Source organism: Bufo bufo, chromosome 1 (genome assembly GCF_905171765.1).
Source record: "Bufo bufo chromosome 1, aBufBuf1.1, whole genome shotgun sequence".
In the NCBI taxonomy this organism is placed as follows: Eukaryota; Metazoa; Chordata; class Amphibia; order Anura; family Bufonidae; genus Bufo; species Bufo bufo.
In genome coordinates, this window is record NC_053389.1 from 757,547,513 (window position 1) to 757,691,691 (window position 144,179).

General features: G+C 44.1%; 1 protein-coding gene across 2 annotated transcripts; it reads left to right on the top strand.

The window, feature by feature from the left end:
* The first annotated feature begins 52,854 nt into the window (after positions 1–52,854).
* TCF7L1 (transcription factor 7 like 1) lies at positions 52,855–94,267 on the top strand. 2 transcript variants are annotated; one of them, XM_040414557.1, is made up of 12 exons: positions 52,855–53,254; positions 53,816–53,876; positions 54,899–55,029; positions 84,721–84,804; positions 88,373–88,505; positions 88,607–88,709; positions 89,060–89,143; positions 89,238–89,381; positions 90,523–90,682; positions 90,763–90,870; positions 91,019–91,082; positions 92,952–94,267. In XM_040414557.1, the coding sequence occupies exons 1-12, from the start codon at positions 53,069–53,071 to the stop codon at positions 93,356–93,358; spliced, it is 1,665 nt and encodes a 554-aa protein (XP_040270491.1). In that variant the 5' UTR covers positions 52,855–53,068; the 3' UTR covers positions 93,359–94,267. The 2 variants fall into 2 exon arrangements, with proteins under 2 accessions (XP_040270491.1, XP_040270492.1); XM_040414558.1 differs by having other exon boundaries at positions 91,034–91,082.
* Positions 94,268–144,179: the final 49,912 nt, after the last annotated feature.

The window sequence follows — 144,179 nt, forward strand, 5'->3', positions numbered from 1 at the left end:
ACGCTTCGTTTGGTGGTAAAAGCAGAATTGCGTTATGGATTCTGTTACCACGGACCATGACGCAATTCTATGACGGAATGCATAACGGAACGCCTTTAGAGGCATTCCGTTATTTATTCCGTCATAATAGAAGTCTATGGGCTGCAAAACGGATCTGTCCTGCTTCTGTGAGTCCTCCCCTGCATAAGGGAAACAGGACGGATCCGTTATGCAGCCCATAGACTTCTATTATGACGGAATGACTAACGGAATGCCTCTAAAGGCGTTCCGTTATGCATTCCGTCATAGAATTGCGTCATGGTCCGTGGTAACAGAATCCATAACGCAATTCTGCTTTTACCACCAAACGAAGCGTAAACGAATTTCAAAATATGGAATTCGCTAATCTCTAGTGTCTTGTCCTAGGGCTGGAAGTGTACTGTGTCCTCAGCATCACGGAAGACTGCTCTGTTTACAGGCACGCTGTTTTTTACAAGGAGAAGGTTGGCACAGAGGCAGGTATTTAGCAGACAGCTGGCAGGATGTGTGATGACATGAGGGCACCATCCCTGTAATACGCCGGAGGACTTGGCACCCTGGACGGGCAGCTTTTCACACTCCTTACAAAAAGAGCAACAGGAAGAAAAGGAGACAACTATACATAAAGCTTCCCATACTCAGACATCTCCAACTTATCTTACCAGACGTGCAACAGTCCTGTGGGCAACCGGTCAGCCATTACGGAGGGCCCCTATCCCCACCAAATACACAGAAAAGCCATCACTAGGGGGTATAAAGATCCTACTTATATGTAGACAGCTATTCCTCATGACTCTTGCCTAAACACGCACATCGGCTTGGCCCGTATACACCGCACACCATTCATTGCTCTTCCAGGCACAGCGAATGGGGCTGAGCAGTAATATCAGGCTCAGCCGCACATACGGATGAGCTGCTGTGTCTGAATAAAGTGCCCTGTGGTGCTCCCTGAAAGGATCGGCCTTAGGCTGGCCCCACGCATTCGATTCTTCATTACACATGCACGCTCAGCTTGGCAACAAGACTGGGAAGGGAGTAGGGCAGAGTGTTGGCGGTAATTGTACCCACAGTGGCAGTCTTTACTCTGGCGCTCCCTGGGGTCATGCAGTGAAGGCAGGGCACGTCCTTTCTTTCCTGGGGGCACACCCTGAACTTTTGGGGGGCTCCTGCCTGGTGGTGGCTGGGGTGCCCTTGATGTTAGATAGATGGGTGCAAGGCAGGAGGGCAGGTGTATAGGAGCCAGTAGATGGGTGGTGGAGTCAAAGACCAGGCCCGTTTAATTAAAATAAATAAAGTTTTTCTTTACTGAGTAGATGATGGAGGTTGTAGTACAGATGCAAACACAGTTTAAGCACGGCCTTTAATCTGCAAATGTCTGTTCTCTCTCAGTTCAGTTGCCTTCAGTTTCAGGGATGAAGGCTCCATGGACTAGGCCTAGTTATGAGCAGCTCACCTATGCACGTACATCCTCATGGCCTGCTCAGAAAACCAGGGGGTGGGCCCAGCCCATCTCCTGGCAACCTAACCAAAACATCCAGTACTAACTATCTCCTTCCTATGTATCCCTTTTTGGGATTCACAACTAGTGCACAACTATCATCTCAGTGAACATTTTAAAGTGGTGAACCCATAGACGTAACTATAGGGGTTGTAGCGGTCGCAATTGCGATCCGGCCCCCTGCCAGTGGTGCACGCCAATTATGCTTCGCCGTCCTCAGGAACAGGCCGGAAGATGCCTGCACCACATCGCATTTTTTGTTCTGGCACACAGAAAGGGGTATTTTTTGTACTGGCACACAGAAGGGGGCATTTTTTGTACTGGCACACAGGAGGAGGAATTATTTTGTACTGGCACACAGAAAGGGGTATTTTTTGTACTGGCACACAGGAGGGGGCATTTTTTAGTACTGGCACACAGGAGGGGGCATTTTTTGTACTGGCACACAGGAGGGGGCATTTTTTGTACTGGCACACAGAAGGGGGGCATTTTTTACACTGGCACACAGGAGGGGGCATTTTTTGGTACTGGCACACAGGAGGGGGCATTTTTTGTTCTGGCACACAGAAAGGGGTATTTTTTGTACTGGCACACAGAAAGGGGTACTTTTTGTACTGGCACACAGAAAGGGGTACTTTTTGTACTGGCACACAGAAAGGGGTATTTTTTGTACTGGCACACAGAAGGGGGCATTTTTTGGTTCTGGCACACAGGAGGGGGCATTTTTTGTACTGGCACACAGGAGGGGGCATTTTTTTGTACTGGCACACAGAAAGGGGTATTTTTTGTACTGGCACACAGAAAGGGGTATTTTTTTTGTACTGGCACACAGAAAGGGGTATTTTTTTGTACTGGCACACAGAAGGGGGCATTTTTTTTGTACTGGCATACACATAAAACACGCTATCACACCTGATCCCCTAATACACATGCCCGCTTGGTTCGTCTGAGCAGGTATGTGTTCTCAGTAGGAAGCACTGCCAGACTTCTCTGGGATATGCCTTTAATGTCAGGTGCAGGTCCCACATCTGGGACTCGCTCTTCGCAGCACATGCGCAGTGTGCTCCCTTTTACTTCAGGGGCCTCATTCTGGAGATAGGAGTGAGTCCCAGAGGTGGGACCTGCACCTATCTGACATTGATGGCATATCCTAGCGATCTGCCATCAATGTGTGAGTCGGCGTCCAACCCCTTTAAGGGAAGGCAGCTGCATACCTTTACAGCAGTCTGCATCCTAAGTGGGACTCTCTTTTTCACAATTGATCATCCCCCCTGCAACGACCATTGACTGATGAAAGGTAACCGGACTGAGCGATCATTTTTGAAAATTGTATTCTTCAAACTGATGATACATGAGGAGCGTACAAAATATACACAATACAGTATAAAGCTAGCCACTCACTTAGGGAAAGTAACCTGCAGTCTCAAGGAAACAGAGACTGACAAACATTGGCAGCCAGTCAGAGCAGTCTTACAGATTGTGACAAATACACGTCTGGATCGAGAGGAGGAGTAGTAGTTGTATAATGCACAGACGGCGGAGGGCAGTGGTAGATCTAGGTACACCCTCTGCCTGGCTGGAGAGGAGCTGAAGTCACAGGATAGTAACTTGCACCGTCTGATTCACTGTTTACACACCCGGCAGTGCCAGCGCATACTGAAGCTGAGAGCATTGTCCTCTCGTCATAGGGTCACACAGGTGGCATTTAACTCTTCAGCACCCGCTGGGATTCGACAACGGTGATTGACTAACTTTTATCAAGGTGGTAGCCATCCTGATACAATGCTAAGGCCTATTGCACACGACCGTATGGCTTTTTCAGTGTTTTGCGGTCCGTTTTTCACGGATCCGTTGTTCCGTTTTTTGTTTCCGTTGTGTTTCCGTTTCTGTTCCATTTTTCCGTTCTGTTTTTCCGTATGGCATATACAGTATACAGTAATTACATAGATAAAATTGGGCTGGGCATAACATTTTCAATAGATGGTTCAGCAAAAAACGGAACGGAAACGGAAGACATACGGATGCATTTCCGTATGTGTTCCGTTTTTTTTGCGGACCCATTGACTTGAATGGAGCCACTGAACGTGATTTGCGGGCAATAATAGGACATGTTCTATGTTAAAACGGAACGGAAAAACGGAAATACGGAAACCGAATGCATACGGAGTACATTCCGTTTTTTTGGGGAACCATTGAAATGAATGGTTCCGTATACGGACCTTAAAAGGAACGCAAAAAACGGCCAGTAAACGGGAAAAAAAAACGGCCGTGTGCAGGAGGCCTAATACTGTGGATGTGAGCAGGGGCATAGAGAGCAATCGCAGCTAGGCCCTGCTGACCCTGTGGGCTTACGCCGATTCTGCAAGACCTTCAAAGAGGAGCTGTCACCTCTCCTGAATAATGGCATTCCCCATGCAATAACCGTTCTGAAGCATGTTTTCATATAACACTATGTTGTGCTGTCCCTCTGTTATTACTACTAGACGATTATAAATGAATTGGCAACTGGGTGTTACCAGTTAGGGATGTGTCCCTGCACAGTCTAAGGGCTCATGCACACGACCATTAGTGTTTTGTGGTCCACAAAACACGGATATCGGCTGCGTTCATTCAACATTTTGCGGAACGGAACAGCCGGCCCCTAATAGAACAGTCCTATCCTTGTCTGTAATGTAGCCAATAATAGGACATGTTCTATAATAGGACGGCCATGTGGACATACGGACACGGAATGCACACATAGTCATTTCCGTTTTTTTGCGGAAGTGAATGGTTTCGCATACGTGAGCCCTAACACTGGCAGGATTGATTGGACAGTATCAGGCTGCCCAGGAAAACACTCCCAACGTATAACACCCAGTTGGCAATTCATTCATAAACTTCTAGTCGGATTACTAGAAGTACGGCACAACACAGAGTCATAAGAATGGATGTTCCAGAGTTGTGGATGGTCATTTAATAGGCAATACGATTATTTGCCATAATAGACATGACAGAAATGGTGGCTGGCCCTCTTTAAAGGGGTTGGCGCATCTCATACATTGGTGGCATATAGCTAGGATATGCCACCACTGTCAGATAGGTGCAGGTCCTAGAGAACAGGGCCCCCAAAGTGAACGCGGGTACACAGCGCAAGCGCAGCCACCCTCTATTCATTTCTTTTTTTATCAATTGTCTTTTTATTGACGATTTTTCCAAGAATAAACATGTACATACATAAAAGAAAACATGACTTTGGTGTACATTATTTCTCATATAAAGATACAATTGAAGTCATTTGAACAGTAGAGAGAAAATTAGCATACATCTTATTTTCGTGTATGCATATCTCCACATTAAGTAGTTTTAAAGAAGTACATACATGGTGTTTGATCATGTAAAGCTATATAAAGTTTATTATATGAAGGATTCAGACACACATAGGGGAATGACAAGACTCGACACACTAGGGTTAGGATGGGTAAGGTAAGGTATGGAGTAGATCAACATGAGACGTCAAACACCAAGTCCCACTGTTTCCAAATCCGGTCAAATTTGTCAACCGAAGCAAGCATTGTAGCCGACATATGTTCGAGACGTCTCACTTCCAGTATACTATTTATGAGTTCAACCCGTGACGGACAATCTACTCTTTTCCAGAATCTTGCCAACAGACGTCTAGCCGCAGTCAGGACATATAACATTAGCTTTAATAAATGCTTCTTCAAAGGTATGTGTGGAACATTTAATAAGTATATGTAAGGGTCTAATGGAAATCTTATTTCAAACAAACTGTGTAGAATTTCTTGTACCATACTCCAGAATGGATTTAAAATCTGGCATTCCCAAAAAATATGGATATGTGAACCCACCTCCGCGTTACATCTCCAGCAGCGGTCCGAAATATCAGGGTTAAACTTATGCAATAACTGGGGGGTGTGGTACCAAAACATCATTATTTTGTAAGTATTTTCTCTATGTATAGCACACGTTGATGTCATCGCAGCTCTTTGCCAAATTATCCTCCATTCCTCTATTGAAATAGAACGGTGCAAGAGCAATTCCCACTTAGACATATATAGATGACGCACCGACGTTGTAGGGGCCGGGGAGGAGAGGAGCACATATATTTCAGATATAAGACCTCCAGTAGACTCCGAAAGTTTACATGTCTTCTCAAAAGACGTGGGGATAGATACCTGTTTTGAATGAAACAGTGTAGTGAACAAATGTTGTATCTGCATGTATTGATATTCAGTGACTTCCGTAAGTGACCTAGAACTTCTAAGCTCATCTAGTGAAAGTAATTGTAACGTTCTATAGTCGATCATATCCGCAAACCTAAATATCTTCTTTGAAAACCAAGGTTTAAAAAAAGAGATTTGAGATCCCGCATCAAAAAGCGGTGTAAACAGAAAAGATGTCATGGAGGACTTCCCAGAGACCAAGGAGAAGCGGTGTTTACAATGCTGCCATATTTTATATGTATGCAGCATTGGTCCTAATAGCTCTGGTAATTGAGTGTGTGATATTGGGGACCATAACAAAGAGTTAGGATGTATCGGGGCAATCCATAATTTTTCAATTTCCATCCACCTGGAATAGGCATAAAGTTTAGACCATGCTGGTATCCGTCTAAGATGTGTGGCCCAGTAGTATTTGGTAATGTCTGGAACTGCTAACCCCCCTTGAGATTTCAGGGTTACAAGGGTACTACTTGCTATCCTATGTCTCTTCCCATTCCATATGAATTTAAATATACCAGCCTGTAATGCTCGTAATTCCGTCCTCGGTACATGTACCGGGAGGGTCTCAAATAAATAGAGTAATTTTGGCAAAATGGACATTTTAACTGCCGCTATGCGGCCAAACATGGATATGGGGAGAGACATCCATTTAGCCATCAAACGTTTAAGCTCTCGAAAAAGGGCAGGGAAATTATGGGAATATGTGGAAGAATATGTTGCTGCTAGATTCACTCCTAGATAACGTAGGGTAGCATCTTGCCAATGAAAGCGGTAGTTAGATCTTAACGGAGCTAATACATCTACTGGTAAGTTTAGGGGAAGGGCTTCTGTTTTCGAGGAATTGATCTTATATCCGGAGAGTCGACTATACAGTGTCAACATGTTAAATAAGTTGGGCAAAGTAATATGTGGGTCTGATAAGGTAAGCAAAACATCGTCCGCAAATAATGATATCTTATATTCTACTTGGTTAACCATGATTCCATGAATATCTGGGTGGGACCTAATTGCTGCGGCTAAGGGTTCAATGCAAAGCACAAACAGGAGAGGAGAGAGCGGGCATCCCTGTCTGGTGCCGTTTTTTATCGGGAAAGGAGCTGAATTTGCATATGGTAATTTAATTGTCGCTGTAGGATGACTATATAACGAGTTGAGGGCTGAGATAAAGGGACCAGAGAATCCAAAGGCCCGCAGGGTGGAAAACATAAACGGCCAGCTTAAGCGATCAAACGCTTTTTCAGCGTCTAAACTCAATAATAGAGCCTGTTGATGTTTCCTATTGACAATATCTATCAGATTAATAAGTCTTCTCGTGTTATCCCCACCCTGTCGGCCCCTCACAAAGCCAACTTGATCCGCGTGTATCAGTCGCGGGAGCCAATATGCCAACCTATCTGCCAATATCTTGGTGAATATTTTTAAATCCGAGTTTAGAAGAGCAATAGGGCGGTAATTTGCGCAATCTAGAGGGTCTCTTCCCGGTTTTGGAATGAGCGTTATATGGGAATGCAGCATGGTCTCTGGTATAGCTGAGCCTTGTAGAAATGAGTTAAAAAGTGTATATAGATGGGGTGTAAGGAGAGATGAGAAAGTCTTATAATAAGAATAGGGCAACCCATCTGGTCCAGGTGACTTGCCATTAGGTAATTTGGAAATCACACCCTGAATCTCCTCAGCTGTGATCTGAGCATTAAGTGCAGACCCTGCCTCTGGTGATAGTTTGGGTATATTACTTTGAGCCAAAAAAGAGTCAAATAGTGCTTGGCGGTCGACTGGGTCAGAGGGTGCCTGTGGTGTAAGAGAATATAAGGAAGCATAGTATTGCTGAAATTGATCAAGTATCGCTTTGGGGTCATATATCATGTCTCCACTGTTCATTCTCAGAGACATTGGAGCACTAGTCGTGGTTGACTCTCGCAGCTGGCGAGCTAAAATAGTATGTGATTTATTCCCCCACATATAAAACCGTTGGCGTGAATATAATAAGAGTTTGCCAGTTTTTTCAAAGGCCATTTCCCGCAGACGAGCACGGAGAAGTACTATACGCCGTAATAAGTGACAAGAGCGATGAGTCCCCAAACGGGTTTCTAACTGTTTTAATTGGGCAAGGGTGTTATTATATCGGAGATTATAGTCTCTTTTCAATCTAGTGCTTACACTAATACATTTGCCTCTGAAAACGGCTTTATGCGCCTCCCACAATATAGCTACAGACGGGGCCGTGGGTTGATTAAAAGCAAAATATTCCTCCAAGGAACTTCCCAGTTCCTGTCTAGTCGGTAATTTAGTTAATAAAGATTCATTAAGTCGCCAGTGGCATATCCTAGTACGAGCATTCTTTGGGTTAAACGTGACCGAGATTGGCGCGTGGTCTGACCACGTGATATTTCCCAATTCCGCATCTGTTAGCATCCTAAGGGCAGGTGCATTCCCAAAGAAATAATCTATGCGAGTATGAGTTCTGTGAGGGTGAGAATAAAACGAATACGTCCTAGCCGATGGATTATTGACCCTCCACAAATCATATAGGGCATATTGTCTAATGAGTTTTCTAAAAAAACGAGATAATTTTCGCTGGGCTCTAGATGGTGTCGCCTCTCCGAGTGTCAGTCTATCCCAATGCTCTGAAAAAGCGACATTAAAATCTCCGCCTATAACAAGCGCTGCCGGTAGATATTTTTCCAATTCTCGGAAGACCTTTTTCAGGAATGGAATCTGGTTTGAATTTGGGGCATAAATATTGCATAAAATAAATGGAGCACCATGGAGAGAGGCCTGGAGTATTACATATCTACCATGATCATCAATCTGCGCAGATTCCACTTGTACAGGACATGTAGTAGATAAAAGGATAGCAACTCCAGCAGTTTTTGTATCAGCACTAGCTGAATATATTCGTGGGTAGGATCTAGCCGCAAACTTAAAGGAGCCCTCTCTATCAAAATGTGTCTCCTGCAGGAAAACAACGTCTGCTCTGTGAGATTTACACTCAGTGAGAGCTAGGCGTCGTTTTGCATTAGAGTTGAGTCCCTTAACGTTCAAGGAAATGCATTTAATCATGAGTGTATGTGGTGTAACAGTACTTGCCAATGACCAGAGTGGCGTCCCCTAACGAACATCCATCTCCATATACTGAAATCTGTCTCAATATACCAGCAATAAGGAACCTGAAAGGAAGAAACATTGGGGAAAAGGGGGAGACAAAAGACAACATATATAACAAAGAACATGGTATACAATTCCGAACAATGGGTGTAATCACCCAGTCAAGACTCAATATAATGTGAGCAAAAACAAACAGTAAAGCCCACGTCTGTCCCACCTCAAAATCTAGAGTGAGGGATAGAGAGAGGGCAACAAATAGAGTCCTGTTGGTAGGGACCTGACTGAACACCATAGCAGGCAAGGCCAGAATGGTAACTCAGAGAATATCTGAGATAAGAAAGATCAAATAAAAGAGAAAAACAATGCAATGAAAACAATTGTACCAATTGTAAGAGCTGCTGCTCAAAAAATTAGTTAACTGAAGGCCTCAGAGGGATTCAATCCCTTAAATATAAGCTTTCAAGGAGGCGCGTCACGTAGGGGAGATCCATATGCTCCCGGTTGAGATGGAGGTCGGTTTCTTTTTCGCTGGACTGTGTGCCATAGTGGAGCTGGAGCTGAAGGAGGGTCTGGAATCTCCCAATTATCAAGGGCCGGAGTGCTAAGACCCAAAGAGGAACAAAAACGGGACAAGTCCGCATGTGTGCGTAATATAGAGGTCTTGCCATTTTTCGTAGCAATCAAAGCGAAGGGGAAGCCCCAACGATATGGGATTTTGAGATCTTTCAAACATGCTAATAGAGGTTGAAGGCTTCTCCTTTTCTGTAGGGTCATCCAAGATAAGTCCTGGTACAGGTGAACGCTTGAGCCTTTAAAAGAAATCGTACGTAAGGTACGCGCCTTGGCCATGATGGATTCTTTCAGGCGGAAGTCATGCAAACAACAAATCACGTCTCGTGGCTGTGACGCAGTATTTTTCGGCCTAAGCGCTCTGTGGGCTCTATCCAGTTTGATGGTTAGTGGTGTTTGAGGCGCTAAAATCAAATTAAACAGTTCGTTCAATATAATGTCCAAATCTTCATCAGACTCCGATTCTAGCAGACCCCTAACCCGTATATTATTACGGCGTCCTCTGTTGTCTAAATCTTCTAGATGATTAGTATTTTCTTTAATAGCTTGGGATTGAGTGGCTATGATAGACTGTAATTTAGACACGTATCTTCTGGTGTCATCATGCTCCGTTTCAATCTGATCCACTCGGGCAGACATTTGTTGAAAGTCCACTCTCAAACAGGAAATTTCAGCTTTAAAGGCATCATGTACCCCGGCTACCATTACTTTAAAGTCTTCTTTTGTGGGCATCTGCTGTATTGCTTGCTGTAAAGACTTCATATCTTGGGAGGCACAAGGGGGCTCATCCCCATTCTCATCCCCAGACACTGAACGTTGGCTCCACACATTTATTTCATCAGGGGGGTGTAAAGTGGTAGAAGCTGTGTCTGCTTCAACTTCAGAGCTGTCTCCCCACTCACGACGGCGTGCCGGTGTAGCCGCAGGCTGTTTAGCTTGTTTAGGCGCCATTTTAGGCGGCATGTTAGCGTATATGCCCTGGGAGCCCTGTAGCCAGCTAGGGGGCCCCAGGCCTAGGTCAGGGGTGTCTGTGGGCCGCTCCGGTATAAATTTCACAGCCAGGGGGCAAAGGGAAAGTTCCCTGCTGTTGCGCTCACCTGTTGTGGCCGAAGATTCAGGGGCCGTCTGGACTGTAATGGCGCCTGCTGCTGACCGCTGGAGAAGGCCGCCCTGGGAGGACTGAAGCTGGGAGCCGCGAGTAAGGTACTTGTCCAGTGTTCCTTCCCCTCGGGAGGACGGATGGGTAGTGGGCTTCTTTAGGGGTAACTTTTTCCCCATGTGACGCGTCTCTGCTAGCTGAATCGGCCTGCTTTAGCGGCAAGAGCAGCGGAGCTCAGGGATCACGCTGCCATCTCTGCAGACGTCCAGGCCACGCCCCCCTCTATTCATTTCTAATGGAAGAGCTATTTCCAGCAGTCCTATAGAGGCGAGTACCAACATGCATGCTGAGCCCACTATATACTTCTCCTGGAGCCAAATGGCCACTGGTAGGTGCTATATAAGCAGACTCAGTTTTATACTGACTTTAAAACCAGCCTCCAGGACAGATTGACTGGTCAGGTGTGCATGACTGAATGGAGATCGCTACGCCTCCAATATATACTACAAAGAAAAAATGTGGGGGATTCAATCAGCACAACCCTATATGTAGGTGCACATTGCTATGGCGAAATACATATACAAAGAAAAATACACAAATGCAATGGCACTCTGCAACCAGCATTCTGCCCTGCCTCTATGCTGGATGAGGCATTGGTGTACATTTTGGCCAAAGTGTAATAAGCCACTCACCACGTCAAGGTCGCCTCTATGGAGTGGTCCCTAACACTAGTTCCTACCTGTTTGTGGTCCATGACAGCCACACAAAGTCCAGGGAGCGCAGGTACAGCATGCACGCCAAGCACACTCTGCTTCTAACCCCGTCCGGTGCCATCACAGCTCTCATCGGATCCAGGGATGCAAGTACCAACATGCATGCTGAGCCCACTATATACTTCTCCTGGAGCCAAAGTCCGTGATCCGTGTCCGTTTTTTCTTCCGTGGGTCTTCCTTGATTTTTGGAGGATCCACGGACATGAAGGAAAAAGTCGTGGAAAAAGGATCCGTCCTGATTTACAATGCAAGTCAATGGGGACGGATCCGTTTGACGTTGACACAATATGGTTCAATTGCAAAAGGATCCGTCCCCCATTGACTTTCAATGTAAAGTCAGGAGTCCCTATTATACCATTGGATCGGAGTTTTCTCCAATCCGATGGTATATTTAACTTGAAGCGTCCCCATCACCATGGGAACGCCTCTATGTTAGAATATACCATCGGATTTGAGTTAGATCGTGAAAACTCCTATCCGACAGTATATTCTAACACAGAGGCGTTCCCATAGTGATGGGGACGCTTCGAGTTAGAATATACTACGAACTGTGTACATGACTGCCCCCTGCTGCATGGCAGCACCCGATCTCTTACAGGGGGCTGTGATCCGCACAATTAACCCCTCAGGTGCCGCACCTGAGGGGTTAATTGTGCGTATCATAGCCCCCTGTAAGAGATCAGGTGCTGCCAGGCAGGAGGGGGCACAGCCCCTCCCTCCCCAGTTTTAAATTCATTGGTGGCCAGTGTGCCCCGCCTCCCTCCCCTGTATTACATTCATTGGTGGCCAGTGCGGCCCCCCCTCCCTCCCCTGTATTACTGTACATTCATTGGTGGCCAGTGCGGCCCCCCTCCCTCCCCTGTATTACTGTACATTCATTGGTGGCCAGTGCGGCCCCCCTCCCTCCCCTGTATTACTGTGCATTCATTGGTGGCCAGTGGGCCCCCTCTCCCTCCCCCTCCTAATTAAAATTCCCCCCCCCCCATCATTGGTGGCAGCGGAGAGTTCCGATCCAATCGCTGGGACTCCCATGGCAACCAGGACGCTACTGCAGTCCTGGTTGCCATGGTTACTTAGCAATTTTAGAAGCATTATACTTACCTTTGCTGTCTGTGACCGGCCGGGCGCTCCTCCTACTGGTAAGTGAAAGGTCTGTGCAGCGCATTGCTTATAGCACAGACCTGTCACTTACCAGTAGGAGGAGCGCCTGGCCGGTCACAGACATCGCAGGTAAGTATAATGCTTCTAAGAATTGCTAAGTAACCATGGCAACCAACGATCCGTCTGTGTGAAAGTAGCCTACGGCCAAGGATCACGGACGCGGATGCTAATCTTGTGTGCATCCGTGTTTTTTCACGGACCCATTGACTTGAATGGGTCCGTGAACCGTTGTCCGTCAAAAAAATAGGACAGGTCATATTTTTTGGACGGACAGGAAACACGGATCACGGCCGTGGATGAACAACGGTGCATTTTCTGAGTTTTCAACGGACCCATTGAAAGTCAATAGGTCCGCAGAAAATCACGGAAAACGGAACAACGGCCACGGATGCACACAACGGTCGTGTGCATGAGGCCTTACATTGTTTACAGCGCTGAATCCGTGGTTTTTTTCAGTTTTTATGAGCGGACACAAAACTGCAGCTTGCAGTGGTTTTGTGTCCAGTCAGAAAACGGAATACTGACGGAAAGGAAGACATCTTGATGCATCCTGAACGGATCTCTTTCCATTCAGAATGCATGAGGACTAAATAGAAACGTTTTTCTTCCCGGTATTGAGATCCTCTGCCGGATCTCAATACCGGAAAACAACAACGCAAGTGTGAAAGTAGCCTTAGTGTATTTACGACATTATGTGAATACAGTAGTGCACGTTCGGGCAGGAACTCACAGCATCATAAGTAATCATCAAGCTGTGAGTTCAGGGCAAAGGAACAACGTAAGGTCCACAAAATGCGGCCATCACTTGGAGTGTGTTTCCTGGGCCGAACACATTCATGCGGAACTGGCCTACAGAAGACATTCCAGATATTGTCTGTTGGAATCCAGTGCCCACTGCAAAGTACACAGCCCTGGTATGTAATGTATTCATGTTTACTGCTGAAAAAGAATAAACTTCTCTTTTTTTTAAAAGTCTGTCTGGCCATAAACCGCAGATTTTGAATTCCCTGTAGTTTTGTGCATTTACAACTGGGCCCCCCAACTGTTTGTAAGGGTACGGCCACATTTTTTTATGCAGTTTTTGAAGCCAAAACCAGGAGTGGATTAAAAAAAGAGAAGACATTGTATCCATCCTTAATACTTGCTCTGTTTTTTATGATCCACTTCGGATTTTGGCTTAAAAAAATTCATTAAAATAAACTGAACGTGTGGCCCTACCCTAAGGGTTAGATTCTGAGAGTGAATATACAAGACTCTGTTCACACTAGCATCCCGGCCTCTGTTCATAATGAAGCATGACAGACAGCCTGACAGAAACTTTCAAATGGATTCCAATATTTTTTAGGTGGTACTTCACAAGAGAGATTTATCATGTTAGTCATCTCCAGACAACGTTCATTAACCACTTCAGCCCCCCTAGCTTAAACACCCTTAATGACCAGGCCACTTTTTACACTTCTGACCTACCCTACTTTCACCGTTTATTACTCGGTCATGCAACTTACCACCCAAATGAATTTTACCTCCTTTTCTTCTCACTAATAGAGCTTTCATTTGGTGGTATTTCATTGCTGCTGACATTTTTACTTTTTTTGTTATTAATCCAAATTTAACGATTTTTTTGCAAAAAAATGACATTTTTCACTTTCAGTTGTAAAATTTTGCAAGAAAAACGACATCCATATATAAATTTTTCTCTAAATTTATTGTTCTACATGTCTTTGATAAAAAAAAAAATGTTTGGGTAAAAAAAAAAATGGTTTGGGTAAAAGTTATAGCGTTTACAAACTAGGGTACAAAAATGTGAATTTCCGCTTTTTGAAGCAACTCTGACTTTCTGAGCACCTGTCATGTTTCCTGAGGTTCTACAATGGCCAGACAGTACAAACACCCCACAAATGACCCCATTTCGGAAAGTAGACACCCTAAGGTATTCGCTGATGGGCATAGTGAGTTCATAGAAATTTTTATTTTTTATCACAAGTTAGCGGAAAATGATGATTTTATTTTATTTTTTTCTTACAAAGTCTCATATTCCACTAACTTGTGACAAAAAATAAAAACTTCTATGAACTCACTATGCCCATCAGCGAATACCTTGGGGTGTCTGCTTTCCAAAATGGGGTCACTTGTGGGGCCCTAATGTGTGGTAAGTAGTTTGAAATCAAAATCTGTAAAAAATGGCCGGTGAAATCCGAAAGGTGCTCTTTGGAATGTGGGCCCCTTTGCCCACCTAGGCTGCAAAAAAGTGTCACACATGTGGTATCTCCGTACTCAGGAGAAGTAGGGCAATGTGTTTTGGGGTGTCATTTTACATATACCCATGCTGGGTGAGATAAATATCTCGGTCAAATGCCAACATTGTATAAAAAAATGGGAAAAGTTGTCTTTTGCCAAGATATTTCTCTCACCCAGCATGGGTATATGTAAAAAGACACCCCAAAACACATTGCCCAACTTCTCCTGAATACGGGGATACCAGATGTGTGACACTTTTTTGCAGCCTAGGTGGGCAAAGGGGCCCACATTCCAAAGAGCACCTTTCGGATTTCACCGGCCATTTTTTACAGATTTTGATTTCAAACCACTTCTCACACATTCGGCCCCTAAAATGCCAGGGCAGTATAACTACCCCACAAGTGACCCCATTTTGGAAAGAAGACACCCCAAGGTATTTCGTGATGGGCATAGTGAGTTCATGGAAGTTTTTATTTTTTGTCACAAGTTAGTGGAATATGAGACTTTGTAAGGAAAAAAAATAAAATAAAAAATCATCATTTTCCGCTAACTTGTGACAAAAAATATAAAATTCTATGAACTCGCCATGCCCCTCACGGAATACCTTGGGGTGTCTTCTTTCCAAAATGGGGTCACTTGTGGGGTAGTTATACTGCCCTGGAATTCTAGGGGCCCTAATGTGTGGTAAGTAGTTTGAAATCAAAATCTGTAAAAAATGGCCGGTGAAATCCGAAAGGTGCTCTTTGGAATGTGGGCCCCTTTGCCCACCTAGGCTGCAAAAAAGTGTCACACATCTGGTATCCACGTACTCAGGAGAAGTTGGGCAATGTGTTTTGGGGTGTCATTTTACATATACCCATGCTGGGTGAGATAAATATCTCGTTCAAATGCCAACTTTGTATAAAAAAATGGGAAAAGTTGTCTTTTGCCAAGATATTTCTCTCACCCAGCATGGGTATATGTAAAAAGACACCCCAAAACACATTGCCCAACTTCTCCTGAATACGGGGATACCAGATGTGTGACACTTTTTTGCAGCCTAGGTGGGCAAAGGGGCCCACATTCCAAAGAGCACCTTTCGGATTTCACCGGCCATTTTTTACAGATTTTGATTTCAAACCACTTCTCACGCATTCGGCCCCTAAAATGCCAGGGCAGTATAACTACCCCACAAGTGACCCCATTTTGGAAAGAAGACACCCCAAGGTATTTCGTGATGGGCATAGTGAGTTCATGGAAGTTTTTATTTTTTGTCACAAGTTAGTGGAATATGAGACTATGTAAGGAAAAAAAATAAAATAAAAAATCATCATTTTCTGCTAACTTGTGACAAAAAATATAAAATTCTAGGAACTCGCCATGCCCCTCACGGAATACCTTGGGGTGTCTTCTTTGCAAAATGGGGTCACTTGTGGGGTAGTTATACTGCCCTGGCATTCTAGGGGCCCTAATGTGTGGTAAGTAGGTAAATGACCTGTGAAATCCGAAAGGTGCTCTTTGGAATGTGGGCCCCTTTGCCCACCTAGGCTGCAAAAAAGTGTCACACATGTGGTATCGCCGTATTCAGCAGAAGTTGGGCAATGTGTTTTGGGGTGTCTTTTTACATATACTCATGCTGGGTGAGAGAAATATCTCGGCAAAAGACAACTTTTCCCATTTTTTATACAAAGTTGGCATTTGACCAAGATATTTATCTCACCCAGCATGGGTATATGTAAAATGACACCCCAAAACACATTGCCCAACTTCTCCTGAGTACGGCGATACCAGATGTGTGACACTTTTTTGCAGCCTATATGCGCAAAGGGGCCCACATTCCTTTTATGAGGGCATTTTTAGACATTTGGATCCCAGACTTCTTCTCACGCTTTAGGGCCCCTAGAATGCCAGGGCAGTATAAATACCCCACATGTGACCCCATTTTGGAAAGAAGACACCCCAAGGTATTCAATGAGGGGCATGGCGAGTTCATAGAATTTTTTTTTTTTTGGCACAAATTAGCGGAAATTGATATTTTTTTTTTTCTCACAAAGTCTCCCTTTCCGCTAACTTGGGACAAAAATTTCAATCTTTCATGGACTCAATATGCCCCTCACGGAATACCTTGGGGTGTCTTCTTTCCGAAATGGGGTCACATGTGGGGTGTTTATACTGCCCTGGCATTCTAGGGGCCCTAAAGCGTGAGAAGAAGTCTGGAATATAAATGTCTAAAAATTTTTACGCATTTGGATTCCGTGAGGGGTATGGTGACTTCATGTGAGATTTAATTTTTTGACACAAGTTAGTGGAATATGAGACTTTGTAAGAAAAAAAAAAATAATTTCCGCTAACTTGGGCCAAAAAAATGTCTGAATGGATGTATCAGTGGATCCGTAAAAATCATACGGACATCTGAATGCAGCCTTACAGGGGGGGGATCAATGACAGGGGGGTGATCAGGGAGTCTATATGGGGTGATCACCCCCCTGTAAGGCTCCATTCAGATGTCCGTATGTGTTTTGCGGATCCGATCCATGTATCAGTGGATCCGTAAAAATCATACGGACATCTGAATGGAGCCTTACAAGGGGGTGATCAATGACAGGGGGGTGATCAGGGAGTCTATATGGGGTGATCACCCCCCTGTAAGGCTCCATTCAGACGCCTGTATGTGTTTTGCTGATCCGATCCATGTATCCGTGGATCCATAAAAAACATACGGACATCTGAATGCAGCCTTACAGAGGGGTGATCAATGACAGGGGGGTGATCAATGACAGGGGGGTGATCAGGGAGTCTATATGGGGTGATCACCCCCGTCATTGATCACCCCCCTGTAAGGCTCCATTCAGACGTCCGTATGCGTTTTGCGGATCCGATCCATGTATCAGTGGATCCGTAAAAATCATACGGACATCTGAATGGACCCTTACAGGGGGGTGATCAATGACAGGGGGGTGATCAATGACAGGGGGGTGATCAGGGAGTCTATATGGGGTGATCAGGGGTGATCAGGGGTTCATAAGGGGTTAAATAAGTGACGGGGGGGGGTGTAGTGTAGTGGTGTTTGGTGCTACTTTACTGAGCTACCTGTGTTCTCTGGTGGTCGATCCAAACAAAAGGGACCACCAGAGGACCAGGTAGCAGGTATATTAGACGCTGTTATCAAAACAGCGTCTAATATACCTGTTAGGGGTTAAAAAAATCCCATCTCCAGCCTGCCAGCGAACGATTGCCGCTGGCAGGCTGGAGATCTACTCGCTTACCTTCCGATCCTGTGAACGCGCACGCCTGTGTGCGCGCGTTCACAGGAAATCTCGCGTCTCGCGAGATGACGCGTATATGCGTGACTCTGCGCAGCGCTGCCACCTCCGGAACGCGATCCTGCATTAGGCGGTCCGGAGGTGGTTAAAGGGGTTCTCCGGGAATTAAGAAAATGAAAATACTTAAATATTACTTCATTATAAATATATTCCCAAATACCTTACATTAGTTATAATGGCTCGTTTTGTCTGGGGAGCAATCATTAGGAAAAACAAAATGGCCGCTGTCCCATTAGTAGACACAAAACCTGTCCTAATCACACAGGAGGACAAGATACTTCACAACACTGAGGTAAAGAGCTGCCTCATCCTCTTCTCCTACTTGTCAGGGATTATGATCCTGAATACAGCTGAATCTCTGTAGGAATGGAGTTCACGAGGAGACATGAGGTACAGTCTCTATTACAGTCTCTGTCCTGTCCGTCCTCTCTGTACTTCATGTCTCCTCTTTACCTTATGTCTCCCCGATTCCTACCAGAGATTCAATTAAAGTTCTTATAATCTGTATTCAGGATCATAACCCCTGACAAGTAGGAGAGGAAGATGAGGCAGCTCATTACCTCGGTGCTCGGAAGTAACTTGTGATGCTGTGTGATAGGACAGGTTTTGTGTGTACTAATAGGACGGTGGCCATTTTGTTTTTCCTAATGATTGCTCCCTAGACAAAACGAGCCATTATAACTAATGAAAGGTATTTGGGAATATATTTATAATAAAGTAATATTGATGTATTTTCAGTTTCTGAATTCTCGGAGAACCCCTTTAAGGGGGTTGTCAGGGGTGGGATTCAAATTTTTAACAACAGGTTCCCTACTCAACAGCGGACACGCGGTGTCTCGACACACGTTTACATATACATACACCATATATATGCAACACACATAAATACACCATATATACACTACACACACATACCACCTAACTAAGGAGCTAAACTATCAGCGGTGCGCGAAGCAATGTAAGCGAAAATATCCAGCTGCCCTTCCCCCACCATATATGTTTGTGAAACCTGATGAAGGGGAGTCTTTGATCCCAAAAACGCGTTGTTTCTGATTAAAAGAAGATTACATCTATAAGACCGCTTCCACTAGTGATTTCGCGCCGACGCAGAACCTCTTTTCTTCCCCCACCAGAGCACTAGATCGGGACTCAGCCAGTAACACGGTTCTCCGATACAGTTGTAATTAATAATTTAGGACTCTGATCTTTTACCCAGAGTAGAGCAGCTAGGCAGATTGTCTACTGCTCTAGAAGCACATCCATGCATTGATTTAAATGGCAGCTATGTAATACTACATTTAACCTGCAGTGGCACTGTAGCGATATCAGCCAGTTCACCCACAGATCGCCTGATCGCTGGGTGTTTCAGCTTTGGGAAACCCTGTAATCAGCTTATCCTTGTGGATCAAAGTGAACAACCCCTTTAAATGGGTATACTGGTTGTAACTTTTAGATCAGTCCAAGGGTGCCACCGCTCGTACCCCCAACAGTTACAAAAATGGGGACCCCGTACCCCTCGGTATGGTGGCAGGTCGAGCGTGCGCCCTGCCACTCCATTTCTCTCCATAGGGCTTTCAAAGATAGCCGAAGACCTATAGAGATGAAGGGTACGGCAGTGCACATGCTCGACCTGCGACCTGTGAAGGACAGAGATAGTGTAGCACATTTTTTTTAATCACGGATCCATCCTATATATCATTCTATTTTTCTACATTTTGAAACTTTCCAAGAAAAACTTGTTTTATACCTGAAAGTATTAAGCTTACGAGAAAAGTTTTGGGGGTGTGGCGGTAACAAACTCTAGGCTATAGTAGCATATATTGCAGATTTTCTACAAGGAGTATCAATATTCATGAGTTCACCGTCCTCGCAGGAGACCCCGGAGCTGACATCAGCAGCGCAGACAGAGGAGCACGCCCCCCATTTCTGCACCCTTTATACTATACTGCAAATCTCATTGACAGTTGTTACCGTGATGTAGGCCTAAAACAAATTAGTGTATGCTTGTGACAATGGTAATCCACAGGGTAATCCTTGCTGTAGCCCTATTCAATGGTAAGAGCCCCGGGGGTTCCCTTCCTGCTGCATACCATGTACTAATGAGTATGGGCGAATAAATAAAAAGAAATGATTTTAGAATTTCTCGTATGTAATGTCATATGGATGACGGTATCTGGTAGCAGTAGATCATATTTTAACCTGTTAACCCTTTTACTCCTATAAAGTCAATTACAACCCCCTGTGGCAAGCTCCTTTCTAATGCGTTTTTGCTCTTTCCATGCCTAATTCACATTCTAAACATCCCCTCCCCAGCAATTACCACATCACCCTCCTGTTGGGGCAAACAGAAAATTATTAACCTGAAAGGCCCGTTCATTAAGGTGATTCTGTTTGGAGAGAATTCATTAACTTTGCCTCATCCAGCTATTCCCCCCCGCCTTCTCTTATACGTTTTTCATAGGAGGGAATAGAAAACATGGCGTACATTCACAATCTACATAGTATTTTAAAATAAAATAAAAATTCAAACTCGAGATATAAAAAAAATAAAATTCTTTGTACTTTTATTTCTGAGAAAGCTGGGTTGTATCTAACATGGCGGATACCACAATTAGACTCCTGAATAAAGTCTCTGACAAAGACAGAGGTGGACTTTCCAGTCTAGCGGTGCGACGCTACGTTTTTATCATGTCACAGTGTATGTACCTTTTGGATAGATTCTTGGTCCTGAGTTTTTTTCTTTATTATATTTGGGGATATTGCTAAGGGTACTTTCACACTAGCGTTTTTCATTTCCAGCACTGAGTTCCGTCCTAGAGGCTCTATACTAGAAAAGAACTGATCAGTTTTATCCCCATGCATTCTGACTGGAGAGTAATCCGTTCAGGATGCATCAGGATGTCTTCAGTTCAGTCTTTTTGACTGTTCAGGATGGAGATAATACTGCAGCATGCTACGGTTTTATCTCCGGCCAAAAAAACTGAACACTTGCCTGAATTGCCGCATTGACGGATTCGGTATTCCGGTCTGCTCATGCTCAGACCATTAAAAATTAAAAAATAAATAAATGCCAGATCCGTTTTGCCGGATTAAACCGGAAAATCGGATCCGGTATTGCAATTCATTTTTCTGACTGATCAGGCATTTTTCAGACTGATCAGGATCTTGATAAGGCTACTTTCACACTGGCGGCACGGACCTCCGGCAGGCTATTCCGTCGGGTGAACAGCCTGTCGAATCCGTCCTGCCGCTAGTGAACGTGTGCCCCCGGACTGCAGCTCTCTCCCTATTGACTATAATGGGGCAGGGGCGGAGTTCCGACGGAGGCACGGCGAGAGGCTGCCGGAATAAAACTACATGTCCAACATTTATTCCAGCAGCCTCTTGCTGTGTGCGCCGTGCCTCCGCCGGAACTCCGCCCCTGCCCCATTATAGTCAATGGGGAGAGATTGGCAGTCCGGGGGCACACGTTCACTAGCGGCAGGACGGATCCGACAGGCTGTTCACCCGACGGAACAGCCTGCCGGAGGTCCGTGCCGCCAGTGTGAAAGTAGACTAAGGCCTCTTTCACACTTGCGTTGTCCGGATCCGTCGTGTACTCCATTTGCCGGAGGTGCCCGCCGGATCCGTAACACCGCAAGTGAACTGAAAGCATTTGAAGACGGATCCGTCTTCAAAATGCGTTCAGTGTTACTATGGCAGCCAGGACGCTATTAAAGTCCTGGCTGCCATAGTAGTAGTGGGGAGCGGGGGAGCAGTATACTTACAGTCCGTGCGGCTCCCGGGGCGCTCCAGAATGACGTCAGAGCGCCCCATGCGCATGGATGACGCGATCCATGCGACACGTCATCCATGCACGTGGGGCGCACTGACGTCACTCTGAAGAGCCCCAGGAGCCGCACGGACGGTAAGTATACTGCTCCCCCGCTCCCCACTACACTTTACCATGGCTGCCAGGACTTTAGCATCCCGGCAGCCATGGTAACCATTCAGAAAAAGCTAAACGTCGGATCCGGTAATGCGCCGAAACGACGTTTAGCTTAAGGCCGGATCCGGATTAATGCCTTTCAATGGGCATTAATTCCGGATCCGGCATTGCGGCAAGTGTTCAGGATTTTTGACCGGAGCAAAAAGCGCAGCATGCTGCGGTATTTTCTCCGGCCAAAAAACGTTCCGTTCCGGAACTGAAGACATCCTGATGCATCCTGAACGGATTTCTCTCCATTCAGAATGCATTAGGATAATCCTGATCAGGATTCTTCCGGCATAGAGCCCCGACGACGGAACTCTATGCCGGAACAGAACAACGCAAGTGTGAAAGAGCCCTAAGGCTACTTTCACACTAGCGCTTTTCTTTTCCGGCACTGAGTTCCGTCCTAGGGGCTCTATACCGGAAAAAAACTGATCAGTTTTATCCCTATGCATTCTGAATGGAGAGAAATCCGTTCAGGATGCATCAGGATGTCTTCAGTTCAGTCATTTTGACTGATCAGGCAAAAGAGAAAACAACAGCATGCTACGGTTTTATCTGCGGCCAAAAAAACTGAAGACTTGCCTGAATGCCGGGTCTGGCATTTTTTCCCATAGGAATGTATTAGTGTATTCAAAATACCGGAATGCCGGATCCGTCCTTACGGTCTGCGCATGCGCAGACCGAAAAAAAGGTGAAAGAAAAAAAATGCCGGATCCATTTTGCCGGATGACACCGGAGAGACGGATCCGGCATTTCTGACTGATCAGGCATTTTTAAGGGTCCATTCACACGTCGGCAATTTTGTTTCGCATTTCGCGGAACGGAATTGCGGACCCATTCATTTCTATGGGGCAGCACGATGTGATGGCCGGATCCTGTATTGCGGACCCGCACTTCCGGGTCCGCAATTCCGTTCCCGAAAAAAAATAGAACATGTCCTATTCTTGTCCGCAATTGCAGACAAGATTAGGCATTTTCTATTAAGTGTCGGCGATGTCCGGTCCGCAAAATGCGGAACGCACATCGCCGATGTCTGTGTTTTGCGGATCCACGGATCCGTGGATCCACAAAACACACACGGACGTGTGAATGGACCCTAAGACTGATCAGGATCCTGATCAGTCTTACAAATGCCATCAGTTGGCATACGTTTTGCCGGATCACTCTGCCACAAGTGTGAAAGTAAAAATGCCTGATCAGTCAGAAAAAATGGCATGCGTTTGCATACAGTTTGCCTGATCAGGCAGTTCAGGCGACGGAAGTACCCTTATTTTTAAATTTCCGAAAATAATCTGTCAATTTTTGTGCATTTTTTGTATTGGGAGATGTGATATACTATTTATCTGCTATTACCATACATCAGGTTTTGGCAATATTGTCTCCCAGTTACCACCTATTTCCGGTATATTTTTGCAAATTTTTTGACACATTATTATTATTATTGTTTCATTATTTTTCCTTTATTTATACACATGTCCGTTGTGACATGATTTGTAGATCGCGCCACTGTGTGCACTGCATTATTGGGGTTGTCTTCGATAATATACAGCAACATCAGATATTTTTTATATATTTCAGATTTTGTACTAATAAAACATGTGATACTTTTATTTTTTGGGGCTCGCTCTTTTTTCCTTTGTTGTGGTTTATAATAATTTGTAGAGCAAGGGTCTTTGTTAGATCGGTGTGGGCATATGTAGGTATTATTATTATCCTGAATGAAGTCTACCTAGTTTATGCAGAGTTGTATCCTACGGTACCATATCATTGCTTAACTAGGCATTAGAAGGGTTCTCCAGGATTTGTCAATTCATAACCTTTCTCTAGGATATGAAATTGGCGGGGTCCAACACACCTCACCCCCACCGAACAGCACTTGGGAAGTATCTCCCATGTGAGAACTACACACCTTCGTCTTTTGTGTAGTGGATGGAGCTGGTTACTGCAGTATTCACTTCAACCAGTTCCATTCCACTACACAATGGGCAGAACCGTGAAGTTTTGGTGCCTATTTTGGGCACTAAAGGTACTACTCGTGAACAGCTGATCAGCACGGTGCAGGGTTGTCGGACCCCCACAGATCTGATATTCATGATATTGTTAAATCCTAGAGAACCCCTTTAAGAATACTACAGGAAGCACCTGTAATGATCTTATGGTGGGCAGCCATATTGGTTTTCACTCAGGTTTCTTCAAAACGGAAAAACATAAATAGTTAGTTTACTGTTTAATGCTTTTATACTCTATTTGAGTGAATCTGTCAGAAAATCTCAAAAATTATTTAACAGCAGATCTAACGTCCGTCATAGTTACCCATCAAGAATGCAGCAGTCCGTCCCGCCAGTGGATCCACATTCAAACATCACTAGATGTCAGCATCTCCCTCAATGGTTCCTTTTATGTAATTGATCCAAAAATGACGTTTTGGTTACATCATATCTTGAAAAAGGCTAGGATGTAGCCAAAACGTTGCGTTTTTTTGTACATTTTTGTATCAATTAAATAATTGGAACCATTGAGGAAGATGCTGATGTCCAAATTTTTTTCTGTCGGAAAAGCTGATAAAATAAAAATGTGATATACTGCATCATATGCCATATAAAATGTGATATACTGCATCATATGCCATATAACAGAGCTATGGAAAGACTGCTTTTAGGGGAGAGTATCTCCGTAACATGGACTGTAAGGCCTGTTTCACATTTGCAGTAAACAGATTCGACAGGCTGGAAGCAGGCAGACGAAAACTGCAACGTGCAGAGGTATTTGTCTGGCCGGTCCTCAGCATATTTGCTGGGTTGCAGCCAAATCTCCACCAGGCCCCATTATAGTGAATAGGGCGGGATGGTATCTCGGCAGCGCGCGGTAGCGCACGGTATTCACAGATCCGGCAGGCTTTGCAGCATGCAAGAGGCCTAAAGGTCCATGTACTCTGTAGTAATACAGATCTATGTAGTACTTATCTATAATATGAAGCTCATACAGTTCTATGGGACCATGAAGTAGCTCCATAGTACAGAACTGTAGGGACTCTGCTTAACATTGTACTAGGTCTGTGCATGTGGATTTCCTCTTTACAGGATTCCTAAAAAATGCTGATTTGAATAACTTTATAATTTCAAAATATATATTTTTTAGGGATCTTAGGAAAAATGTTCCTTAAAGGGGCTCTTGTTTGTTAGAAGAGACTTATCCGTAATATCCTCTAGCAATCAGTTGCGAACCCAGGCAGTGAGTGTTCACCTTTCCTGCAGCGCCACCACAGGGGAAATTAAGGACAGGACAGGTCCTCCAGAGCGAGAGATGCTTTTTATGACCTCTCTCCACTCTGCCCATGAAGTGAAGATAGTGAACAGAAGACCCCCTTATTAAGGGGGTTATCCCATAGGTGCCTCCAACCACTAGGACTCCCACCAATCAAAAGAACCGGGGTCCGGTATTGCCAGTTTGAATTGAGCAGTGGTTGCGCATGTGCACTGTCCATTGAGCACACCCGTGGATAGGTGAGAAGCATTGATTATGGAACAAACCCTTTAACTTAGAGTCCCCTAATAGAGTTTATGAAAACTGGACAACCTCTAAAGATCTAAAGATCAAAATATCTAAAATGTATACGTCAGTGAAGACAGTTTTTTCAAGGTTCTTTAAAAAATCCTCTCCAATCTTTTCTTATAAGCTGGTTTATCCCTCAAAATAAAATTTTGGGGAAGTGAAATAAGTTGTTTAACAAACTGATCTGAAGTAGAAAATTTGTTAAAAGGTTGGCCCCATGTTCTGGATTCAGGCCACCGATTATCAATGACTGCAGAAGTATTCAACTTTGGGCCTAAATGTATTTTGAAGAATTTGGAGGCTATTATCATATTACTTAAGTTGCTAATTAGAACATAGAACAAGTAAGTCATGTTTTCTCTTCAGTCTATGTGACTGCAGTGTGGGAAGGGTTAAAAGAAAAGGCTCTTTATCACTGGTAGCTTCATAACTGCCGCACACAATGAGAACAATTAGCTGTCCTTGCACCTCGTTAAACAACGCATTAGCCAGAGAATAGTTAATTATACACTAAACAAAACACGTTTTTTTCCCAGCAGAAGCTCAAGACTATGAATGCAGGGAGGTAGAGCTGGAAAGGTGGATTAAAACCATGGGTGGGGGTTGGACAAGAAGCCCACCAGGGACGACGGCGAAAGCATATACATATCCATTGCCTGCATTGTACTTCCAGACAGTGGTAACGATAAGTAAAGTTTATACAGCGGGACATAGCTCAAGATAAGATGCATTACACATATCCTCCACCAATTTTAATCAATGTTAGCTAGACTAATAAAATAATTAAAATCTAAAATTACAGTCCAGCAAATTTTTGTCAATTTCCACCCATAGACATTAGATGGTGGCTGGAAATTGTAAGGAAAGTCTGATTTTGTTTGAAAATTCTAGAAGTTATATTTAGATTGTCTAAGAGAAGATCGGTTGACCAAAAATGTCTGATGGTGCCCACTGGGCTCCTGGAAGAGTTTTTCCAGATTTCAGTATCTAGAATGTTATTGGGGAATGTTAATAGGTTACATTGGCCCAGTGCCTTCATAGGTTCCAGTAACTTACGTGTCCAGAAATAAGAGATGAGGTCAATGGTGGCTGTTCCCAAAGCCCATCAATATGACCTTCTAAAATTCTAAGATCGGAAAAAAAACAACGTATGACCACACTTATACCGTGCAATTCAGTCACAAAATCTGAAAAGCCATACACATCACATAAATGATTTTGACAGGATCTCTTGACAATTTAAGGGGTCTCGTGAATGTCTTCCAATGGCAGATGTTCCGGGTAAGAAGGATCTGGCATGCTGAGTTTCTATTTACCCTTTATTCTACTGGAAGTAAGCGGCTGCTTATTATTCTCTTCCCATTGAGCCAGGCATACATGTTTATGGCTGATGACGTAGCTGATGGCTGACAGCTATAGCATGTCTATGGCCAAATGGAAGACCATCAACCAGTTGACCTCATACACGCGGACTATCTGTGGCTTCATACGTCATAGCTGTAAACACTCTACAAGTCACAGTATGCTGCACCTGCACAGCACTGATTTACCAAATAATTGTGCATAATATGGCATCTGATGGAGCATACCACAATTTCTTGCTCTTGGATTCTCCATGAATGTGCAAGAAGAAAGAACTTTGCACATCCCTAAAATCAGAGGTGGCCCAACAGACTTTTTCGGAGTTGTATTATTGCTTCATACAACTCTGACCCTAAAGGCCCCATTAGAGTATTGTAAGCTGAACCCACCATTTTTTCAGGACCAGACAACAATCTAATGTGCAAAGGGAGCTCCTGACTCTCCCCTGACATGGTCTGTTGAATTTCAACACCTGATCCTTTTGTTCTGCTGGGGGGACTGTTCTGGCCAATGCATTCTCCTTTTTAGACATTAGAAAACACATATGAGGCCTGCCCAAACCAAGCTTGTGTGTATATATGGTGGAGTTGGAAGAGATAGTTATTAGATGAAAACTATTGTCGGTGTATGAGCTGTGATATGGCCATGTATATGAGACATTATGTTGTCCAGACCATTTGATTCTCCAGGACAATATAAATAATGTTTATTCAACTCAATCATTCTAATGATCTTGAGGATTATCTACTAACTTACAAAGTTTAGGCTGGGTTCACATCACCTTTTTCCCATCCATTTAACGTATTACAAAAAAACGTACATGTTAAACAGATGCCTCTGATGGATGCCATATAGTAGCATCTGTCACCATACAGTTCCATTGTGAAAAAAAAAAGTATACGTTAACATATACATTTTTTTACTAGACTCTGCAGGATGGAAAAGTGTGGTGTGCTACGCTTTTTTCTCCCTTTTTCTCCCAACATGTACAGTATGTTAAATGGTTGACATATATGCCTTAAAGGAGTTTTCCGGGACTCAGCAGGCCTTCAAGCCAAACTTAATTAGAAATAACTTGCCTGTAGAAAAAAGTTTGTAATACACTAATTGACCAAAATAAAATAAGGCACCCAGTTCAAAATGTCTAAATCTAATTCTGGAGAACTTGGCATGCAGTTATGTCTTAAGCCTATGTTACACCTGACGATTTTTTGACAGATCACCAACAAGCGTTTGCATGAATGCGATCATCTGGCAGTGTAATACTGCCGCCAATTGCCCGATGAACAAGCTCAATCATCAGGCAATCCCAATCTTTTGACATGTAAAAAAATAATTGTTTGCAGGCGGCAGATCGTGGTGTCTAATAACGATCTTCTGCCGGCAAACCACTATACTTTAGGCAGATATGTAAGAGATTACAGGTGTGATCTGATTAGACACTGGATCTTGACACAAAACAGCATATACGTGGTGCCTCATTGCCCTGTAAATAGACTCTCAGAGGCTACTTTTGGGTAGTGTACCTCTTGGTAAGACATCATTGACTGCTAGACATGCCTCTATGGCGCACTCGGAGACATTTTGCCGAGTTAACAGACTTACAGAAGGAGAGCATCATAGGACTGAGAGAAGCAGAATGGTTGTTTTGCCAAACTGCCTGCCATTTATGCCATTCTGACCTAGCTGTAAGGAGTTGTTGGGAGCAGTGGTTAAGTGAGGGCATGCACACACATCGAACAGGCACTGGGCAGTCATTTAATCCACCAACAAGCATGAGCAGCTTGCACAGTTATGTTGTTCATCATTCAGACTCATTTCCCAGAACTTAGCAGAAGGAAATTTGGTGTCACTGTGCCCATTACGTGTCGTACCATTGACAGACAGCCACCGCTGTCTTCGTTTGCACTGATGTTGAGAAAAACAAGAAACCTTGACTGCTATGGACTGTAACTGTATCAACTGTAGTGATGAATCCGAGTTCTGTTTGGGATATGACGATGGTCATTTTCGAGTTTGGAGGCCTTGTGGTGAGTACTTCAGTCCTGTCATTGCTGTGGAGCAACACACTGTCCCAAATGCTGGTGTGATGATCTGGAGAGCCACCGCATACGACAGTCGGACACCCCTATTAGTGATATGAGGGACACTAACAGCTCAGTGATATGTGCAGGACATCCTGCGGCCTCATGTGTTCCTCTCATGGCAGGGCTTCCGACTGGCATATTTCAGCAGGATAAATCACACCCCCACACGGCACAATGGTTTCCAAGGAATGTCTCCACCAGATTACCACACTTGGCCTACCCGGTCACCAGATTTATTGCCAATTGTCCATTTATGGTACCAGCTTGGATGCCAGCTTCAGCAACCTAGGAGTGTGCAGGACTTACAGACCCAACTGCAACATCTGAGGAACCTGTATGGCTCCATGTGCAACCGTATCTCATCTTGTATCCAGGCTAGAGGGGGCCCAACAGGGAACTAGAGCCTCCTTTCCATTGTACGGTATTCCGTAATCAACTTCTCCTTTCTCTCTAATATTGTAATTACTTACATATATCATCATTACATTCACACATAGAAAACTTCATCCCATTCCAACATTACTTTTTTATCAATGAATGTATATTTTATTGTCAAAGTTGTGTGGATTGGCAACTCGGGAACCCAGTCAGATGATTTTCCTCTACTGAAAATCCTGCTTCCGCGGATGCCACGTCCTTTAGCAGGTTTCTGGCCCGGTCTATGGACAGGACATCACTTCGGCTGTGGTCAGGGCCAGAACTTTTTTGTTCCTTGGTGCATGTGTAGTAGAGATGGATTTAGGAGTTTGCACATGTGCCATAGAATGGAGCAGTTCTGATCCCGTCTACAGCAGAATCGACATCCCACCTGGTAAAAGATGTGACATTGACAGAAGCAGGATTTTCAGAGAAGGAGTGTTCTGGGGAGGCCGATCCACGCAACTTCATGATGGTAAGTATATTACTAACTTTCTTCTAAAGGTGTGCTCTGCTTCATTGAGGGTACTTTCACACTAGCGTTGTTCGGATCCGGCAGGCAGTTCCGGCAACAGAACTGCCTGCCGGATCCGAGCAAACTGTATGCAAACAGAAATATTTTTTGCAGATCCGTTAGGTGGATCTGGTGACTTACTGGATCCATCTCATCCAGTATCATCTGGAATAACGGATCCGGTATTGCAATTTTTTCAAAGATCAAAAGCAAAAATAGCTCCTGTTATGTCCTGGCGCATACGCAGACCGGAAAAACGGATCTGGCAATTTCCGGAACACTTGGTACCGGATCCGGCATTAATACATCTCTATGGAAATGAATGCCGGATCCGGCAAGTGCGGTAGTGTTCGGGGATTTTGGCCGGAAAAAATACAGCAGCAAGCTGCGGTATTTTGTCCAGTCAAATACCGTAAAAGGGACGGAACGGAAGACATCCTGATGCATACTGAATGCATTAGTACAAAACTGATGCCTTTTTTTTTTCGGTATTGAGACCCTTTACCGGATTTCAATACCGGAAAAGAATAAAGCTAGTGTGAAAGTAGCCTAAGGTAAGTTTGCGGGACCCTTTATGCTTGTCCTGTGGGTTGTTAAATAAACTTTACTTATATAATTCCATAGAACAAACTACATTCATGGGTGAAGGAAGCCAATCCCTGGACTGAACCAACGCGGAAGATGCAGCCACCAGTTCATAAGGAACTAATCACTGGTAACATGATAGGCAATAAAATGTCACAAAAGCGTCTGTTTCCACTGTGTGCAGCCATTGTCTCAGCAAACAGGAATGCGTCAGGCATTAATTAGAAACGTGTTAATTCATTTAAGGAGTTGATTAAACTTGGGCTAATACTGTGCTAAGACTTTATGCATTGGTGATGGAAGAGTATGGGGGACAGCCTTTGTCTTTTATAGCGTATACTATACATATGCAAATCTTTATAGCCATTTGTGGCCTGGATGATGACGTGGAATATCCATGATTTTAGTGGATACACATCATAGGACGGTATCAGTTAACACGTAAAGGAAATAATAAGCGCAACGGAAAGGAAAAAAATAAGACCATGAGATGACACATCACATTCATTTCTCTATACAAAACAGTACTCCTCAATAATACTTGTTATATAGCCCCATGTGTATGGGGGTCATGAGGAGCAGCTGTCTAAGGTGTACGGCCACCTTTAGGCTCTGCTCACATCTCGTCCATCAAATACCTTTGGCACATGCAGAGGAAGAGCTCCCAGAACATAAACAGATCCATAGGGCCCATCCTTGTAGATTGTAAGCCCACGCGGGCAGGGCCCTCTCTCCTTCTGTACCAGTCTGTAACTCGTCTTGTTCATGCTTAGTGCAATTGTCTGCATTATGTATGTGCACCCCTTATCATATGTACAGCGCCATAGAATGAATGGCGCTTTAATAATAAATAATAATAATAATGCACAACGTGGTCAATCAATAATACATCCCCTTTGTCATAAAAATTCTGGAGCATCTATTCTTATGACTCTATGATGTGACATTCCTATATTATTCCTTCTATAAGTTCTGAATGAGTTACTAGTAGTTTGCAGTGAAGATCCAGATGAGTGTTACCAGTTGGGGGTGCCCCTTGACAGTCTGACATTATGTAATCAGTGGCAGACTGTGCAGGGACAATTTCAAACCCCCAACTGGTAACACCCAGCTGGACCTTCATTGCAAACAGCTAGTAATTCAATCATAACTTGCAGGAATAATATAGGAATAGATGCTCTAGAATTATTATTTCATTGGCAATACAAGTAGTTATCAGAACAGACATGTCAGGAAAGGTAACAGGCACTCTTTATCCATTAACATGATCAGGGAGAAAGTGGTCACCGTGTAGGGGAGTGCCAGTACCTGCTTTACAAAAAAAATAATGTTGCTGCCCATATTATGTTCTCTGTGTTGAAAATGTTATACATCTGTTGTATGTTTAGGATGGACTCTTTTGGGTGGAAATGTTTGCTCCTTTTTTGCGTTAATACATGATGCCCACTAAGATGGCGGTGTGCTGTCTGCATCTGTATGTCCGTTCCGTGGCCCCACAAAAAAAAGATTAAGCATGTCCTATTCTTGCCTGTGTTTGCGGAGAAGAATAGGCATTTCTATCATGCAGGAGGATGTTCTGTTCTGCAAAATGCAGAAGGCACACGGCCGGTATCTTGCAGCCCGCAAAAACGGATACTGTCATGTGAATGAGCCATTCCTCCTGACTCCCCACACACGTACAAGCTTGATTTGTGTTTGTGTCCTCATTGGGGAGAAGGAGCAAGCTTGTTGAAATTCACCCTGATCATCTTTCCCTGACAGCTGCAGTCGAGGGAGTGACGGGACACTCTCATGACCATTAGATGCTTGGACGGTCTTGCCAAAATTGCCTGGTTTGGTTGACAATCATCTGACATGTATGGCCTACCATCTCGATGGTAGAAGTGTTCATGCACAACAACCTAAGCCCTGCTGCTACTGACACTAACCCTCAGCTAGGGAGCAGGCGAAAAGACAACCGGTTCCTTGCACAAGATGAAGGAACCAGCGTCTACCTAAGGCCTAGCCAAAACAAACAACAGAAGGGAAGGAAAGAGAACTTAACTGAAGACGAACTGGGAGCAGGAGATCCACCAAACACCAGCAGAGATCTCCAGGAGAAACTATAAACCGCAAGGGCTATAGTGAGAGGCAGGAATAAATAGCACCACTAAAAAACTAATGGGCAGAACCTGTGAGGAGGTGGGATCCTGCCCAAAGCCACAACAAGGCAATCTGTCAGATAGATTCACGTGCAGCAAGTCTGACAGATCTTCTCAGATCACTCACAGGGCTTGACACAAAAAGGCAGGAGACAATACTGGTACAGGCAGTGGTATTTGAAATGGTAATGGAGATCCAATGTACGTTGGGTGCTGTTGGTGTCTACCATATACTGGTTTCTTTTTTTTTCTGTTTCTAGCCTTACTTTGGGATCTCTCTACTTCTGCTGCTTTAAGCACACCCACTGGAGATGAGGAATGCAGGGAGTGACCCAAACACCAACAGAAATGTCCAGATGATCAATGACACAGAAATCCCTAAAAGCCTTAAATATTTGTCACACCGTACGGCGTACACAGAAGCATGAGTTTGGTTTAGGGAAACTAGTGAGCTCTGCCTACAAATAAAATTGGTTACACATTAGATAAATGTTAGGCGAGCCTGACAGTGTCTATTATGGTGTCCCGATGATCCCCCAATGGCAGATTGATTTCAACATGCCCAATCCTTTGTTCTCAAAGGAGATAATCTACCGCCAGAGGCAGTTGAATTCCTACTCCCTGTATTGTGAATACATGCACAGCTAAGCTGAACGTGCATGTCAGTGGTAGGAATACCCATTGGCCAAAAGCGCAATCTAAAATGTATGACATATGGAAGCCACATCAGTGAGAAGGATCTGTTGTATGACGGTGCCCAATGGACCCCATAGAGCAGTGATGGCTAACCTCCATTCATTTCTATGGAGTTCTGAGAACAGCCAAGCAAGTGTACAGTCATGTGAAAAAATTAGGACACCCTTTGAAAGCATGTGGTTTTTTGTAACATTTTTAATAAATGGTTATTTCATCTCCGTTTCAACAATACAGAGAGATTAAAGTAATCCAACTAAACAAAGAAAACTGAAGAAAAGTCTTTTCAAGATCTTCTGTAAATGTCATTCTACAAAAATGCCTATTCTAACTGAGGAAAAAGATAGGACACCCTCACATGTATTCCCTCTTAAATTGGCTCAGATCTCACACAGGTATATCACACCAGGTGCACATAATTAGTAGATCGTTACTCTGCATGTTGAATGAGGCTTGCCCTATTTAAACCTCAGACATTTAGTTTGGTGTGCTCCTGACTGTTGAAGTGAGAGTGAGCACCATGGTGAGAGCAAAAGAGCTGTCAGAGGACTTCAGAAAAAAGATTGTAGCAGCCTATGAGTCTGGGAAGGGATTTAAAAAGATCTCAAAAGATTTTGAAATCAGCCATTCCACTGTCCGGAAGATAGTCTACAAGTGGAGGGCTTTCAAAACAACTGCCAACATGCCCAGGACTGGTCGCCCCAGCAAGTTCACCCCAAGAGCAGACCGCAAGATGCTAAAAGAGGTCTCCAAAAACCCTAAAGTGTCATCTCGAGAACTACAGCAGGCTCTGGCTACTGTTGATGTAGAAGTACATGCCTCTACAATCAGAAAGAGACTGTACAAGTTTAACTTGCATGGGAGGTGTGCAAGGAGGAAACCTTTGCTTTCCAAGAGAAACATCGAGGCCAGACTGACATTTGCCAGAGATAAAGTTGACAAAGACCAGGACTTCTGGAATAATGTTCTTTGGACAGATGAGTCCAAAATTGAATTATTTGGACACAACAGCAGAGGACATGTTTGGCGTAAACCAAACACAGCATTCCAAGAAAAGAACCTCATACCAACTGTGAAGCATGGAGGTGGAAGTGTCATGGTTTGGGGCTGCTTTGCTGCAGCAGGACCTGGTCAGCTCACCATCATAGAATCCACGATGAATTCTACTGTGTATCAGAAGGTGCTTGAAGAACATGTGAGACCATCAGTTAGAAAATTAAAGCTGAAGCGGAACTGGACCATGCAACATGACAATGACCCAAAACATACTAGTAAATCAACCAAAGATTGGCTGAAAAAGAAGAAATGGAGAGTCCTGGAATGGCCAAGTCAAAGTCCTGATTTGAATCCCATTGAGATGCTGTGGGGTGACTTGAAAAGGGCTGTACGTGCAAGAAACCCCTCAAACATCTCACAGCTGAAAAAGTTCTGCATTGAGGAGTGGGGTAAAATTTCCTCAGACCGATGTCGAAGACTGGTAGATGGCTACAAGAACCGTCTCACTGCAGTTATTTCAGCCAAAGGAGGTAACACTCGCTATTAGGGGCAAGGGTGTCCTATCTTTTTCCTCAGTTAGAATAGGCATTTTTGTAGAATGACATTTACAGAAGATCTTGAAAAGACTTTTCTTCAGTTTTCTTTGTTTAGTCGGATTACTTTAATCTCTCTGTATTGTTGAAACGGAGATGAAATAACCATTTATTAAAAATGTTACAAAAAACCACATGCTTTCAAAGGGTGTCCTAATTTTTTCACATGACTGTACATCTTGGGAGTTTTTATCACAGCTGGAGGTTAGCCATCGCAGCCATAGAGTTATAATGGGATCCATCACGGTTCCATCCAGGTTTTCTAGTAAGTAAGAAAACTACAGTGCCGCACACTGACATATCCTTGGGGGAAATGCCAACCATTGTATGATGGTGCTCAATAGAGTCCATTGAGTTATTATGGCATCTGTTGAGGTTCCATTCACGTTCCATCCGGGTTCTCTCGTACGTAAGCAAGTAATAGTGCCGCACGCTAAGATATTCGTGTGCGGGAAATGCTGACTAGGTCTCCAAAGGGAACCCCGAAAGACAATGTGAACATGGCCTGATACTTATGGTCACCAGTAAACCCTACCAGTCTATCAAGAATAGAGAATTGACCATGTTGGAATTTTTCAGCTGGCAGAAAATGCAATGGGTGATGACTTTTGCCCCACAGTTTTCTAATGCAATAGGCGGCCTGGTTTCCTTTTTACAGAAAAAAAAAGTGTCCTCTCTTTGTGTATAAACTTTTGGTGAGCGGTGTTGTAACCGTGAATAACTTACCCAGGGGTTCTACTCACTCTCCCAATTATTTTAACCCATAAAGGACTGCACAGATGTGTGGACACATCACAATGAACAGAGAAAGGACTGGGGGGGGGGGGGGGGGGGGGGGCTGGTAAACCAATGATTAATTGTCTGCACTCAGAGCGCTCTTGTGTTTTTTTTTTTTTTTCTCCTTTCCAGGGATTTCCAAGAAAGAAACATTGTTTTCTGTCACTTTCCTTCCAGCTTTGGCTGAGACGCTGACAGATCTGGGAGGCCCCTCCCATAGAGATCGGCTTTAGGGAGGTAGAATAATGGGTGAAAATGGGAGGAGGAGATAGAAAATAAAGTAGAGCAGGGAGAGGAAAGGCGAGAGTGAGTTAAGAAGAGTTACATCAGGGGTTTATGACCCTCTTTTATACCATATCGCAAATCTCATAGACCCCTATTTTATTCACAATAGATCATAGAACACATCAGATGTTGAAAGTGAGACATTTTACCATTTCATGAAACAAATTAACTAATGTGTCGGCAGCAACACATCTCAAAAAGTTGGGACGGGCAACGAAAAGTAAGTGGTACTAATAAAAAACAGCTGGAGGAGCAATTTGCAACTAAGGCCTCATACACATGACCGTATCTGTTTTATGTTCCACAAAACACATAGCCCGGCCGGGTGCATGCTGCAAAACGGACAAGAATAGGACATGTTCTATATGTTCTACCTTATTTGCGAGGCCACAGAACAGACTCATGGATGTGGAAAGCACGCTGTGTGCTGTCTGCATCTTTTGCCACCCCACTGAAATGAATGGGTCCACATCCGATCATACAGCTGTGTGCATGAGGCCATGACTGGATATAAAAAGAGCATGTGAGAGTGCAGAGTCTCTCGGAAGCAAAGATGGGCGGAGGTTCACCAATCTTTGAAAAACTGCATCTAAAAATTGTGAAGACGTTGAATATCCAAGCATCTACAGTACATAACATCATCAAAATATTCAGAGAATTTAGAAAAATCCATGTGTCCTCAGGGACACTGCATTAAAACAGGCATGATTCTTTACTGCATGGGTTTAGGAACACTTCCAGAAATCCTTGTCTGTGAGCACAATTCCTTGTCCAATCCTTAAATGCAAGTTAAAACTGTATCATGCAAAGAAGAAGCCAAATATAAACACAAGCCAGGAACAATGACATCTTCTCTAGGTCAAAGCTCATTTAAAATGAACTGATGTGAAATGGAAACTGTTCTGTGGTCAGATAAATCAAAATCTGAAATTCTTTTTGCAAACCACAGACGCCATGTTCTGCGGACTGAAGAGGAGAGGGACCATCCAGCTTGTTATCAGCTCACAGTTCAAAACCCTGCATCTCTGATGGTGTGGGGTTGCATTAATGCCTATGGCATGGGCAGCTTATACATCTGGAAAGGCATCATCAATACAGGCCTTGCACATTTCAGGAAGACAATGCTAAACTACATAATACTAGTCTGGGTTCTGAACTGGCCGCCTGCATCAAGACCTTTCACCAACAGAAAACATTTAGCGCACCATGAAACAAAAAGTCAGGACTGTTGAGCAGCTAGAATCCTACATTAGACAAACATTAGAGGACATTCCTCTCTCAAAAACTCCAGCAATTGGTTTCCTCACTTCCCACGTTCTTGTTAAAAGAAGAGGAGATCCTACACAATGGTAGACATGGCCCTCACTCAACTTTTTTTTAGATTCATCACTGCCATCAAGCTCTAAATTAGTTTTTTTTTTTTTTATGAAATGGTAAGATGTGTTCTATGATCTTCTGTGAATAATATATGGGTCTATGAGATTTGCAGATCATAGCATTTTTTATTTACTTTTATTTACAGTTTACACAGCCCACAACTTTTTTGGAATTGGGGTTGTATTTGTATGGAAGACCCGTGGTGATCTCACCATAGCAGTAAAAACAGACTGCTGCGGTGAAGCCTGACCATCCTGCAATGATTTTGTCAAATAGATATATAGACACCAAAAATCAGTAAAAACAAAATGTCATAGAGATTTAAAAAACACTTACTGTAAATGGGTTTTCTGGGGCCCAGCAGGTCCTGCAAACCCACCTTAATTACACATAATCACCTGTAGAAGAAAGTGTGTAATATACTTACCACCCTGAAGTTGCGTGGATCGGCCTCTCCAGAATGTGACATTCTTCTTCTGAAAATCCAGCCTAATTTGATGCCATGTCCTTTACCAGGTTTCTATCCTGGGCTATGGACGGGATGTCACTTCCATTGTGGTTTGTTGGCCCTGGAGTATGTGCAAACATCTGAGTCCACCTCATCTGCCCATGCTCCAGCAAGAAGAATATTTTTTGGCAGGGTACACAGCGCCTCCCCCATTCTAGGCTGCAGAGATGACATTCTTGTCAGTACCCAAGGCCAGAAACCAGGTAAAGAATGTGATGTTGGCAAAAACAGGATTTTTAGAAGAAGAATGTCATATGACCAGGTTCCTGAGTGGCCGGTTGGTTTGTGGGACTCACTGGGTCACAGAAAACTCCTAGCGATATGCCATCAATGTCTGACATGGGAATAGCCCTTTAAACATGATCAACACCAAAACCTTACCCACTGTTGTACTCCAAAACGTTGCGTCCAATGTCACTTCCGATATTTTAATGCCGAAATACTGGCACACCAGGTTTCATAAATGTCTTACTTGGTTATTATATACAGTATTAAATAAAAGTCATAGAAAAATAAACTGCAAAAGGGGTTGTCCTGTGAAAAATATTCCTCATTTTTAAAACCTTGATCTGAAAAATTTTAAGTAATTAAGAATTTTGTATAGTCACTGAGTTAGGGCTCATGCCCACGACCGTGTGCTGGCCGGGCCCGTGCTGGGGTCCACGATCCGTATCCGACGGTCCACACGGTGCATGCACTACTTTTTGCGAAGCGGAAGCATGGCCAGAAACACCACGGAAGCACTACGCATCTCCGGGTTTGCGGACCCATTCGAGTGAATGGGTCTGCATCCGTGATGCGGAGTGTACACGACTGGTGCCCCGTGTATTGTGGACCCGCCGTATGCAACGGCCTTTGTGCATGAGCCCTTATTCAATAAAAGGTATCTGTATAGCGTCACTTGCCGTTTGTTCTTTTCTATACACGGGCACTGGCCGTGTGCACTCTGTGCTGCAGATGCAGAGACATTGACTTGACTGGGTCCACCATCTGCAAGATACGTCAAAAGATAGGACATGTCCTATCTTTTGCGGAGCGGAGGTATGGATCAGAAGCCCACGGAAACACTCGGAAGCGCTTCTGTGGGCTTTCGGGTCTGTGCTTCGCACCGCAAAATATAGGGCATGTCCGATTTTTTGCCGTATTTTGCGGGATCGCGGACTCATTCAAGTCAAAGGGTCCGCACCACAATACGGGATTCACATATCCAGTGCCATTTATTGCGGACCGCTGTTTGCGATCTGCAACACAGGCCGGGAGCCCTTACATTCGTGTGAATGAGCCCTATCTCTTATACTTGTCATTATTCCCAATGCATACAGTATTTGCCACAGTCTGGTAATCTCTCCGTTGTCTCTGCTCTTTGACATCTCTCAGTTGTGATGAAGAGTCAGCAGTCATTACAGCAGATGTTACCATGTTACCACTTCGCCATTATCCATTGCTTGGTCTCAGCCACCGTCTTATCTATAAATATGCACCGCAAACCCTTCTGGGGGTATGAGTAACGCAGGGTCCGGTGGTGTCACCTAGTAGACACTTTCTCGGCAACATATGTACAGTAGACATTTTCTGGCTGTTAATTGGAGCATATATTAAAGTCTCCCTTTAAAGGGGTATTCCCATCTCAGACAATGGGGGCATATCGCTAGGATATGCCCCCATTGTCTGATAGGTGCCGGTCCCACCGCTGGGACCCGCACCTACAACGAGAACTGAGCGGGGAGAGCTGTGTATGGAAGACCCCAGATTTCCCGGGGTCTGTCCACCACCAAGCCCTGCTCCCATAGACGTGAATGGGAGCACACTGCGCACGCGCGGCCCATACTCCCATTCATTTGTATGGGGCAGACGGAAATAGCTGAGCCAACGCTCAGCAATTTTCGGCAGCCCCAATAAAAATTAATGGAGGGCGGCTGCGCCTGCGCCTGCGCAGTGCGCCCTCCGTTCATTTCCCCGCACCGATCAGAAGATGGGGGCATATCCTAGCGATGAGGGCTATGTTTTTGCAAGACGAGTTTGCTTTCCAACGCCACCATTTTTATATTGCATAGAATGTAATGGGAAGTGGGAAAAAAAATTCCAAAAAGGGTGAAATTGGGGGAAAAAAAGCTATTCCGCCACATGAAACAGCAGGCACCCCATGGCTATGGTACCCGATCTGCTCAGGAGCGGGCGCCATCTTTAAAGACCCGGCCAGCGCCGTACTAGTACAGTGCTGGTCGGGAAGTGGTTAATGGGTTTATCATCTAATTGAAGGGATTTGTTTCCTTTTACAGAATCAGCGCCACACTTGTCCATGTCATGGCTGTGTCTGGTATTGCAGCTCACCAATAACTTCTTTAACATATGCCGTGTGCAGGCTCACAGGGGGTTGGGTGTGCGGGGCTGGAGAGGATTATAGGAGTGGGGGCGATGACAATGAGGGTGGTCGTAGTCCTCACAGTGGGTAATCCCTGCTTCAGTGCTCCCCAAGTCCGCATGTGCTGTGATGGGAGGAGCGCAACCCTTCTCCTCGGGGCACAGGACCCCACCCTGGACTTTGGGGTCTCCTGCCTGGTGGTGGCTAGGATGCCCTTGATGTTGGGGGGTGAATAGCAGTGTACAAGGCAGGAGGGCAGGAGAAAGGAACCAGTTTGGGTATGGAGACCAACAGGGCCGGCTCCAGGTTCAAGTGGGCCCTTGGGCGATAAAGTCTTAATGGGCCCCCTTATGGCATTTTGCACGGCACTTACAGCAATGAAACTGCATGTATTATAGATTAAATACCTTACACAGAGCATGCTACAGAGCGGATTTATATGAATCAGTCCTTATGTGCCTACTTTTCTTTTCTACCCAGTGTTTCAGTCTCTCATGTCTACTCACAGTCTCTCAGGTATACTCACTCATATGTGCCACCTCACAGTAGATATCCCAAAATATGTGCCCCCTCACAGTAGATATCCCAAAATATGTGCCCCTCACAGTAGATATCCCAAGATATGTGCCCCCTCACAGTAGATATCCCAAAATACAGTCAGGTCCATAAATATTGGGACATCGACACAATTCTAACATTTTTGGCTCTATACACCACCACAATGGATTTGAAAAGAAACGAACAGGATAAGCTTTAACTGCAGTCTGTCGGCTTTAATTTGAGGGTATTTACATCCAAATCAGGTGAACGGTGTAGGAATTACAACAGTTTGCATATGTGCCTCCCACTTGTTAAGGGACCAAAAGTAATGGGACAGAATAATAATCATAAATCAAACTTTCACTTTTTAATACTTGGTTGCAAATCCTTTGCAGTCAATTACAGCCTGAAGTCTGGAACGCATAGACATCACCAGACGCTGGGTTTCATCCCTGGTGATGCTCTGCCAGGCCTCTACTGCAACTGTCTTCAGTTCCTGCTTGTTCTTGGGGCATTTTCCCTTCAGTTTTGTCTTCAGCAAGTGAAATGCATGCTCAATCGGATTCAGGTCAGATGATTGACTTGGCCATTGCATAACATTCCACTTCTTTCCCTTAAAAAACTCTTTGGTTTCTTTTGCAGTATGCTTTGGGTCATTGTCCATCTGCAGTGTGAAGCGCCGTCCAATGAGTTCTGAAGCATTTGGCTGAATATGAGCATTATAATATTGCCCGAAACACTTCAGAATTCCTCCTGCTGCTTTTGTCAGCAGTCACATCATCAATAAATACAAGAGAACCAGTTCCATTGGCAGCCATACATGCCCACGCCATGACACTATCACCACCATGCTTCACTGATGAGGTGGTATGCTTAGGATCATGAGCAGTTCCTTTCCTTCTCCATACTCTTCTCTTCCCATCACTCTGGTACAAGTTGATCTTGGTCTCATCTGTCCATAGGATGTTGTTCCAGAACTGTGAAGGCTTTTTTAGATGTCGTTTGGCAAACTCTAATCTGGCATTCCTGTTTTTGAGGCTCACCAATGGTTTACATCTTGTGGTGAACCCTCTGTATTCACTCTGGTGAAGTCTTCTCTTGATTGTTGACTTTGACACATATACACCTACCTCCTGGAGAGTGTTTTTGATCTGGTCAACTGTTGTGAAGGGTGTTTTCTTCACCAGGGAAAGAATTCTTCGGTCATCCACCACAGTGGTTTTCCATGGTCTTTCGGGTCTTTTGGTGTTGCTGAGCTCACCGGTGCGTTCCTTCTTTTTAAGAATGTTCCAAACAGTTGTTTTGGCCACGTCTAATGTTTTTGCTATCTCTCTGATGGGTTTGTTTTGTTTTTTCAGCCTAATGATGGCTTCCTTCACTGATAGTGACAGCTCTTTGGATCTCATCTTGAGAGTTCAGTGCAACAGATTCCAAATGCAAATAGCACACTTGAAATGACCTCTGGACCTTTTATCTGCTCATTGTAATTGGGATAATGAGGGAATAACACACACCTGGCCATGGAACAGCTGAGAAGCCAATTGTCCCATTACTTTCGGTCCCTTAACAAGTGGGAGGCACATATGCAAACTGTTGTAATTCCTACACCGTTCACCTTATTTGGATGTAAATACTCTCAAATTAAAGCTGACAGTCTGCAGTAAAAGCTCATCTTGTTTGTTTCTTTTCAAATCCATTGTGGAGGTGTATAGAGCCTAAAATGTTAGAACTGTGTCGATGTTTCAATATTTATGGACCTGACTGTATGTGCCCCCTCACAGTTGATATGCTAAGATGTGTTCCCCCTTCACAGTAGATTCCCAGCCTGCCCCGCTCCTCCTCCTACACAGATCAGCAGGACGATGTGTGAGGACATCGTGCTGCTGCTGTGGAGCGCTGGCGGCTCAATGGTGGAGCTGGGAGCATTTTCATTTCCCTGCTTCAGTGGCGTGCCTACGGTGTTTGGCACCCGGGGCGGGTCCTTTCTCCACCCCCCCCCCCCCCCCAATACTTAAAAAAAAATTGTACCCCCTCACAGTAATATTGCCCTCATTGTACAACCTTTACAGTAGTTTTGTACAGATGTGTGCCCCCTTACAGTAGTTATGCCCACATTGTGCCCTCTCACAGTAGTTATGCCCTCTCTGTGCCCCTTTCCCAGTTGTAATGCCCTATCTGTGCCCCTTCGCAGTAATAATCCCCATTGTGCCCCCTTCATAGTAGAAATCACCATTGTGCCCCCTTCATAGTAGAAATCCACATTGTGCCCCCTTCACAGTAATAATGCCCACTGTGCCCCCTTTATTGTAGTAATGCCCTCTGGCTCTGTGGCCACTCCATAGTAGAAATGCCCATTGTGCCCCCTTCACATTAGTAATGCCCTCTGTGCCCCTCCAGGGTAGTAATGCCCTCTGTGCCCCCTCCATAGTAGAAATGCCCTCTGTGCCCCCTCCATAGTAGAAATGCCCCTCCATAGTAATGAAGTTCTCTGTGCCCTCTCCATAGTAATAAAGCCCTCTGTGCCCCCTCCATAGTAAAGTTCTCGGTGACCCTTCTGTATTAAAAACAAAAAAACATGTACAGTAAAGACCAAAGCCTTAAAGGGGTTGTCCCACGAAAAATATTCTACAGTTTTCAAACCAGCACCTGGATCTGAATACTTTTGTAATTGCATGTAATTAAAAATTTTGTATAGCTACTGAGTTATTCAATAGTGCCACTAATTTTCCTATTTCTTTGACCGGCTCATTAAGAAGGTCGCACATGCTCAGTTTTATCTTTCAACTGCCTCCTGAGTTGTGATAGGGAGAGGATGGACACGCCTCCTGAGCTGCAGCAAACAAGACACTCCCCCTTGAGCTGCCAGCTTGATATAAATCTAGCAGAGCAATGAATGAGGAGATCTCTGGATCCATGTGAGGTACAGGGCTGGTTCTAGCTGTGTTAGAAAGAGGTTGTCATGTACTATATGATATCTGATTTTCATGTTTTACATTAATCATGGGATAACCCCTTTAAGTATGTGTTACCTTTAGGCCCCTTTCACACGGGCGAGTTTTCCGCGCTGGTGCAATGCATGAGGTGAACACATTGCACCCGCACTGAATCCGGACCTATTTACTTCAATGGGGCTGTGCAGATGAGCGGTAATTTTCACGCATCACTTGTGCGTTGCGTGAAAATCGCAGCATGTTCTATATTCTGCATTTTCACGCAACGCAGTCCCCATAGAAATGAATGGGGCTGCGTGAAATTCGCAAGCATCCGCAAGCAAGTGCGGATGTGGTGCGATTTTCACACATAGTTACTAGGAGATGATAGGGATGAGCAACCCCGGACCCCATTAAAGAAAATTCACTGTATTATTTTCCCTTATAACATGGTTATAAGGGAAAATAATAGCATTCTGAATACAGAATGCTTAGTAAAATGTCGATTAACTCACCTTATCCACTTGATCGCGCAGTCGGCATCGTCTTCTTTCAGGACCTGCAAAAGGACCTTTGATGGCGTAATGATGACGTGGTGAGCGCGGTGACGTCAGTGCAGGTCCTGCTGAATGAAGCTAGAAATTGCGTGTGCACTTGCGCGGGTTTCCCGCAATGCACACGCGATGCATCCGGAGCAAATCTGGGACTCCTGTGTGAAAGAAGCCTTAGGGTCCATTCACACATCCGCAAAATGGGTCCGCATCCGTTCCGCAATTTTGCGGAACAGGTGCTTACCCATTCATTTTCAATGGGGCTGGAATGTGCTGTCCGCATCCGCACTTCCGGATCCGCACTTCCGTTCCGCAAAAAAATAGAACATGTCCTATTCTTGTCCGCAATTGCGGACATGAAAAGGCATTTTCTATGAGAGTGCCGGCGATGTGCGGTCCGTAAAACACATACGGACGTGTATGGAATGGACCCTTAAGTCTACTGCAATAATTTATTGCTCTTTTCCCGCAGAGATAGGTCCATAGGAAAGTTGCTTTTCTGGCAACTTTAACCCACACAGAGATGGTGTCTTCCCTGGATAAGGGTTCGTTCTTGGCCTGCTTGGCAGCAGCACACACTAGACATAACCTCTCTCTTGCATGTTCACCAGGAGACTCTCTAACTAGTGGAAATGGGACCAGACCACCAGGCAACAATTATTAAGCACTGCCAATTAACTGTTTCCTCGCCCATACATAGCAGCCTTTTTAGATTACATAGTGCGTAGATCATCATTACAGTAAACATTTTTACAGCTTTAGTAGTGAAGCATAACATTAACCCTTGAGCAGTTAACCAGTGGGTCACTGCACTTACTCAGAATTTCTTTCCCATTTCTCATGCAAAAGAGCATGACCCTTAAAATTCCGGTGGAATGTGTATATCTTCCAACAGGCCTGCTGCAATATACAGGGGTACAGTTTTTGGGCCATTCCCAGGTGAGACCGGGGCAGAACTTAACACGTCCTGCAGGTTGGGATCGCAGCGTAGGTTGGTAAGATTGTATAACAACCATGTAGTTTACAGTCCTGGATGATATAAAGCGGTCATACGACCTTGTGGATTTATGACTCTATCACTCTTTTATATGGTGAATAGAACTTTGCACGGTGTTGTAAAAGTGATGATTCGCATGGAGCTTAATACTGACCTATCAGACTCTATAATTCTGGTACCTGGGAAATCACAACCCAGTGGGTAAAGCTGCCATTCATGGTTCAATAAGTTTCCATTTTGGCAGCAATCAACACAAGCAGCATCAGGGGCAGACTGGGAACTTAAAGTGGCCGTGGAAATAAAAAATCTAAAAGTGGCCCAATGATGTAGGAGGGTCTAAATAGACAGAAGGTGGGGCAACACAAGTAGGAGGAGCCAGTAATACTGTAGTGCAGCCCAAAATACTGCCCCAGCAGAACCAGATACCCCTGTGCAGCACAAAATACTGCCACCCCCCGCCCCAACATTCAACTCTATCACCATCCTGAGGACGGCAGTACGTTTGAATGCAGGAGGGCACTTTCTTCTGCCAGCCAGGTGCAAAAGAACAGATGCTCCTAGCATTAAAGGGGTTCTCCGGGCTTTTAATATTGATGATCTATCCTCAGCACCCGCCCCGATCAGCTGTATGAAGAGACGCGCGCGTGCGCAATGGTAAAGCAGCAGCAGAGCAGGAAGAGAGAATGGAGACGGAACTCGCACACTGCGCATGCCATCTCCTCATACAGCTGATCAGCAGGGGTGCCGGGTGTCGGACTCCCGACGATCTGATATTGATGGCCTATACTGAGGTTAAGTCATCAATATTAAAAGCCCGGAGAACCCCTTTAATAAATGCTGAGAGCATCAGATCGCTATGTATGCAACCGGCGGCTATAAGGAGAGCTTGGGCAGCCCCCTAGGCATGGACCCATCTGGAAATTTCCCTGTAGGGCCTTTGAGCAGCCCGACCCTGAACAGCATGTACGATATCACTAATACAATTGTCTATTAGAAGAATCACCCCAGGAGTCTCATGAGATGGGCAAGTTTGTAGTTCTGAACCAAGTATAAAATGAAACTAGAGCACGCCACGGAGGAAAGAGATGCCACAAACCCAAAAATCGGAAGGCCATCTGTAGATAAAACTGGTCAAAATATTTCATCCTTCCTGATCAATTATCTACGAACTACAGATATTGATGACCTATCCTTAATATGAGATCTGTGGGGGACCTACGCAGTGTACGGCGCTGTCTGCTTCCAGCTCTATACACTGTACAGTCTCCAGCACCGTGGCAGCACCGTGGCAGCCTGAAACGGGTAATGGTTGTCGGACCCCAACTGTTTTTATATTAATTACCTATCCAGAGGAAAAATTGACATGATAATCTCTATGTCGAATAGGCCCTTAATGCAGCCATACACAAAAGATAAGTATTGGCCAGAACGATCCGACCAGCAACATACCTAACTAAATTGGGGGAGGTGCTTAAAAGCCCAAAGCTGGCGTAAAGTGGCGATTTATCCTCTGCCAACAACGGGTGAAAAAAAAAATCCAATTTGTCAGGTCAGATTTTGGTAGTCTGCTGTTGGCCACATTAATTTCTAAACTTTGGTTGTCCAAAATGGTCAAAATAGGCCATTTTCTTTATGCGCATGCACAGCTTTACCAGTTCTTAAAGGGGTTGTACGACTTATAAAAAAAAGAAAAAGAAAGCTTAATATGTGATTGAATATAAAAAAAATTGTATTTGCAACTCTATAATCCCCGGCCGCTTCCAGTGCTGCCACTCCGATCCTCTGCGCCAGGGTTTCTTTGTTTGGACGCAGCGATGATGTGTCTGTATAGTCCATGCGCCCGCTGCAGCCAATCACTGACCTCAGTGGTCCTCTGGACAGTAATTGGCTGCAGCACTGTATGGGAATTTGGGCCATGGTTGCAGTGATGGTGCTGCAGTGGGGGGGGGGGGCTTTGGGGTGAAGTAAGTGAGTATACATTCTTTTATTATTTTATGCCTTGGGGTATACTTGTGGTCGAGCATAACCACTGCTTCTCCATTCTAAGGCCTCATGCACACGACCGTATGTATTTTGCGGTCCGCAAAAAACGGATCCGCGAAAAATACGGATCACGTCCGTGTGCATTCTGTTTTTGCGGAACGGAACAGCTGGCCCCTAATAGAACAGTCCTATCCTTGTCCGTAATGCGGACAATAATAGGACATGTTCTATTTTTTTGCGGAACGGAAATACGGACATACGGAAACGGAATGCACATGGAGTAACTTCAGGTTTTTTTTGCGGACCTATTTAAATGAATGGTTCCGTATACGGTCCGCAAAAAAACAAACGTAACGGACGCGGAAAGAAAATACGTTCGTGTGCATGAGGCCTAAGTCTATAGGGCTGATGGAAACAGCTTGACTGCCACCCCAATCAACCTCTTCCTCCCTGCAGTCATGTAGTAAGTAGTAACCGGGGACTCTGGACCCCCGTACTAGCTACTGGTGGGGTTCCAGGTGTGGGGCGCCAGGGATCATACATTTATCACCTACCTTGTCCCATTACATGCTTAGGTGTGAAAGGCCTTTCAAACCCTGGCCACAGTCCATAGAGGTTAGTCAGCTGCATCACGGACAATAGTGCAGGCGATTTATTATTAAAATTACTACAGATTTACAATGCATTGTTAACAGAACATGACATTGATGAAAATCCCATCAATTTTACTGACCAGAAAACAGTCGACATTTGGGTGGGTATGGTTTTGCACTATTTTTCTGCATGCAAACCAGCATGATTCAGTCACCCTCCCATAGTCTCTAACAGGCAGATGCATCCTTAGGGTTCATTATCACTTGCATATTATGGATCCGTATATATACAGTTTTTGGCAATACAGTTAAATGATTTTATACACATATGTTTTATGCGCACCGTGTTTTACGTGCTTGGCATTCATTCAATACTCAGCATGTTACAACAGATCCGTATGGGTACTGTTTTTAGCCCATAGACGTCAATGGGTTGAATCAAATGCATGTTTGCCCAGTTCACTTGCTTTTTTTTTTTTATCATCTGTCTTTTAGGCCTCATGCACACGGCCGTTGTTTGGGTCCGCATCCGAGCCGCCGTTTTTGCCGCTCGGATGCGGACCCATTGACTTCAATGGGGCCGCAAAAGATGCGGACAGCACTCCGTGTGCTGTCCGCATCCGTTGCTCCGTTCCGTGGCCCCGCAAAAAAAAAAATAGAACAAAAATAGCATTTTTTCTACAATGGGCCGCCCGCTCCGTTCCGCAAATTGCGGAAGACACACGGGTGGCTTCCGTTTTTTTGCGGATCCACGGTTTGCGGACCTGCAAAAAAACGGAACGGTCGTGTGCATGAGGCCTTAGGAATATTTTGGCATTAGATCTGCCCCAAAATCTGCCTGCCAAAGACTTTGTGTGAACGGGGCCTAAAGACGTTCTCAGATTTTTTTTTCAAAAGGAAGGAAAGATATCAGAATAGCAAAAAAAAATTCTGTTCCAGCGCTGGTGCTCCAGTCTCCCTGACGGCCTTTATTTTCCTGGCTGCAGCAGCGAAATGCAAGTAAACTGAATGTGACTGCTGCAGCCAGTCAATGAGCTCAGCTGTCTCCTGCTGTATACTGCTGGGACCTGTGATTGGCTGCAGCGTTCATGTGCGATATACGGGCACAACACGCTACCGCCAAAAGATCACATCACTGGTACAGCTGCAGGAAGGAGAGGAGCTGTGGTGCAGGACTGAAGGGGGATCCGGCGGGAAGTAACATTTTTTGTTATTCTGATAGTTTCCCTTTCTTTAGAAATAAATCAAGCAACCCCTTTAATCCTTAAAAAGAAAACGGAACAAATATAGATGGAAAACGGACAAAAAAAAACACAATGCGGTATAAAAAATGCAACAAATTGAGAGAAAAAAAGATCAGTATTGCACATCTGATAGTTGAATGAACTCTTAGGAAAAAAACACATGGTCGATGGCCTCAGTTGTTCTCATTCTAAGGCCTCATGCACACGACCGTTGTGTGCATCCGCGTCCGTTCCGTCATTTTTCACAGTTTCGCGGATGTCCCATTCATTTCTATGGAGCTGTGAAAAAAAACTGATAGTCCTCCCTTTTTTCTCCGCGTCCGTGATCCGTGATTCCAGTCTGTCAAAAAAATATAACCTGTCCTATTCTTGTCAGTGGAAAACGGAGGACGGATCCATTCAAGTCAATGGGTTCGTCAAAAAAAACGGATGCATCCGTGTCCGTGTCCGTTTTTTTCTACAAGACCTTGGTGCAATAAAATTGCACTTTTCATTAACCTTCCTTTTTTTTCCCCTGTCAGACCAAAAAAATCCGAAGATGCGGAACGGAATCCTACGGGAGCACTACGGAGTGCTTCTGTGGTGTTCCGTTCCGCAAAAAGATAGAAATTGTCCTATCTTTTCGCGGGACGGATGGATCGTGGACCCAATTCAAGTGAAAGGGGACGCGATCCGCATGTGGCATCCCTACGGTCGGTGCCCGTGCATTGCGGACCGCAATTTGCAGTCCGCAGAACAGGCATGGCCAGCACACGTTCGTGTGCAAGAGGCCTAACCGCGCACCCTGCAGCACTGTCAGGCGCAGCCGCACAGGACCATGATGGCAATGTGAACACAGTCCTAAGCTACATGTGTCAGGTTGGATTTTTTTGGCTGTTGTCAGCTGAAAATCAAATGTACAGCAAAAGTGGCCGACTGTTTGCCCAAGCCCACTTTGTGTTTTAAGTACCTCTTCTACCTGCCAGATCAGGCTACTTTCACACTAGCGTTCGGGTGTCCGCTCGTGCGCACCGTTTGAAGGGGCTCACGAGCGGCCCCGAACGCATCCGTCTGGCCCCAATGCATTCTCAGTGGAGGCGGATCCACTGAGAATGCATCCGCCTGCCAGCGTTCAGCCTCCGCTCCGCTCAGTGAGCGGACACCTGAACGCTGCTTGCAGCGTTTGGGTGTCCGCCTGGCCGTGCGGAGGCGAGCGGATCCGTCCAGACTTATAATGGAAGTCAATGGGGACGGATCCGCTTGAAGATGACACAATATGGCTCAATCTTTAAGCGGATCCGTTCCCCATTGACTTTCAATGTAAAGTCTGAACGGATCCGCTCAGACAACTTTCATACTTAGAAAATTTTCTAAGTTTTAATGCAGACGCATCCGTTCTGAACGGATGCGAACGTCTGCATTATCGGAGCGGATCCGTCTGATGAAACATCAGACGGATCCGCTCCGAACGCTAGTGTGAAAGTAGCCTCAGTCTGCCATATTTGAGGCTACATGCACACAGTGTGTAATACGCGTGTACTTTCCGTATGGATTTTCGTGTGGAAAATCCACAGTCACACGACCGCAGTGTTTTGTGGATCCGCAAAACACGGATACCGGCGCGTGTGCGTTCTGCAATTTGCGGACCGCACACGGCCGCTGCTACCATAGAAAATGCCTATTCTTGTCCGCGGACAAGAATAGGACATGCTCTATCTTTTTTGCTGGGCCGCGGAACGGAACTACGGATGCTGTCTGCATCTTTTGCAGCCTCACAGCTCATTCACACGACCATATGTGTGCACTTCGTTTGCATTCCGTATTTTGCGGAACGGAACAGCTGGCCCCTAACAGTCCTATCCTTGTCCGTTATGCGGACAATAATAGGATATGTTCAGATTTTTTGTGGAATGGACATACGGAAACGGAACGGACACCGAGTAACTTCCGTTTTATTTGCGGACCGATTCAAATGAACGGTTCCACATACGGTCCACAAAAAAAACGGAACGGACACGGAAAGAAAATACGGTAGTGTGCGTGAGCCCTAATTGAAATGAATAGGCCTGCAAAATTGCGGAATGGATGCGGACTCATTCATACCATCGTGTGAATGTAGCCTAATATGGTACCAGCTAGTAGATATTTTCAACGTCTCATGTACACGGTGCAGAAATTTTGGTGCGGAATTTGAAATCCGTAGCATGTCAATTGTTTGTGCGGTGCAGATTTTGCAGGATGAGATGCGGGGCCAATTTGCAAGACAACACATGCAGCGAAATGCGCATGAAAATCTGCATAAGGACTCATGCACACGACCGTTGTGTGTTTTGCGGTCCGCAAATCGCGGATCCGCAAAGCACGGATGGCGTCCGTGTGCGTTATGCAATTTGCGGAACTGCACGGACAGCCATTAATATAACTGCCTGATCTTGTCCGCAAAACGCGGGCAAGAACAGGACAGGTTATATTTTTTTTTTGTGGACCACGAAACCGCGCAACGGATGCGGCCAGCACGCGGAGTGCTTTCCGCATCTTTTGTGGCCCCATTGAAGTGAATGGGTCCGCATCCAAAAACTGTGGCTCGGACCAAAACAACAGCTGAGCATGAGGCCTAAACGACACTTTTGCGTGTGTATTCTAAGGACGACTGGCTGTGTTATGGCTGAAAAAATTACAATCCTTTTTGCGTCAAATTTGGGAGGGGAGGGGGGTGACACTGTGCTAATTTGCATAACATTTTTAGCAAATGATTTATTCCTGACGGCTGGTATTTGAACACGTTCAATATTCGCAACTATCGGCGAAGCATCACCAAACAAAAATGTAAAAAAATGTAAAATGATTGCTATATCTGACAGTTTCGAGGAATACAAAAGAACAGGGACGTATGAAATTCCTTTAAGGGCCATATAAACATTTGTCATAGAATGCAGATCAGTCCTGGACTCTGCTCTGCGCTCTATTGCTGGGAACTTTGCACATACCAACCAGGCTGGTGCTGGAGAATTTCAATTGGCAGCAACAGAGTTAAACTCTGCAACCCCCCCCCCCCCCCCCCCCTTTTGCCCTCCCACTCAAGAGGCAGAAGGGTTAATCTTGGCCCCATTCCCTCAATTGTCCATTGAGCAGTTCTTTTTAAATAAGTGTCAGTTTGCATGTGCAGACTCCTCCCCTGTGTTCTGGCTGGGGTTCCTGCTCTTGCAGGTCCTCATTATAGTTTACCCAGGGAAAGAAGCAGGATCTCCACTAGATCCTACAAGCCTAAGGTGGGGGGTTAAGAAGTCCCCCTCCCTCCTGTCTACTAAAAGCCAAAGTCGACACAGAAGACCCTGAGAAGAAGACTGGCGCTGGCCAGGAGGAAGCTGGAAATCTCTGCACTTCTTCTCCTGGAGCTGTGATTTGATTTTTTTTGTATATTTTTTTTTTTTTGCTTATGCAACTTTCAAGAAACTTCAGTCCCTGTGGATTGTAGAGGGAGGTGGCAGAGCACAGAGTTGGGGGTCTTAGCTTTTTCACTTTTTTTTTAGGGGCACAGCTTGTTGCTAGTTTTGGGGTTGGGGGGGTCTGGATTGCTGACTTTTTATTTTATTTTTTTTATTCCTTTTTTTTTTTTTTTTGAGGAGTGAGCCTTTTGTTTGCCATGCTGAGCAGTTCCTAACATACAAAGACATTCTGTTAGGGAAAGAAAACATCTCATTCCTTAGGAGGCTGCAGGAAGTTTGCTCTGAGGAGGAGGGGGGAGGCTGGCTGTGCATTGTAGTGGGGGGGAGGGAGGCTGTCTAATGGGGGAAGAGGCTGCTTGTGCACTGGGGTGGGGGGGCTGAGACCCTGCAGTACGCTTTTTAGAGGGGGGGCTGGTGTGATTGTACACCGGCCTAGTTACTAATATCTAGAAAGTTTCTCTGCACCCCCTCCCCCCCATTATGTTTTTTAGGAGGCTCATGCATTAGGGGAAAAGTTAGCTGGTTCTCTAGCGGGCTTGGTGTTCTTCAGCTTTTGCGGGTCTCCTGTGCCACTCGGAGGGGGTAGAACAGCCATGCCTCAATTAAACAGCGGTGGGGGGGATGAGTTAGGGGCGAACGATGAGCTGATCCGGTTTAAGGATGAGGGCGAGCAAGAGGAGAAAAGTCCCGGGGAGGGATCGGCCGAGGGGGACCTGGCCGACGTCAAGTCTTCACTGGTTAACGAATCGGAGAATCACAGCAGCGACTCAGACTCCGAGGTAAGAATCACACTTTCGCATGCGCCTCGTCGATCAGACATGATATTTCTGTACGACTTTAGTATCATGGTAGCCTTAACCCGCGCCCGACATGCTGCAGACGGAACCAGAGTGTACCCATGGGCTTAGTGATTATTGGCATGTCCTCTTGCGGTAGGTCATATCGGCTGGAGGTATGGCATCTTGTAGACATACAGTCACGTAGTTTGGATTTGAGTATTTTTGTTACGTTGCTTCCCTCTGTACCTGACGGAAAATGCCCGCCAATGTCGCCATAGACGTGTAGATTGTTGTACGAGCGATTCCCAATAAGTCGCATTTTCCAAATAATCTGATAGACTTCTGCTAATCAACTCTCTGTTGTGACATGTTCCCAGTACACAACGGGGCCCTAACAGTACTAGGAGCCCCTGCCCTGGTGACCTCTGTTATCTCATCAGAACAAATGTCTCCCTCCCATTACACTAAACTCCGCTTTATCTTCCTCCCCGAAACAAACATGGGGCAGGATGTCCATCTATTCCTGGCGAAAAACTAAACTATCCCTTCATCCGTTTCCAGGTCGAGAGACGCCCCCCTCCACGAGAGAGTTTTGAGAAACCTCGGGATTACCTGTCGGAAGGTGAGTCGCCTCATGTTTTGTATTGGGGAAGGGGGGGCTATTGCACGTGTGATTCCATATTATTATTATTATTTTTTTTTTTTTTAGGCCATGAGGTAATATTTGTTAATTATTGAACTTGTGTCAGTTTTTTAGTTCTTAATAACTTGAAAACATATTATAATGGATGCCAGTAAAGTCATTCCAAGCTTCTGGGACAACCACTGAACTGTCATGTCTATGAAATATCACTTTAGTAGAATGTGTGTATTGTAGTAGTTATTTTTTCATTTAGTTCATTGTAGACTAGTCTTCATCGATTATAGATTTATTGAACTTTCAATAAAAAATTTTATATATTTTTTTAAAAAAATATTTTAAACACATTAAATGACCTAATGTTTTAAGTAATAGGCCAATGATGTCACCTATACAACAGTTGTACTGCTTGGACAGTTGTGGTACTACAATTTTAAGAAAATGTTGACCACAAGCGTCTTTATCCCTTATAGTCCTGATTTCTTTGGTTATAAAGGCATGTGGTATATTATATAATTATTTCTATGTACAGTGTCCTTACAGTACACTATATACCTTCTGATATTGCCTCATATCTTCGTTGGCTTCTCCACTGTGGGGTTCAGATGGCTTAATTTCATAGTTGATATCTCAAATGTTATCATCTATTGCAATAACTCCATTACCTTGGGAAGGCCCATTATAGATTTAAATAATAGTTGTTATAGGAAATTCCAAAAATGTATTTGTGACATAAGAGCATGCGCTCTCCATTAAGAAATCAAGCTCTGGAGATATATATTATACTTTATAAGAAGATCAATTTTAATATTTAGGATGGATGTGTACACTGGTGTTCAAAATTGTAGTTTTTGTGACCCAAGTCTTGATTTATTGTCCAGTTTTACTGTAAAACAGGACTAACAACATTGTAGGCCAGGCGTACATCCAGTCATGACTGTATGTAATTTTTTGTATTTTGCTCACATATCATCTTTTACCCCCCCCCCCCCCCCCCCCCCCAGCATTCAGGAGGCAGCACCAAGATGCAGCTTTCTTTAAAAGCTCACCCTATGCAGGCTACCCGTTCCTGATGATCCCTGATCTTGGAGGCCATTACTTGCCCAATGGTGCCCTATCACCCAGTGCCCGCACGGTAAGGACTCATCCCAATATTTTATGTGTCTTTATTCCAATAAATATAATTGACATGGTATTATGGAGGGTTTGTTGTAAGAACCACTTTTAGGAACAAGGACTGAATTGTTGTGCCTGGAGAAACCTCCGTTCTCAGATTTGCTGTACCCTTGGGTTGACCCGGTTTGTCATGGTGGTACACAGATGACTCCAATGTTGTGTTCTTCACTGCCCTGTGGTGCAAGGTTACTATTAGTACTATGGGACAGATGGGGGGCGCTCTTTAAATAGTGCAGTCACCTGTCACAATCTGTATTCCACCAGTGTCCATGTTCTCTTAGATACACTAATCCATTTATGGTTCTATTCTACATGGGTGTATAGCCGTGTCTCGTTGTTGGTCACTCCATCTTTTGTTGGCCATTTTTGTCTTTATATATAATTTTATTTATTTCTTTGCTACCCTACCACCTTAGAGGAATCTAAACTTGGAGCATTGGTGGGCTTGATGATCAAGGTGGAGTAACTGGTACCAAATGAGTAGAAGCAGTTGACAGCCTCCATGTTTATAATAGTGCACACAACACCTCCAAGGCTGGTTGGCTTCTTCCAGGTGTCAATGGTGTCTACACCCTATAGTGACCATAATATTATCTGTTATCTACACTTTTCTTAATTGATGGGTATTTAGGTTTTATTTGCCTGCTATAGTGGACTGTTTACTGTATAGTAGCCTGCAATCTTGTGTTACAAATCCAGCTGTAAGTGTATCCTAGTGTGCATATTTGTTCTCTCATGTCTATTGTGTGGACTGTTTGCAGACAAGGTACAGAATGTTGTGCGATTCTATAGAATTAACATGGCACATATCAAACGTGTAATCTGATTGTGAAACCACTATTAGACTTGTGTGCAGGCAGCGTGCAATTATTTGTTTTAATTCAGGAGTACTTTATGGTTTGTGAATGTTCTAGGGAGGGACTCTGTCTATACCATGTGAAGTGTGCCCACTCTTTACCAAATGTAACCATCCCTCTAATGGGGGGGATAAAAAAAAAAAAATATATATATATATATATATATATTTATATATTATATTATTTTTTATTTTTGGGGCTATAGGATGACGTTCTCCGATCGTAAAAGTTGATAACTTTGTCCATAATAGAAGAACAGATTAATCCGTTCCAAACAAAATGCACGATGATCCTTAACATCCATTTTATGATCAAGTGATTCCAACCAATTACAACTAATTGAATCATCCCTATACTTTTTAGATTGTGTAAGGATGATTTAGTAATTCTGCTACGGTTATGGTGTATAGCCATTATCTGTACAGATTTTTTTTCCATTCAGGGCAGTTTTCTTTTGGTTGGATTAACATGTCCGACGTCATTCTGACCATAGCAAAATACCAGCGCCTGTGCTTTTTAAAAATTTTAGCTTAAAATAATGTCTGGGTATGTGTATGCATTTTTTTTTTTTTTTTTTTTTTCCATCAGTTATCTCTATTATTAGGACAGATGCCTATAAATATCCAGCTGCCAACCAATGTGCTTGGCGCTAGTGATGCCGCCATGATGCCAAATACTCTTATGGGATTAATCGGCTGAATGTCTTCCGCTCACGCTAGCACTGTCTTTACTGTACGCGGACAATAGGACCACTTAAATGTTCCAAAATTTGAAGTCTCTTTAAAATCCAGACGGGGGCCTGAATAAGGCTGTTTTACTTGGAGTTTGACTGGGGGCTGTGTGCCCACTTTAAGCCCAGCAGCAAAGGACAAGGTGTTCCTCTCCCTGCACAGACCAGGCTTTGTTACTCTACTTTTGGGCCTGTGTTTGTTTTGTGACTAAATAGTGAATTATCTTGGTGCAAAGGATCTGGTACCCCAACATGGCGAGGGGGGGGGGCACAAATGAGGGCTTGTCTTGTGGTTGAAGCACTTTAAATTGATGTGGTGAGTAAAAATGGTTGCCTTTATTATGAAACGTGTGGATGAGCACGCGGCTTGATATGAGAATTAGTAGTTGTACAAAATATTTGGACAAAACATTTCAAAGTAAAAATTTGGTGGGATTTTGAATCATTATTGTGCAGTTTGTTTTTACCTTACAATTTTTAGATTTAATTTTTTTGGGGGTATTTTACAAATATCTACTGTATTCTAGACATGACTAAATGATATCGAGATAATGATTTGAGGGCGATCTGATCAGTCGACAAACGAGCATTTGCTTGTTTGGCTGATTGATTGAGGTGTCCTTGATTATTTAGGACTGAAGGCTTCTTGGGCCTTGTATAAAAATTACAGTAGTTTAAGAACTGGCCCGTTTGGCCATATCAACCAATCAGATCCCATCTTTATTGGAAGCAAAAATCTTGTTATGAAGGGAAGCTGATCCTTTGAGGTTCTCATGTGTTTTTTTTTTTTTTTTGTCACTGACGAAGTTGGTGGTAGTTTATTTGACATGGGTAATGGGTTGTTGTTACATGGTGTGATCGTGTTATTTATGTTATTGCCATGACTTTTGGTCACGACCAGTATCAGAGGCCCAGAGAAGTTTGTTCTTCAGACTCTACAGAAATTTTCTGCATGTTCGTCCATTTAGGATTTCAATGATCTACAGTGGTTAGGAGACAATAGAGCTGTTGGTGGGATTATTGGACCCCTCTGCTTTTGTCTGTCTCTTTCTTTATTATTCAGAATGCCCCTCAGCTACCCCTGAGTGCTGTTAATGAGCTGGCATTGTGTGCTCTGTTTTGGGAGGTGATCAGGGTGAATTGTCTGGTTGCAAATTAAATTCCTCTACAGACAGAAATGATGCATTCCTCTCCCTGCCTGCATTGCAAATTACCTTGCCCCGAGGGACAGGAGGAGGGCCTACAAGTCATCTCAAATCTACCCCAAACAAGACTCCATTACAACACATGTCTGGGAGCTAATTAAAACCCCATACCTGTCTCAATTAACTGAAATGTGTCCCACATCAGCAGGGGAGGTCAAGTAACTTATGTCACGGTGATGAGGAACTTGACAATGTGACAACGTTCCAGCCCATACGCGGATATGTTGCATGCTTTATTATAGATGTGCAGGGGTTGGCTGGGGGGTGCACAACAACTTTCGGACTGGGGTTCCTGGGGTCAACCAGAAGAAATTTATTCTTGAGGTCCAGTTCCTATATTATCAATAAAGTTTAATAGTCTTTGAATCAAAGCAATATACCCTAGTGGCAAATTATTGGCTCTAAAGGCACCCAAATGTTTTTGTTTTCCTCCTGGATCTCTAGGGCCCATTGTAACATCAGAGCCTGTGCCCACCGGAGGATCCTCTGGTACTATGGTGGGCCAGCCCAACCATGCCTGTGATGTGCGGCAACCACTAGATCTCAAAAACCATTTTGAGACCTATTTAGGTTTGCACCACGTTTGGTCATGGATTTCATGGTATATGAAACTTTTGCAACTGGGTAAACAGTGATGGATCTACTTGTTCTCAGATGAGTATTACCTTATCTAGTGTATGTATAGAAGTCACTGCATAGTCCCAGCCCGAACCTTGTAGGCTTACACCAAAAGACATGTATATCTATTGCATATTAAACTTAAAGGGGAAGTCCAGGATTACAAAAATGTCTGCTTTCTTCCACAAACAGCGCCACACCTGTCCACAGGTTGCATGTGGTATTGCATCTTAGCCCCATTATTTTCCGTAACACTCAACTGCAAAACCCAACATAACCCATGGACCGGTGTGGTGCTTTCTGGAAGAATGCAGCCATGTTTTTCTAATCCTAGACAGCCCCCTTTAAAATTTAGAACTGAAGGCAAACATGAGGGTGCAGAGATGGCAGTCACACCTGGTCACGATGGGGCCAGAAGCCACCTAAGACTGCACTAGTTTTCAGGCACATAGTGGATGGGGCCCTATTACAGATTTTTGCATTGGGCCCAGGGGGTTTTATAAGAGCAGATAGTTGTGCGAGAGGTCCACTCCCAAGTTTTAGTGGAGATATAGTGAAAAAGGGTATTGTTTTGTCCATCAGCTGCCATGTGAAGGCCCCGTATGTCTAGTAAAGGACATAACATGAGAAAATAATCCAAAATGTGGAGAAACCAGAACATTGTCACATTGAGAAACTGTTTTATCAACTGGTGCATGGGTTACTGGAACTAAAGAGGAGTGTGTTTTCCTTCTGTATCCCACTCCGTCGGTATAGCGCACTGGTCTGGATGCTTTGGGCCCATGAGACTGACTGGGTAATGTGCCAGCTCACATGGTGGATGGGTGGAGCGCCCTGTTTTTTTTTTTTAAGGTCTTTGTGATTGTAAATAACTGACCTAATGTTCTTTAGACATAGGACGTGTTTTTGGAGTGGGCCAAGCTTCTTAGAAGTGCCTGGCAGACTTATCACAGATTTGAGAGAAGGGGGGGGGGGGGGGGGGCGATGCAGCAGATGTAGGTAGGGGCTCTGGTGTGGCAAGGGTTAATACGTCTGCTATAGCTTTTCCTAGTTTGCTCGCAAGCAGATATCACAATTCCTCTGTGCGTGAACTTTGTTGAAGGCCCAAAGTGCAGCTGTATTCACTCCCCTGCTACACCGTGCCAAGCCAAACCCCAACCCTCACTCTGGTTTCATTCTCGCCCCTTACAATTATAAAAGCACTGCCATTTTCCTCACCCCCTGCTCTGGTAGCAGCTGTCCTCTGTCTCTCACCATGTGTTCTGCTTCTTCTTTTCACAAGTCGTGAGCTCTAACAAGCCATCCTGGGGTATGTATACCACGGCTGAATACATTGTTGTCATATAAATGGTCTTCGCGGAAGACTCAACTGCTGTGCTCTTTTAACATGGAGGGGGACATTGCCAAAATGTGAAGATTTTATTTATTTATATTTTTCTTACAAGTAATCACCCATGGAATGGTTTCCATATCTGAAGATCACGAACTCTGTAGGTCCGACTTAAAATTGCAAAATGGAGCTCCTAAAAGGGAGCCGCACATTCTAGCAGCAGGCCATCAATGTCCAGTGTGACCGAAGTGGCCTCTGCCAATCCAACATTGGTGGCATTATCCCAGCAAAATGCTGCCAATGCCTATACTGAGACAACCCCCTTAAGTTGTCCTCTCAAGTGCATGACTACAAATATGGTCTCCATAGTACATCTACTACCGTTGGCTAATATGGAAGCCATATTTGTTGTCAACCGCCTTCCCTGGGTATGATATTGGAAATATATTGACTGTAGAGGACAACTCTAGGGCTTTCTATGATTTTAGGGGCAAATGCTCCTTAGTGATATTATGATGGATTATGACTTGTTTTTGGATCTGCGTTGTGTTCCTCAGTACTGTCCTGTTTTCCGCAGAGAGCAGCATGTATGTTGCGGGTCACCCTGCATATTTTTTTTTTTTTTATCTGGCTCTTCCTTCCCAGAGCCCAGTTTCCTTCCTACAAGTCATTTTTCTCCGCGTGTGGGCCCATTTGACACTCTATGTATAAACAAAAAAAGTAAACTCTATGCGACATTGTATTATGGTGTGTCCTTTTTGTCTAGGTATCTTCTCCTTTCAGCTCTGGTTGGGCTGGGTAGTATGAGACCGGTCTCCAGAAATAGTGTTTATTTTATTCTAAGCTGTTAGCTCTTGGGCCCACCCCTTCCATAAAGTCTGGATGTGGCGTCTCTTATCTGCGTTCATTTCCTGCGTGCGTGTCCTGGGCACAGGTCTCCTTGTTGCTACAGAAATAACATCTCTACTAATTGGGAGATGGAAAGGGGGGGGGGGGGGTAAACGCAGACCTCCTGTTCTAAGATTAACAATAGGTGTTAAGTGAATGAGAGCAGGGGGTGGCTGAGTATACAGGGGCTAAATTTACGCAAACTGCACCTTTTGTTACCTACAACTTACAAATCTGAGCAGAGATTTAGAGAGGTTGCACCTGTTTTTCCACTCATGATGACTACAATTTGTGTGTAAATTTTTCATTTTAGGTTCAGAATTGAGAACATTTTTCTTTAAATTGTTGGATTATTGTAGTTTGGGAAAACTAGGTGACTACTTCTGTGGGAGATGCGATGGCTACTATATTGGTGGTGGCCTAGCTTTTCCACAAATGGATATACTGAAGAGGCAGAAAACATGAACAGAATTATATTTACTAGTGGCCTTTTATAATAAAATAAATATTATTTTAGCTCCTTTAAATTGTGTATAGCGGACAGATGTAACTTATTATCCTCTGTTTTCTTGTACTATACAAAGAACGTATTGTGGTTCTTTCAGCCGTGGAGTTGTGCTTTACCTTTAAAGGAATGAATGACTAACGATATTTGGCATCTTACGGTGGTGCCAACATTTGGTGCGTTTTGTGGTTTCCCTCAACTAGAGGGGATTCTACAAGTCTGTCGCTGAAGTTTGGTTGTTTTTTTCTTGTAAATTTGCAGTGCTTTTCACGTCTGCATTAGGGAATGGTTGGTCTATATGGTCGTGTTCACGCGGCCTCCTTGGGAGCTCCAGGAGAACCTTTGGGCATTACTGATGGCTGAGATAAACTATTAAGTACATTTGTTGTATACTCCTTATCCATGGTTCATATCGTGCATTCCAGTCATGTTGGACTGAATTGAATGGACATATTAGTTGGTCTTTGGATCTGGACTTGTATCATCATTGGGTATCTTGTCTAGAAACCATAGGTTCAGGACTATAGTTCATGAACTCTAATTTGTCCCGCCAGCTTTTTAATGTGTTTCTAAGCATATGTATGTAGGCAATTTGTCTTCCTTTTTATCTTGTGATTACAAGAAATATTGGTATGGTGAGTTCCAAAATTGTCAGTGCCCAGGGTGGTACCACACAATTTCAACAAGTGGGGACAATATAAATTGGTTCATTGATACTATCAAAACGAGAATTGGTATAATTAGTGGCTCCCAAAGATCCGTTGGTCCTAAACCACTTTTTGCATTAGTCTTTATGGTAGGCCAGTAGTAGTATAACTTGTGGCCAAAATCAAGTGTTAACTGAACCCCTTCGACCCAACATGAATGAAAGGAACAAACCTTGTTGTGTTGAACTATATGGTCGATATAAATCTTCTAATGAACTGTATGGGAATGTTGATTTTTAATATGGTAACTCAAAAATGTATATCCCTTCTTGTAAGTTATTTCCCCTATGTGCAGGATGTCCTATTGTAATCGGGGATGACAGTTTATTAGAGTAAATTCCTTTGGGGCTTTTCATTCAGTGCACACCTGTTTGGAGATCATTTTACTTTAACTGTTGAATTTTTTATTTTATTTTTTGTCCTTCACTTTCCAATAGTACGCTCAAATATCTTATACTTCTACTACACCTCTGTTCCACTTTTCTGTACTTACACCCAGTGATTGGCTCCTGTCAGGCTGCTGCTGTTGAAAACAGGAAAGTTAACCCTGAGGCATGCTGGAACTTCTAGTTGATGGCCACCCCTCCACACAATGAGCTGACCTAGCATTGTCCAGAAAGACTTGCCAGATATCTGATCATTGATTGCATCCTAAATGACACTTAATTCCACCCTTGAGACCTGCTGTAATTTGGACGGTTGTCAAAAAACTTGCCTTGTGCAAACATTTCAGAACAAATAGATCTTAGCAAGTATGTGTGTTTTGCACATCGGTAAATGAGGTCTTTGTGTAATAGTCAATTAACACATCACTAATAATCGGATTCCTTGTTTAAAAAAAGTGTGTGTGTGTGTGTGTGTGTGTGTATGTATGTATGTATGTATATATATATATATATATATATATATATATATATATATATATAATGCTCCTGGGCCCCAATACAAAATCTGTAACAGGACCTCCGAGTAGCATTTAAAAGGTAGTATCAAATATGTTGGTTTTCTCCCCCCCAAAAATTAGTGGATCAAACAGGATCTTCCTTTTTATATTTCCACTATGTATTGAATCCATTCTTGATTTTTGACTTCGACGTGCAAGTTCTACCTCTGCACCACCTATGGCCGAGTAAAACATTAGTCCTCACACTCTCCAGTATATGGTGTATTAATATGTCTGTGTTAAAAATCATCTGTGTTGCTGCTGCAGTATGAACGACTTTTTAATGTGGCGGAGTGAGATCCATATGTCTATGTAGGACATGGATTTGGCAACTGCTGGAGACAATTGCCTTGAGGTCAATGTTTCTTAAGACTCGCCCCCAGATAGGACATGCTCTGTGTTTCTTGCCACAGATCAGTGGTCCTTGCCGAAAAATGGTATGACCAACACCAATTACTTCTATGGGTGCGTATGTAGTCCATTGTGCACACAGACAAAAAATATGCTTGTGTTAATTGTCCCTATCGGTCACTGACTTTTTTTTTTTTTTTGTTTTTGTTTCCCCCCCCCCTCTTTTTTTCCATTCCTTGGGTGCATGTAACTATACAGTGGTATGGCTTTGCCTATAGTATCGCTACTTGGTAGGGTGCCAGGTTGCAAAGGACGGTACGTTGGGCTACTAGCCTGGGCTTATAGAATATGAGGCCATTCTCATTGTATATTGGAATGGGACATCAGGAGAATGCTTAGCCAGAAAACTCCAGATTTTGTGTTGTATGTAGATGTAGTGCAGTGTAACACCCTTCTACTACGGTTGGAACTGTCTTCCAGGGTGAGAGGTGGGAACAAGTCTTTACAGGATTTAGGGCCCTGAGGCAGAAAGCGGAGAAACCCATCCTAATCCTTTACCAGAAGTACCTAGCATTACCTCTCCAGACAGGCCTAGACTACATATAGGACAACATAATGCATTTTAATTAATTTCTCCTCTTAAAACCTTCTCTGCCACCACCTGTGCGCCAGTTTAGGAAAGTGCAGTGCTTTATCACTAACCTACCTATTGATTTGATATCTCTAAAGTGCTTGTCAGTTTAGATAATGGGACTTTGTAAGAGGGTTTTACACCAGAGTGACATTCTATGATAAGCGGATTGACTTTCCGCCATTGAATATGAGCTGTTAGACTGTAAGCTCGCATGGCCAACAAAAGTGTGAACAGACTTTTACTCTCTTTTGTCTAGTTGTTTTACTATGTGCAGTAAATGGCCTCCGTGCAACGTGTGTGGATATGGGAATTTTGTGCGATTGCGATTAGGGTCCTAAAAAATGCGATGCGATATTTTAAGGGAATTGTGCTAGAGGTCTATTTGCTTGGATTTTCCCATATGAGCCGCTGATGCGGCTGGGTATGACATAGTTATGGGGGATCTGTGCAGGACGCTGTTATGGGGTGGATCTGTGGAGGACGCTGTTATGGGGTGGATCTGTGGAGGACGCTGTTATGGGGGGGATCTGTGGAGGACGCTGTTATGGGGGGGATCTGTGGAGGACGCTGTTATGGGGGGGATCTGTGGAGGACGCTGTTATGGGGGGGATCTGTGGAGGACGCTGTTATGGGGGGGATCTGTGGAGGACACATGGGGCCAGCATAAGACACACATATAGCATCTTATGCTGGTCCCCCTCATGTGTCCTAAACTGCGCACATAACTGGCTTTGTGTGTAAAGTATTTTACTACTGTCTGAAACAATCTCTCTCCTATTGATAAAATGGCCAGCCTCGCTGCCTCTGTACTCGCTTTCACTATGAATGCACTGCAGCGAGCTGGCGGGCCGGCACGTGACTGACGTCACTGTCACGCTCCTCCCACTTAATTCAGGAAGCAGGAGCGTTACTAAGTGACGTCAATCACGCGCCGGCCAGCTCGCTCGCTGCAGTGCATTCATAGTGACAGTGAGTACAGAGGCTGCCATTTTATCAATAGGAGAGAGCTGGTTTCAGACAGTAGTAAAATACTTAACACAAAAACAGTTATGTGCGTGGGGCCCCTTCATATATAATCGCAGCATTTTCGGGTCGGCCATATCGCATTTGGCGATTATCGCCCAAATATATATTTTTGGTAGGTCTACACTTTTCGGCATATGTACAACAGACTAGACTCCTTAGAGCCTTAGCTGCTTCAGGTCTGAAAATCTTTGTGTATTTCACCCATTCATTTAAATGGGTCATTTCTGAGACCAGCCTGAAGAAAATCAATATGGCTGCCGATCTAACTCCTCCAGTGGTTGTCACCGAGTTTTTCGGACTTCTGAATCGCAATGTTGCTTAGAGAAGTGGCCTAGTTGAGTAACTTGACAACCTATGAGAAAGTTGTCAGCAGTTGCCTCTGAGTTTTCACAAGTTTTCCTCATTTTAGAGTTGTATAGGCCTCCAACTTGACAGAAGTGGAACTTATGATTTTAGGATTTATTGCATTGCACTACTGCTGGACTAAAAATAAAAAAATAAAATAATTGTGTTGCCCATAGTGACCAATCTGATTTTCATATTTCTGGGTACATTCTAAAGAATTCTGTGCCATGGCAACCAGTGTCCACCTGACATGGGGTCAATTTATTTTTCCTTGTGATTCAAGGTGGCCATTTTGTGTCTAATAACCCCAATGGATTATTATTTCACAGGGCGCTACTTCTTTGTATTTGGTTCCTTTCTCTGACTTTACGTTTGGTATATAAAATGTATTTTGTATTTTTATTTTTATTTTTCCATCAAAAATTCAGTTGAGTGAAGGCAAGACAATGCTGTCCGTGCCTGAATGGCCTTCCCCCTCCTAAAAAATTAATAGGTTAACTGGGGCGAATGCTTGCCATACTGGGCAATGCCACCTTTTGTACACCGTAAAAGATGGCAGCCTGAGGTGCCATATTTGAAGCTGAACTGAAGGAATGATGGAATTTGGTTCTAATAAATGCTTTATTCACTCACTATTTGGGCCTGGCAGCCATCTTCTAAGATAATCCTAGAGCAGATGTGTTTCTGGCATACAGTCTCACTAGCACATCTTCACACTGGTGGATGACTACATTGGTCCCCCTTAGAATCTTGGGATTCACCTTGGTCACCTGCTGGACGCAGCTAGGCCACAAAGTAAATCTTCTGACTCTGCACAGTGAGCTAAAAAGTCTCTAAGAGACTTCATAAGGAATTACCAAAAATTATTTTTTTTTAAAATGTAATCACTGCCTTTTATAAACTTTTTACTTTGGCATTTTTCTAGAACCGTGGTCTCTCTCTTCAGGCCTTGTAGCCACAAAGCCTAAATTATTTACTAAGATTTTCCACCGCAGCAGGAACCATGTTAAAGGAAAGGGCTCAAAACCTATGAACATTGGAGTTGGCTTTAGTTTTTAACCACTTATATTAACTCATAAGCTTGTATTATAATAGCCAGGTGTTTATTGTGCATTGAAACCAGATGTCTAATGCCTGGTTGCCACACAAGTGTCTACAAGCCCTTAGGATATATCCAAGCTTAATGGCTCATATTAATTGCGCGCCTAAAATCTACAACATTAGCGAATTCTATTATATGAATGACCTACCAACTTTTTTTTTTTTAAATATGCCCCAACCTGCCCCCCCCCCCTTTTCTATCTGATTATTACCGTAGCCATAGGAGCTTGCAATCAGAGTGGAGTGGGACGTATCTGACGTGGCTGGTTATTGAGTGCAGATGGAGAGTGTGTATGTTTTGTCCTTGCCATCCCCCCACACACACTGTTCCTCCCCTTCTTTGCTCCATCTAGGCCGTGCTCCTGGTTTGTGTTTTTTACAAACTGAAAGGGGTCTGTGTTCTTGCACCCTCCACCCTCTCCCTCCCTGACATGTGGAATTTCACAGCACTGCACAGCCTAAAATGAGCGTGTCACTTCTGCATCCTGTGCATGGCCGTCCAAAGTTATGTATGTGCGAGCAATTAAAATGGCCGCCGGGCAGGAGGCAACAGACTACTTATTTATTTGCGGCTCTTCTTTCCACCATCACATGTAATCCGGTTCTGACATTGGTAAGACCCGGCTTATCTGAACGTGGGACGTTTAGTTTTTTTCCATGTTCTCACCTATCCTCTCTTCTAATTTAACTTTTTATAGAGTGTTTATTATGGAGGGGGCCATGTCGTGCCCCCGATACCTGCACTACAGGAGTTCAGCCAACGAAAGGTTAATGGGGCAATGCTCTGCAGTGTACCCCCCTCTCTCCCTCCCCAGGCTATGCACACAGCTTCTTGTCTCACAGGCTGAAAGGACCTATTCATTCTCACAATACACAGCGTAGACCATGAAACCAGCTGAGCAGGATTTGGAGCCTGCGGGATGACTCCCCCCTTCTAACCTGACCCCTCCCTGACAGCCCCTCAAAACCCCCAGCATTCACCACGCTCACAATGACTATTCCCCCGACTATGTGCCTTATCGCCCAGGTACAGTCTGGCGGATAAGCAAAGATTTATTTTTATTTATTTTTTTGCAATCTTCCATGAAACCTACTTTCATGACAGCTGGCTGCAAATTTGCGTAGTGACCCTTTAAGGATCACTTACTGTACGCAACGTCTACTGCTTATAAGTTACAGAATGTAGAGGTAGATATCAATCATTCACTCCAACGTATGTTAATACTTAGGGTCTCGTAAATGGACGGACCATGGCGGCAGACATTTTGTAAATCCTATCCAGTCTACCATCCTTCATTATCTCCGGGGCAAAAACGTTAAAATCCCCCCGGCAGAGAAAGCATAGTCCGTGCCGGTTCTGTCACTAGATTAATGCTGTGTATCGACATGTGTTTTGGAGGAGACAAACAGTTTATTATACTACCAGTTTGGAAATGCAGATGGCTGAATTATTTTTATTTTTTTATTACTATTGTGTCTAAATGTGAACATAGGTCTGGTAAATGAGGGGTTAATTCCCCCCCCCCCCTTCATATTGGTCACCGCTACACGCTCACAGACAGCTGCAAGGGCACATCTGGCTCGTATTATTTTGGGGAATGAGCAGTCTTGGAGGGGGGCTGTGAGCGTATGCATGAGGTGGGGGCTGAAAGGAGGGGGGGTCCTTAATTATGATTCCCATGCAGTAAAATCCAGCTGCGCTCATAACTTTCTCTGTTTTGTTTAACCCGTTCTGAGTGCTACCTTTTTTATCGACTAGTGTTGTCAGGACTATATGAAGGAGAACCGATCCGTAGAGCGAGGGGCCGCTTCATATTTGTCTACCGGATGCCGTATTGTTGTGGGAATGGATGGTTGGCTTGGTGAACAATATGGCTTACACAAGTCTTCATTAAGAAGAAATTAGGGGGCTTTTAAAAGGAAGATTTCCGAAGTTAGGACATGGTTTTATGGTATGGACAGATTTAAGGGGATTGGAGATACATGGGGTTTGGGTAGAACGTCAGCTCTGTAGTTCAGCACAGCTGTACAATTCACAGGCGGCATGGGTACAGGTCTCCATATGGCATCCAGTTGGCCCAGGAAGTTATGCCTATGAGCCCTGTGTAATTTCACACCAGTCAGTGATGGGGGTGGGGTGCAAGGCTTTGGGATAATTGACACCTCAAGAGCAGCTGTTAAACTGCTCTCCCTTTACACTCCTCGTTCTTGTGCCCCACTCTGAACCCCATCAGCTCATAGTTTTAATTGTAGAACAGAAGCATTCGGGCCCCAGAATTCCCCCCCACCCCTTTCTACGTGCCCTTCCACCAGCTGTGTCTGTTGTAGGGGTGAGAAGGACAGGGATCTTGTTCCTGAGCGGTGGACATATAAACTGATTTATGGAGTGACAAGAGGAAGTGGTGAACATTTCTTACTATAGATCCAGGTGACCATAAATAGTCCAAGGGCTAGGGGCAAATGCAAGTTGCAGAAATGTTTCACCTCTGGTAACTCAGATTGTGGTTCTGTTGCTCCATCTTGATCAGATTGGACAAATTATTTCCATCCCAGTTCTTGGATGGTGAGGGTTGTGGCTGCTTTGAGATGTTCCTTCAGGGCTTATTCAGGTCTGTGTAGAACAGACAGCACCCCCGACTTAACGCTGACCCCTTAAATCCAATGGGCCAGTTCACGTGCAATTTTTCTACATGAACCATTGATCAATGCAGAGAAAATCAGAGCTTGCACCATCCAGGCCCGTTCTTCTCAAGACTCTCCCATTCAGGTGAACGGATGCACAATAAAAACAGACGGCACCAGATGCCATCCATGTGCGGTTTGTTGAAAAACTCATCAGTGTTTACCAACTGGAGCATGGAAGAGTTTAACATGGTTTGTCTGAATGAGCCCCCTACGGTACGCCCACATGTAGCTGGTCCGGGTTTTGCACAGTGTATCCGGCCAAAAGCCATGGCTACCGAATTGTCACCAAATGCTGCCGATTTTACCCTCCCACGTCCATGAAATTCACGGTAGAAAATGGCAACCTATCCTCGAGCCAGGTTTCATCTGCACAACATGTAGAAGAAATTAATTAAAATCTCGCCCACGTTAAACGTTGCAAATTTCTTCCTACAATTTTGCTGTGTAAAATTTGCAACGTTTGTCACGCGTGGCCGTACCCGTAGGATATCTTTTTATGGAGGGCAATATAGTATAACGAAGGGAGCCTTGGTTAATTTTTTTGGACGATCAGATGGGACTATTGTCAGGAGAGAGGATCAGAAATATCCATGGTAAATAGGTTAGAGGGTAAATTAGATTTTGCTATTTCATTGGGGGGGGGCAGCAAGCACAACATTGGGGCAATGGGTTGGCTATGGGAAGGGGGTGGGTGATTTGATGTGACACAATTGCCTCAGTGTTAAAAGGCAGAGGGGTGGTGGAGTATGTTGAGGAGATGCAGATGGAGATGGTGGTGGAGAACAGGAAGCAGGGATATTGGAGGGAAGCATTAAATAGCGTGAACAGCTACGGGGCATTTCTGAATGATGGGGTTCAGATTTCAGCATTGGGAGAACACCAGAGCGGAAGTGGCCCCCACCTCTCCTCCTCAATAGACCCTACTAATAACTTCTAGGAAGTCTAAGTGGTCTGCATTATATTGTGAAGGCCATTAACCCCTGCCGAGCTGGGGTTAAAGAGTTAATATTCCCTTGAGGAGATGTTGAACATAAGGAAGATAGTTGCACAGTTTTAAAAAAAAAAAATCGCTCCATTTATTCTGCGCACATGTTTATTCATATTTCACCTTCGGTGAAAGACGAGTGTCGATGGTCGCTTATCAAGGGAAAAAAAATTATTTACTTATGTATATATCTTGCGCTGTCGTCACCCAGTGTGCCCAGTACAGGCTGAAAGCATTACTGGTAACATTTGTCTTTCCTCACTTGTGCAGTTAACCTCAGTTTATATTTATTTTTTATGGTTTTACTATGTGTATATATATATATATGTGTGTATGTTTTTAGGGGGCAGTTTTTTTTTGTTTTTTTTAAATCCCCTATTAGTCTATATACTCACACTGGTAGTCACCACTAGGCCACCAATGCATAATGCATACCTGTTGTATGTATTAAAGAGCAGTGGATTAGATTTATTAAAACTGGTGCAAAGGCAAACTGGACTAGTTGCCTATAGCAACCAAGTTTTTTTTTTTTTTTTTTTTTAAACCAATGTGTGTTCACTTTAGTACAAAGCTACATTTTTAGCTCAAGGTTTTTGGCACGGATCTGCACCAAGAAAGACGCATGGAAAAATCACCAAAAAAACATATGGACTTACATGGAGCTGTTTTTTAATGCTTCCCATTCGGGGGGAATGCTTTTCTTGTCTGTAAAACAGACAGGAATAGGTTTTATAATTTGCGGATGCGGACAACACAGAGTTGACATCTGTGCACTGTCTGCATTGTTTACGGACCTGTAGAAATGAGCGGGTCAGTGTGTGATTGGACACTGACCCAAACTGCGGTCGTGTGTGTGAGGCCTAACTTTCACAGCTTCTAACAATTAGATATGGCTGGTGGCAGTTAATGGATGGAACTGAGCGTAGGTGGACATGCACATTACTATACAGAACAAACACCAAGAGCGCCATTATAATGAAGTAAAGAGAATATCTCACAACTGGAGCATTTTTGCAAAAGTAATGCGTTATTCATGCTAAGTTCTAGTAAAATAACGTTTTGTGGTTGCACAACCATTTTAAGGGGGGTGGTCTTCTCAAAGATGGCCAGTATGCAGACTATACTATGGATAGAATATGTATTCTGACAATATCTGTGGGGTGCATATTTTGGATATGGTTAGAGTGACCAACCTGACAATAGGGACTACCTTTGACCTCCATAGAAAACGACCCCAAAAAACTATACCTGTAGCACATTTCAAGGTGCGTTGACTACTGCTGGGCCACTTTTTATACCGGGCGTATCTTCACATTAAGAGGAAACCACTGGCCTTGTTTGCATTCTCCTGAACTTCGGTAACTATCTAAAATGAACACCTCTTCAGGCCAAGTATTCCTCGCCCTCCCTTGCATGAACTCTTTTTCTTCCTTTTACTAATGGTTCCTATTGTGTCTCCACTAAGACGTGTCTGCTTCTCTTGTGAATGGGCCTCGTTTCCATGGGAACTCAAGCCAAAGGCCTGGGTGACCTATAACCCTTTGATTGCAATAACTTCCCCCCCCCCCCCCCCCCCCCCCGGATTTAATTGTGCAGAGAATCTTGTATATCATTTAACGCTCTGTGCGCCTTACATTTATAGGCCACCTACATATGCAAGGCCTATTCAACATGGCTTCTGTGGTGTGAGGGATTCATAAACTCTATGCCTTCAAAGTTTCCATATCTTTTAAAATGAGACTTCTCCTAAACATTTCAATCTTCAATACCGAATGGGTTAAATTCTAATTTTATTTTTTTTCTTTACCTACTTCTGTGATTTTTCTTGCTCCTAAGGCATGTTGCCCTGGTGCCCCCTCCCCATGCGAGGGCCCCCATGAGCTCAGCCTGTACATTCCTCCCTATAACTGGATTTGCAGCTGTTTTAAGAAGGAAGAAAAAGGAAAAAAAAAAAACTTCCATGAGAAATCCTAAACAGCTTGTCCTGCTGTCAAGAAAGGAGAAGGGGGGCAATATGGAGAAAAAGGGATGAAGTGACCCAGGACTAGGATAGAAGATGACTAGTATAGGGCCTGTCCATAAAGTGGACCACGCTGAAGCTCAGACTGTAAGCTCTGCTGCAGCCAGGCCATAATTTTTTTACTTTATCAAACTTTTTTTTTTTCTGGTTTTATTTCCTTCATTTCTGTCTCCTTGTGCCATTTCCCTCTCCCTCCTCTTCTCTGCAGCTGCGTTCTGTCCTCTTCCAGCTCTAGGAATGCTGCAGATATTTTATCTCCCAGACATGTTTTATTTCCAGAGGAGAAACTTCACAGAGCACAAAAAGGAGGATTCCAATGAAACATGAATTGGACCAAGATAGTATCTTTGTATATGCCTATAAATTTTGTCTTAAGACGTGTTGCAGGCAGGTCGGTGGAAGGATGATTTCATGGTGTAGTAAGGTTCTACTGCGGTTGTATCCGCGGAAGGAAGGCTTAATGCTAAAATTATGGAACTGTTCACAATTCTTTACTTATTCCATGTATGTAATACATCGGGGAGCTCTTTCTGATTCCATCTTGAGAATGCTTTTGTAGGCATGGCTTGTTGCCCATATGTGTGGCTTTCTATGGACTCCATCCATGAAAGGGAAATGGAGAGAACCCATAAATATAGAGCAAGGCTGCCCTCAAGGATCTGTGGAGTTTCACTAGTCAGAAGGCCACACTGGTGGTGGTCTGGTAGCTGGAACCTCTTCTGAATGCCCACATCCCAGTAGAGAGATGACTTCTCAGGAAGAAAACTGCAGGTAAGAACAATCACTGGACCTACATGTTCAAGAAAATCTCCCATGTGAACCTCAGAACATATACAACTGTAGGTCACTGGTTTCTTGTTCGTCATCACTGCATGAACTAGATGTCTGATTGTGTGCTTTGAAGAGAATGTGTCGGTGAAGATCATTCTGTGAAGGAATGAATAATAGGATACTAGTAATACAATAAAATTTAGCTAATTTGTACTCGCACTCTGCCGAGCCAACTATGAGTTATTGCAGCCCTCCATGTTACAGCCTATTGCATGACCTCACATGCCCACTTAAGTTTGGGAGGACTGAAATACTATAAACTACATCAATGGGTCAATTAAAAAGAAAAAAAAAGGGCTAGGAAGCCTCATGCGTATAGCAGATTCATATGGACCATATGTTGGGGTACAGAATGGTCCCATAGACTAGAGTCCTATATTAGAATTTTGCCTATGGCTGTATACATAAAGCTCTAGACTTCGGTCTTATCATAGGAAAATCTTTGTTGCCATTCTATCAATATTGTCAGTCAATCTAGACCTGCCTTCTTCATTACATTGAGCAGATTACCGACACATGTCTTGAGTTGAGTAATTATGGCTGAACCAGGTTTCCAGTGAACATGTTGAGTGTTCTTTGTAGCCTGCATTATGTTTGAGTGAATTGCTGAGATCTGGACACTCATTCTGACTTCTGGATTATCCTGTGAATCTGGGAAAGCAGTGTGACCTGTGTGTTTACCTGAATGGGGGAAGGCTAATTTCCCTCAGGTCACTTCTGTTGAATGTGGGTCGACTGGTTACATGAGACGAAGGGAAGGTATCACTTTGTGCATGTAGCTCTCATGCACCCAGGTCTTGGGAACATCAGGACCTACCAGTAGTCTTTAAAATATTCAAGACTAGCTCCAGAGTTTTTGTGACTGTGATCTGTTCTAGAAATGGGGTTAGAAAAATTGTCCTCTTAGTTTCCCTAAAGCATCCTTTCCCACACAGGGGAAAATTTATTAAACTTCTACGCCAGAATCATAGAAAAGTTGCAAATTTGGTGCCATTTCTGACCTCCGTGGCCTTGCATACTTGCCAGTATGTGTGCCAGCTACTTTGTGGTGTAGATTTCATTTTCTGGCAGACAGATCTCCTGACTATGTGCCAAAATTTAGAGGCCTTTACCTATTTGGCACATCATATGTCAGTCTTAATAAACTCCTCTCCATAGTGTGTGTGTGTGTGTGTGTGTTTTGTTGTTGTTGTGATGTTAGTTCATGTCCTACAGAAAAGATCATGAAGGGGGGGCGGGGGGAATTCCACAAGGAAACACTTTGTGTATGAGTTTCAGTTAACACCTGGCAGCAGTGTATTTTTGGAGAATAAAAAAACATTTGTGACAGCAGGAAAATAAAAAAAAATTTGGAATTTCCCTTTTACACAATGAAATTACAGATAACTATCTGATCTGATGGCGATACAAACCAATATTTCTGGATGGGCCATAGCGAAAGTTCCTATATGTAAACTTAACCCAGCATTGTATTAGTGTTTTGTGGTGATTTTTATTTATTTTCTTTCTGGCCCAAAGTTATTTTATTTTAATGAGGCATAATCACAAGACTTCACAGAGAAGACCAGATTTTGCACCAATTCAAGTACGTCTGAGGAAACTACCCTGTTTCCCCGAAAATAAGACAGTGTCTTATATTAATTTTTGCTCCCAAAGATTCGCTAGGTCTTATTTTCAGGGGATGTCTTATTTTTCCATGAAGAAAAATACGGTACAGATTTATTGAACTATAGCATTTTAGTACCCCCTTCTGATCCTCCTGTGTCATTTTAAATGATCCCCCTCCCCACCCTGATACCCCTGTGTCATTTTGATTCCCCCCTCTGAACACCCTGTCATTTTAATTACAGTTTTTAGTCTCCCTCCCCCCATCTTCACCAGACATCCCCCACCTTCCATCAGATATCCCCCCCCCCCCCCTGTGTGTCCGTGCCAGCCAAGTTGTGAGACTCCATCAGGGCGGAAGAAGGCGGCAGCTTGTCCTGGCGGCGGCTGCGGCCAATCAGTGAGCTCCTTACATTCTGGGGTGGCTTGCTTTATAATCGGGGAGGCATTATGTTCGGCGGATGCTTTATAATTGGGGAGGCCTTATTTTCGGGGGGATGCCTTATATTACAGCGATAAGCAAAACTAGAGGTAGGTCTTATTTTCGGGGGATCTCTTATTTTCGGGGAAACACGGTAGTAGCTGTCCTACTGCTCCTATAGCCAGCTTGCATGATCCTATGGTTACTCTGCTGGTTGTTTTCTCTCCTTTCAAGACTTATAGTTCCTCCTCCGTTTCAACTTATAGAGGTGCAGAGGTAGTAGTCGCACCCGGGCCCTGGTGTCTGTGGGAGCCCAAAGGCTCCTCCGTGTCATAAGAACATCTTAGTGTTACAGATATACAGTTGCAAGAAAAAGTATGTGAACCCTTAGGAATGATATGGATTTCTGCACAAATTTGGTCATAAAATGTGATCTGATCTTCATCCAAGTCACAACAATAGACAATCACAGTCTGCTTAAACTAATAACACACAAAGAATTAAATGTTACCATGTTTTTATTGAACACACCATGTAAACATTCACAGTGCAGGTGGAAAAAGTATGTGAACCCTTGGATTTAATAACTGGTTGAACCTCCTTTGGCAGCAATAACTTCAACCAAACGTTTCCTGTAGTTGCAAATCGGACATGCACAACGGTCAGGAGTAATTCTTGACCATTTTTCCTTTACAGAACGGGTTCAGTTCAGCAATATTCTTGGGATGTGTGGTGTGAATCTCTTTCTTGAGGTCATGCCACAGCATCTCAGTCGGGTTGAGGTCAGGACTTTGACTGGGCCACTCCAGAAGGAGTATTTTCTTCTGTTTAAGCCATTCTGTTGTTGATTTACTTCTATGCTTTGGGTCGTTGTCCTGTTGCAACACCCATCTTCTGTTGAGCTTCAGCTGGTGGACAGATGGCCTTAAGTTCTCCTGCAAAATGTCTTGATAAACTTGGGAATTTATTTTTCCTTCGATGATAGGGCCTGGACAGATTGCTGACGCAGCAAAGCAGCCCCAAACCATGATGCCCCAACCACCATACTTCACAGTTGGGATGAGGTTTTGATGTTGGTGTGCCTCTTTTTTTCTTCCAAACAACTCAACTTTGGTTTCATCTGTCCACAGAATATTTTGCCAGTACTGCTGTGGAACATCCAGGTGCTCTTGTGACAACTGTAAATGTGCAGCAATATTTTTTTTGGACAGCAGTGGCTTCCTCTGTGGTATCCTCCCATGAAATCCATTCTTGTTTAGTGTTTTACGTATCGTAAATTCGCTAACAGGGATGTTAGCATATGCCAGAGACTTTTGTAAGTCTTTAGCTGACACTCTAGGATTCTTCTTCACCTCACTGAGCAGTCTGCGCTGTGCTCTTGCCATCTTTACAGAACGACCACTCCTAGGGAGAGTAGCAGCAGTGCTGAACTTTCTCCATTTATTGACAATTTGTCTTACCGTGGACTGATGAACAGCAAGGCTTTTGGAGATACTTTTATAACCCTTTCCAGCTTTATGCAAGTCAACAATTCTTAATCGTAAGTCTTCTGAGAGCTCTTTTGTGCGAGGCATCATTCACATCAGGCAATGCTTCTTGTGAAAAGCAAACCCAGAACTGGTGTGTGTTCTCTATAGGGCAGGGCAGCTGTAACCAACACCTCCAATCTGATCTCATTGATTGGACGCCAGTTGGCTGACACCTCACTCCAATTAGCTTTTGGAGATGTCATTAGTCTAGGGGTTCACATACTTTTTCCACATGCACTGTGAATGTTTTACATGGTGTGTTAAATAAAAACATGGTAACATTTAATTCTTTGTGTGTTATTAATTTAAGCAGACTGTGATTGTCTATTGTTGTGACTTAGATGAAGATCAGATCACATTTTATGACCAAATTTGTGCAGAAATCCATATCATTCCAAAGGGTTCACATACTTTTTCTTGCAACTGTAATAGTAATTTTACATTGGAGGCCAGGAACTAGTTACACCGCTGAGTTGGCTCATGAAGTATGGACTGTGATAGTTGACGAACAGGAATTATGGCTTGGCAGGTATAGAAATAATTAAGGATACTTAGATATATGCATCATACATTATTCATATGTATTTGTGAATCTTTAGTTGCGCCAACCTTCTGGACAGAATAATGGATGTTAGGAACCTATACACGTGCATTCAAGGGTGAGCAACACGTATGCTGTTTTTAGAGTGCATTTGACTTGCCATACATCCTCGTATGGTAATTGGTGTCACAGGATACCTTCATAGCTCGCATATATGAGGAATGCTGCTGCTTCCGAGTGCAAAATGTAAACCTTTCTCCATATGGCTCATGGTTGGCCTGTGTTTTTAGTGTGTGACTTTAAGATGGCAATGTTTGGGGGGGAGGGTACTAATCTTTGTGCAAGGTGTAATCCCTCTGGAATGAGTTGTTTGCTCACCTTGTTTTTTTAGTTAAGATTGGAGAGGGGCGGGAGGAAGCTGAAGTAGGGGAGATATACAGCTAGCTCATTAGGCCTTGTCCCTGTGTCGCTATCCCACCCTCACAGTACTATTTTACACTGGTTTCCTGGGAATGTGGGGCTGAGGCGCTGTGTGCATTGACCCTTGAAGTGAAAGACCATGTGACCTTGTGGGCATTGTTGGTCTCTCACCATTTAGACATGTTCATTCAGGTACAAAATCCAACTCTCTGGGAATGGAGACATTGTTCTGGACTCTATATAGACAGTCATGATTGCTATGGCTCAGTATAGCCTTAATTATGGTAGCTGAAGCTACTGACAGATCTATCAAAAGACGTTGTCCACTAGTCACACCGGAGTGGGGCCATGGAACAGACTTGGTAGCTTGCAGGCCTGGATAATTAAAACATTTTGCAACTTAATTTTGGTTCTGTAAACATGTTAAAACTGCTTGCTGCCTTAACGAAGCATGAGACATAAAGTCCCCAACTTATAATTCGCCTAGATATGTAAAAGTTTCTGGAGGAACTTGAAATGCATGATGAAAAGTAGAAATCATGGATGAAGACCTCTCTTTCTGGAGGTCCTATAGAAATATTCTTGAGTTATTCCTTCCCTAAACCTGAAATTGACTGCCTCCAGAAAATCGCTTGTATTCAGGTACACGACAAATGGAGTTGATGGACTTTAGGTTTCTAGGTGGCTTTTCTAGCCGCCTGCAGACACCTTTCAGGTCCTGCTGGAGTGAGGGTTAACTTTTGAGCTGTAAGGAGGGGTCTGGGGTTCCCTGTTTGTATTTTTGTCTCTTTGCCAGATTTGGGGACTCCCCCTCTCTACCCGGTTCTCTTTCATCCAGCGCTCTGTAAGCCGCATCAAAGGCTGTGCCGGAGGAAACATCACCATGAGTGGGGTCAGGGGAAGGCTGTCTGCAATCCCAAATACAGCCCCGCCACCTTGCACTTGGCTTGTACCGAGCATACAGTGCTTTTTATAGCTTGGGGAAAAATAGATGAGAACATTTCTAGAAGTTATTTCAGTGCCTGTAACTGTAGTTAGCCGGTGACCCCTCGCTATTGATTTCGGACTCTTTAGTTTGCATTTTAGACTCAAGCCATACAACTGCTTGGAGCGTTCCTGGTTCCCATATGTATGTAGCTGTGGTTGGATAGATGTGTAGGCTTTCACTTCTAGTCTTCCTCTGGAATATGAATGTTACTTTCTATACTGCAGAAATTAGTATGCTATACCACACCTTGTTTACATACAGAACCGTATAAGTTGGTATAAAACCGAATGCAAGAATTCCATCTGAAACGCCCACCAAGGTATATGGGGCAACCACTGATTGCTCTGCACCCTGCTCTTCCCCAGCAAGATGTGAGACCATAGCCACCTGGGAGCTATATATACCATATAAACTTCTGGGGGTTCACTTTAAATCAATAGGTTTGCAGAGCATTTCAGTGAAACAGTTCCTCAGTCACTTGTTTACTCCTATTCATTTCTTCATTGTGAATAATAGGAGTGATCTCATTGTTTCTGTAGCCATAATACAGGGGTCAATGACTCCATTACAATGCTACTACTAAAGCTAGCCATACACCAGCAAAAGCCAGTGTAGACTATTTTCTGATCACCATTTGTATCTTTTCATGACCTGAACCGGTGTGATGGATGTGAACTGATTGCTGGTATCTCAAAAAAATTGTTCTGTCATGTTGTATTTTTAGTTTTTGTTTTTATTCTTTGCAGTTGAAAAGTCGTTCATGTGCAACATATCTGCCTTCCATCAATAGTAGCCCATACCACCGATCTCAGCAGAAATCCATTGGTCATTTTGCCCAAATTGTCCTTTTCACTTATGGCTTTGCTATTGACATCAACATAGGCTAATCCATAAGCAACAGGTCGTTTAGAAAATGTCCATACTTGAAATCCCCAACGTATGGCCTGCTTCAAGTTTTTTTTTTTAGCAAGTAAATATTGATGGTCTGATCTCAGGATACTGTTAAGATATTGTAAGGGGTCACAGAGCTCAGGATGGGCGCCGTGGCCTCCTTACAGTATACAGGTCACAATCCCGTATAGTAGCTGTGCTTGGTATTGCAGCTCAGTCCTGACTTGCATAAAGACCATGTGAGCAATAATAATAAAATGTATTTATATAGCGCCACCATATTCTGCAGTGCTTTACGAATTCATAGGGTTCATGTACAAAACAAAAGTAACTGGCTAATATGCAACTGACACACTAGGGGTCAGGGCCCTGCTTGCAAGAGCTTACAATCTGAGGAACTGAGGGTGACACATAAGGTAGTTTATTGTGATCAGTAGGATTATTGAACTGACAGGAGTGGTGCCGGCTGATCTGGTTTGGGACTACTAGAGGATCGAGTTTAGGCCAGAGGAGTTGGTTGGGGAAAGGTTTAGTCTGGGAAAATTCATTTTAGGTAGCTTGAGAAGCCAGCCTGAAAAGATGTGTTTTTTAAGGCACGTTTGAAGGTGGAGAAGTTGTGAATTGACCTAGTATTCCAGAGAGTGGGTGCAGCTCGAGAAAAGTCTTGAAGATGGGAGTGAAAGGGACTGATTATGGAGGTTATTTATCTTCGGTCGCTAACAGAACGGAGAGAACGAGTAGGGTGGTAGATGGAGATGAGGGAGAAGATGTATGGAGGAGCAGCACTGTGGAGAGCTTTGTGGGTGAGGGTGAGAAGTTTGAACTGTATTCTGTGGTGGATGGGCAACCAGTTAAGTGACTGGCGCAATGGACGTTATCTCACAGGTCAGACCTCCAGCAATCGGATATTGATGACCTCTCCGGTTAGTAGGGTTTTTTTGGACCTCTAGCAATTACATATTGATGACCTATCTGGTCAGAACATGTAATTTGTTGGTTTCCTGTGAACCAGGATCACCACTGATCTCTAGAATGAAGATGACTAGGCAGCACAGTCCAGTTATTTCAATAGGATACCTGTTGATTGCTTGGAAACCAGAGCTGAACCCAAAGGACCATGGCGCTTCTAAGGAGCGAGGTGGGCCACTTTCTTCTAGCCAACAATGGGATGCCCCAGCTCAGACATTTCCTGAGGTCTTCCTTCTGAAATGCCCTGATAATGGGCCTAGGACTGAATGTTTATGGTAGCCTGAGATACGACCCTATGGATACCCAGTCTAATACGGAGAGCTGTGTCCATCCTGGTGGTGTCTCTATCTTCTGAAGGGTGTTAAGAACTTTGTTAGTGAATATTATGATCTACAGTATGTCGATGGTAATGGGACTACTTTCCTTGCAGTTTGCCCTAAGATGGCCCTCTTGAGAGTGCACACATTACAACTTTTAGGAAGACTTAGCAGCATATAGCAGCTTTGTGTAACTACATCCCCTCCCTGAGTCTCTCTCTCTCCTTTTTCCACAGCTATAGGTCTGGGCCTAGCCAAAGTAAACATCCCCAGGGCAGCAGTGACTGGGAGACTGTGCCACTGATGGGGGGTGGGGGTGAGGAGGCATGCAGAGAGCAGGGGATAGAGGGGGAGGGCGGGAGGGGAAGCATTCCTGCAGGCTATAGCAAAGAAAACAATTCGGCATTAAGAAATGTCTGCATGTTACCGTCTGTATAGCTATTTGTGCGGAGCACTGCTGGTTCCTATGTGCAAACATCTACCGGTGCATGCGTATATGGAGCGCGGTTTGCAGTTGCACTTAGTATTTGCACAATTTCTTCTGGAACAGGAGTGTGCACTGCTTGCACTTTTAGCACAGGGAGAGCAATAAGTTACATGCATCTAGGACAGTGCATACAGATTTAGCAGTGTCGACTTTTGTTTCTCTAGTATGTTATGATGATCACTATTATAACGCCACATATTTAGGCCAGTTCCACACTAGCGTATTACGGTTGTGTCCCGGCCTGACTGCGGCTTTAGGTCTCATGCACACTAAGTGTTGTGCGCAAAACATGGATCCCGGCTGTGAGCATGGTGTGTTTCCCCCCCCAAAAAAGTCTGGAGAAGTCCTATTCTTGTCCGCCAAAAAGACAAGCATAGGACAGGTTTTATATATTATATTTTTTGCTGGGCTGCGGAACAGACTTACGGATCCAGACGGCACATGGGTGTTTCGTCCGCATCTTTTGCGGCCCCGTTGAGATGAATGGGCCCACATACGATCCGTAGAAAAATGCAGAACGGATGAGGACAAAAACTATGGCTGTGTGCATGAGGCCTAACTCCCAGCGTCATATAGGCCAGATCACACATCCGTAACAGGGATGCATAGATGTGTCTGGTTTTCTCTTCCATATGCTGTACATGACTTGTATGGGTCAATGGGACTATATTTTTCATTTTATTTATTTTTTCGGATCCAAGAAACTCAATACGAGTCCTATTCAAGTGAGGGGGGGGGGGAAAGTGAAATGCACATGGAAGCCATCAGTGTATTCTCCATAGTGTGTGTTGTGTTTTTTTTTTTTTTTTTTTCTTCGGACAAGAAATCGTACACCGCTGTGTGAATGAGGCCTAATATGGACATTTGAAACTGGCCTGACCTGCCGCTCTACGTAAAGCACATTCTAGATCGGGATGAATTTGTGCCGTATGATCGTCTCGGCCCTGCTACACAAGCTATGATTGCACAAGGAAGGCATTTTCTTAAACTGGCTATCTGATTAGAAGAGTAAGGCCTCCTGCACACGGATGTTTTTTTTTTTCCCCGTTTACTGCCCGTTTTTTGCGTTCCGGATACAGTCCGTATACGGAACCATTCATTTCAATGGTTCCGCAAAAAAAACTGAATGTACTCCGTATGCATTCTGTTTCCGTATTTCCGTTTTTCCGTTCCGTTTTAACATAGAACATGTCCTATTATTGCCCGCAAATCACGTTCAGTGGCTCCATTCAAGTCAATGGGTCCGCAAAAAAAACTGAACACATACGGAAATGCAAAGAAGGGGGAAGTTGTCCCTCGATGGGAGAATGGTGCAAAGGACACCTACTCCACGCGCTGGGAAAGGAACAACATTCCCGGTTACCTCCTGAGCCTGGTGAGTAAACGCCGCCTATTACTTTGTACCGGTAAGATCCACCCTTTTTTCTTACCTACACAAGGCATTGTCCGTGTCCTCTTTATGTGACACAGGACATTTTCGTTTATTATTCTCTCACCACCAGGTGTGGTTCCCCTCGATCCTTGGGGTCCACACAATTGAAATAAGGATCAGCTCGCAGGGCCCATCTACCGTGACCCGCCTCCCAGCGGTCTACGTGTACCTAGGGTCCTATTTGTGTCTGTCTGTTTACGTTTGTAGGGGGTTATATATTTATTTTATTCGTATCATTAAAAATTGTACATTTTAGAACGTCACTGCCCCTTTATTTTCATACACATACGGAAATGCATCCGTTTCCGTTCCGTTTTTTGCTGAACCATCTATTGAAAATGTTATGCCCAGCCCAATTTTATCTATGTAATTACTGTATACTGTATATGCCATACGGAAAGACGAAACGGAAACAAAAAACGGCACAACGGATCCGTGAAAAACGGACCGCAAAACACTGAAAAAAGCCATACGGTCGTGTGCAATAGGCCTAACTTTGGATAGTAAATTTAGTATAAAAAGTGAGCATCATATGGAATTGCGGCAAATTACAAACCCAGCTCTGCTCAGTCTTTGAGAATGGGTATGTGTAGATCTGTCGAGTCCTTGGGGTATTGGTATCTCTGGCACCGAATCTATTGGGTGTGTGTATATATATATATATATGTATGTATGTATGTATATGTATGTATGTGTATATATATATATATATATATATATATATATATATATTATACACACTATTAGTATTCTCTGCGGTAAGGACACAAGGACAACTACTCCTTTATCACAGGAACTACTCCACTAATCATTTGTAGCCCCTTCCTTTTCTTGAGATCTCTCCTTATCTGTCTGAAAGGAAGAGGTTTAAAATTGGAAAGCTATTGTAAGGGGGGGGGGGGGGAGAGAAGTATGTCGGAGGGGGTCTGATGGGGGCGACAATGCCATTTCTCCACTTGAGTTCTGGAAATTGTCATCAGAAACAATAAGGACATTTCCTGCTGGATTCCAGTCACTCTGCAGAACCATCCCCCCCCCAAAAAAAAAACACCCACACAGCAGAAGTCTCTGGGGTGGGGGCAGGCCTGGCACCATAAGCTCCTGGTTTTAATTTTTTGCTAGGCATGGGCCCTTTTCTTGCTCTTCTCACAAGCATGGAAAGGTTAATAATCTTGAGCAGCTTGCGCTGGAAGGCGGCTGTGCTGTGGTGGCTGCTGTGAGGAGAACAAGGTCTCCAGTCACTTAGTATGAAGTGGAATCTCACAGCTGGACCTTGTCTTGCTCTCTGTTGGTTTTACTGCCCCACTTTTCTTTCTCCCATGTAAACATTCCCGGGATCCTCCAGGATTTATATCTGCCCATGCAGGCAGTTTCCTGCTACCCCCCCCCCCCCCCCCCCCCTGCCCTGCACCAAATCCCTAAATCCTCCCCAGCACCAGAGCATCTGTGGGAGGAGGACGGGTCAGATTTCCTCCATAGACTGTGTGCTTTACAAGCAGCTAATTTGACAAATGGACTCTCACTACCTCATATTTTATTTTTTTCTTATGACTTATTAATAAAAAAAAATATTTTGTTTCCCCTCTGTAAAAACTTTATAAAACTTTTGTGCAGAACGTGGGCGCTCGCCTAGTCTGTCGTAAAGTCAGGGCTGTGTGAACATGAAGAACTTGCGGTCTGATAATAAATTTAGGATGACTTGCTCCTGGGAGAGGTCATTGCCCTTTTTAGACCCCGCGTTTGATTAAAATGTGCTACAAAACTAGTTATTCCCAGGCGTCGTGATCATTTCCATGATCCTACCCAAAACCGATGCTTTTATTGTGATTTTTTTTTATTTTTTTTAAGACATTACATGTGTTTGTGATTAAGGGCGTAGGCGTAATTGGATGTGATATTGCACCAATAACAGTCTGCAGGCCCATACTGTGCCGCCATATCCATCTGATTTCATGCACACTGCATTCTGGGACTGTGTGCTGTGACGTACAAGCTCTGGCGTGTGTCCTTGAGTGTACATGTATGTTGTATGCAAGTATGTCTGCATTTACTGCTCCTGCCATGCAGACTTGGTATCTTTGACCACTTTCATTTATTTTTTTTGCCAGTTAAAATGGCGCCATCTAGAAGGCCTGGGGAACAATTACACCAGTCAGTCATTCAATATAAAAGTCCAGCAATGCATTGAGTGCCCTTTGGCTGTACTATTACATGCAGTGCCCACTTGTCTGCGTACCTTTTTTTTTTTTTTTTTTTTTTTAGGTGACCTTTTTTTTTTCTTTCTTGCAGTATTTGCAGATGAAATGGCCTCTCTTAGATGCCCCCAGTACTGCCGGCTTGAAGGATGCCAGGTCGCCATCACCCGCTCATATGGTGAGTATTGCCAACCGTTTAGAGGACCAGTCCCCTCCCCTGACATGTCTGTTACAGCAACTCCTTGCATCCCTCCTGTAATAACCATTCTGAAGCATCTATTATTATAACTCTATGTTGCACAATTCCTTTATTATTCCTACTAGCAGTTTGTAAATGAAGGTCCAGCTGGGTGTTACCAGTTGAGGGGCGGTGTCACAACCCTGACTGGTAACACCCATCTGGACCTTCATTACAGGCTTCTAGTAATTCCTTCATAAACGTCTAGTAGGTTTCATAACTGAAAGGCACAACATGGTCATAAGAATAATAGATTCTCCAGAATTCTTTTTTTTTTTTTTTTTTTTTTTTTTACAGGGGGGATGTAAGTAGTTACTAAAGCGGACATGTCGGGAGAGGAGACGGGTGCTCTTTAATTACATAATTGAGTATAGGATGATTTGTTAGACTCTTATTGTTAAGGTCTCGTGCATGTATGCAAACTGCGGATCTGCAAAATATGGATACCGGCCGTGTGCATGCCGCATTTGCCTAATAGAACTGCCTGTTCTTGTCCATGCAACATGTTCTAGAACCTGTGGAACAGCCAAACGGATGGCATCTGTGTGCTGTCCGCATTATTTGTGGCCCCATAGAAATGACCAGTTCCGCGAGCAATCCACAAAAAAAGTAGATGGGACACGTACCCAAAATACGGTCATGTGCAGAAGGACTTGCTTCCATATGTAATTGGGACAAGTCTGGTTGCTCTTTCGAAATATCCTTGTATAGTGGTACCGCTGAGCAAAAAGGCCTCACTACTTCCATATACCTTGGCAGGGATATTGATCCCTGGAAGTGCTGACCCATACTGGTCCAATCCCTCAAGTCATGTGAGGGTAAAAGATCAGTTCATCTTGTAGACAGATTCCAGGCGGTCAAGTGTGCTTTATAAACCTTCCAGACATCTTCCTCCTGCATGGACCTGTTGATCAGATGAGGTAGCCAGTTCTAACCTTGGCTGACCGATGTATGATGATCGGACAGTGGTACTGGGGTATGAAGTCTAGTCCCTTCCCCCACAAGAGTATACACATACACTTTTTTTTATATTATGTGAAATCCGATGTCTGACCACCACGCATTTCCACAATAGAGGGCTGAGGCTGCTTTCACACTGCTCAAGATTTTATTTCTGGACATCGGACATCACTTTCAACTCTTAGACCCATTCAGATGTTGTCACCTGTCCAGTACAGGAACTTTTGCTTTGGCCAAGGATCGGCGCAATGATCGAGAACAAACGTCCATATGAATGTTCTTTCCCAATGTTTTCCCCACCATCCTTCATGAAGGACCTAGAATCCTCACCCGTAGGCAGCACCCTGGTCTGTATAAAGAGGGGTTCTGCGTGCAAACAGTGAATCTGCATAGAGATGGACATTCGCAGAGGCTATCGTTCCTCCTCCTATAGAGGGGATGATGGTTGCATGTGAATACAGCTCTGCTGAGGCCCAGCGATCAGGAATGAACAGTTCATTCCTGATGGTTGCGTTGTCCACCAGCAAAGGGCCATAATAATAGATTTCTGAGCAGTGGTCTCAGCCTTCTATAAATCCCTTCTGGAAATCAATGGTGGTTCGAAATTAAACTATGCCAATTTGATCTTTCTGAATTTGCTCCAGTGGCAAAAAACGTGACATGTTATAGCACTTCAGAACTTCTGACACGTCCCGGAGCCACCACCTATCTCTAAGCTTTGATAGACTCCGCTCAGCTCTCATTGAAGAGATGGGGTCCTCTGTTTTCAGCTCTTGAAAGTTTGAGTCCGAACACGCTATGCTCATGGACAGACGAGCAGAGCCTGAGGGTCCTTTTACACCGGCTGAAGATGTGAGGACATAACAAATTGATTAGTGCTCATCTAAGGAACCTGTGCATGGAGGATGAAGGATCGTTCATGAGATTGTTCACCCCCCTGTACAGTTTGCAGTTGTTGGCAGCACATCCCTGTTTACATGGGGAGATGTACTACTGACAAATGATGCTTTTTGTGGCTTCGTTAAAGTGGTTGTCTGTTTTTTATATTGCTGACCTATCCTCAGGATAGGTCATCGTTACAGGATTGGTGGGAGTCTAACTCCCGGTAACTGCTGCAGCCTCTTCCTACGCCTGTAACGTCACGTTTGTCATATGGCCTAGGTGCAGCTCGGTCCTATTCGGGTGAATCGGGCTGAGCTGTAATACAGAGCATAGCCACTATACAATGTACTGCGCTGTGCTTGGTGAGCTGCAAGGAGGCCGCAGTCTCTTCAAACTGGAGTCGGACCTGAGGTCATCAGTATTAACCACCAGATCAGCCAACAAATTGGCATTAGCTCATTTGACGGGCGATCGACAGGCTGGTGGGCCGAATTTTCAATCCCAATCATCTGCCCATGTAAAAGGCCTTTTTCAATGCAGACCCTCACCACTCAGAACTTCTGACAAGTTGCGATGACAACATTTTTCTGAAACTGAAGGTACGCCATAAGAAGGGTATGGTGGATGGTAGATTTTTTCCAGATTGGTGGCCTCATTTACGACAAGTCACAGACACTTTCAGCCATGGTTGTGTAGGCAGTTCTTTATATAGATTGCATTCCTAATGCAGATGAGGAAAGTATTTTAATTATAGGAAGCTACACCACAGTGCTGGATATAAATCAGTTGTCAGAGTGATGGATTATGGTGAAGCAAGTGGCAAGATGATGTATAATTGAGGCCCAGTATGTACACTGACGGCGTAGACGTACGGTCGTGCTGAGTCTTGCTGCAAACCATGCACATACACACGCATGCTTGCATAGCTTTACACGCTCACTCATGCTTGCGTCTGTGTGTGTGTAAAATGTGTTTCTCGTCACACACGAGTCCTCTTTTGTTCCTCCTTTGTATACCTGTATTAGCACCTGGATTCCTGTCTATTCTTTAAGCATTAAGTCTTTCAGCAAAAAGCTGAGCTGCTACTTAATGTAGGAGAGGGGGAAGGAGAATGGTTTAAGGGTGAGGCCCGACTTGCTCAGTCGGCCTCCCAAATACTAAGTAAACCATAATGGGGCTCCCGGAAGGAGGGGGGGGGGGGGGGGGAAAGGTCCTGCAGATGGAGTAGATTCCACTTATTACAGGCGTCTTTTCACCTTGAAAGATGGGTGATGGCCCCATTAACCCCTCCGTTGTGTCTGTGGACATGGGTAGATTGCTTTCGTTCACATCCAAATAGTCATGCACTGATGAGGTCTTTGCTTACGTGAGGTTTCTAGAGTCGACTGTGTAGAACAGGGATCAGCAACCTTCGGCACGCCAGCTGTTGTGAAACTACAATTCCCAGCATGCTCCATTCATTTCTATGTGAGTTCTTAGAAAAGCATAGCAAGTATGCATGCTGGGAGTTGTAGTTTCTCAACAGCTGGATTGCCGGAGGTTGCCTACCCATGGTGTAGAAGTACATATGGATATACAAAAAGCATATATATCCTATAGTCACTAGTCTGTGTAGACCTCCTCTTTGCAAATTTAGCAAATTTATTTATTCTTCTCTCCCTTTTAGTCCAACAAGGTGCCAGTTGTCCAGCACCCTCATCACATGCACCCTCTAACGCCCCTCATCACCTACAGCAACGACCGCTTCTCGCCGGTGACTCCTCCTGGACATTTGTCACCTGAAATAGACCCAAAGACCGGTAAGACTGGGCTAAATTACTGTAGTGATATTTTGTGCTTTTTTTTTTTTTTTTTTTTTTGGGGGGGGTTTGTATAATCCACTAAACTGTCTTGTTTGTAGGCATCCCACGCCCGCCTCATCCATCAGAGCTTTCTCCATACTACCCGCTGTCCCCTGGAGCTGTAGGACAGATTCCTCACCCCTTGGGCTGGCTGGTTCCACAGTAAGTGTTTTATCTGTAACGTATTAAGGCCCTTAGTGTATCTTTGGCCGAACCAACAGAGAACGGCGGGTTTGGCCTATAGTCTGTGTATGGAGTGCCCCCGACTCTCCCACCACAGATTATGTATATAGGAAGAAGGATCGGTGAAATGACTCTCACAGGAGATAAGCTGCCGTCTGGCAGCCGCTTTCTCCTCTCTCTCCATTGAATACGCATATAAGCTCAGGCAAACCAAACCTGTATGTGTACGGAGGAATCAGGAGAGAGTCCATATGGCCATCTCTGGTGTTGTGCGGCCTTGTACTGCGTTTCTGTGGTATGGATGATTTTATGGTAGTCATTTGTTTCAGACAGGGCCAACATATGTATTCCATCCCTCCTGGCGGATTCCGGCACCCATATCCCGCGCTCGCCATGAACGCCTCAATGTCCAGGTATTGTACTCTCCTGTTCTATCTCTTATATTCATACAGACCTCACTCTTCTGTTCTTTTTATAATAAAAATCTTTATTTTTTTTATCCTTCAGTTTGGTTTCCAGCCGCTTTTCTCCACATATGGTGCCTCCTCCTCACCACAGCTTGCATACCTCAGGGATCCCTCACCCTGCCATTGTCTCGCCAGTTGTAAAGCAGGAGCCATCCTCTGGAAACCACAGTCCCAACCTCAACATGTAAGTCCCTTAAGCTTTTCCACTATGAGGGAATAGCCCGTGCTCGGGAGCCTATCACTTGCCACTCTGGTCCCATGTGGTTGGAAGCCATATTTGTATATTGTAACCTGTAGTCATTGGAATTTTGGTAGATTATGGATTTTAAAAAAACTGTCAGCATGAGCAACCCTATGAAACCAGGCATATTGTCTGGAAGGGTTGATCATGCAGATTAAAACGATATCTTATTTGTCTTTGTAGGGTGTACCATTGAGGATTTTTATCTTTATGCAAATCAGGCAGTTGGAGCACCAAGGGGCAGGCTGTAGATCTTCGAGCACTGCTACAGCTACGTCCCTAGTGCTCATTATATCCCCCCTCCTTTTCTATTACTGGTCTTTTCTAATAGTACCTGCGCAATAACTTGCTAGTAATCATTGGTGGTCCACTGTTTATTTTGTATGGAGTGGGTCTTCTCTCCAGACATATTTCGGGGGATAGTCAGAAGCTCCCAACACACATTAGTGTGTCGGCTGAACTCACCATTCTCGGCAGGTTTGGCCGACAAAAAAGTATGATTTGTATGGCCAGCTTTAGACAGGGCAATTAGCCCTGTCTATCAAAGAGGAGGGAGGAGTATAATAAGCACTAGGGGCATAGCTGCAGCGGTGCTCAATGCTCTACAGCCTGCCTCTTGGTGCTCCGACCGCTCCAACCTGCAAAGATAAATAAGGTATCGTTTTTAATTGGCGTGATCAACCTTACCAGGCAATTTGCCTGGTTTAATGGGGTTGATCATGCTGACAGAGGCTCTTTATCTGCTTTGTACAATCCCCCTTTGCGAAAAAGGGTCCCCCAGCGATAAGATGAATAGATAGTGTGCCACTTGCTGGTTCCCTCTTGATCGGTTATGATGTGCAGGAACCGGTTTCCCTGCAGCGCCACCACAGGGGATGTATAACATTACACAGTGCCAATTGCAATCAGTAGGCTTTCCTTGAAATACAAGGACGTGCCGTGTCCTCCAGAGGAAGAGACTTTGTAGCCGCTCTTCACTGTAACGCATAGATGAGATTAAGCGAATATTGATGTAGAATTTTAAGCATTTGCTGGAAGTAAGTCTAATTTTTGGTGTATTTTATTTTACCCTCCTGTCCTTTAGGAAACCAGGCATGCAAGTTAAGAAAGAAGAAGAGAAGAAGCCACATGTTAAAAAGCCGTTGAATGCCTTCATGCTGTACATGAAGGAGATGAGAGCCAAGGTTGTAGCAGAGTGCACACTGAAGGAGAGCGCAGCCATCAATCAGATCCTAGGTCGTCGGGTAGGTGCTTGCTTCTTGTGGTTGGTAAATATGGATGTCTGCGTCATGGTAGGCAAAGCCTGACTGTCCTCTCTCCACAGTGGCACTCTTTATCGAGGGAAGAACAGGCCAAGTACTATGAGCTAGCCAGGAAAGAGCGGCAACTGCACTCCCAGCTCTACCCGACGTGGTCTGCAAGAGACAACTATGTAAGTATGGGGCTACTAGCAAGACTGGTTGGATATGTAGAGTGTATTTCTTCACCTTTTGACGTTACACTGATGCATTGTGTATATTAGCGTGCATTTTAATCATGATGAAGAGCTGTATATATGAGCGGTATTCACTAATAAAAAGGATGTCATGTTCCAGGGTAAGAGAAAGAAGCGGAAGAGAGAGAAGCAGTCCCAGGAAGCAGAAGGTATGGGCTCTACTCCAAGCACTTCTACCCAGTGCAGCATGATGACCCCATGGGATGTCGTTTGTCAGTACACGTTCGGGGCTCTATGAAGCAGTGGGGGACATGGGATGGCTCAAATGGTGGGGAAATTACTTGCACCTCCATTACTGTAAAGTAAATCTCCACCTTCCACCTTCCACCATCATGTTGTTATTAAAGGTCCAAAACTCTGCGCAGGTTAATTTCTTAATACACTTTTATAGCGGCTGCCGCTCTGATATAGGAGAGCCCAAGGTATTCAGGAGTTGTGGAATAACCACACCCTCTAACCCCTGACAGCTTTTGCCCCCCATTATTGTTCTATGCATAGCAGTAAGTTCCCACCTGTCCTACGCATGCGCTGGTCTGGTCACGTGCACCTCCAGCGGCAGGATTTCCAGGCGCATCGTTGCCAGATGTACTACACAAGGGGCTGGCGCTGTGCTGCGGGGGACTGTTGGCAGGTCCCTGATATATTAATAAGATATTTTTATAAAAGTTCATAGAAGGTGTCCAACCCTTGGAAGAAATTAATCTCCAGGATTTTGAAATTTTTTACAAACTGTATTCAAGGGTGGCCGTTCACTTTTAAGAGGAGCTGTCCCTTCTCCTGACATGTCTGTTTTAGTAACTACTCCCCATGTAATAACCATTCTGGAGCAGCTATTCTTATGACCTATGATGTGCCATTCCTCTATTATTCCTGCTAGAAGTTTATGAATTAATTACTATTGGTCTTGAGTAAAGGTCCAGCTGGATATTACCAGTTAGGAGGGGGTGTCCCTGCACAATCCAACACCGATAGCACTGATTGGATAGTGTCAGACTGCGCACGGACCCCCCCCCCCCCCCCCCCCACCAACTGGTAATACCCATCTGAACCTTTACTGCAATTCATTCATAAACTTCTAGTCGGAATAATAAAGGAATGACTGAATCTAGAAGTAGGAATAGATGCTCCAGAATGGCTTATTGCATGGGCAATGCAAGTAGTCAGAGGTGACAGGTCCTATTAGGCTACTTTCCCACTAGCGTTTTTGCTGGATGCGGCAGGGATCAGCAAAAACACTTCCGTTACTGATAATACAACCGCCTGCATCCATTATGAACGGATCCGGTTTTATTATCTTTAAGATAGCCAAGACTGATCCGTCCTGAACTCCATTGAAAGTCAATGGGGGACGGATCCGTTTTCTATTGTGTCAGAAAACTGATTCGTCCCCATTGACTCGCATTTGGGTTCATGCTCCGCATTCCAGGACGGAAAGCAAAATACAACCTGCTGCCGTTTGCGCTCTGGTAGGAGAACGCAACCAAACGGAACGGAATGCATTTTGGAGCACCCCGATCTGTTCAGTCCAGCTTTGTCCCCATTGACAATGAATGGGGATAAAACTGAAGCGTTTTTCCCCCCGGTATTGAGCCCCTATGACTGATCTCGATACCGGAAAACTAAAACGCTAGTGTGAAAGTAGCCTAAGAGAAGACCTTTCCATTACTCTCAGCTCTTTCTTGTTAATTGCTGAATGCATACACAGAGGGGTAATATGAGGGCTGTCAGAGCCGCGCAGCTGCATGCAGTCATTGTGGACAGGAGTGGTCACCAGAAACCTAACCAACCAGTTTAGACAAGTGTTGAGAACCCTGCTGTGTTTGGTCATCTGTGTACTGCCCGGATACCTGTAGATACAATTATAACTGGTTTTCCTTTGTGTGTGTATATATAAAAAAATATAATTTTATTAGTACATTCTGTTGGGCAGATGCACGGTTGCTTATATGTAGCATGTAGTCCTCAATTCCCACTCCAGCTTGCACATTGCTAAGTGGTCTCTTCTTTTTCAACTGCAGTTTCCAGACCCAAGAAGGTGTGCGTTCAGCATCTTCCTGCAGAGAAGACCTGCGACAGCCCGGCCTCCTCCCACGGCAGCATGTTGGACTCGCCAGCCACCCCCTCGGCCGCTCTCGCCTCTCCCGCAGCCCCTGCTGCGACACACTCTGAGCAAGCTCAGCCGCTGTCCCTCACCACCAAACCAGAATCAAGAGCGCAGTTATCTCTCAGCCACTCTGCAGCCTTCCTGGCCTCCAAGTCTCCTCCGTCCTCCAGTCTGTCCGGGCACCTGACATCCTCTGTCGGATCGCCGATGCTCTCTCGGCCCATCCCGCTCACATCCTCTGTATTGTCTCCACCGGGCATCTTCCAGTTACCCCTATTGCAGACACAGCCCCTCTCTTTGGTGACCAAATCTAGTGACTGACATGAGAAAAATCCTATGGCTGGGATCCCTTCACCTCGATGGAGTTGTACTCTGCAGATGTGCACATGCTCTGCTCTGCACTAGTATATGTATACTGCTTTGCAGATATGGATTTTGCTCTGCACTGATTGGTGTGTGTACATATATATATATGACGCTCTGTGAGTGGGGACCACTTCTATCCCGCTCTGACTCTACTCTTCAGGCGTGGACGATGCTCTGTGGATATGGACACCACTGTGTAATGGTGCAGATCTTTCATGACGTTGGCCATGGTGGGGTCGCATCATCTGACAAGGGACTCATCTGATGCGGTGATCAGGAGCACGGTGGGCTATTAAAGGGACCCTTTCTTCAGTACGGTGGGGACGCCCATGCACGTGGATTACGGATCAATCGTACCTCCCTTCCATCGCGCAGCCACGCCACGAGCCGCATGCATTATTGGTCAATATTTGACCTTGCGGTTTTACGCTTAACTTGGAGAAACGTTTTTTTCTTTACTTTGAAGTGGAAATAATAGGAATAAATCCATGTATATTGTACATACAAATGTGCCCGGGTAGGGAAAACGGGGGTATGCATGTTTCCTTTTGTGGGAGGGTTTCTATTTTGTATGTCCTAAGGAAAAGTTAGGAGGAAGGAAAAAGTCTTGGTCCCTCTAAGTGCTGGTCTGGGGGCAGCAAACCATTTTTTTTTTTTTTTTCTATATTATATAAATATATATATTTTTTTTTATTTTTATTTTTTACCTTTCTGGCATTCCCTGGGTTACTATCACCTATATATGTATTTTCTCTCCCACTTACTCTGAGGATTGTTGTTTTTGCTTTTTTTTTTCCCCCCTCCACCTTTTCTTCTCCATTCCAGTCTTCTATACAGTTTTATGTATTTTTTTTTTTGTTTTTGTTTTTTATGGAAAAGAAAATTCTTGAAAAAATGTGACTTTTTTGTAACAAAATAGAAAATATATTGTGTTTTAAAATATCCGGGTTAGTTCTTGTGATTTTTAATTATTAAATTTTTTATTTTTTTTGGTACGGTTTGCGGAGGAGTAAACCTCGAGCAGGTAAACTCATGTCGGGTTGGTCCACAGTACGGCTGTGTTACGAAGACCTGTGTGTGTGGAGACGACTGAAACCAAATAATAAAGCACATGAGGCGACCTGATGAATCCGCAGTGTTTGCACTATTGTGTGATGAAACAAACATGGATGATCCTTTTACTTCTCCCATATGAAGCTCAAGAGTCCTGGGAGTCCAGTAACCAACACACTAAAATTTACTGCTGGCACAAATCTTCATGCAGACTTCATCCATCCGTATTTTATGATCAGTAGATTCCTCCACAATTTTTTTCTTTTTTTTTTTTCTTCATGTGATGGGTGTGTGTGTTTTTTAATAATAATCTTTATATAACACCACCATATTCTGCAGCGCTTTACAAATCAAGATACACATCTCAGGATTACAGGCTATTATACAAATGAAACACCAGGGGTCAGGGCCCTGCTTGCAAGAGCTTACAATCTGAGGAAATGGGGGTGAAACAAAAGGTGTTTTTGTTTTTACATGTGTTTTACCACATGCATTTTTTAGTTTATTTTTTGCAAACCAGGCATTTAAAAAAAAAAATAATTCTATTGTAAAAGTGCCATACACCTGTTTTTTTTTGTTTTTGTTTTTTTTTGTGCAAAAATAAATGGATGTAAGGCACAAAACCACCAGCAAATGAGTCAAATAGCAGAATAGACCGAGCATGTTAATGCTAAATGTGATAAAAATGCCATGGACAAAACAAAAAAAACCATAAAGCCTGTCTGTGTACTGCACTTTAACTCACATTAACTGAGGGTGGATGCAAATGGTGCAGATTTATGTGCATGAAATCCGCACAAATCCTTGCTATTTATTGCGTTTTTGGGACCTTTCTTTTTTTTTTTTTTTGGTTCTGCTTTGATGCTGATTTTCTGCAGATCTTTCTCTTCCACTGGAAACGGTGAAATCCACACAAGAGAAACGCAACTGACATGCAGCAGAATTCAGATTCAGCACAGCCGGTCAATTTCCACACCTAAGAAAAAGCAAAGTGTACGTGAGATTTGTCTAATTTCATACACGTTACCGGTCCTGTATTACATAGAATGTGTCGGCAGATAAGAACCATTTGGCCCATCTAGTCTGCCCAATATACTGAATACTATGGATAGCCCCCGGCCCTATCTTATATGAAGGATGGCCTTATGCCTATCCCATGCATGCTTAAACCCCTTCACTGTATTTGCAGCTACCACTTCTGCAGGAAGGCTATTCCATGCATCCACTACTCTCTCAGTAAAGTAATACTTCCTTATATTACTTTTAAACCTTTGCCCCTCTAATTTAAAACTGTGTCCTCTTGTGGTAGTTTTTCTTCTTTTAAATATGCTCTCTTTCTTTACAGAGTTGATTCCCTTTATGTATTTAAAAGTTTCTATCATATCCCCTCTGTCTCTTCTTTCTTCCAATCTATACATATTAAGGTCCTTTAACCTTTCCTGGTAAGTTTTATCCTGCAATCCATGTACTAGTTTAGTAGCTCTTCTCTGAACTCTCTCTAGAGTATCTATATCCTTCTGGAGATATGGCCTCCAGTACTGCGCACAATACTCCAAGTGAGGTCTCACCAGTGTTCTGTACAGCGGCATAAGCACTTCACTCTTTCTACTGCTTATACCTCTCCCTATACATCCAAGCATTCTGCTGGCATTTCGTGCTGCTCTATTACATTGTCTTCCCACCTTTAAGTCTTCTGAAATAATTACTCCTAAATCCCTTTCCTCAGATACTGAGGTCAGGACTGTGTCAAATATTCTATATTCTGCCCTTAGCGCTTTACGCCCCAGGTGCATTATCTTGCACTTATCCACATTAAATTTCAGTTGCCAGAGTTCTGACCATTCTTCTAGTTTTCCTAAATCCTTTTCCATTTGGCGTTTCCCTCCAGGAACATCAACCCTGTTACATATCTTTGTGTCATCAGCAAAAAGACAAACCTTACCAGCGAGGCCTTTTGCAATATCACTTATGAAGATATTAACCACTTCCCGTCCGCCCATAGGATATAAACGTCCTATGGGTGGACGTCTATTTCTGACAGCACGTTTTAGAACGTCCTGTCAGAAATAGCAGCTGCACGCTAATCGTGCAGCTGCTGATCGGGTTGCCCGCTGTCAGTGACAGCAGGGCAACCCTAAGACAAGGCAGGGACAGTGCCCAGGTGTCCCTGCCTTCACGATCGCTGCAGACACAGCGCTCACCGAGCGCTGTGTCTGCAGAGAAGGAAGCGCTGTGCGCTTCCTGTTCCGGCCCGGCGGTCATGTGACCGCCGTGACCGGAGTGTGCAGGGGCTGTGTGAGGTCTGCTGTGTGAGCGCTAGATTGCTGCTGTACAGCCTCTATAGGGGTGCATTTCCACTGTAACTGGGGCTACTATGTCAGCCCCAGTTACAGGAGAAATCAACTGTGAAAAAAAAAAAGAAAAAGTGAAGTAAATGTCCCCCAGAGGTCTTGTATGACCTTATGGGGGACGTAAAGTGTAAAAAAAAATAAAAAAAATAAAGGGTTGAAAAAATAAAATAAAATAAAGTTTCACATGTAAAAAAAAAAAAGTTCCCAAGTAAGGAATAAAAAAAAAAAATTAAAAATAGAAAAAATAAAAGAAAATAGACATATTAGGTATCGCCACGTCCGTAAAAACCAGCTCTATAAAAGTATCACATGACCTAACCCCTCGGGTGAACACCGAAAAAAAAAAAAAAAAACTGTCAAAACAAGCAATTTTTGTCACCTTGCATCACAAAAGGTGCAACACCAAGTGATCAAAAATGCGTATGTCCCACAAAATAGTACTAATGAAACCGTCACCTCATCCCGCAAAAAATGAGCCCCTACATAAGAAAATCTCTCAAAAAAAAATAAAAATATAGCTCTCAGAACATGGACACATTAAAACATAATTTTTTTTGTTTCAAAAATGATATTATTGTGTAAAACTTTAATAAATGAGAAAAAGTATACATATTAGGTATCGCCACGTCCGTAACAATCTGCTCTATAAAAATGTCACTTGACTGAACCCCTCAGGTGAACGCTGTAAAAATAAATAAATAGAAACTGTGCTAAAACAACCAATTTTTTGGTCACCTTGCCCCATAAAGTGTTATAATGAATGATCAAAAAATCATATGTACCCAAAAATAGTACTAATAAAACTGGCACCTTATCCCCTAGTTTCCAAAATGGGGTCACTTCTTAGGAGTTTCTACTGTAAGGGTGCATCAGGGGGCTTCAAATGGGACATGGCATCTAAAAACCATGTGGAGTTCCTTTTCTTCTGCGCCCTGCCGTGTGCCCATACAGCAGTTTATGACCACATGTGGGGTGTTTCTGTAAACCGCAGAATCTGGGTAATAAATATTGAGTTTTGTTTGGCTGTTAACCATCGATGTGTTAAAGAAAAAAATTGATTAAAATGGAAAATCTGCTAAAAAAGTGAAATTTAAAAATTTGATCTCCATTTTCCTTTAATTCTTGTGGAACGCCTAAAGGGTTAACAAAGTTTGTAAAATCGGTTTTGAATACCTTGAGGGGTGTAGTTTCTACAATGGGGTCATTTATGGGGGTATCCACTATGTAGGCCCCACAAAGTGACTTCATACCTGAACTGGTCCTTAAAAAGTGGGTTTTGGCAATTTTCTTAAAAATTTGAAGAATTGCTTCTAAACTTCTAAGCCTTCTAACGTCCTAAAAAAATAAAATGACATTTCCAAAATGATGCCAACATAAAGTAGACATATGGGGAATGTTAAATAATAAATATTTTATGAGGTATCACTTTCTGTTTTAAAAGCAGAGAAATTGAAATTTAGAAAATTGCGAATTTTTCAAATTTTTGGGTAAATTTGGGATTTTTTCCATAAATAAAGGTGAAATATTTTGACTCAAATTTATGACTATCATGAAGTACAATGTGTCACGAGAAAACAATCTCTGAATGACTTGGATAAATAAAGGCGTTCCAAAGTTATTACCACATAAAGTGAGATATGTCAGTTTTGCAAAATTTGGCCTGGTCAGGAAGGGGGCAAATGGCCCGGATGGCAAGTGGTTAAACAAAATCGGTCCCAGTACAGATCCCTGTGGAACCCCACTGGTAACATGACCTTGTTTTGAATGTTCTCCATTGACTACCACCCTCTGTTGTCTGTCACTCAGCCACTGCCTAATCCACTCAACAATATGGGAGTCCATGCTCAATGACTGCAGTTTATTGATAAGTCTTCTATGTGGGACAGTGTCAAAAGCCTTACTAAAATCTAGATATGCGATGTCTACTGCACCTCCACCGTCTATTATTTTATTCACCCAGTCAAAAAAATCTATAAGATTTGTTTGACATGATCTCCCTGAAGTAAACCCATGTTGTTTTTCATCTTGCAATCCATGGGATTTTAGATGTTCCACAATCCTATCCTTTAATAGGGTTTCCATTAATTTGCCTACTATTGATGTCAGACTCACTGGTCTATAGTTGCTCGATTCCTCCCTACTACCTTTCTTGTGAATGGGCACGACATTAGCCAATTTCCAATCTTCCGGGACGACTCCTGTTACTAATGATTGGTTAAATAAATCTGTTAACGGTTTTGCCAGCTCACCACTAAGCTCTTTTAATAATTTTGGGTGTATCTCATCAGGCCCCTGTGACTTATTTGTCTTCACCTTAGACAGCAAACTTAGAACATCTTTCTCTGTAAAGATACATGCATCAAACGATTTATTAGTCATTCTTTCTAGTGGAGGTCCTTCTCCTTTTTCTTTTGTAAAAACTGAACAGAAGTATTCATTAAGGCAGTCGGCTAGCCCTTTATTCTCTTCTACATACCTTCCGTCCTTTTGTTTTTAATTTAGTTATTCCTTGTTTTAATTTCCTTTTTTCATTTATATATCTGAAGAATGTCTTATCCCCTTTTTTCATAGACTGAGCTAGTTTTTCTTCTGCCTGCGCTTTAGAAGTTCTTATAACTTGCTTGGCCTCTCTCTGCATAATCTTGTAGATTTCCTTATCTTCATTGCTCTGGGTTTTTTTATAATTACAAAATGCTAGCTTTTTATTTTTAATGATTTGGGCCACTTCTGCTGAGTACCACAGTGGTCTCCTCCTTTTTTTGTTTTTACTGACAAGTCTAATGCAATTTTCTGTTGCCTTCAATAATGCACCTTTTAAGTAGTCCCATTTCTCCTGGACTCCATGTAATCCGTTCCAGTCTGATAAGGACTCATTTGACTAATTTCATTTTTGAAAAGTCTGTTTTTCTAAAAACTAAAACTTTTGTTTTTGTGTGGTGGGACTCTTTCACAGTTCTTATATTAAACCACACTGACTGGTGATCACTAGATCCCAAGGTTTCGCCTACAATGACATCATATACCGAATCCCCGTTTGTGAATACCAAATCCAAAATGGCCTCCCTCCGGGTTGGCTCCTCAACCACTTGTTGTAGAGATAACCCCAGTAGGGAATTTAGAATATCTGTACTCCTGGTAGAACTTGCTATTTTGGTTTTCCAGTTTATATCTGGAAGATTGAAATCTCCCATAATGATAACTTCTCCTTTCATTGTCATTTTAGCTATTTCTTCAACTAGTAGATCATCTAGTTCTTTAACTTGACCAGGTGGTCTATATATCACACCTACACGAGTTACTGCATGGTTAGCAAACTGCAACGTAACCCAAACTGACTCTATGTTGGCCTCACCAACTTGTATTAGGTTAGATTTAATGCTATCTTTCACATACAGGGCCACTCCTCCTCCTTTCTTGCCTTCTCTGTCTCTTCTGTATAAAGAGTACCCTGGTATGGTTATGTCCCAGTCATTTCTTTCATTAAACCATGTCTCCGTAACAGCCACTAAATCTACATTCTCAGATGCCATTATTGACCCAAGTTCATTGATTTTTTTACCTAAACTGCGAGCATTTGTAGACAGGACTCTGAGCTTATCATTTCTTAACCTCAGTGCTTCTGGCCTGTTCAGGCATTGTTTCGGGGGGCAATTGGACTCTTTTATTTTCACTCTTTTGCCCCCCCTTCCTAGTTTAAATACTCTTCCGCAAATTCTTGGAGTTGTTCACTAAGTACATTTGTTCCTTTGAGAGAAAGATGCAAACCATCTTTTTTGTACAGTTCCTTTCTATTCCAAGTAGAGCTATCATGAGAAACAAAGCCAAATCCTTGCTCTTGACACCATTTACCAAGCCATATGTTGAACTCCTTTATGCGCCTCTGCCTATCATTCTGAACATTATGCACAGGCAGAACTTCAGAAAATGAAATGCCGGATGCAAAATCCTGTACGTCATTACCAAGTGTGATAAAAGTTTTTTTCACCTCTGACACTTCATTGCAAGCCAGGTCATTTGTCCCTAGATGGACAAGAACATCCACGTCCCCTTCCTGCTTTGCTTGCTTAACAATATTAATAATACGTCTTCTATCTCTTCTAGCAGTAGCCCCAGGGAGACATCTCACAAAACTTCACTTTATCTTTTTTTGTTGCATACATTAGACATAGGAGTCGATGGTTTCACACCCTCTGTGCTTGAGTCCATATCCATGTTGTCCTTACATTCTGAGAGTGCTGCAAATGAATTATGGAGAACCACCGACTGTGGGACATGTCTTCTATCCACCACTCTAAGACTTCCAGAACCTACAGTAACCCATCTGCCATTTCTGGGGGTCCTCTGTGGCAGCTGCATTGCAGCAGTCCTAGCTGGAGTTTGTTTAACAGATAATTTAAATATTTCAGCTTTCAAAAATGCAATTTCCTGCTGCAGTAAGGAGAACTGTCTACAGATCTGACAGCATCCGAATCTCCAAAGAGTGGAACATGAAATAAATGCACAACAATTCCTGCACTGAACCAAGTCTGCCATTTTAAAGAGGAGAAAAAAAAAAAAAAAAAAAAATTAATAAAAAAATTGTAACTTTAAATCAAACAAATCTTACCTTTTTTTTTTGTATTGTTTCCACCTTCCAGCCTACCTCCTGACTATCTCCTGCAATATCTCTTTACTAGTACTTAATGTAGTACTTGAAGCTAGTACTTGCAGCTAATGAATTAGGCCAGCTAATGAGCTTGTTCACACGACCGTGCTGTTTTGCGGTCCGCAAATTGTGGATCCGCAAAACAGATGCGGAACTGAACGGATGGCCCTTTATAGAAATGCCTATTCTTGTCCACAAAACTGACAAGAATAGGACATGATCTGTCATTTTTGCGGGGCCACGTAACGGAGCAACGGATGCGGACAGCACATAGAGTGCCCTGGCCTCTTTCCCATGGGCGTGTGCGCCCCGTGGTGGTGCTTCGAGCCGCAATGCACGAGCACAGTCCGTGGGGCAGCGCACTTGAATGGGTCTGCGATCCGGCCGTTCCGCAAAAAGATAGGACATGTCCTATCTTTTTGCAGAACGGAAGTACGGGGCGAAACCCCACGGAAGCATTCCATAGTGCTTCCGTAGGGTTCCTTTCCGTGGTTCTATTCCGCATCTTCGGATTTGCTATAATGGGTCCGCATCTGGCGCCCGTGTATTGCGGATACGCAAATGCGGTCTGCAATACGGCAACGGGGCGCACATGCCCGTGGGAAAGAGGCCTAAGGGTGAGGTTTCTAAGTTTACTTTCACACTAGCGTTAATATTTTCCGGTATTGATCCGTCATTGGGTCTCAATACCAGGAAAAAAACGCTTCCGTTTTATCCCCATTCATTGTCAATGGGGACAAAACATAACAGAACGGAATGCTCCAAAATGCATTCCATTCTCATACCATAGAGCAAACCTGGCACACAATGTAAGTCAATGGGGACGGATCCGTTTTCTCTGCCACAATAGAAAACTGATCCGTCCCCTATTGACTTTTAATGGAGTTCATGACAGATCTGTCTTGGCAATGTTAAAGATAATACAACCGGATCAGTTCATAACAGATGCAGACAGTTGTATTATCAGTAATGGAAGCATTTCTGCTGAACCCCACGGGATCCAGCAAAAACGCTAGTGTGAAGATAGCCTTAAAGGGAAAATGAAGCAGCACAAACCACTTAAAGTGTCACATGGGGCAGATTTTCTGCAGCAAAATCCATATGTGTACATCTAAATTTTTGTGTGAATGTGTCATGGACTTCATCCTATAAATTGCAAAGGGTGAAATCCGCAGCATAAATTTACATACTATAGATTTAAAAAACACAAGCAGGTCAATTTATGCCAGTTTTTATTTTATTTTTTTGCAGCCTGTAGATGAGATTTCGTAATCTCCTCTACTTTGTTGGTACTATAAAACACTGCAGATTTGTTGCACATATTGTGACGGTGTGAAATACCCATAGGTGATAATGCAGCAGTTCTCGGACCACCGAGTTGTGGTGTTTTTAGTTTTTTTTATATGGGCTGTATGAGCTCTGAAGTCAGGTTTTTTCCGTCCAGTAGGGCACCACTTTTTCTGCCATACCAGAGACAGACCATGAGCAAGAGTTGCTCTGTTTCTGGAGGGGGGGGGGGGGGAAAGGGCACAATATATCTCTGATATCCTACTAACCCTTGGGGGTTGTCCTGTGAAAAATATATTTTTAAAAACTGCGCCTGGCTCTAAAATACTTTTGTAATGGCAGGTAATAAAAAATGTTGTATAGCCACCGAGTTATTCACTGAAATCTGTACAGCGCCACCTGCCCTTTTCTCTTTCCTGCTCACGGAGGTGGAAGCACGTGCTCCATTCCATCCTTTAACTTCCACCAGGTGCAGCAGAAAGTACACGCTCCCTAAGCTGCTAGCTTTAAACAAATCTAGCAGAGCAATGCAAGGGAATATCTGTGAATCCATGTGAGGTACAGGACTGGATCTAGCTTAGGCTACTTTCACACTGTCGTTTCTGGGTCCGCCTGTGAGATCCGTTTTAGGGCTCTCACAAGCGGCCCAAAACGGATCAGTTCAGCCCCAATGCATTCTGAATGGATAAGGATCCGTTCAGAATGCATCAATTTGGCTGCGTTTGGTCTCTGTTGCGAGTTTTTTTTTAGATTGTCACTAAAACGTAGCTTGCAGAGTTTTGGTGTCCGCCTGACAAAACTGAGCCTAACGGATCGGTCTAGACTTACAATGTAAGGCAATGGGGACAATATGACGCAATATGGTGCAATTGAAAACTGATCCTTCCCCATTGACTTTCAAAGTCAAGACTTGACTTTTTTTTATGAATAATGCAAACGGATCCGTTATTAACGGATACAAGCGTTTGCATTATTCGTGTGGATCCGTCTGTGCAGATTCAAGACGGATCCGCACAAAACGCGAGTGTGAAAGTAGCCTTGGGTGTTGTCATGTCCTATATGGTGTCTGATTTTCTTTTTTTCACATTAGTCATGGGAGAACCCCTTTTTAAAATACTACTAAGAAAAACATTGAATACAACTCCACATGTATGCCTAATGTGGCCTAATATTGTACAGTTATGGCACAGATGTCTAGGTCTACACATTGACATTGTTTGACTGTCCTGTGATATACAATCCATGTCCCCTCTAAAAACCTGCTTTATACATGGGATGTGTGGCCCCTGGCGGATTTTCAGGATTCCCTTAATGAGGTTCTCCGGTTACAACAATTGAGACATGAGGCTATTGTCCATGGTCTCTTGAAAGCATCTCTAGTTCTCATGCACATTGACTAGCTGAGGCATTTGAGCTACTGATAAAAGCATCAAATTCAGTGGTGTCTTTTCACCACAAGTCGTGACAGTGAATGGGATTGCGTTGCGACCCACAAGCTGCTGTGACATGACGGTTGCAAGAAATCCAGATCTGCTGCTGTGTTTCGGCAACTTTCAGGTAGCGATCCCATTGAGATGCAGGCAGCGCTACACTGCAGTCTTCGGCCATTTGACGTGTTTCACAGTCCCTAGTGTAAAACTAGACCAGGCTGACAGAAGATGCGGCAAATTTATGCTAAATTTGTATGTATGAAAGCATGTTAAACACACTTTTTGTCACATAGTACATGACAATCTTTCTAACAAAGCTAGAACCAGCCCTGTAACTCACATGGATCCAGAGATTTCCCCATTCATTGCTCTGCTAGATTTCTTTTTTTTTAAATATCAAATGTTTTTATTGATATTTTATGTAGAGTACATAACATACAAAAGGTGTCAGAGCATCATATAATAGAACTGGCGCAGAATGGACAAGCTACAGATCTTTCAGAACTTTTCATTGGAGAGTAACTTGCAGGAGCTGGGTGTCGGTTTTTGCCAATGTTGATTTGATGCAGTCGTAGACACCCTAGGCCTAGAACATAACAGAGTGAACCATTCATATAACACATAGTGACAGTAGGTATGTGGTCGCACCCGGGGCAGTCAGGCAAACAAAGTAAGTAATCTACAGCTTTTGTGGTTTATAGATGTGGAGGAGGGAGAAATCCCTCTCAGATTTTCCAGTTAACCATGTGTGTGGTCTATATTTCCAACTAGGGTCTGTGATATAGGTCACTTTTGAGCGTCGATAGTGTGAAGACCTTTTTTTAACTTGTGGTTATACTTTTGTTTTCTTTCCAAGGAGCCCAGGTTTTTAGGAATCTAGAGCTCTAGGGCTTGTTCACACGACCGTATGGCTTTTTCAGTGTTTTGAGGTCCGTTTTTCACTGTTCAGTTTTTTGTTTCCGTTTCTGTTCTGTTTTTCCGTATGGCATATACAGTAATTACATAGAAAAAAATTGGGCTGGGCATAAAATTTTCAATAGATGGTTCCGCAAAAACGGAACGGATACATTTCCGTATGTGTTCCGTTTTTTTGCGGACCCATTGACTTGAATGGAGCCACGAAACGTGATTTGCGGACAATAATAGGACAAGACTCGAAATGTAGCGGAACGGAATGTTTACAAAGTACATTCCTTTTTTTTGCGGACCCATAGAAATGAATGGTTCTGTATACGGAACGCAAAAAACGTTTGTGTAAACAAGCCTCTAGGGTCCATTCACATGCAAATTGCGGATCCGCAATACAGCCGACCGGCACCCCCTATAGAACTGCCTATTCTTGTCCGCAATTGCGGGGCCGTGCCCCGGAAATGCGGATGTGGAGAGCACATAGTGTGCTCTCCGCATCCCGTTCTGCCCCATTGAGAATGAATGGGTCCGCACCCGTTCCCGATTATTGCGGAACGGATGCGACCCATTTGCGGACGTCTGAATGGAACCTTTATTTGTGTTCTACTTGTTCCCAGAATCCCCTTATTTGAGGGCAAAACCAAAATATGTGGCCTAATGTGCCCCCTTCCTGAGAACACTCCCGTAATCCCATTTTATGAAGTTTGTGATGATCGTGGTACCACCTGGCCATTGTTTTATAGGAGTGCTCCTGGATTTTGACGCAGCGTGAAAGGCCATGGGATCTTAAATGTATTTGGTCTATTTCTGCTGTGGAAAATGATCTCTCTAGGTCCTTCTCCCATTACCTGATATAAATTGCTCTGCTAGATTTATATCAAGCTGACAGCTCAGGAGGCGTGTCCATGCTCTACCTATCACAGCTCAGGAGGCAGTTGAAGGATGAAACTGAGCATGTGCGGCTATGTCAGAGAGCAGGTCAAAGAAATAAGAAAAAAGACAAACAGCCCCGTACAGATAGATTTTATTTAATAACTCGGCGACTATGCTACATTTTTAATTACATGTAATTACAACATTATTCAGATGCAGGTGCTGGTTTGAAAAGTGTAGAATATTTTTTGTGGGACAACCCCCTAGGGGTTTTCTGGTAATAATTATGTTTTATGTAATCCCTCCTGAAATAGAAGATTCATACTTACCTGCTCTATGTATTCTCACTCAGATTGTTGTTATAGCGATTTATCCCTAGTGAGACCTCTATGCCTGGCCTGTATAAGCAGATATAATCACTGCGCACAATCCTTATCAGATAGCTTGAACTCACCAACACCGAGTTTATCCGTGTAAGTTGCTTTATTCTGTAAGCCAGATAACAGAGTACAGCAGAACAGATGGATTCTGGTATTGTGCGGTCAAAAGATGATGCTTTTGTAAGCTTACATGAGAATACATGTGTACCTGTTCAATGCCTGGAACGGTATGGAGAAACAGGAAGTGTGGTACACAGAAGAAGGGGTGGAGCAATTAAATAAATGACCTATCACGAACAGAAAAAAAAATGCATTACTAAAAACGGCCACTAGATTGGAGCATATGATGACCAAATATAGAATATCATAATGAATTAAACTATATAGATTTAACTGCATAGCAGCACACTCTCTGTCTGGCATTGAAAATGTCACTATTTAAACCATAACGGTAGTTATATAATTGCAAATAAACAACAGTGCAATTTGCTTGATGTCTGAGGACCTGAAAAACATAAAGAGAACAGGCATATAATGCAACAACTAAAATGTAAGGTTTCAAGTGTATCAAGTAAAGTTCAAACACTTCTTGCTTGAAGTTTCAGGTAGGATTCAGCAGCATAGGCAATAAGTTCATTCTCCAAAGGGCAAGAGCAGAACAAGTTCCGTGATAGGCCTTATGAAAGTCTTTACAGTCCCTTGTCTTGCAACTTTCACCTCCACCTTGCGTACCTTACCGTCATCACTAGGAACGCTCTTCACAATAAGTCCCATAGGCCATTCGATTCTTTCAGCTTGCTGGTCCTTGAGCAGAACGAGATCTCCAACTTGTATGTTAGGGTACTGTCGTTGCCATTTCCTGCGTCCTTGCAGAGTGGAAATATACTCTATCTTCCAACGATTCCAGAAGCAGTTGGTAAGGTTTTGTACTCTCTTCCATTGATCAAAGCACAGATTTCCGTCTTTAAAGTTTCCAGGTGGAACAGGAACGGACCCAAGCTTCTGGGTAAGCAGGGTAGCTGGGGTAAGGATAGTTGGGTTCTCTGGATCTGTAGACAGTGGTCTTGAGTTGATTATGGCAGATGCTTCTGCCAAGAAGGTGGTTAGCATTTCGTGGGTAAGTCTCGTGGAGTTCAAGTCCATAAGCATAGAGTCCAGTATTTTTCGTGTGATGCCTATCATTCTCTCCCATGAGCCGCCCTTGTGGGAAGAATGAGGAGGATTGAAAATCCATGTACAGCCCTTTTCAGCTAAAAGTTCTTGGATTGGCTTAGAGTTGAGTTGTAACTCTCTACAGGCTCCAACGAAATTAGTTCCACAGTCAGACCTCAGTGTTTTGACTGGTCCTCTGATGGCAAGAAATCGTCTTAGAGCGTTGATGAAGCTTGAGGCATCTATAGATTCTATCACTTAAATGTGTACTGCGCGCACATGCAAAGTGAACAGCACTGCCCATCGTTTACTGTTTGCTTGGCCACCTCGAGTTCTGCGGGCTGTTATCATCCATGGCCCAAAGACAACCAATACAACATGAGAGAAAGGTGGGTCAGTACTTAATCTGTCAGCTGGCAAATCTGACATTAGCTGTTGCTGATGTTTACCTCATAATTTACGGCACTGAACACAGCTGTGCAGCATGGCTGTAATTTGTCTTTTTGCTCCTATGATCCAAAGGCCTGCAGCTCTTATGGCACCTTCAGTGAAGTGTCTACCTTGTTGCTTAACCCTTTCATGGTAGTGCCGTATGAGCAGAGTGGTGATATGATGGCGAGCAGGTATTATGAGAGGATTCTGTTCTTGTTCTCCCAATTCAGCCTTGTTTAAACGTCCACCAACTCTTAACATTTCATCATTGTCAACGAATGGTTTCAGGTTAGCAATTGGACTGTTTTTTGGAATGTCCCTTTTGTCACGGATACATTTAATTTCAGAGCCAAAGACATCCTGTTGTACACTGCGTATTATTATCAATTCATCTTTAGCAATGTCCTTTGCTGAAAGAGGCTTTTGACACGCATGCCAAGCTTGACATTGAACATCCGTGGGCTTTGTGTGAAAGCAGTGTGCAATATGGACTAACCTTGCGATGGTGCGTACAAGCTTTATCCACTTAGAAAAACGTTCAAAGCGTTGACAGCCCAAGACAAGTTTTTGTTCAGTTCTGGTGACGAGGGTTGTAACTTCAGGACGAATCTCTGGATCCTTGTCAGGTTCTAGAAGACCGAAGACGTCAGCTGTGGTCTCTTCTGTGTGATCCAGCAGGAATTCAGGACCTGTTAACCAGGAAGAATTTGCAAATACACTCGCAGACACTGGCCTAGTAGCATAATCTGCAGGATTAATTTCAGATGGGACCTAATGCCATTGTTCAGGTTTAGATGCTTTCCTGATTCTTTCTACACGGTTGCTAACGTAGACATAGAAACGTTTAGTCTGGTTGTATATGTAGCCCAGAACAACCTTACTGTCTGTGTAGAATTTGGTGTCATCTATCTGAATGTCTAGCTCGCGTAATATTAAATCTGCGATTTCTACAGCTAGCACAGTCCCACAAAGTTCAAGCCTAGGAATTGTGTGCTCAGGCTTAGGTGCTAACTTAGCTTTCCCAAACAGAAACCCTATGTGGGTTTGATTAGAAGAGTCTCTCACCTTGAGGTAGGCAACAGCCGCTATGGCCTCAGTAGATGCATGTGAGAAGATGTGAAGCTTTTTTCTCCGGCTCATAGCAAGGGAAGCTGAGGTGTAGCAGCGTGGTATATGGATTCCATCTAAGGCGTGTAGAGATTGCTTCCAGGACTCCCACTTTGAAAGCTTGTCAGATGGCATTGGAGCATCCCAATCTTTAATAGACTCTGAGATCTTTCTAAGTAAGGCTTTACCTTGTATGGTGATGGGAGCCACAAATCCCATTGGATCGTATAGGCTGTTTACCACTGACAGAACACCACGCTTGGTAAATGGCTTGTCTGTAGAGCTGACTTGAAAGCTGAAAGTGTCCTTTAAAGGGAATCTGTCACCTATTTTGAGCATATAAAACTGTTAACATAGCAATGTGTAATAAAGTACCTTCATTCCTGCATGTGTCCTGTTTCTTTTATTCAACTTTTCATTCAGATGAAAAAGCTATTTTTCTGATATGCTAATTAAGTCTCAAGGTGCCCAGAGGGGTGTTATTACTCTCCTCTAGTGCCCAGTAACGCCCCCCTGCAGTGCCCAGTCCGCCTTTCTTCCAAGCCCAGCACGCCTCCTAAGAAATAAATGTACTCCCACATCCTTGCCGAACGGCGCCGCCCTCTCCACTATGTCATTTAATTTATTCACCCCACCATCCTTGCGTCCTCCTCTCTTGGCCTCCGAAATCCCGCGCAGCCGCAGTATCGCTGACTGCCTCCGCCTGTACGATGCTCCTATGGCTTCTTCGTCTGTAGGTAAAGACTTAAGTCAACATAAAAGTCTCTCTCAACAAAGTGTCGAGCATCCGCGCCATACTCCTTTTCTCCATCAATGGCAGTCCTACATAAACCGTATTTGTTGCAACAGCGGGTGAGGGACTATTTCCGAAAACATGTACTTTCATGAGGTATTCAATAATCTCATTGTCCATGTTGTTGTCACGGTGCCACAGAAACCTTAGGAAGTTCCTATGGTCTTCGCGTACAATGAGGCAATAAAACATCTGTTCAATATCGGCAACTGGTTCTCTTCTAAATCTCATAAGCACGCCTACAAGGTTGTTGGTTAAATTCGGGCCAGTGAGAAGAACATCATTTAGGGATACACCTTGATGCTTGGCACTGGAGTCAAATACTATCCTGATTTGTTTTGGCTTACGTGGATGATACACTCCGAAGAAAGGCAGATACCAGCACTCATCGTGTCTTTGGTGGCGCTGGTTTGGCGTGATCATCGTCAAAAATCCTTTTCATAAAGGCGATGAAATAGTCCTTCATTTCAGGCCTGTTCCTTAGTGTTCATTGAAGTGAGTTGAATCTGGATAAAGCCTGTTCACGATTGGTTGGGAGTTTGGCCCTTGTAGCACGAAGAGGTAATTGTGCAACCCAACTGTTAGACTCATCCTGAAAGAATTCCTTATCCATTATTTTGATGAATTCTCATTCATGTCTTTAACTGACAAGGCTATTTTGTTGTCCTCACTTATAGCACAAAACACTGTGGTACCTAGGTTGTCATCACAAAGGACAGGAGTAACATCAGGTACTTGGATGATGTCAAGAAGCTTCTCCTTTACTTCATAATGGTGAGGGCACTGTTTGAAGTGGGATACACGTCCATTTCCCAACACGTAAGTCTTGAAGGAGTGGCTCTCAGATGGCGTACACATCCTGTTCAAGCATACATCGCCCACTATTACCCAGCCTAGGTCAAGTCTTTGTGCATAAGGGGCGTTGTCAGGCCCATCGCACTGATCGCGTACTTTATGTACTCTGAGAATGTCCCTTCCTAACAGGACTAAGATTTCAGCACTCTTGTCTATTGCAGGAATCTCATCTACAAGGTGCCTTAAATGAGGATGGTGATATGCAGCTTCTGGAGTGGGAATCTCTTACCTTTCGTCTGGTATCTAGTCGCACTCGACTAACGTTGGTAGGGGTATGCCCTCTCCCTCGTTGATATTAGAGACCATGTACCCATCAACCCTTCTGCCGAAGGTCTCTACACGACCAGAACAGGTTCTGAGAGTATATGGTGTTGCGTGACCTTCTATGCCAAAGATCTCAAAGAATTTAGGCTTAACCAGGGATCTGTTGCTCTGTTCATCTATTATAGCATACATCCTAGCAGCTTTCTCAGGATGATCCCTTGGGTATATCTTGACTAGGCATATCTTGGCACAGCATTTGTGGTCCTTGCCTTCTCCACAGACTTCTGTACATGAAGAAGAGATATTATCTTTGGTTGGAGAATGACCTTGTTGCTCCCTGCCATGATTTGAGACGGGAGTGGAGGTAGGAAGCTGCTGTGGGTTGTCTGGAAGTGGAGTAGGATGCATGGCTGTAACATGTCTGTCGCTAGCGCATTCTGTGCACTTGATGACAACTTTACAGTCTTTAGCAAAATGGCTATAAGAAGCGCAGCACTTGTAGCATATGCCAAGTTTTCGGAGAATCTCCCTGCGCTCTTGTAAAGTCTTTGCCCTAAGCCCACAACATTTCTTAAGAGGGTGAGGCTTCTTGTGAATAGGACACTGATGATTAGGATCTTTATCTCTGTCATCTACAATGCCTTGATCAGTAGGTGAGGTTGTGGAGGGTGAGATGTCTGTCCTTATAACAGATATAGCTCTATTTAAGTCTTTACGTTTAGCTGCTGTGTTATCATACCTTGATGATGGTAAGGATGAAGCAGGCAGGTTGGATTCACTGAAGCTGAAGCTGGGATCGTTTCTGATCCAGGCTTGATCACTAATGAACCTGCAGAAATATGAGAATGGAGGAAACAATACATTATAGTCTCTTATGTATCTTGAGCCCTGTTGTGCCCATTTCTCTTGTAGTCCATATGGCAGTTTAGCCACCACTGGGTTGGCACCATGAGCAGTATCCAGGAAGCTTAGTCCAGGTAGACATGGGTCAGTCTTTGCCAACTCTAGCTCCATGAGGAGGTCACTTAGATCTTGGAGCTTGCGATAGTCTTTGTTTCCTATTTTTGGGAAGTTTTGCAGTCTCTTGAATAGAGCGCTTTCTATGGCTTCAGAACTACCATAGGCTTGCTCAAGTCTTGCCCATGCAGCAACAAGACCTGCATCTGGGTGGTCAACATGTACTGTTCTGAGTCTTTTAACACGACCTGCAGATTCTGGTCCCAGCCACTTTATGAGAAAATCAAGTTCTTCCTTAGCAGTAAGGTTGAGATCGGCAATAGTAGCCTTGAAGGTTGATCTCCAGGCCCTGTAGCTCTCTGGACAGTCGTCAAACTTTGAGAGGCTGGTGTTAATGAGCTCACAGCATACTATGTATCTGGCAAAGTCATTCATGTCTGGTCTCTCACTCCTTGGTGTCAAAGTAACTTGTGGAACCCCTTGGGTGTGAAAGTTCTCTGGTGATGTAGGGTGAGGTTTACCAAGGTAAAATGATGTTGCATGAGCGTTTAACTGTGGTATAGTCTCTAAGGCTTGTGCTGGATTTGGTTTGAGCTGAGGCTTATTACCGGAAGTCACCTTGTTGTTGACATTAGTTGATCCGGTTTGCTGCATAGATGTACTTGCGTTTTAGACTTAAAGAGGCTCAGACATAAAGAGCTGAGAGGTCTCTGCGTTGGGAGTCAGAACAGTGTTGTTAGTAGGAGGTACAGGAGATGACTCTGTATCTTTGTAGATATTATGCTTTCAAACGTATTCACTGGTGCATTCAGCTGGATCTTCCAGTTCTGCTGAAATAAGGCAGTCTGAATTAGTATTTTGCTAGGGAAGCTGCTTCCTCCCCTTCCATTTGCAGAATCTTTATTTGTGAATCTGCCTCTGCTTGGTGAGCTGCCATCTCTGCTTGGTGAGCTGCCATCTCTGCTTGTTGAGCTGCCCTTTGAGCTTCCATCTCTGCTTGCTTTCTGGTAAAGGAGCTTTGCGCCTTTTTTGATTCGGCATCAGCACGGGCCTCTATTAACTTTTCGCTTAATGTTGATCTTCTGGAACGAAAGGATCTCGAAGAAAGTGCAGTGCGCTTGGTTGTGGTGGATGTGTGAGATCTGGTCTCCTGCAGTTGAGTAATGCGGAGTTCTGCCTTAAACTTCGCATTTTGCACTGCAAGATCCCTTTGTTGGTTCAGTGCATCAGTCCTAGTCAGTTCTGCTGAAGAATCCTCTATATTAGAGTCCTGCAAGAAGGCTGAGAATTTTGCAGACAGCTGCTGGTAGCGTACATATACAGCAAATAGGTGATTTATAGAGTCTCTTAATTCAGCTGGTTGATCATTAGAGTGTGACAAAACTCACATGCATTGTGAGGTTCTGTCCCAGAGGTCTGACAGATTACTGGAGAACTCATCTCTAGTGGCTTGATAGTTTTCTCTGAGTTTCTGTGTTGGTTTTATTGTACGTTTGGGTCTTACACTCTGTTCGGTAATATCTGCAGAATTTGCTCCCTTTACGTCTGCCGGTTCAGAGGCATGATGTATCTGGGTTGGTTCAGCCATAAAAGAGTGTTCAGAGCCTTGTCTAGACATTTTTTACGGTTTTTCGAAAAATGGTACTGTCTCTTTAAGAAGACGAACAGCAGCTTAGACAGGTAAGGTAACAGTGCAATGTAGAGAAGCGGTTTTCAACATTCACTTGAAGTGCAGTAAGCTTGTGCGACCATGTGCTTTCACAAGATGGCGGATGGCACTGAGCTTGATTGCAGATTAGGCACACACATATACACAGCAGGCTGAAGGAATTCTATGCATCTTTTGACTGTTCTGACTCAGATTGTTGTAATAGCGATTTATCCCTAGTGAGACCTCTATGCCTGGCCTGTATAGGCAGATATAATCACTGCGGACAATCCTTATCAGATAGCTTGATTTCACCAACACCGAGTTTATCCGTGTAAATTGCTTTATTCTGTAAGCCAGATAACAGAGTACAGCAGAACAGATGTATTCCGGTATTGTGCGGTCAAAAGATGATGCTTTTGTAGGCGTACATGAGAATACATGTGTAACTGTTCAATGCCTGGAGCAGTATGGAGAAACAGGAAGTGAGGTACACAGAAAAAGGGGTGGAGCAATTAAATTAATGACAGATATCACGAACAGAAAAACAAATGCATTACTAAAAACGGCCACTAGATGGGAGCACACTACGCCTCTACAGTCCACCGCTCTCTCCACCTTCCGGTCCCCGCACTGTGTACATCCGGCTCGCTATGGGCATGGTCACATGCACCGCTCCAGCAGTGACCAGTCATTGGCTGGATCAGGGCATGTGACCATGGCCAGCTAGATGTAATGCAGAGACTGGAGTGGCGTGGAGTATGAATATTCTTTTTCAGGAGGCAGGCTGGGGGCTTTATATAAAATATAACTATAACTGGAAAATTCCTTTAAACCGCCTCTTGGTTTAAAGTATGGACGTATTTTGCCTCCAAATGTAGCGAAATTGGGGTGCATTTTAACCACCTCCGGACCGCTGTACGCACAGACGCGTCCTGGAGGTGGTTGTTTCATTCCGAGTGGACGCGCCGGCGCGTCCTCTCGCGAGACGCGAGATTTCGGTCTCAGCCGGCCCGCGCATGCGCATCGCGGGCCGGCAAAAGTTCGAGGAGAATTGCATCAGCAACCTGCCAGCCAATGATCGTCGCTGGCAGGTTGCTGATTTTTAAAAAATCCAATCACAAGTCATATAACAGATCATATTAGTAAATATGATCTGTTATATGGCTTCTCTGCTCCTGTGCTGGTCCTTTTCGTCGGTTGGATCCAGCACAGGAGCAGACTGAACTGTGAGTACACCAAACACTACACCTTAGCCCCAGATCACCCCCCTGCACCCCAATTAACCCTTTGATCACCCCTTTGATCGCCCCTGTCAATCACTAGTGAAAGGAAAAAAAGTGATCAGTGTAAACTGTCACTTTTTTTTTTTCACTGGTATTGACTGATAGGTTTTAGGGATAGTTTAGGCCCCTTGGTTAGGTAGTTAGCGTCAGTTAGCGCCCACCCCACCGCACCGCAGTCACTTTTATTCGCTGATTAGCGTATCGCTAATCAGCATTTGTACTTTTATAGTATCTGTAAGTGATCAAAACTGATCACGGTCAGATCTATAATAGTATTAGTGTCACTTTAGTTCGCCCTCCACCCAAAACGCAGTGTTTGCCCGATCAGGCCTGATCGGTCGCCCACACGTGCGTTCACCCACGCCCGCCCCACCGCAGTGACAAAAAATTATTTTTTTTTGATCACTGCACATTCACTTTACACGCACTGCGGCGATAAAAAAATCAGTTTTGATATTTTTTATCAACCGCAGCGGCCTCCGGTACTTCGCTAGCCTCCCCTTTGTAAGACAGGCTTGCTTTTTTTCTTGGGTAGTCTCAGGGAATACCCCTAAATTTAGTAGTCCAAAATGTCAAACAGGGGGTATTCTTCTGAAGAGGCCTACAGGATTCTGACCCAGTCGGATGAGGAGTGGGAACCCTCATCTGACGAATCTAGCGGGTCAGAATATGAACCTGTGGAAAGCAGTGGCTCTCTGATCCAAAGTTCGGACGAGGAGGTGGAGGTCCCTGGCAGCACCAGGCGTACCCGGCCCCGTGTCGCTAGACCACAGGTTACGCAGGATCCGCTTCAAGAGCAGCAGAGTGGGGCTGTCGCTGCCGGATCACGTGGTGAAGCATACACCAGCAGCGCAGCCCTTCCTGGACCTAGTACCAGCACTGCCGTACAACATGGTGAAGTAGCGAGCACCAGAAGGGCAGTTGAAGCTGGTACGGTGGCACGTGCAGTAGTTACCCCGTCGCAGCCACCGCGCAGACAGGCCCGTAGACCCCCTAGAGTCCCTGAGGTGCTGGCAAACCCTGATTGGCAGTCACCAACTTCAGCCGCACCAGTAGTTCCCCCTTTCACCGCCCAGTCTGGAGTTCGGGTTGAGACGGCTCAAATCGGTTCGGCCCTGGGATTTTTTGAGCTGTTCTTGACTGCGGAGCTCTTGGACTTAGTCGTGGCAGAGACCAACCAGTATGCCACACAATTTATAACCGCAAACCCGGAAAGCTATTATGCCCAGCCTTTCCGGTGGAAACCAGTCCAAGTTTCCGAACTTAAAATTTTTCTGGGCCTTCTCCTCAACATGGGCCTGACAAAAAAACATGAATTGCGGTCATATTGGTCCACGAACCCAATTCATCACATGCCCATGTTCTCTGCTGCTATGTCCAGGACACGATTTGAGACCATCCTGCGTTTTCTGCATTTTAGCGACAACACCACCTCCCGTCCCAGAGGCCACCCAGCTTTTGACCGGCTCCACAAAATTCGGCCCCTCATAGACCATTTCAACCAGAAATTTGCAGATTTGTATACCCCTGAGCAAAACATCTGCGTAGACGAGTCCCTAATACATTTTACCGGGCGCCTTGGCTTCAAACAATACATCCCAAGCAAGCGTGCCCGGTATGGGGTCAAATTGTATAAGCTCTGTGAAAGGGCCACAGGCTATACCCACAAATTTCGGATCTATGAGGGAAAAGATCAGACCCTGGAGCCGGTCAGTTGCCCTGACTACCTGGGGAGCAGTGGGAAGACAGTCTGGGACTTGGTGTCACCCTTATTCGGCAAGGGGTACCATCTTTATGTGGACAATTTTTACACAAGTGTGGCCCTCTTTAGGCATTTGTTTCTAGAACGGATTTGCGCCTGTGGCACCGCGCGAACTAGTCGCGTGGGCTTCCCCCAACGGCTTGTAACCACCCGTCTTGCAAGGGGGGAGAGGGCTGCCTTGTGTAACGAAGAACTGCTCGCGGTGAAATGGAGAGACAAGCGTGACGTTTACATGCTCTCCTCCATTCACGCAGACACGACAATCCAAATTGAAAGGGCAACCCGTGTCATTGAAAAGCCCCTCTCAGTCCACGACTATAATGCGCTCATGGGAGGGGTGGACTTCAATGACCAGATGTTGGCTCCCTATTTAGTTTCCCGCAGAACCAGACGCTGGTATAAGAAGGTGTCTGTATATTTAATTCAATTGGCGCTGTACAATAGTTTTGTTCTCTACAGTAAGGCTGGGAGAACAGGATCCTTCCTCAAATTCCAGGAAGAGATCATCGCGAACCTCCTTTACCCAGGAGGTTCCGTGGCCCCATCCACCAGTGTAGTTAGCCGTCTACACGAGCGACATTTCCCCAGTGTCGTTGCTGGTACCTCAACCCAACCGCCACCCCGAAAAAAATGTCGTGTCTGTAGCAGGAGTGGAATAAGGCGTGACACCCGCTATTTCTGTCCTGACTGCCCTGACCACCCTGCCCTATGCTTAGGTGAGTGTTTCCGGAAGTACCACACACAGGTACACCTAGCATAGGGATTGCATCTCACAGGACAGGCACACAGGGCTATTAGGGCCCTTTTACTCACAGCTGCTGCAAACCTCTCCTTTCACCTGGGATAAAGTGCATAACGTACTTCGCCACATCTTTGGGCGATTTGCGCTTTGCACATTGTCCCATGGGGAAGGAGAGGTTTGTTCTATAAAGGTAAAAAAAACTAAACAAAAAAAAAATTACCGGTAAGTAAAAAAGTTTAAAAAGTTTAAAAAAAGTTAATATGTTCTGTTCTAAAGTTAATAAAGTTATTGCTTTGCGGCCTGGTTTTTTCTTTTTTGTTTTGTTTTTTTTTACCTTCCAGGTGGACCAACCGATCGACTAGCTGCAGCACTGATGTGCATTCGGACAGAAGCATTGCGCTGCTGTCAGATTACACGCAAGTCGGTGTATGCGGCGCTGCAAGACGAGATTTCTCCTCTGCAGTAAAAGATATGTTTGCCGAGGCATATGAGCTGAGGAGGTGGCGGTGTTCATATACTTTGGCAAACACTTTGTATATATAAAAAAAAAATCCCGGCAATGATTTATTCATCCACATCGATTGATGTGAATGGAGAAATCGGGTTTGCCAGGGCATACGAGCTGAAGTGGGTATGGATGTTGGGCGGAGCTCCTATGTCCTGGCAGACGCCTTTCCCCTCCTTTTTCTTTTTTTGGCAGAGATTTTTTCATCCACATTGATCGATGCGAATGTAGAAATCTGTGCCGTTCATTTTTTTCTTTCAGCCCAGAGGCTGAACGGAAAAAAAAAATCTCATTACCTGTATGCTCAATATAAGGAGAATAGCAGAAACTCCTAATGCTGGGCATACATGTAATGATTGCGGAGACCCTCAAATGCCAGGGCAGTACAAACACCCCACAAATGACCCCATTTTGGAAAGAAGACACCCCAAGGTATTCGCTGAGGGGCATATTGAGTCCATGAAAGATTGAAATTTTTGTCCCAAGTTAGCGGAAAGGGAGACTTTGTGAGAACAAAATCAAAAAAATCAATTTCCGCTAACTTGTGCCAAAAAAATTTTTTTTCTATGAACTCGCCATGCCCCTCATTGAATACCTTGGGGTGTCTTCTTTCCAAAATGGGGTCACATGTGGGGTATTTATACTGCCCTGGCATTTTAGGGGCCCCAAAGTGTGAGAAGAAGTCTGGTATCCAAATGTCTAAAAATGCCCTCCTAAAAGGAATTTGGGCACCTTTGCCCACCTAGGCTGCAAAAAAGTGTCACACATCTGGTATCTCTGTATTCAGGAGAAGTTGAGGAATGTGTTTTGGGGTGTCTTTTTACATATACCCATGCTGGGTGAGATAAATATCTTGGTCAAATGCCAACTTTGTATAAAAAAATGGGAAAAGTTGTCTTTTGCCAAGATATTTCTCTCACCCAGCATGGGTATATGTAAAATGACACCACAAAACACATTCCCAACCTTCTCCCGAGTACGGAGATACCAGATGTGTGACACTTTTTTGCAGCCTAGGTGGGCAAAGGGGCCCACATTCCAAAGAGCACCTTTCGGATTTCACAGGTCATTTACCTACTTACCACACATTAGGGCCCCTGGAAAATGCCAGGGCAGTATAACTACCCCACAAGTGACCCCATTTTGGAAAGAGGACACCCCAAGGTATTCCGTGAGGGGCATGGCAAGTTCCTAGAATTTTTTATTTTTTGTCACAAGTTAGTGGAAAATGATGATTTTTTATTTTTTTATTTTTTTCATACAAAGTCTCATATTCCACTAACTTGTGACAAAAAATAAAAACTTCCATGAACTCACTATGCCCATCAGCGAATACCTTGGGGTCTCTTCTTTCCAAAATGGGGTCACTTGTGGGGTAGTTATACTGCCCTGGCATTCTAGGGGCCCAAATGTGTGGTAAGGAGTTTGAAATCAAATTCAGTAAAAAATGACCTGTGAAATCCGAAAGGTGCTCTTTGGAATATGGGCCCCTTTGCCCACCTAGGCTGCAAAAAAGTGTCACACATCTGGTATCTCCGTACTCAGGAGAAGGTGGGGAATGTGTTTTGGGGTGTCATTTTACATATACCCATGCTGGGTGAGAGAAATATCTTGGCAAAAGACAACTTTTCCCATTTTTTTATACAAAGTTGGCATTTGACCAAGATATTTATCTCACCCAGCATGGGTATATGTAAAAAGACACCCCAAAACACATTCCTCAACTTCTCCTGAATACAGAGATACCAGATGTGTGACACTTTTTTGCAGCCTAGGTGGGCAAAGGGGCCCATATTCCAAAGAGCACCTTTCGGATTTCACAGGTCATTTTTTACTGAATTTGATTTCAAACTCCTTACCACACATTTGGGCCCCTAGAATGCCAGGGCAGTATAACTACCCCACAAGAAACCCCATTTTGGAAAGAAGAGACCCCAAGGTATTCGCTGATGGGCATAGTGAGTTCAGGGAAGTTTTTATTTTTTGTCACAAGTTAGTGGAATATGAGACTTTGTATGAGAAAAAAATAAAAATAAAAAATCATCATTTTCCACTAACTTGTGACAAAAAATAAAAAATTCTAGGAACTCGCCATGCCCCTCACGGAATACCTTGGGGTGTCTTCTTTCCAAAATGGGGTCACTTGTGGGGTAGTTATACTGCCCTGGCATTCTAGGGGCCCAAATGTGTGGTAAGGAGTTTGAAATCAAATTCTGTAAAAAATGACCTGTGAAATCCGAAAGGTGCTCTTTGGAATATGGGCCCCTTTGCCCACCTAGGCTGCAAAAAAGTGTCACACATCTGGTATCTCCGTACTCAGGAGAAGTTGAGGAATGTGTTTTGGGGTGTCTTTTTACATATACCCATGCTGGGTGAGATAAATATCTTGGTCAAATGCCAACTTTGTATAAAAAAATGGGAAAAGTTGTCTTTTGCCAAGATATTTCTCTCACCCAGCATGGGTATATGTAAAATGACACCCCAAAACACATTCCCCACCTTCTCCTGAGTACGGAGATACCAGATGTGTGACACTTTTTTGCAGCCTAGGTGGGCAAAGGGGCCCATATTCCAAAGAGCACCTTTCGGATTTCACAGGTCATTTTTTACAGAATTTGATTTCAAACTCCTTACCACACATTTGGGCCCCTAGAATGCCAGGGCAGTATAACTACCCCACAAGTGACCCCATTTTGGAAAGAAGACACCCCAAGGTATTCCGTGAGGTGCATGGCGAGTTCCTAGAATTTTTTATTTTTTGTCACAAGTTAGTGGAAAATGATGATTTTTTTTTTTTTTTTTTTTTTTTCATACAAAGTCTCATATTCCACTAACTTGTGACAAAAAATAAAAACTTCCATGAACTCACTATGCCCATCAGCGAATACCTTGGGGTCTCTTCTTTCCAAAATGGGGTCACTTGTGGGGTAGTGAACTCACTATGCCCATCACGCTATAACTTTTACCCAAACCATTTTTTTTTTACCCAAACATTTTAATCAAAGACATGTAGAACAATAAATTTAGAGCAAAATTTATATATGGATGTCGTTTTTTTTTGCAAAATTTTACAACTGAAAGTAAAAAATGACATTTTTTTGCAAAAAAATCGTTAAATTTCGATTAATAACAAAAAAAGTAAAAATGTCAGCAGCAATGAAATACCACCAAATGAAAGCTCTATTAGTGAGAAGAAATGGAGGTAAAATTCATTTGGGTGGTAAGTTGCATGACCGAGCAATAAACGGTGAAAGTAGTGTAGGTCAGAAGTGTAAAAAGTGGCCTGGTCTTTCAGGGTGTTTAAGCACTGGGGGCTGAGGTGGTTAAAGGGGTTATCCCATGACTAATGTAAAAATCAGACATCATATAGTACTGTACATGACAATCTTTTTCTAAGGCTACATGTACACGACCATATGTGTTTTGCGGTCCGCAAATTGCGGATCTGCAGAAAAAAAACGGCTGACATCCGTATGCCATCCATTTTTTTTTGCGGATCCATTGTAACAATGCCTAAAACGGACAAGAATAGGATATGTTATATTTTTTTTGCGGGACTACAAACGGACATACGGATGCGGATAGCACACGGTGTGCTGTCCGCATTTTTTGCGGACCCTTTGAAATGAATGGGTCCGCATCCTATCCGCAAAAAAAAACGGAACAGACACGGAAACAAAATACGTTCGTGTGCATGAGGCCTAATACATACAGATTTTGGTGCAGAAACTAAGTGAAATCTGCACAAAAATCTGCATTAGGCTACATGCACACGACCGTTGTGTGTTTTGCGGTCCGCAAATTGCGGATCCGCAAAACACAGATGGCGTCCGTGTGCGTTCTGCAATTTGCGGAACGGCACGGACAGCCATTGATATAACTGCCTATTCTTGTCCGCAAAACGGACAAGAATAGAACAGGTTACATTTTTTTTTGCGGACCACGGAACGGAGCAATGGATGCGGACAGCACACGGGAAAAAAAACCTCTCAGGCTATGAGCTGAGCGCTGCGATTGGCCGCTGTTTTTGCAGCTCTAGTGCGGACCCATTCACTTCAAGGGGGCCGCAAAAAAAATGGAGCGGACACAGAAAGAAAACACGTTTGTGTGCAAGAGGCCTTAGGGTACATTCACACGTCTGCAAATGGGTCCACATCCAATCTGCAATATCGGGAACGGGTGCGGGCCCATTCATTCTCTATGGGGCCAGAAGAGATGCGGAGAGCACGCTATGTGCGCTCCGCATCCGCATTTCTGAACTTCCAGGCCGCGGCTCCGCAACAAAATGCTGAAAAACCTGGACTGGGCGATGAACCAGCGATTTCTTCTTCATCGGGCATTAGAGGCAGTATCAGACTGCCAAATGATCGCTAACGAGTGGTCACTATATGGTTGTAATATTGGTCTATTTATAGTGGTTGTATTCAGCAACACTATGATGGTATCATTTAGCCACCGGTCACAGTGTGGCGGTATTATTTAGACCTTGCCTAGCTTATTGTAATATTGGTCTTTGCATGGTCCGTTTTGTTCAGTAACAGTATGGTGTTACATGAATCACTGTATGGTGGTAATAAGAGGTGAGCGAACCTGGCAGGTTTGATTTCAGGTTCTACGGAATGGATTCCGTTCTCACAGAATCTATAATGTAATCCAATGCCGGCATGCCAAACGGAATGCCTTTAGAGGTATATATACCGTTTTGCATGCCGCATAATACAAGTGTATGACCAGCAGAACGGAGCCCTTTAGAGCTGGTCATACACTTGTATTGTGCGGCATGCAAAACGGTATACCTCTAAAGGCATTCCGTTTGGCATGCCGGCATTGGATTACATTATAGATTCTGTGAGAACGGAATCCATTACGTAATTCACTTAAACCCCAAACTCGAATCTGCCAAAAGGCAGGTTCGCTCACCTCTAGTGGTAATAATAACTATGCGGTCTCCTCACAGCGCCGTACATTGTGTAGTGGCTGTGCTTGGTATTGCAGCCCAGAACCATTCATTTGAATGGGAGTGAGCTCCACCTAGGCCAGTGACGGCAAACCTTTTACAGGCCGAGTGCCCAAACTGTAACCCAAAACAGTGGCGTACCTCCAATAGAGGCAGACCACGCAGCTGCTATGGGGCCCCTGGGGGAAGGGGGCCCACAGTGGAGGATAGGCCCCGCCCACTAATTACACTTGTATGGCTACCTGAGAAAGTAAGAGGTGGAGAAGGACCTTTGGTGATGTCATCAACCATGTGACCAGTGCAGGAAGCCAATGAATAGCAGAGCAGCAGAAGTCTAAAGGACCTTTGGTGATGTCATCAACCATGTGACCAGTGCAGGAAGCCAATGAATAGCAGAGCAGCAGAAGTCTAAAGGACCTTTGGTGATGTCATCATCATGTGACCAGTGCAGCGGACTGGTGAAAGACCTGTGGCATATCACTGTGAGGGGGCGGAGCTTCTGTGTGGTGCCTGAAGGAGAGGTTAGTGGTGTTCTGGGATAACATAACATCCTAGAAAAGCTGGGAGTTGTAGTTTTGTCGTATTATATGTTTCTCAATGTAATTTAAACGTATGCCCTAGTACAGGCTGGTAATGCTGGGAGTTGTAGTTCTCTCCTCTTATACCCCCTCTTTGGAATGTATACTGATGACCCATAATAAGTCTGGCCATACTGGGGGTTATAGTTATTTCTTTTTAAAGCTCTTACCTGGTACAACTAGATGATGTCCTATAATCTGGACATGCTGAGAGTTGTAGTTCTCTTTTCTTAGGCTGGATTCTCATCACAGTTTAGTTTTCCGTTTTGCATGCAGGACTTTTTTCTGTCTAAAATAACGGATCTCCGACAGAAATGGCATAAACGGATGCCAAATGTGCAGAACTGATGCTTGAAATACAGGATCATTTTTTTTCCTTTCTTTTTCTGTTTATCTGACGGATCAGAAGAACTGAAAACTAAACGGTGATATGAACCCGGCCTTATACTCTGTGTAATATCTACTTGTATCTGATCATAACAGCCTGGACATGCTGGAAATTGTAGTTCTCTCCACTTTCACCTCTCCCTGTGTTGCTCCCTAATTTCCAATAATAATCTGGTGATGATGAGACTTGTAGTTCCCTTGTCACTATTATAATGTTCTGCAGCAGCTGAGGTGTGTATTACTTGTTCACTTCTGTGCTGGTGACGTTCGCTGTTCTGCCGTCATAGGAGCACAACAACGAAAATCACTGCAGTTCTGGATCTGGCACTTCATGGACGACAACACCTGACGGATCCCGCTGACTATGATGAGATCTGTCAGGTTTCCATCTTCCAGGCTATAAAATTGTGTCCAGCATTTATGACCTGATCCACGAATGAGGCCCCAACACAGATGTGAACGAAGCTTTATATGTTCTGCAGCAGCTGAGGTATGCATTAGGAGGTTCTGACAGTTCATAAGGCAAGGGGGGCTATGGTGGCACTGGTATACTATTATGCCAGCACCACCATAGCACCCCCAATGAGCTGTGCCTGTGTGCTGCTTATAGTGGACAGTGCCCTCAGACAATGAATGGGGACAATCAAAAGCGGGTTTTTTCCCGGTATTGAGACCCTATGACGGATCTCAATACCGGAAAATAGAAACGCAAGTGTGAAAGTAGCTCCTAATGTCTACACGGCTGCAACTGCTGGGGGTATGGCAGGGGAGAAGCCAGGGCAGGTGGTGGGATGGGCCAGTGGACGGATTTAGTGGGGCCCCATTAAGATTCTTGCTATGGGGCCCAATGATTTCTATGTACGCCCCTGACCCAAAACCCACTTATTTATTGCAAAGTGCCAACAGAGCAATGTAACCTAAATACTACAGTCCAGTATAGCATATCTTCCATGTACTTCATCATTTAGCTATAATAGCCTACAATCAGTGCGCTGCCTGTGCTGTTCATAGTGCGCCCTGCGCTGATGGATGGCAGGAAAAGTCTAAGGCATATTGGTACACTTTTTCCAGGGCGTGGGTGCCCACAGAGGGAACTTAGAGGGGTTGTCTCACTTCAGTAAGTGGCATTTATCATGTAGAGAAAGTTAATACAAGCCACTTACTAATGTACTGTGATTCTCCATATTGCTTCCTTTGCTGGCTGGATTCATTTTTCCATCACATTATACACTGCTCGTTTCCATGGTTACGACCAGTCTGCAATCCTTCAGTGGTGGTCGTGCTTGTACACTATAGGGAAAAAAAACTAGCCTATGTGAGCTCCCATGGTCCCGGCCACCAGAGAGGCCAGCACTTTTTCCTATACTGTGCAAGCACGACCACCACTGATGGATTGCAGGGTGGTCTGTAACCATGGGAACGAGCAGTGTATAATGTGATGGAAAAATGAATCCGTCCAGCAAAGGAGACAATATGGACAATCACAATAGATTAGTAAGTGCCTGGTATTAACTTTCTCTACATGATAAATGCAACTTAGTGAGACAACCCCTTTAAATTGGCCCTGGAAAAAAACCTAAAAGTGGCCCCATGTTGTAGGTGGGTTCAAACTGACAGAGGACGGGCCGAAACAAGTAGGTGGGGACAACCGAAGTAGGCGGGGCCTGCAATTCCGTAGTGCAGCAGAGAATACCGGGTGTATGGCCAATCTGCCCGTGCCATAAGTTCACCACCACTGACCTAGGCCATGTGACCCATGAATGTGCCGCTGCTGGCTTAAAAAGAGGCCGCGGTGTTCACGAGAGAGCTGCGGCCTCTTCAAACAGCTGATCGGTGCTGGATCAGATAGGCCATCAATACTGAACTCCCCGTTAAAGCCCTTTAACTTTTTTTTTCTGGAGGAACACGTCAGAACCTATTATGGTGAAATGACTATTGTAGCCTGGTCGATTGAAGTGGAGGGGACTGATCTGTAGTACCATGCACAGAACTGGGCCTCGAAATAACCCTACTTGCCATGGTTTCGACTCTCACTATTCAAATATCCCAAGGAAAGTCCATCAATGTTTGACTCCTTAAAGCCCCTAGTGAAATGCTAGGTCTGAAGAGCAGGCACTGACAATTTTTAGAAAAGACTAGTGAAATGATGGTTGAGAGGTAATGTCCCTCTGACAATGCAACGAGGATAGTGAATGGTAAAACGTTAAAACAATACGGCCGCTCCAGCCTACGCCGCGTGAAGTCATCTTGTAGGCAAGGTATTGTATGGCTGTCAGTCTTGCCTCTATGAGCCCATTGCTCCTGCTCAAAAGATCTTATCACTCAGGTGCCATCAATGGTGGAGGAAATCACTGAAAGCTTAATGGTCGCCATTGTTCTATAGAGCATTGTAACCATGTGACACCGCGGAAAGAGTATACAATGCAGACCTGGTTCTGCTGCACTCCGGAGGAAGTTAATGGATGAAGTGGCGGTTTTCAATTTCAGGAGGTGAACAAATATTTCTTCTTTTTTGTTCCAAGTTTTTCACCCGGATAATTCTTACAAGCTTGTACACCAATCAAAAGATGACCAAGTACACACAAAAAAAAAAAGAGGGATGAGAACAAAGGAAGAGGCACTATGTCTCACATCTCTATGGGGTTTGCATGTTCCCCCTGCGTTCATGTGGGTTTTCTAGGGGTATCACCTCCAGTGTATTTTATTGTTAATTATTCAATTTATGAAATGTAAGTTATATAATGCCATCAATCATGGCATTAACCCCTTTAAAAAGGGGCATTCCAGTTATAGAACGTTATCTCTGATCCACAGGATTTTGTGCCCTTGTGTTTTTAGCACATTTTTGTTTGAAAAAAAACGTCAGCTCCATGTAAGGGCTCGTTCACAAGACCTTATGGCTTTTTCAGTGTTTTGCGGTCCGTTTTTCACTGACCCGTTTTTTTGTTTCCGTTGTGTCTCCGTTTATGTTCCGTTTTTCCGTTCCGTTTTTCCGTATGGCATATACAGTATACAGTAATTACATAGAAAAAATTGGGCTGGGCATAACATTTTCAATAGATGGTTCCGCAAAAAACGGACCGGATACGGAAGACATACAGAGTACATTCCGTATGTGTTCCGTTTTTTTTTTGCGGACCCATTTACTTGAATGGAGCCGCAGAACGTGATTTGTGGGCAATAATAGGACATGTTCTATCTTTCAACGGAACGGAAATACGGAATGCATACGGAGTACATTCCGTTTTTTTTTGCGGACCCATTGAAATGAATGGTTCTGTATACGGAACGCGAAAAACGTCCCGCAAACGGAAAAAAAAAAAACGTTGTGTGCATGAGGCCTTACGCTGGGTTCACACCAGAGCGTTCTGAAAGGAGCGCTCTGTATGCGCGATTGTACGGGCGTTTACAAGCCCGCATACAGAGACAAGTGAACACACATTGTCGCGTGTTCCCGAAAGTCTATGTACGGGAACGCGCGACAAACGCCCAAAAAAACGCTCATGTACTTGTTTGAGCGTCGGGCGTTTTACAGCGCGATCGTACGCGCTGTAAAACGCCCAGGTGAGAACCATTCCCATAGGGAAGCATTGGTTTCTCCTTGTTGAGCGTTTTACAGCGCGTAGGAACGCGCTGTAAAACGCTCAGGTCTGAACTGAGGGTTAGGCTGGGTTCACATCTGAGATTTTACTCCGGCAGTCTGTTCGGGCAGAGGAACAGACTGCTGGAGTAAAAGCACAAAGGTGAACACATCCTTAGGGCTCATGCACACAAACGAGCAAATTGCGGTCCACAATGCACGGGCCCAGACCCATTCACTTGAATGCGGTCCGCAATCTGCATCCAACGGTCTGCACAGCAAAAAAATAGCGCATGCACAGACAGAAAACAGTTTGATCCGTGCCGCCGTTCCCCATCGCACCGTATCATTGGGATTGTGGACCCCCAAAAAAATGCAGATGGCCAAAAAAAAACAACCTCCAAAAAAAACTGTATTTGCAATTATACTGGTTAAAAAAACAGTAGTGCCAAATTCATGTGTGAAAGGACCCATTGCAAGGCGTGCTGCGCTCCCGGGGACACAGAGGCGTACATTTGGTCTATACGTGCCGTGGGTAATAACAGGTTTCTTTTACAGCCTCATTGCATATGACTGTTCCCGCAGCCATCGACTCCCTGGCTTAGATTTACTAATGTGTCTGTACCTAGAATCTGTCCGGAAAGTGGTGCAAATCGGTAAAAACAGGATTTCTAAATTTTTTACGACTTGCTCAAAAAGGGAGAAGGGCTTAGAGCAGCGGTTCTCAACCTAGGGGTCGCGACCCCTTTGGGGGTCGATCGGCCCTTTCCGGGGGGTCGCTTGAGGCTTCCTATTGTGGGTCGCCCACACAACGGCAGCGGCCCCTTATCCTCGTGCGCAGGAAGTGATGTCCTATCACTGCCTGTGCTTGAGGGAGCCTGACGTCTGGACGGGTAAGTCGGGCCGCCTGTCTGCTGAGGTCCGAGTTTTTTCGTTAATGACACCGCCGCTGAGCACCACTGCCACCAATGATTTAATTGAGCCTGGCTAATTTTATTTTAATTATTTGGCTGAGCAAGGCTTAATTTATTTGGGGGGACATGAAGCACCGCTGATTTATTTATTTGGGGGACCCTGAGCACTTCTGATTTATTTATTTGGGGGACCCTGAGCACCACTGATTTATTTATTTGGGGGTACCCTGAGCACCGCTGATTTATTTATTTGGGGGTACCCTGAAGCCCCGCTGATTTATTTATTTGGGGGACCCTGAGCACTTCTGATTTATTTATTTGGGAGGGGGGGGGGGGACTTGAAGCACCACTGATTTATTTATTTGAGGGGTACCCTGAGCACTTCTGATTTATTTTTTTATTTAGGGGGGTATTTGTTGTTTATTATTTATTTTAAAGTTATTTATTTGGTTTACAAATATTTTGTATTTATGCTAAAGTTCTGTGGTTATGAATGAATACTTGTGTATTTGAAATAACATTTGGTCTATTGGTGTCTGTGCGTGTTTTTGGTGGGTCATCATAACAGTAGCAAAATTAGTTATGACGTAGCAAGGAAAAAAATGTAATGGTTGGGGGTCAGCACAACATGAGGAACTGTATTAAGGGGTCACGGCTTTAGAAAGGTTGAGAACCACTGGCTTAGAGGAATGTGTTGTGGCCTAAGAAGCAAAATTGTGCCATAATTGTGGACTAAAATTTAAGTTATTCCCCGTCCACAGGATAGAGGATTAACTATAAGTTACCACTGATAACGAAGGGCCCCAAACCCCCTGAAATGGACGCAGCGGCTGGTCGGGCATGCGTGTGGCCGCTCTATTCATTTCTATGGGAGCGCTGTACTCGGCAGTGTTCCCATAGAAATCAATGGAGCGTTAGCGCTCAATTCCGACCAGCCGCTGCGTCCATTTCAGGGGGGAAGCTCCACAGGGTTTGGTGACCCCGTTCTCGGTGGGAGTCCCAACGGTAGGACTCCTGGTGATCTAATAGTTATCCCCAATTTTTCGTAACCGGAATAAAAAGTAAGCCAACCAATAGTTATAGATCTGTCCCTTCACCACATTTCTTATCCAGTCTGAGCCCCCTCCCTGTGATAAATCTGGTGCAGGTCTAGACAGCCTGTCTAAGGGCTCACGCACACGACCGCGTGTATTTTACAGTCCGCAAAAAATACGTGTGACATGCGCATTGCATCTGTTGCTTTTGCGGATGCCTATCCTTGTCCGCAAAATGTTGCTCTATCTTTTTTTGCGGAACGGCCATGGGGACATTTACATTTTTTTGTGGACCCATTGAAGTGAATGGTTCCGCATACGGGCCGCAACCCCCCCCCCCCCCCAATGGAACAGACATGGGACAAAATACATTCGTGTGCATGAGCCCTAAGTGTACGGCATGTAGAGGATTAGGAAATCTGGGCCACTAGTATAATGGCTCCATCTGGCACTATATTTTGGAGGTATTTTCCCCGAGATGCAAAATTTCTAGCGGAGAAAGCGGACATAATACAATCTCCAACTGAACAGTACAGCATAGCCCCTTGGCCTCTATGCATCACAGCTAGGGAGGTGTAATAAGACCCTTCCTACCATACAGCTTCCTGCCTGTAGGTGGTGCTGTGTTTTTTCTGACAATATGCTTTGCAGCGCTATCCATGTATAAAATCCAGCCGCCAATCATCTCAATGCTAATTATTAAGAGTAATGAAGCGAAGTGCACAAAGCTTCACAAAAAAAATAAAAAATTTATTTAAACTACGTTTGTTTATTCCCTTCTAAATCTATCATTGTCAGTAGATTAATAGTGGCAGCTTTGGATTTTGGCTGATAATAATCCCAAGAGGAATCTTTCTTCTCTCCAGTGAAATATTCCCCCCCACTCCCCCAAATGATAGGCCGCTTAATTCCTGCTAATTGAAATGGCTAATGATGTCCCCGGTGTCCTTTCTCACAGAGTTGGCTGGGGTTAATTGGGCTTATCCATTTATACACAAAACAGAATCATAAAAGCAGCTGCTCCATGGGAAAGGCGAAGGCCTGAAATTTTGCATTACAATGCATTTCAGAAGAATATAGGAGCATGTTGTACGTATGCATATACCGCACAGACACATGCGCCACAGCGGAGGGATTTAAAGGGCAGCCATGTGATACAATTGGATTTCTATTATGAATGCAATCGAGCAGGACGATTGACAGAGGTGGTATAACCACCATCATCTCAACATGTTCTAGGAGAGATCCAGTATGCTCAGTTTGATGTAGGCTTTCCGCATCTGCAAAAGATAGAACATGTCCTATTCTTGGCCGCAGACCACAGACCAATAGGTCGACAAAAAAAAACAAAAAACGGATGCAACACGAACATCATCTGCAGTGATGGTCAGTTCGCATTGTTCGCCCGCGAACACATGCGGGCTGCCATCTTTTCTCACAAGTCCGGCGAGGCACAGGTAAGCCCTTACCTGTGCCGCGAGCCGGTCTGAAAACAAATGCGGTCACCGGGTGCAGGCAGTTCTGAGAACAGCCCGATGAAGGCCCCCGCGGCTGTTCTCAGAACTGCCTGCTCCTGCTGACCGCATTTGATTTAAGACACAGGAAAGGGTTTACCTGTGCCTCGCCAGACTTGTGAGAAAAGATGGCAGCCCGCATGTGTTCGCGGGCGAACAATGCGAACTGGCCATCACTGATCATCTGTATTTTGCAAATCTGTGTTTTGTGGACCACAAAATACATATGGTCGTGTGATGCACCTTATAGATACTTGCTGAGCTATCGGAGATCTGAGAATAATGAAATCACCAGTGCACGAGAAAGGCCTTTTTCACGTGTCCGTGATGACATCCGTGACAAGATGTCAGTGGTTCATCCATGAATATGTCTGTAGAGAATCCGGTCCGTGTGTCTGTTCTTTGGTCTCAGGGTGTCATGTGTATTCTATGGACACTGCCAGACTGAAAATTTATTTCCAGGTCATCATCTACCAGTGGTCCGTGAAAACCAGGGACCAAACACGGATGGCATCCGGTTTTCATGGACCCATAGACGATAATGTGCTTGATGGATCCGTAATCACGGACAAAAATAAGGCATGCTTCTGTGCTGTCAACACTAGTGTTAGGCCTCTTGTACACAAAAGTTTTTGCGGATTCCGTTTGCGGTCCGTATGCGAAACTATTCATTTCAATGGTTCCGCCCAAAAAAAAGGGAATGTACTCCATATGCATTCCGTTTCCGTATTTCCGTATATCCGTTCCGCTGAAAGATAGAACTTGTCCTATTATTTCCCGCAAATAATGATCCGTGGCTCCATTCAAGTCAATGTGTCCGCAAAAAATCTGGACTGCATACGGAACAAATCCGTATGTCATCCGTTTTTTGCGGATCCATGCCCACTTTGCCCATGTGTATAATGTTAAAACACATTACTGTACATTACAATAATGATTAAAAATGTTATGTTTCTGTTTGCGATCCGCAAACAACGGATTGCATACGGAAGCCATACGGAGATTTTTTGCGGAACTGCAGAACGTAAATGGAACGGAAACACAATGGAAACAAAAACCTCATCAACGGATCCATGAAAAACGGACCTCAAAATACAGAAAAAGCCATACCGTCGTGTAAAAGAGGCCTTAGGGTCCATTCACACTTCCGCAAAATGGGTCCGGATCCGCATCCGTTCATTTTAAATGGGGCCGCAAAAGATGCGGGGGGTGGGGATGGGCAGCCAATAGCAGGCCGCAATGAGAACGAGCCTCCCTAGCATCATGGGTGACGCTAGGGAGGCTCGTTCCCGGGACGCTGGATGTTTTGATCCACGTGATGTGGAGATACAGCAGCGGCTGAGCAGGGATGAGGAGCGAGGTAAGTATAATCTATATGAGGTGCCCAGGCATTGGGGGGGGGGGGGGGGGGGGTCATTATAGCCCTTTAACGAAGTGGACTTCAATCCGAATTTCAGGAAAAATTCTATTCGCCGTGAAGCTGAATTCGTGGTAACGAATAGATTTTCCCTGAAATGGCAGTAAAAAAATAAATAAATCTTACTTACCTCGAAGCGTGAAGAGGCCGCCGCGGCCATCTTTCTTGAAATTCTGCATGAAATCTCGTGTGCGGTGATGTATGATGTCACCGCACCGGCCGACGAGATTTTGCGCTGCATATTCAAGCAAGATGGCCGCAGTGGCCTCTTCACGCTCAAATGGATGAGGTAAGTAGAATAAAAAATTTTTTTTTTTATGAGCAACCACAAAAATGCTTTAATATTGATCTCAGAGGCCGCGATCAGCGATGAATGCGGCATCTGAGGGGTTCAATGATGGGGGCGGCGCAATCGCCGTTCCCTGTCATTGCACCAGCTACTTACAAAACAATGTGTCACGAAGCAATTTTTTTTGTATAATTCGGCGAAACAGCCAAATCGAATTTTTAAAAACTTTGTTCGTCTCTAGTCACCACACAGTCTGCGGAAAATGAATACAAACATTACATGGGTTCTCTCACAAAACACATTCTACATTTTTCAAACCAGCACCTGGATCTGAATACTTTTTTAATTGCATGTAATTGAAAATTTAGCATAGCCACTGAGCTATTCAATAAAATGTATCTGTATAGCGCCACCTGCTGTTTGTTCTTTTCCTTAGTTTTTGGTCTCTCACACTGAGCTGGTCAAAGGCTCTCATTTTAAATCTACAGCTGCCACCAGCCATTTGTTTTGTTAGAAGCTGTGGCAGTTAGGCTCATGCACACGACCGTTCCGTTTTTTGCGGTCCACAAATCGCGGATCCGCAAAAACACGGAAGCCGCCCGTGTGCCTTCCGCAATTTGCTGAATGGAACAGGCGGCCCATTGTAGAAATGCCTATTCTTTTCCGCAAAACGGACAAGAATAGGACATGTTATTTTTTTTTGCGGGGCCACGTAACGGAGCAACGGATGCGGACAGCACACGGAGTGCTGTCCGCATCTTTTGCGGCCCCATTGAAGTGAATGGGTCCGCACCCGAGCCGCCAAAACTGCGGATCGGATGCGGACCAGAACAACGGTCATGTGCATGAGGCCTTACAGGGAGAGAGCTGCAGCGGAAAGGACACGTCCACCGAGCTGTCAGGCTGAAGATAATCTAGCAGAGCAGTGAATGGGGAGATCTCTGGATCCATGTGAGGTACAGGGCTGGTTCTATCTCTGTTAGAAAGAGATTGTCATGTATTGTATGATGTCTGATTATCATTTTTCACATCAATCCTGCCATAACCCCTTTAATTTCTTTCTTTTACTCACTTATATAGCGCTGACATATTCCGTAGTGTCGTAAAGACATTATCATCACTGTATCCCTATCAGTATGTCTTTGGAGTGTGGGAGGAAACCCACTCAAAAACAGGGAGAACATACAGACTCCATGCAGATGTTGTCCCTGGTTGGATTCGGACCTACATGGCACCAGTACTAACCACTGAGCCACCGTGCTGCCCATAGATACTTGAGCGGTTCACGGATAGCATACATCCCATGTAAAAGAGGCCTAATAGTGAAATATTGGTTCTGGCCTAAATGATGTACCTCTACCTCTACAGGTGGCATCAACTTTGCCCGCACAGTTGCCCAAAAAAGCAACAAAGTGCATCAATAAATCATACTAGCACCCCCCTCACCACAAAAAAAAATAACAGATTGCAAGGATGGGACAAGTGAGTGGCCAAACAAGTATCGTCTGCGCCTGAGTTCAGACAGCCCCCGGATCGTAACTGAATGGTATACTGCAGTGAGATGCCATAACATTATTAGATGTGAATCTCCCTTTAAAGCACTCAATAACAATGGCTGGAGGATTTGCACACACACTGTTCTTTACCAATGTCCTACCAGCGTTGCCTTGTTGTATGCTGCCATATACATTCATATACACTGTATATTGTCTTTTATGCAGAGCGATGTAAAGATGAGTTTCTGTTCACAATGGGCAATACTGCCACCTGGTGGCCACATGTCAACATCTAAGCATTCTTTTGTCTAGTAAATGAGTGTTTTCTATAGTTTATACTGCACTGATGCAAATGAAAGCTACTTCTGACCAAATAATACAAAATGGAAGTTTTTTTTTTCACAAAACAAAAATTTAGTTAGTGTGCTGAGAGCCACTGCCTTCAACTCCTAATGATCCCCTTGTTGAGCTAGTATGAAGAACGAGGAGCAATGACAAAAAAAAGCCATATGACCTCCAAGTTTAAGCAAGGTAATGGAGCCAAGAAATTTTTTATTTCTCCTTGTTTATCCAGAAGGCAAAAACTGTAGCCTCCCTCCGAGTTATGTTATACATGTATATAGGTCTTTCTGGCTTCAAGCCTTTCTTCTGTTTGTGCTGAGACTGGATCTTGTAATGACCATTCCACAGCTTCACTGCTCGTGGTTGTCCCATGAAAAATATTCCTGGAACTTTATACTTTTGTAATTGCCCGTAATTAAAAAAAAAATGTATTTGTATTTAGCCACTGAGGTATTCTATAAACTCTATTTTTATAGTGCCACCTGCTGTTTTTTTTCCTTAATTCTCTGTCCTCCTTCATCCGCCGTCAGAAGAGTGAGATCTTCCAAGAGTTCCAGCACTCAAAATCTCATCAAGAAAGTCTCGCAAGAACAGGACTTTACCTCCAAATGTTTTCCGCCGCCAATGGAGCAAGACGCTTGCTTGATAGCAGCCTCCATATCAGAGGGGGTATCCCGACAAATTCTTCTGGGGATGCCTAGGAGATAGCTCCCCAGACTCAGAAGAGGAATTTATTGTGAAAAAGACCAAGAGGGCTCTGGTTGAGGACAGAGAATCTCATTATCTACACTATCAGTCCTTTTCTGAGGTTTCAACTCCTCAGAAAAGGTCTCCACCTCATGTGAGGTACCTGGAAAGACCACAAGAAGGTGTCTTTGGTCAAGAACATGTTATACTTTCTACCATGAAGTTGTTTGTCTCACAAAACATGTCAGCAAAGTTGTTGTGTAGCTCAGCCTGAGGTAGACTGAAATTCAGAATTAGTAACTCGTTCCACTGCCTGTTTGGCAGGGAGAACTACCCCCTCAAATCTATTTGCTAATAGCTGGGCTACACCCGACTCTTCCAAAGTTAAAGAGTTTGTCCACCTAGCCTTTTGTTCTACTCTGGTTAAAGAGGACAACCTAATCCTCAGAAATGTCATAGGGATACCAGACATTCAAGCCCTAATTGCCCCCAACATAGATCCTGCTCTGCTATCTATCACCGAAACTGCTTATCTGGATGACAGCACTGACCAAACGTAGAAATATGTACAATTTAGAGTAGCAAATTACAGCAGAACAGGAAGGGGAGCTCTCATGTTCACAGAATGCAAAGTCCCTACTTTCATCTAAAGTTAGGCTACTTTCACACTCACGTTTTGGCTTTCCGTTTGTGAGATTCGTTCAGGGCTCTCACAAGCGGTCCAAAACGCGAGTGTGAACGTTGCCTAAAGCTAGAGACGTCCTTACCGTAGGACAATTGTCCAACTACATTATTAATGTCAGACAAGCCTGTAGGCTCACGTCAGTGGGAATGGCCGACTTAGCCCCAAAGTCTCATGAACACCCTAACCTGGAAAACAGTAATCTGTTTGGTCCCGAATTTATCCATGAGGTAAAAATAAGATATAGAGCATGCAAGTAATTTACTGAATAAAAAAGGCCTACTCAACTTAAAAAGCCCTTTCAGTCAGAGGGTTGCCCACACAGATCTCAGGGGTAAACCCAAACAAATCAGGGACAATCCCGAAAATACTACTTTTAACCAAACACTACAAGAATAGGAACCTCTACAAAGCTCACTTCTTACAAAAAGTCCTACACAGGTAAGTATGGAAGCTTCCATTCCTTCCCGTTCATTTGCAAATTTATAGGAAACAATATCCACCGACCGTTGGGTTACAAATGTGATAAAAAAAATAGCCTCACTCTCCTACTAAAATAGAAACTTTTAGAAAAAAATTCAGTCTTCTCAGACAAGCTAGTCTTTAGACCAGCGGTTCTCAACCTAGGGGTCGCGACCCCTTTGGGGGTCGATCGGCCCTTTCCGGGGGGTCGCTTAAGGCTTCCTATTGTGGGTCGCCCGCACAACGACAGCGGCCCCTTATCCTCGTGCACAGGAAGTGATGTCCTATCACTGCCTGTGCTTGAAGGAGCCTGACGTCTGGACGGGTAAGGCTACTTTCACACTAGCGTTCGGAGCAGATCCGTCTGATGTTTCATCAGACGGATCCGCTCCGATAATGCAGACGTTCGCATCCGTTCAGAACGGATTCGTCTGCATTAAAACTTAGAAAATTTTCTAAGTATGAAAGTAGCCTGAGCGGATCCGTCCAGACTTTACATTGAAAGTCAATGGGGAACGGATCCGCTTGAAGATTGAGCCATATGGTGTCATCTTCAAGCGGATCCGTCCCCATTGACTTACATTGTAAGTCTGGACGGATCCGCTCGCCTCCGCATGGCCAGGCGGACACCCGAACGCTGCAAGCAGCGTTCAGGTGTCCGCTCACTGAGCGCTGGCAGGCGGATGCATTCTCAGTGGATCCGCCTCCACTGAGAATGCATTGGGGCCAGACGGATGCGTTCGGGGCCGCTCGTGAGCCCCTTCAAACGGAGCGCACGAGCGGACACCCGAACGCTAGTGTGAAAGTAGCCTAAGTTGGGCCGCCTGTCTGCTGAGGTCCGAGTTTTTTCGTTAATGACACTGCCGCTGAGCACCACTGCCACCAATGATTTAATTGAGCCTGGCTAATTTTATTTTAATTATTTGGCTGAGCAAGGCTTAATTTATTTGGAGGGACATGAAGCACCGCTGATTTATTTATTTGGGGGACCCTGAGCACTTCTGATTTATTTATTTGGGGGACCCTGAGCACTTCTGATTTATTTATTTGGGGGACCCTGAGCACCATTGATTTATTTATTTGGGGGAAACCTGATGCACCACTGATTTATTTATTTGGGGGTACCCTGAGCACCTCTGATTTATTTATTTGGGGGTACCCTGAGCACCGCTGATTTATTTATTTGGGGGTACCCTGAGCACCGCTGATTTATTTATTTGGGGGAGACCTGAAGCCCCGCTGATTTATTTATTTGGGGGACCCTGAGCACTTCTGATTTATTTATTTGGGAGGGGGGGGGGACTTGAAGCACCACTGATTTATTTATTTATTTAGGGGGGTATTTGTTGTTTATTATTTATTTTAAAGTTATTTATTTGGTTTACAAATATTTTGTATTTATGCTAAAGTTCTGTGGTTATGAATGAATACTTGTGTATTTGAATTAACATTTGGTCTATTGGTGTCTGTGTGTGTTTTTGGTGGGTCATCATAACAGTAGCAAAATTAGTTATGACGTAGCAAGAAAAAAAATGTAATGGTTGGGGGTCAGCACAACATGAGGAACTGTATTAAGGGGTCACGGCTTTAGAAAGGTTGAGAACCACTGCTTTAGGCCTATTGCACACGGACGTTTTTTTTTCCCGTTTACTGGCCGTTTTTTGCGTTCCGTATACGGTCCGTATACGGAACCATTCATTTCAATGGTTCCGCAAAAAAAACGGAATGTACTCCGTATGCATTCCGTTTCCGTATTTCCGTTTTTCCGTTCCGTTTTAACATAGAACATGTCCTATTATTGCCCGCAAATCACAGTCCGTGGCTCCATTCAAGTCAATGGGTCCGCAAAAAAACGGAACACATACGGAAATGCATCCGTATGTCTTCCGTTTCCGTTCCGTTTTTTGCTGAACCATCTATTGAAAATGTTATGCCCAGCCCAATTTTATCTATGTAATTACTGTATACTGTATATGCCATACGGAAAAACGGAACGGAAAAACGGAACAGAAACGGAAACACAACGGAAACAAAAAACGGAACAACGGATCCGTGAAAAACGGATCGCAAAACACTGAAAAAGCCATACGGTCGTGTGCAATAGGCCTTAGACAGTGTTTTAGAGACTGCCCTCATTCAAGGGCAAATATCCAAATCACATGTGACAAAAGAGGGCTTGAAAAGTCACATTTTTCCAGTCATAAAACAGACAGATCTATATAAGACTAGTTCTGAATGTGAGATCCTGAAGCTAAAGAAATTCCGTATGGAGAGCATGATGGACTTGAGTTATTTCCTCCAAAAAAAATCTATCTAATCAAAATAAACCTAAAAGATGCCTTCCACGCTATATACATAGCTTAAAGGAAACCTGTCACCAGTTTTTAATCATAAGGCTCCATTCACACGTCTGTAGCAGACACCGCAATGTGCGTTCCGCATTTTGCGGACCGCACATCGCCGGTGTAACGTTATATTTCCCTACCTCGTGAGATTTCCCTACCCTCGTCATTTCCGGTCGCATCGGACATGACGTGAGGAGGTGTGGCGCGCAGGCGCACAACGACGGGTTAGGGAAATTTCACAGCAGAGTGCGCATGCACCGGGAGCCTCGTCGGCGGTTAGGGTAGGGAAAAATGATGGGCCAGTGCGCAGGCGCAGTGATCGGAAGGAAGTTCTGAGCTGGACACCGGCCGACACTGCGCATGCGCCGGGAGCCTTACCAGCGGTTAGGGAAGGGAAAAATTACGTACGGGCCAGTGCTTTTTCCCTACCCTAACCGCTGGTGAGGCCCCAGCGCATGCGCAGTGTCGCGGGTCCGCATTTCCAGAGCCGGGCTGCACATCGTGCGGCCCCATAGAAATGAATGGGTCTGCAAAATGCGGAACGAAATTGCGGACGTGTGAATGGGGCCTAAGAATCATCGGCATCCTGAGATAGTTCTCCCCCACCCTAATCATCCTAGGGGTATTTTTTTTAAACACCTCCAAGTACTTCTTTTACAGTCTACTTTCTCTTTTTTCAAGTTATGTAAATTAAATGCTTACCTCATCACTTCCCATTCCTAACCCCATCTCCCTTTACATGAGTGACAGAATCTAAAGATCCTACCCTCCTCCCGAACTCACGTCCCAAATCCCATGCATGTGCAGAACCAGTCACCTCTCACTGATCATATAATGTACAGTACAGACCAAAAGTTTGGACACACCAAAGAGTTTTCTTTATTTTCATGACTATGAAAATTGTAGATTCACACTGAAGGCATCAAAACTATGAATTAACACATCTGGAATTATATACATAACAAACAAGTGTGAAACAACTGAAAATATGTCATATTCTAGGTTCTTCAAAGTAGCCACCTTTTGCTTTGATTACTGCTTTGCACACTCTTGGCATTCTCTTGATGAGCTTCAAGAGGTAGTCCCCTGAAATGGTTTTCACTTCACAGGTGTGCCGTGTCAGGTTTAATAAGTGGGATTTCTTGCCTTATAAATGGGGTTGGGACCATCAGTTGCGTTGAGGAGAAGTCAGGTGGATACACAGCTGATAGTCCTACTGAATAGACTGTTAGAATTTGTATTATGGCAAGAAAAAAGCAGCTAAGTAAAGAAAAACGAGTGGCCATCATTACTTTAAGAAATGAAGGTCAGTCAGTCAGCCGAAAAATTAGGAAAACTTTGAAAGTAAGGGCTATTTGACCATGAAGGAGAGTGATGGGGTGCTGCGCCAGATGACCTGGCCTCCACAGTCACCGGACCTGAACCCAATCGAGAGGGTTTGGGGTGAGCTGGACCGCAGAGTGAAGGCAAAAGGACCAACAAGTGCTAAGCATCTCTGGGAACTCCTTCAAGACTGTTGGAAGACCATTTCAGGGGACTACCTCTTGAAGCTCATCAAGAGAATGCCAAGAGTGTGCAAAGCAGTAATCAAAGCAAAAGGTGGCTACTTTGAAGAACCTAGAATATGACATATTTTCAGTTGTTTCACACTTGTTTGTTATGTATATAATTCCACATGTGTTAATTCATAGTTTTGATGCCTTCAGTGTGAATCTACAATTTTCATAGTCATGAAAATAAAGAAAACTCTTTGAATGAGAAGGTGTGTCCAAACTTTTGGTCTGTACTGTATATATATATAAAAAAAATTAACACTTACACTTACCTCTTTGGAGCGATGCAGGCCTCTTCCGGCCTGTGTCCCGCGCTGTACGGCTCAGGCGGCGCGATAACGTCATCGCGCCGCCTGCGCCAGCCTCTGCAGCCTATCAGAGGAACAGGAAAGGGACACACCTCTCCCCTGCTCCTCCGCACAGCCTTCTGTTTGTATCGCTGTCCTGAGGACGGCGATACAAACAGATCACTATGGAGATGAGCGCTTCCACAATGGAAGCGCTCATCTCAGTGCCCCGCCGCACACATTGCGCCGCTGCCGCTGGGGGGGATTTCACCATACCTGTCCCCCCCGCATTATTTCCTGGGGGGGATCCGTCCCCCCCGGTTCCTATGCCCATGCCTAAAAGCACAATATGTTCCTGAACATTCCAATGAGGTAGCCGATTTCCTATCATGAAACAAACGTCCTTTTGCAAAAATAAACCAAACCTTTGGCTTGAGGGAAATAGAGCTGTTTGCTACAACAACCTCAGCTCAGATAACGAAGTTCGTAGTGAGAACATGGTCTCAAGGAGCTTGGAGAGTGGATGCGTTCTCCTTTCCTTTTGACTGACCTGAGGAACCTATACACTTTTCCTCACAAAGTCCTACATATGGTGATAAGTCTACCCAGTATGGCCTTCCAGTCCTTGGTTCCTCGTGACCCTCAACTTCATCCAGGGCCAAAAAATTCCACTGGAAATGAAAGTAGATTGATTTCAAGGGTGAACAGACCCTTTACTCCAGCTTCCACAGTCAATGTGGATAGCAGCTCTGATTTGTTATTCGCCTTCTCATACCTTTCTAGACAGACAAATTAACTCATAAACTATTCTTTAAGACCTAGAACAGGGATCAGAAAACTTTGGCACTCCAGCTGCTGTGAAACTACAACTCCCAGCATGCACACTTGCTTGGCTGTACTTGTAGCTCCCATAGAAGTCAAAGAAGGATTCTGCAGTTGCAAAATTCCATTCTGGAATGGCTTCTAGTACCATAAGATCTTTCTGCTCAGCCTTGAATCTCGTTATTCCAAACTTCACGAATAATAAAGCTTACTTTTGGTTGTTGAAAGGAGCAGCAGCTTCTAGACCTATTACACCTGAACACTGGTGTAAATGAAGATGGAAATCTATGGAAGCTCCAAGCTGTCGTAGATTTCTGGGGATATCATAGACCGCTATGTTGATGTAGCTAAAATACAAGATTTAGGCCTCCTGCACACCCTGTTGCCATATTGTGGACCGTATTTGCGGATCCGCAATACACAGGTGCCGTTCCGTGGGCAGTCCGCATCCCGGATGGGTCAGCAAATCCAATTCAATGGGTCAGCAAATCCAGAATGGTGCGGAACGGAACCCTACGGAAGCACTACGGAGTGCTTCCGTGGAGTTTCGTCCTGTACTTCTGTTCCGAACAAAGAAAGAACATTTCCTATCTTTTTGAGGAACGGCCGTATCGCGGACCCATTAGAGTGAATGGGTCCGCGATCCGCTGCCCCACGGACTGTGCTCGTGCATTGCGGCCCGCAGCACGACCACGGGGCGCACACGTTCGTGTGCAAGAGGCCTTAGTAGGTGGAAAATAGTTACATAGTTATTACGGTTGAAAAAAGACATAAGTCCATCAAGTTCAACCAAGGGATAGGCGGGGACGCGAATCCCAAAATACACATCAAATACCGCTGTTTTGGATCTGGTCAAGCTGCCAGTTCGGTTGATGTACTGCTCCAAATCAATGTTAAATGAATACGTGCACGGAAAGATCAAACTGAGACACACACACAGCTAGGGGTCAAAGCAAGATCTCTAGTTTATTGCGGAACAGATTACATTTTATAGGGCAGCAAATATAGAACAGGAAGAAGCGGGGGAGGTAGGGTGGCGTATTTCTTTATTATTTGCTAAAAAAAAAAATCTGTATTTTCTGTCACATCTATGTGCAAGAGGAAGTTCCCCCCTCCCCCCTTCCAGATGGGTGAAGCTGCTTGCTTGAGTTGAACAGAAACTGTTTTGAGGCACTTAATAATGCGGAAAGTAAGATTCTTGTACAAGGCGTTGGCTGGGTGCCTGGCCGCCATTTTAGCTAAAGTATAGTTCTCAACAAGCAAGTATCCATTTTGTCTCTATATTCCATAACACCGGCACCTATTTCAGCCCTTCCTTATTGACTTCAATGAGGAACGCAGCCAAAATACGCTGGAAGCAACATGCCACTGCTGAAAGCATATTTGAAAACAGCTGTATAGGAAAATGCGACTGCATTCAGATGATCATGTTTTTTCCCCCATTGAATTCAATGGGAAGCTGTTGGTGGAATTTTTGCTGTGCATTACACTTGTAAGGCCCCATTCACACGACCGTATTTTTGGTCCTCATCTGATCTGCATGTTTTCGCAGATCTCACGCGGACCCATTAATGTCTACGGGTCTGCAAAAAAATGGACAGCACACCGTGTGCTGTCTGCATCCGTATGTCCGCTCTGTGCTGCTTCAAAAAAGATAGACTGTCTTATTTGTGTCCGTGTTGCAGACAAAAATAGGCATTGTTACAATAAGTCTGCAAAAAAAAAAACAGATGCAACACAGACATCATCCGTATTGTTTGTGGATCCGCATTTTACGTACCGCAAAATACATGAGGGCGTGTGAATGCACGCTAGGGGTAAATGCACATGCAGCGGATTACATTTGGAAAAATAGCAGCGTAATACAGCACCAGCAAAGTCAATGAGATTTTTGCATATTTTTGCGGAAATTGACCTGCAGTGTAGATTCTAAAATCCGTAGCCGGACAACTGTTCCTGTTGCTTTTAGTGCGGTTTTCACCCGGCAATGGATAGAGTGAGATCAGGGCAAATCTGCAAGTAATATATGTGGATTTTGGCGCAGATTTGGTGTGGAAATGCAGAGAAATTTGCACAAAAAACGGCTTTTAAAATCTGTAAACATGCACGTAGCCTAAAACAGCATATATTAGCCATGTGAACACCTCCTTAGGGCTCATGCACGCAAACGTATTTTCTTTCCGTGTCCGTTCCGTTTTATTTGAGGACCCATTCATTTCAATCGGTCAGCAAAAAAATACAACAGAACTTACTCCGTGTATTCCGTTTCCGTATGTCCGTTCCGAAAAAAAAAAAAAAAGACTGTCCGCATTACGGACAAGGATAGGACTGCTCTTTTAGGGGCCGTTTGTTTGCAGACCGCAAAATACATTGGCTGATGATTGGGAACGAACGTTCGACCCTTCTAAACACCCCACCACCTTCGTTCGTCGACTGATCAGATCTTTTATGGTTGTCGGCAGCAGTAGTCAGCAGATGTGATGCTGATTAATCTGCAGTCTGTATAGATCAGGGATCCGCACCCTCCTGCTGTTCTGAAACCTTACAACTCCCAGGATCCTCCTTTCACTTCTATAGGAGTAACAAGAACAACCGAGTAAGCATGCACGCTGGGAGTTGTAGTTTCACAGCAGCTGGCATGTTAAAGGTTGCTGATCCTTGGTATAGAGGAGGAAAAAACTTACTAAACGCCTTTTGAGTGACCAACTGACATGTTGCGAGGGTGGTCTGCAGTGAGGCTGACGGAGCTGCAACCCACCCTAAGGGAGCAGTTAGTATGCTTCTCTTTGCAGGTTTGCCCCAAAGGCGACAACCCCTTTAAACAAGGGCCGACGTATTATAGCGCTAATTGCCGCTCCTTACGGCCCCGCGTCCTAAGGGCTCATGCACACGACCATATGTATTTTGCAGTCCGCAAAAAATAAATAAAGATGACATCCGTGTGATGTCCGTGTTTTTTTTTTTTTTTTTTGCGGATCCATTGTAACAATGCCTGTCCT

Bases quoted from the DNA above. Each gene is read 5' to 3' on its own strand.
- TCF7L1 (XM_040414557.1), top strand. From the start codon at position 53,069: ATGCCTCAATTAAACAGCGGTGGGGGGGATGAGTTAGGGGCGAACGAT. The intron at 84,805-88,372 runs GTGAGTATTGCC...TCTCCCTTTTAG, and splicing joins CGCCATCACCCGCTCATATG to TCCAACAAGGTGCCAGTTGT. The intron at 88,506-88,606 runs GTAAGACTGGGC...TCTTGTTTGTAG, and splicing joins TGAAATAGACCCAAAGACCG to GCATCCCACGCCCGCCTCAT.